This window comes from Scyliorhinus canicula, chromosome 16, assembly GCF_902713615.1.
Source record: "Scyliorhinus canicula chromosome 16, sScyCan1.1, whole genome shotgun sequence".
Lineage (NCBI taxonomy): Eukaryota > Metazoa > Chordata > Chondrichthyes > Carcharhiniformes > Scyliorhinidae > Scyliorhinus > Scyliorhinus canicula.
The window spans coordinates 74,305,906-74,450,084 of NC_052161.1; positions in this window are offsets into that span (position 1 = coordinate 74,305,906).

The following is a 144,179-nucleotide window of genomic DNA, read 5'->3' on the forward strand; positions in this document are numbered from 1 at the left end:
ACTCACCAGGAAATTAACGGCGCGTGGAGAGGAGGTGCCTGGCATAGGGTGTGTTTGGCCGCTGAGCGCAGTTTTCCTTTAGTAGCGACATGGCTTCTGCGTAGGCCGGCACATCCTGGATAAGTGGAAAGACGTTGGAGCTCAGCCCGTGTAAAGGATCTGGCTCTTCTGTGCTTCTGCGATTGGGTCTGACGCAGATCCGATGTGTGCTTCGAAACAGGCTAGCCAATGTTCAAAGTCTTTTTGGTGTTGTCTGCTTGCGGATGCAGCTGCAGGCGATCCGGCTTGATGCGGAGGTCCATCTTCTGAAAACTTAGTGTAATAAATTGATGCACGATGAATTACACAAAGACGAGCGTTGGATGCAATCGAGGCTTTATTACACTAAGATGTGTGGCCTCCTACAGCAGCTGGCGAAATGGCTGCTGTATGGGGAGCACACATATTTATACTCCGCCTACTGGGCAGAGCAAGCAGGCAGGGAACTACCCTCGTACCTGTAGTACAGGGGCCTTACCATAAAGCAACCTACATCAACATCCTCTATATACAATATATACATCAGTGGTGACTACCACACCTTGCAACGGTAAGTTGAAGTGGAAGAACTTACAGTGCTGTGGGGGAAGAGTAGGCGAGCACCATTAGTTGGATAGCTCTGTCAAAGAAAATTGCACAAGAACGATTGGCCGAATGGCCCCTCCTCCTATTCTATAGAAACATGGGGTGGGGTTTTACAATCCTGTCATGGTGGGGGCAGGGCAGCAAACTGCAGAGAGTGATTCAAAAGTCTGTTGGCTCCGACGGGACTGCGGATTCCGCCAATGGGAGCTGGAAAATTACACCCATGAGGTGGCTACTTTCCAATCTCCATGCCAATTAGTCTATAACTGGTCCAAAAATGACACAAGACGATTCCCAGTACTGGAGCTCTTTCAGAACCAAGAAAACATGCTGAGTACCGACAGCAGGCTGCACAGGAACAGGCCCTTTGGCCCTCCAAGCCTGCGTTGACCATGCTGCCTGTCTAATCTGAAACCTTCTACACTTCCGGGGTCTGTTTCCCTCTATTCCCATCCTATTCATGTATTGCCAAGATGCTCCTTACACGTCACCATCGTACCTGCTTCCAACCCCCTCCTCCGGCAGGGAGTTCCAGGCACCCACTACCCTCTGTGTAAAAAACTTCCCTTCCTCTAAACGTTGTCCCTCGCACCTTAAACCTATGTCCCCTAGTAATTGACTCTTCAACTGGGAAAAAGCTGCTGACTGTCCACTCTGTCCCATGCCTCTCATAATTTTGTTGACTTCTATCAGGTCGCACCCTCAACCTCCATCGTTCAAAGCAAGTTTATCCAAACTCTCCTCAAAGCTAATGCTTTCCATACCAGACAACATCCTGGTAAACCTCTTCTGTACCCTCTCTCTCTCTCTCTATGGGCTATGTCTATTTGCCATGCAAGGAGGTTGGACTAGATTTCTGATTGGTCCCCTTGGAGGACAAGACTCACCAGTTTATCCGGAATGCATAATTTGATTGTAAAGTGTTGAATAATTCAAATTCTCCACAATGTGAGATTTTCTCAGAGGGCTGATGTTGCAGTATGACTGTGGAAGGTACAAATCATGGGAGAAATATGATATACTGCAATACACAATGCAAAACTGTAGTTATACTTCTGATGGTCCTCTTATCTAGTGTTCTGCGATTGTAATTATTTGTGTCCTTGGCAGGTGAGATAAGAGATTTTATACTCCAGTTGGTGGGTTATTTACTCTTTGCAGTTATTGTACTCCTTCTCAAAGTGCAAATGCACAATGAAAGCATTACGGTCAAGGCTACAATTCAAAGCAGAAAAATTAGTTCAAATCGAACAATTGGCCCATGGATGTAGCGCAGTGACAGGCAAGTCTTGAGGTACAGCACACCCAGCAAACCCCTCCATTGCCTCCCGTCTGACTGGCCCTCAGTGCATTCATATCGATGAGAAGCCTGTCCTTCCCTCTGCCTGGTCTGTTTTTGTTAAAACAAATTTTCAATCAAGAGGCAAGTTAGCGTGGCCAATCCACCTACCCTGCACATCTTTGGGTTGGGGGAGGGGTGAGAACACACAGGTGAGGGGAGAATGTGCAAATCCACATGGGACAGTAACCCAGGGCCGGGATTAAACTCAGCTCCTCGGCATCGTGAGGCAGTAGTGCTAACCACTGCACCGCCCACACGCCTTTGCCCGGTCTGTTTAAATGAGTCGGATGCCCTGTACGAACCTTTGGTGCATCCACATGGGAAGAAGCCCTTCCGCTGTCAGGGGCGTGTCATATACTTCCTGCGCCCTGACCACTTGACAGTTCATCAGGACAAACCCTTCATTCCAAATGGTCGCTGAAAGCTGAGGAACTGGGCTTCATTAATATACTGGGCCGTGGAGTGGCAGACACAGGCTGATTGCCACTTTGCTCCCTTTTAATTACCCAGGCCGGAGTGCTGCATCACCTTGCTTGGATGTCCGTCCTGGCCTGGTGAGAAGAGAAAATGGTCAATATTTATCCACCAAAACCACATTTGGAAACAGATTACCTCATCAGTATTACACTGTTCCTTGTGGGTGCGTTTCGGGTTTAACTAGTCACCACCTTTTCTCCACCTCACAGTGATGACACTTCAACAGCACTTTCTTGTCTGTGACGTACTTGTGGACCATCTTGAGGTTGCGCAATTTGTTCTCTAAACGAAAGTTTTCTTTTGTTCTGTGGGATAATATAATCCTTTTGAAGTAGCAGAGGCACAACATAGTTGGATCAAAAAGCTGACAAGATCGAGCATTGCCCTATCTGCTGCCTCAGGTTTCCTCACAAATGTGATTTGCATTATCAATATAATCCAGATTTTATTACTCATGTTTTATTGGTTCTTGTTAACTAAATTAAGGGGGGAAAATGTAATTGCATTGAGAACTAATTGAACCAAGGCGCTTCTAATTTGCCTTGGTATTAAATGTTACAAGGCATTTGAATACTGCATCGCTGTTGATTTTCCAGGTGAGCTGAGTGTAAGTAATTTTCACAGCTGATGGTACATAGTAATAAAATTAAATGAATCAACACGAGTTCAGTGACTCGTTGAAAATAGATTTGAGCCTATATTAGAGCTGGGCTTTAACATGAGAACATAAGAAATAGGATCTGCAATACGCCATGTGGCTGTGCGAACCAGCCCTATCATCAGTAAGATCATGCCTGATCTTCCAGTTCACCTCCTACCTCCTTACGGACATACGAATTAGAAGCAGGATCAGGCCACTCGGCCCTTCAAGGCTGTTCCGCCATTGAATAAGACCGTGGCTAATCTGATTGTAACGTCAACCCCACATTCCTGCCTACCCCCATAACCTGTCACCCCTTTGTTCATCAAGATTCAATCCACCTTTGCCTTCAAAATATTCAGATTCTCCTTCCACTGCCTTTTGACGAAAGGAGTTCCAAAGATTCACGAGAAAAAACTCTCCTATTTCAGTCTTAAACGGGTGACCCCTTATTTATAAGCCTCGAGTACTAGAGGAAACATTCTCTCCACATCGATCCTGTCAAGACACTTCATAATCTTATATGTTTCAATCAAGGCACCTCTCATTCGTCTAAACTTCAACAGAAACAGGCCTACCCAACCTTTCCTCGTACCTTTCCAGGTATTGATCCAGTAGACCTTCTTGGTATTGCTCTTTCTCAGAATTACATATTTCCTTAAATGAGGAGACCGATACTGTACACAATACTCCATATGTGACCTCACCATTGCCCTGCACAACTTTTGAATCAATTCCAGTCCCAATAAATAACAAAATTCAATTAGTTTTCCAAATTACCGGATGTACCTGTACAATAACCTTTTGTGATTCACGCACTAGGACATCCAGATCTCTCTGCATCTCATGGCTCTGCAATTTCTCATCATTTGATTTGATTTGATTTGATTTATTGTCACATGTACCGAAGTACACTGAAAAGTATTTTTCTGCGGCCGAGGGAACGTACACAGTACGTACATAGTAGACAAAAAAAGAATAATCAACAGAGTACATTGACAAATGTACATCGACAAACAGTGATTAGTTACACTGCGGAACAAGGGGCCAAACAAAGCAAATCCATGAGCAAGAGCAGCATTGGGCGTCGTTAATACTGTTCTTACAGGCAACAGATCAGTCCGAGAAAGAATATGATTATTGTTTATTCTTCCTGCCAAAATGGAGAATTTCACATTTTCCCACATTATACTCCATAGAACGCATAGACTCCCTCCAGTGCAGAAGGAGGTCATTCGGCACAATGAGTCTGCACCGACCGCCTGAAAGAGCATTCTACCTAGGCCCACACTCCTGCCCTATCCCAGTCACCTCCCGCATTGATCATGGCCAATCCACCTAACCTGCACATCTTTGGACCTCCATTTGCCAGAGTTTTGCCCACTCACTTAACCTATCTATATCCTTTTACTGTCTCCTTATGTCCTCTTCACAACTCACTTTTCTACCTATCTTTGTGTCCAGTAAGAAGTCTTACAACACCAGGTTAAAGTCCAACATGTTTGTTTCAAACACTAGCTTTCGGAGCATTGCTCCTTCCTCAGGTGAAGGAAGGAGCAGTGCTCCGAAAACTAGTGTTTGAAACAAACATGTTGGACTTTAACCTGGTGTTGTAAGACTTCTTACTGTGCTCACCCCAGTCCAATGCCGGCATCTCCACATCATATCTTTGTGTCATCAGCAAATTTAGCAACCGCACCTTCAGTACCTTCATCCATGCCATTGATATAAATCGTAAAGAATTGAGGTCCCAGCACTGGTCCCTGAGGCACATCATTCATCTTGCCAACCAGAAAAATACCCATTTTTGCCGACACTATCCGCTTCCTGCCAACCAATCTTCAATCCATACCAATATGTTTCCCCCTACATTGTGAGCTATTATTTTGCACAATAACCTTTGATGAAACTTATCAAATACTTTCTGAAAATCTAAGTACAGTACATCCACTGGTTCCCCTTTATCCACAGCACTCGTTCAATGAATTCCAACAAATTAGTCAAACATGATTTCTGTTTCATAGAACCATATTGATTCTGCCTGATGACAATGAATTCATCTGTGTGCTCTGCTTTAAAGTCTTTAAAAAGAGCTTCTCATGTTTTCCCTGTGACAGGTGTATGTGGCTCACTAGAACACCGGCCCCAACATGTGTCCCAATTGGTTCATCCCAGTTTCCCCCGTGCGAGTGTCAGTGCCCCATGAACAGAACCCACTTCTTCCCGTACACCAGTCTTTGATCACACATTCAGCTCTCTCACCTTACTCTGCCCTACATGTGGCTCAGTAGTAATCCAGGAAGTAATTACCTTGAGGTTTTGCTTAATTTGGTGTCGTCGCTCCTCATCCTGACTCTGCAGAACCTTTCTCATTGTGACTATGTCCGTTGGTACCTACATGAACCACGACAGCAGGGCCCATCTTCCTCCTACTTGCAAGTTCCTCTCCAGCCCGGAGAAGGTATCCCGAATCCTGGTACTGGCAGGCAACTCAGACATCTGGACTCTGGCTATTTGCTGCTGAGGACATTGTTATCCCCCTCACTGTACTGTCCCCTACTACCACTATGTTCCGTTTTGCTCCCCCACCTGAATGGCTTCTTGTACCACGGTGCCATGGTCCGGTCAGCTCATCCACCCTGCAGTCCCGCACTCTCATCCAAACCAGCTGGGAGAACCTCAACCTGTCAGATAATTGCAGAGGTCGAGGCTCTGCAGACCTGCCCTCTGGGTCCCTTACCGTGCCATCACTCATAGTCATACCCTCCTGACCCTGACCACTGAACAAATCAGATGACCCTAACATTGGGGGTGTGACGGACTCCTGGTACAAAGTGTCCAGGCAACTCTCCCCCCCTCCCTGATGCATTGCAGTGTCTGCAGCTCAGCCTCCATCTCAATGACCTCTGAGCCGGAGCTCAGAGGTACCCTGGCAGTGCCACCTGGGTGCCATCTGGCATTGCAAGGTGCACAGGTGCACTGCCAGCTGGCATAAGCACTGCCAAAGTAGTCAAGCTGGCATTTTAGTGGCACGATCTTGCTGGTGTTGCCCAGCATGGGGTGTTTGTTGTTTCGGGCTGGGGGAGAGGTCAGGATGCTTTTGGGGCCATGGAGATTGGGATGCCATTTAAAAATGGCGTCCCACTCTCTCATTACAATAGGGTGTTCCGGCGAGCGGAGCTCCCCATTGTAAACAACAGAGAGTTCCCTATCAGCCCCTATTCAACACGAGTCGCATTGAATAGCCATGTGTTTCTCGGCACTGCGAGAGCCGGGAAACACACGGATAAACGCGCTCGTCCCCGTGGAACTTGTTCCCTTTTGGGAAGATCGCACCCATACACCCTTAATCTCACATTCTCTCACACACACACACTCACACATTCACACTCTCACAAACATGCACTCTCTAACCCATTTTTTCACACACACCCACTCTCATTCTCTCTCACATACTCTCTCGCACACACACACTCTCTCTCTCCCACACGCTCACTTTCTCACACACACACTCTCCCACATGCTACCTTTCTCACACACACTCACTTTCTCCACATGCTCACTCTTTCTCACACACACAAGCGCTCTCACTCTCACACACACTCTCTTCCACTCTTTCTTTCTCTCACACACACACTCTCTCACAAACACACTATACACACAAAATCTCTCTCGCCCACACACTCACTCTCTCTCTCCCTGACACACACACTCCCACACACTCACTCTCTCTCTCACATACACACGCACGCCCATGACACAGTTTATATGGTTCGCTGCCTGGCCAAACGGGGCATCCGTGACCTCACAGAGCAGTGCTTTGTAAGATGTCACACAAGTCCCGCTCGAGGCCTGGAATGATCCTGAGGTGTAGAAGTTCAGGGCTGACCATGACGGTCACCGCAAGTGGGCAGCCTCCTTCTCCACGAGGTGCCAAGTCCACGAGGACATGGTACAGGAGCCGCACCGTCCCCTTGTTGAGGTGGAGACTCCTGCAGCACATGCTGTCCGTCATCTGTTTGAAAGATCAGTGTCGACTGTACACCTTGGGCTGTCGCTGGCCTCCCCCTCTGGGTTCCTCCGTGGCCTAATGGGCAGCCGGATTCTCAGGATGTGTGTACATGGGCAGCCACCTCGAGCCTATTCGAGGCTGCTGCCGCCGTCTTCACTGGCGTCTGGCACTGTGAGGGCAGCATTCGCGTTGGTTCAGGCGATCACTCAACCCGTGTAATATCTGTGAGGAATTGGAGAGGGTGAGAGATGGACTGCGCACCAGCGGTGTCTTCCCCCCTGGGACACTCCATTCCCCCATTGCTCCCCCCCCTTCTCTCCCCCCACATGCCCTGCCATCCAACATGCCCTGCCCACGCACTCCCTGCCGCAGCGGGCAACCCTGGTCACCAGACCCCAAACACCCGCATGTGACGATACCTGGTCCCCTCCCCGGTGCACACACCCACCCTCTGGTCGTGGAAAGGTCCAAGTGCTGGGGCCCAGCCCCTGGGTGTTCGGACATTGCCCTCTGTGTTCATGGTGTTGCCTCCTGCAGTGTTCAGCACAGTGTCCTGGCATCACGGTCTAATTGGGATGCGAGGCAATAACTCCCACATGCTACATTGCTTGGCCACTCATGGGGATCTACTTGGGAGCTGTGAAGTGCTCACTTAACTACGATTGCCAATTCCCTATTAGCAATAGCCTTCAGCCTCACGGCCAAAGGCCTCCATGGTCAGTGGGGGTTATGGATGATCTGTGAGACTGACAGGCAGGGGCTGAGTTTCCCCCCTTATGGGTACACACAATCCAGGGGGTGGCATGGTAGAACCACGGACGCTGAGACATCCACCCCCTCCTCACCCTACTCACAGCCCAGGGGTGACCCTCCCCGCTGATGGCGGCCACCCCGCCCCCACAACCCAGGCTAGCCCCCACCTTTCCTGAGCACTTGGGAAACCCCAGTGCTCCCGGGCTCTTTGCCTAGAAGCGAAGATGGCTACGCACCTCCTCGGATCCCCACAGCAGCCATTCCTTCAGCTTGACATTTTTCATTTTTAGAAAGGTGTACTAAATGGCGCCCACGTGACCACTTGCTGGGAGGCGGTTAGATCACAGGAGGCCGTTAGGTAGGGGCACACACATTTACTCTCTCGCTCACACACAGCCACTCTTTCTCTTTCGCGCACCTGCTCACTCTCTCTCACCCACACATTTTACTCCAGCAAACATGGTGGAAAACGGCCTCCGATCCTCCTTTTGGCTGGGGGCTAGCATGTTGGCAGGTTGGTGGACCCGGCTCTAGCTGCTGACACGGCCCTGAGAATTGCTGGGTCCGTGGCCGTGCATGCGCATGGCGGCAGTCTGCAGCGGCTGCGCCGTGCGACACAGCGGAGGCCGCTCGCGAACCCGGCCCGCAAATAGTGTTCCCCCTTTGGCCAGTCTGCGCGCCCCGGACCACCCCCCCCACAGTGCCCCAGCCCCTAATAAAGTCCCTTCTGCCCACGGATCGGCCCTCCTGACTGTGGCGGTGCTGGACTGAGTCCGCAGCCACGATGCCGAGTTCCCAACGGATGAGAAACCACACGCAACCGATGCCGTCGGGAACTTGGCCGGTCGGGGGCAGAACAGCGAGCTCAGGCAATGTCCTGAGGCCATCGATATGTCGCTGAGTACGCCGCTTTGGAGGGGGTGGAGCATCGCAAAAGCGGCTCCACCCACGGTCGGTTGGGAATTTTATTCTCTGGCCGATCGCCGAATGCGATTTTGGTGTCGGTGACCGGAGAATCCAGCCCACTCTGTCTCACACACACACACACACACTCTCTCGTGCACACACACACACACACTCTCGCACAAACAATTCTCGCACACACACACTTTGGACACGATTTCACGGTCTCGATGCTGAAATTGCGTTTCGGCGATCGGCCGCGAGAATCCACACTGGCGCCGAAATCGGGGTGGTGCTGCTTTTACAATGCTTCACCCCTCCAAAACGGCATACTCTAAGAGTACGCCGCATGCATTATGGACGGCCTCAGGACGGTACCTGAGGCCCTCTCCCTGATGTTCCAGCCCTGACGGGCCGAGTTCCCGACGGCGTGGGTCTCTCATGCTATAGTTTGTCGGTAACTCGGCGTGGTGGCTACGGACTGAGTCCAGCGCCTCCACAGTTGGGGAGAGCTGATCTGTGGGCATGGGGGGGGGGGGCTTTGCCAGGGACTGAGGCCCCCGGTGGGGGGTAGTCGGGGTGGAGGGCCTGGCCAAAGGGGGGCCCTATTTGGCAGGTCAGGTCTGCCACCACGGCCGCGCCATGTTGCACGGCCCTGCAGACCGCCTCCATGTGCATGTGCGGCTACAGACCCCGGGCAATTCGACGGCCCCGTATTCTGCAGCTAGAGCCGGATGCTCTACGCTACCTGCACACATACACACTCTTGCACACACTCACTCTCTCACAGCACACTCTCACACATGCACTCTCTCAAACATTAACACACACGCACTCTCTCAAACATTAACACACTTGCACACACTCTCGCACACACACTCTCTCACACACACACTCACACACACACACTCTCTTGCATACACACAGTCTCACACACACACTCTCACACACATGCACTCTCTCAAACACTAACACACTCACTTGCAAACATACACACTCTTGCACACACTCACAACACACTCTCTCTTGCATACACACGCTCTCGCACACACTCTAATACACGCACACTCTCAAACATTAACACACTCACTTGCACATATCCTCGCGCACACTCACACACACTCTCTCACATGCACTCACACACACGTGGCGCGATTCTCCGCTCCCGCGCGGCATCGGGAAGGCCGTTGTGAACTCGGCCGAGTTTCACAACGGCGTCGGAGGCCGCTCCTCGCACCCTATTCACCCCCCCCCCCCCCCCCCCCAAGGGACTAGAAGCGCCGTTGTGAGAAACTCGGCCGCCGGGCATTGAAAGCGGCATGCTGAGAATGATGCGACGGCGGCGCCTAAGTGACGCCAGCCGCGCATGGGCAGGTTGGCCGGCTCCAACCCGCGCCATGCGCGGTGCGTCTTCCCCTCCGCTCCCGTAAGACATGGCAGCTTGATCTTGCAGGGCGGCGGAGGGGAAAGAGTGCGTCCCTTGGAGACGCCGGCCCGACGATCGGTGGGCACCGATCGCGGGCCAGTCCCCTCCCGAGCACGGCCGTGGTGCTCACTCCCCTCTCCGCTCTTCAAAAGCCACAAACGAACCTTTGGCGCCATGTTCATGACGGCAGCGACCAGGTGTGGTTGCTGCCGGCGTGAACAGGTCGGGAACGTCAGGGCCGCTTGGCCCATCGGGCCAGAGAATTGGCGGCCGCCGTAAAAACGGCGAGCGCCGATTCTCTGAGCGGGGGGGGGGGGGGGGGGGGGGGGGTGGAATCGTGGGGGGGTTCCAGGGCGGTGTGTCATAATTCGCCCGGCCCTCCCGCAATTCTCCCACCCGGCGTGGGGAGCAGAGAATCGTGCCACACTCTCTTGCATACACACACTCTCGCACACACACTCTCACACACGCGCACTCTCTCAAACACTAACACACTCACTTGCTCACACACACTCTCGCACACACACTCTCTCACACACACTCTCTCGCACACACACGGTCCCTGGCACACACACTCCTGCACAAATGCATTCTCTCTCACACACTCACCAATCAGCTTTTTCCCTCATCCCAACCTCAGACTCCACAGTGTCTCTCCACCAGGCCTTGCAGCCAGTGTCTTAGTGCCCCACCCATGCTCCCCCCCCAACATCTGGCCCCCCGTGCCCGGTCCCCCGCAGTCTCTCCTCTCTTCACCAGTGAGCATCTCAGCAAAAAATGCTGCAGCGGAACGGCTTGTGATTGGAGGAGAAACCCTTACAGAATCTCCAACTTCACTTGCCTGTCTGATCAATGTTTTGCACAGTGGATCTGGGGAGCACATAGAATGGCTTCAGGGCTCAGAATCTGGCCTGTGGTCTGTGTGTTGGACAAGCCTGCTCTCGTGCATATCAGCCGAGTCTAATCAATCTCCTCTGATATTATAATCCTCTCATCTGAGGTGCCAGTCTAGTGAATCTTCATTGCACTCCTGCTAAAACAATAATATTCTTTGTAACCTTCTCTTCTTCCCATTCACCAGAGGTACATTCCTAGGTTCCTACTGAGAACAGCTGATTTTAATTTGACGGGCAGGTAGGGATGAGGGCTGAATGGGGTATGGGGGGAGGGGTGAAATGCTCAACCCTTGAGATTCACCCACACCTCATTTATAGGCTCTGTCTCTGCAGCCCACCTTAAGCCAATGAGAATGATGCAGTGTGGCATATTTAAGGGCTCATTTTGAGTCTCAACACATGTCATCCCATTCAGAAGAGCCCAGCAAATTTAGCTTTGTGGTGGAGTTGGCCACTGATGGAGAGTGCAATTCTGTTATAAACATAGATTAAAATTGACAGGATAAAACCCAAATTGTTGAGAGTTGGATCTCTGACATTGTCACATTAGCACAGCAAAGGACATACAACACAGAAACAAGGCATTCAACTCAACCGGCCAAGCCAGTGTTAATGTTTCACTGGAGCCTCCTCCTTGTTTTATCTTAACTGATTCTACCATCATAAACCTCCATTCCCTTCTCTCTCATATACTTGTTCAGCTTCTGCTTAGATTGGCTTTTACACTCCCTGTGCTAGTGTAATGATATGTATATTGACTGGGATGTGAAGAGTTAACAAGTTAATGATAATGCTTCTCACCACTAGAGGGAACCACAGAACAGTCATATATACATCATGTGGCTTGGATTCTGAGAGTCACGAGTTAGGAGGAGCTGGAAGAGTGTCAGCAATTGTACTTGAGAAAGTCTGTTAGAGATAGCATAGTTTAATACAGAAACCTTCTACTTTAGGAATGAGCTAGTTTTGTAATTTGTTAGTTTTTTTTGTTAACAAAGCTTGTCCTCTTTATTCAACACTACGCTTCCAAGCCATCCAAAATAGAAAAATACAACATGCTACCACAAGTGGACAACTTTAAAATAGAGAACACAAACACCAGCGAGTTCCACATTCTCACCACTCTCTGGCTAAAGAATTTCTTCTGAATTCCCGATTGGATTTCTTGGTGACCGTCTTAAATTGATTTCCTCGAGCTGTGCTGTTCCCCACAAGAGGAAACATTTACTCTACATCCATTCTAACAAAGCCTTTCGTAATTTAAAGATCTTCATGAGATCACCCCTCGAGGGACAAGAATCTGCCTGTCAATCCTTTCCTGATACATATACCCACATATATCTGCTATCATCTGAGATGTATGCTGTGGCGACCTTTGACGGAAACAGGACAATAAGGGAAAATGTTTGATTTCATTAAAGCGTCTATGGAATCTGTAATTGTTTTTAAGAATGTTTGAAAAGGATTTTTAAGCATCCATTGTAAAGAGATCAAATGTATTCTTAGACATTAAGAACTACTTGTCTATGTGATCTGGCAACCCTTGACCTGGAAGCAGTGTCAACAGGCAGAGAGCTCTGACCAGAAGCTGTGTGACTGGCAGACACAAAAGGAGAGCTCTGGGCAGAAGATGAGCAGCACACAAGATGCAGACAGAAAGAGATAGCAGAGTCAGAGGAACATAGAACTTGTTTGTGAGGTGAAGCCAGCAAAACCTCCATGAAATGGCTGGTTTTCTGTTTGGCAATAAGAAGGAAAATACAATTCCAGAAGCTCTTGGAGAAGCGGTGTATGAGTGAGCTAAAAGAGACTGAATTCGACAGGTGGTATGAATATCTGAGGTGTATAAAAGAGGTGAGAGTTTGTATCAGAGGACCAAATGTGAACTGGGTAGTGTTGGTTGGCCAAGGAACACTGGAAAAGCTATGCCACCCAGATTGACGCGATCAGAGTGAGAGAGGATTCATAGATAGGCACCTTGTCAGTGTTAACCACATCCGGGGATGTCAGATGGAATATGCCTGCTGGTGAATACAACACAATAATAATAATAATCTTTAGTGTCACAAGTAGCTTACATTAACACTGCAATGAAGTTACTGTGAAAAGCCCCTAGTTGCCACATTCCGGCGCCTGTTCAGGTACATGGAGCGAGAATTCAGAATGTCCAAATACCTAACAGCACATCTTTGGGGACTTGTGGGAGGAAATCGGGGCACCCGGAGGAAACCCACGCAGACATGGGGAGAACGTGCAAACTCTGCACAGACAGTGACCCAAGCCAGCAATCGAACCTGGGACCCCGGAGCTGTGAAGCAACAGTGCTAACCACTGTGTTATCGTGCTGCCCGAAGACAGAATAAGTTGAGTTGGAGAGACGGTGAGATGATTGGTGCTGCCACATTTGAATAGGGAGTGACGTGGGTGATTACGGTTGCGTATGACAGAGCTTTGTTGTGTCTGCTCTGCAAAGTGAAATGTACCTTTGTATTTGTGTCTAATTTGCCTGTTAAAATATGTTTACTTGTTGTTTCTGATTTATGTTAAGTAAAGGCTACAAAAAAATGGGATCTTGTTGGACATGTCTTCATTCAGTAAATTAGATTTTTTGGGTTACGGTTCCCTGCATGGGGATGATAATAAATCCATGAATTTCTGCGGTGATTTTCTGATGTTGAATGGAAGCAAATATGAAATTTCTCATCCGATCGATTGGGACGCTGATGATATCCGCCAAGATACAACTCATCTGAAATGACGTGAGGATTAAAATGCTGGGATGCATATATAATTCAGAATTAAGTTGGCCATTTAGTATGAACTGTGAGGGAAGAATGAAAGGACACGTGCGAAAGACCAGGCCACCAGTGACTGGAGATTCGTCTGGTTTGTTCCTCTTGCAGCAGAGTGCATGACAAAACAACCAATTCAGAAAATGCAATTAATGCTCATTGACTATCTCCTCCAGATAGAGCTGGTTAAGAATCTGTTTGGGAGTGGGAACGAAGGTTATATTAGACCGAGATGATTAAATAATCCATGGACCACATTGATTTCTCTGCAGCTGGCAGTGTTGGGGAGTAACATTAAACTTTGGCCCAAAGCAGGTCTGGCGTTGGATGTATGACCGGTTTCAGCCTTGAACCTGGTCTGAATTTGATCAGTGAGCTGTGGGAATATCATGCAGTGCCTGCTGCAACAGAGCTGACCATGCATCAGGCACGAGGTGTTCATTTGTAACATGAAGATGAAATCAAAGTTCTGCAGCCGGTGTCAGGCGTCAACTTGCATCTTTGAACAGCCTCCCGCCAGCTTTGCGCACTGGGCCTTGGGTGCCTATTTACAAACCTGGCTGGAGGGGGGAGTCTCCATCCCGCCAGACACCCCTTTCCTGGTGCAGCGCTCCCCCTCTGGCAATGGGACCCTCCTTCCCGGCAGCTGGCCAATGAGGTTTCCCATTGTGGCCATCCCCACGCCGTCGGGAAATCCGTGGGCGTGAGTGCGCTGCCGGCAAAGCGGAGGATCCCGTCGACGGAGAATCCAGCCCGAGAGCTTTGGCGTCAATGGGCTGACCAAGGCATCTTTAATAAGGACATGGGGGGCTCACACCAAGTAAAATAAGAAACAAAGTTTATCTACACCAGAAAAGGGGTACGGCGGGACAGAGTATCCGTCCCCTCCTGTGTCAATTTTCAGCCAGGTTTTAAAATAGGTACCCAGCTGTGTGGCATCGTAGATCCCTACCAGGTTCCTGCGGACGTCAGTGCTTCCTGGCCGACCTTATGGGTTAATTGAGATACCCTGCCCTAACGGGGGAGATCATACTCCACAAGGAACACGGGGGAGACAAGCATTCCCACCTCGTAGGTTCCATGTGGGATATTATGTTCCTCCTCACCTCCCACAAAATCCGAAGACCCCCTCGACGAGCAATGAGGTGGAGAAGGAGGAGCAGGCGGAGGATGTCGGGGTCTTTTCGGCTCTGGCAAATCATCATGGAACTGATGCACCGGATCAGTCTGACTCTCGCTGGTGAACAACGTCTGCAGTAGACATCGTGGTGGATGATCGTCAGGAGGCGGCAGAACAGAGTTTGCTTCTGAGACCCCAGTGGTCTGCATCTCCATTTCGCAGTCAGAAGACACATTGTCAGGTATATCGGTGTCGAGAGAGTGACTGGAGGTGTCACAGCAGGCTGGTCCAGCAATGGAGCCGGAGGATCCAGGACAGGCTTCATCCGAGGCACTTTACCAGGGAGCAACCTCCGTGAGCGAATGTCATCCAGGTGCCATCTCAGGAGTTGGCCCTGGACCCGAACTTGGTAAGAGATTGGCCCTTTTTACAGACGGCAATCTCAGATAGCCAGCGTGCACTGTTGTTGAAGTTGCGAGTAAACACAGCATTGTCAGGTGCGAAGCGTTGAAGAGGTCAAGGTCCTTGCAAATATTGGTTGCAGTGCACCTTTCCACCGAAGTTCGGTAGAATCAAACTAAATGATGTATGAAGCCTATGACCCATTAACATCTCCGTGCGGTGTGGGCCTGTATGAGAACAAACATCTTGCCAGTCTTGTGTCCATCGAGCCAGATGTCTGTTTCTTGAGCTCCCGTTTAACCGTCTGCCAAACCATTCAAAAATGGATGGTATCGGGCAGTGCGGATGTGGCAAAGCCCGTTGCTTTTCAAAAAAGTAGCAAATTCTTTGCTTGGGAAAGAGGCCCCATTATTGGTCACAAGTACCTCCAGGATTCTGTGGGTAGAAAAGGAAATGCGCAATAATTCAGTGGTCGCCCGGGAAGTGCCATTTTGTGGACCTGCCGCCACTTTGAGCGGTTGTCCACGAGGATGAGAAATATTACACCTAAGAAGTGACTGGTGAAGTCCATATGCACGTGAGCACAAGGGCCCCTGGCCACTCCCAAGGCTGCTGGGGTGCTGCCGCAGGGAGCTTCTGGTGCTCTTGACAGACGGAGCACTCCTGGGACAACGACTCAATATCCGTTTCCAACCCTGGCCACCAGACGGAGCAGTTCCTCGCCAGGATCCTCATTTTGGACAATTTGAGATGTCCGCTGTGAAGTTCCTTCAACGTGATTGCTTGGCCTTTCACTGGGACAACAACTCTGGTGCCCCACGAGAGCATACAGCTCTGACAATTTGGAGATAAAAATGTTCAACTCCCCTGGTAGCTGTCACTGCTGCCCACCGTATAGCACCAGCTGATGCACTTTTGCCAGCACAAGGGTGGTTTGCATCCAGTCACGAACACACGAGACAGGCAAGGAGTCCATGAAATTCCGGACAGCATTTACTTCGTCCGCTGTAGTGGGTATGCAGATTCGATCTGCATGCGGAAGACGGCTCAACGCATCCGCATGTGCAATCTGGGTCCCTGGGCAGGGCTCAAAAGAGTATTTGTAAGCAGTCAATAACAAAGCCCAGCCCTGGATCCTCACAGATTCTATTGACTGAATCATCTCGTCTTCACGGAAGAGGACAAGCAATAGCTTGTGATCGGAGATGATAAAAAAATGGCGGACATAGGCGTATAGATGAAATCGCTTTACACTGAATACGGTCGCCACACCTTCATTTTCAATCTGGGTATATTTTCTCTCGGCCGCAGCCAATGTCCAGGAGGCGAAAATGATGGACGGTCATGGCCTTTGCTCATCAGATGAGGCAGAATTGTGCCAATGCCATACGTTGAAGAGTTTTGAAGAGTCAGAATTGGTCAACACTCTGAAGTGAACAACCGCAACTTCACCTTTTTAAACACCACATCCTGGGCCTGGCCCCAAGCCCAAGTAGCTTGTGGAGGAGGGCTAAGATGGTAGCCATACTTGGAATAAAGCGGCAATTGTAATTAACTCATCCAAGGAAAGAGCGAAGTTCTGTGGCATCTCGCAGAGTGGGGCCCATTTTGATCACCTGTACCTTCTCGGCGATCGGGTGTTGCCGTGACGCCCCACCCGATGTCCCAAATACACCGATTATTTTGCGTGAAACACGCACTATGGCTCAGGCGAACCCCTATTTGGAAAACTGCTTCCAACACCGCCTCAAGGTTCTGCAAATATTCTTGGTCCATGATTAACACATTGTCCAAGTAAACCGCAAAGCATGGCAGACCACAAAGGATGTTCTCCATGACACGCTGGAAGACTGCGCACGCTGAATATACTCCGAACGGGAGCCGGATGCACTCAGAGTCCCTTGTGTGTATTAATTGTGATGTACTTGCAGGAGGAATTATTGAGCTCCAGTTGTCGATAAGTATTGCACATGTCCGATTTCCTGAATGCATAGCCACCTGTACAAATCCTCGATACGCAGTAAAGGGGAACCGTCAATCTCGAAGCTGTGCTCTCTGTCTCTGGAGAGGTGGGCTGTCTTAACCGGCTTCTTATGGGGACCACCAGCACCGCCCAATCAGTGAAGCCCACAGGCGGAATGATGTCCAAACTTTCTAAACGCCTAAGTTTGATCTTAATCTTCGCCACTAGAGCACAGAAAACCAGCCGAGCATGAAAACATTGGGGCTGGGGTTCTGGGTCCACCTGGAGTTTGGCCAGTAATAGTATCCAAACCAGGTTGGAAAACCTTTGGGAATTTGTTCAGTACGTACACAGACTACCAGAACCCACTTGGAGGATATGCTGCCAATCCAACTGCAGCCTGTGTAGCTAATCACAGCCCAACAGGCTAGGGCCGCTTCCTTTCATAACAATGAGAGGAAGGCACACTGAATGGTGCCCGTAAAGTAATGGAGTGAGGATTGGCCCCACGATATTCAGCCATTCCCCTGTATAAGTGGCCAAACGAGCCACCATGTCTCCAGAGACAAAGTATACACTTGTTATTTGATAAGATTAAAAGTGCTCTGTGCCACCACAGAAATGGCTTCTCCCGTATCCAGCCCCATTTTCGAGCGTATGACCATTCACTTCTATCGGAATGCGAATAGGTGCCACACAGGGTGCTGGCAAACTGTTCAATTGCACCTCATCCTCATCCTCTGTCTCTACTGGGTCATCCAGATGTAAGGCCTGTCCCCTACCTTGACCAGAGCACCTGGACCTTTGGCCCTCCTGCTGCTTGTGGGTACACCTAGACCAGTGTCTACACGTTGCACTGGGCTGGAATCGCCTTCAGACGAGTCTGGTGACATTCCATGTCCTAGCGGCCGGCTCTTCACCCAGGGGCCAGAGTTGCAGCAGCGTTTGGTCCATGCCACAGGGGTACCATGTGAGGGACAACGCCCCAAGGTGTTCACCTCAATCTCTTATATCTCTTGGACGCCACATTCTGTACTTTCTTGGGACCGGGAGATCTGTAATGCCTATTGAAAAGTTAGAGAGACTTTGCACAGAGTTTTGTTAATACTATTAATACCACAGACCAAACAACCATAGAACACATCGGACAAAACAGTTCCATTCTCACAAAACCCCCGAGATATGAACTCGGTGACAGACTCACAAGAGGACCCCTCTGCCATATTAAACCGATATCGTTAAATGATTATCGACCGGGTCGGGTTGAAGTCTTGCGCCACAAGTGTCACGAGCTGATTGAAAGTTTGTGTATCTGGCCTCGCCGGGTACGTGAGACTGTGGATCACTCCGAACGTATGCGGTCGACAGAGCATCAATAGTATGACTGTCTGGCACTCGTTCTCCATGATATTGATGGCCCAGAAGAAATAATGCATTCATTCAGTGTATTGGTTCCAGTCTTTAACACCAGCGTCGAATGCATCTAACCGCCCAAACAGAGAAAGTTAACCAAAGAAATCCAAACCTGAGTCATGAAAATCACGCAGGCGGCTCAGTTGAGTAGGCCACAACATCGACCCCAAACCAGTTTACACCTCATCGCCAATTTAATAAGGACACAGGGATTCCGAACCAAGAAATATAAGACACAATGTTTTATTTGCACAAACAATATGAACACTACCTGATAGATCCTTATCAGGTTCCTGCTGTGTTGGTGCTTTATTGGCAGATCTTATTGTCATAATATACACCAGTATATCATGGCGCAGACACACACTGATGGACACACACAGGGACCAATCAACATGTACAAACACATCAGCCAATCACCAGTTAGAATACACACATTATAAAGGCAGAGGGCACCACGGTTCCCGCTCATTCTGTGTGCTGCCTCTGAGTGTAACAGGAACTTATTCAGCCCAGCAGAGACTCACAACACGTGCTGAGAGAATCAACTGGTTCGGACAAGGCTTAGGGGCAAAATTCTCCGACCCCATGCAGGGTCAGAGAATCGCCCAGGGCCGGCGAAAATCCCACCCCCGCCGTGGCAGAAATTCTCCGCCACCCGAGCCCCGCCGCTGAGAGGCCTCTCCCGCCACCGTGGTTTCAACCACCTCTGGTGGCGGCGGGATTGGCGGCGTGAGCGGGCCCCCGGGGTCCTGGGGGGGTGCGGGGCGATCGGACCCCGGGGGGGGTGCCCCCACGGTGGACAAGCCCGCGATCTTGGCCCACCGATCGGCGGGCGGGCCAGTGCCATGGGGGCACTCTTTTTCCTCCGCCACCGCCACGGCCTCCACCATGGCGGAGGCGGAAGAGAATCCCCCAGCGCGCATGTGCCGGTGGTGATGTCAGTGGCAGCTGACGCACCAGCACATGCGCGAACCGGCGAAGGCCTTTTGGCCAGCCCCAGCGCCGGGCGGCGGGCATCAAAGGCCGCTGCCGCCGGTTTTGGCGCCACTCAGCATGGCGTCAACCACTCCGGTGCGGGCCTAGCCCCCAAAGGTGCGGAGAATTCTGCATCTTTGGGGAGGCCCGACGCCGTAGTGGTTGGCGCCACTCCGCTACGCCTGAACCCCCCGCCCCGCCGGGTAAGGTAGAATCCCGGCCTAGGTCTCCAGTTCAAGTTAGCATTATTTAGACCCATAGTCATCGTGTGTTAGTTAGTTAGAAGTAGTTAATAAAATTGAGTTGAGCCTTCGTCAGTGTTGGAAGTGTCTGTTCATCTCTCCAACCTACACAAGCCAACACATCATGATACCAGGAGTTGAGGAATGCTTGCACTTCTGAGACCTACCCTTCAGTGATCTGCCTTCCACCAGTCTCCAGCCATCCTACAGAATGGACTCCGTTCGCCTGCCGCCGCCTCTCCGCATTGCAGGAAATCTGGGCTCCAACTGGAACCTTTTCAAACAGCGCTTCCAGCTGTACCTCGAAGCCAGGGACCTGGAAGCTGCCTCGGACGCACGTAAGATTGCTCTCTTCCTCTTCACAGCCGGTGGCCACGCTCTGCACATTTACAACTCGCTCACCTTCGATGAGGGGGAGGACAGATCGAAGTTCAAGACCATAATTCTGAAGTTCAACAGCCACTGCGCAGTCGAGGTCAACGAGAGCTTCGAGAGATACATGTTTCAGCAGCCAACTCAGGGGAAGGACGAGCCTTTCCAGTAATTGTATACCCCACTTCTGGCGGAGAACTCATACTCCACCAGGAGCACAGGGAAGACAAGCATTCCCAGCCTGTAGGTTTCACGTGGAATATTATAGCGTCCACCCAATTTACCTCTGCCAGTCGGCTGGAGCAAGGTGTTGGTATGTGGGTGGATTGGAGTCCTTGAGGGGCCGAATCATTATCTGGCCTGTAGATAAAGTACACTTCAAACTTTTCCCTTTCCATGTTTTGTTGTTTTTCAGTGATCTACCCATCAATCACGCCCTCCCGTGTCTTGTGTAGATGACAAACTCATTCCCAGGGTCTCATTCATATTCCTTTAATAATCTCCATGTAGTTTTTTCTATTTTTTTTAAACTCAATTGTTCATTGAGTTTCAATTGAATTCTCGATCCGTTCCACCCATAGCTCTTGACTTCAGCTCATCCCAATCCTTCACTCCTTGTTTTGTCAGTCCAATTGTGGCTCAACTCTGAATCAGACTCCCCTTGACTTTTATAGCCTCACTGAATTCAAATCACTTTTGTGCGTTAGCCTGATTCACGTATTCTCTCCCTAGCCATTCATAATTAAGATCCTTCAACTCCAAAGCAGCTCACAACAACACTGTGTTAACTATCTTTTAACACAGTGCCTGGAGACTCCTCTTTCCACTGTACATTTTAACACAGCTTGGAGTCACTGTTGAGCTAGACTTGGTATTCCGTTTCTTACATTATTAATTAGCAGAAACAGATTCTTGTAACACTTTGACCTTCACGTTCCAATGTAATCCCTGGAATTAATTTGACAGAGTTGGATTTAAATGTTAACATCGGGTGAGAAACTATTCTGCCACACGTGGAACCTGTATCGAATATGTATTTTGTGCAATCACTTTTCTATGGGACAAAGAGAAACCTGATCACTACTAACAGCTGGTATTTCTCTAAACTATCATGCACCTTATTTGCTCAGAGTAACACATGTCTTTTTGAATATGTGATAATCTTCATATGATCACTTTTTTGTATGAATGAAACAAAAATACAGTAGCGTTACACAAGAGCGTTAAGGGTATACCTAGAGCCATCAAACTTTACAGAATTGTTAGTTAAAAGAGGCTTTCTACTCCGGGTACAGTTAACAAACTGTGAAATTGTTAATATAGCAGTCACCACAGCCACATTAACAAGTTATCCACGGCAGCGAGGTGGCAGTGTGTGTTAGCACAGCTGCCTCCCAGCGCCCGGGTTCAATTCCTGCCTTGGGTGACTGTCTGTGTGGAGTTTGCACTTTCTCCCCGTGCATGCGTGGGTTTCCTCTGGGTGCTCCGGTTTCTTCCCACAGTCCAAAGAAGTGCATGTTACGTGGATTGGCCCAGCTAAATTCTCCCTTAGTGTCCAAAAGATTAGGTGGGGTGATGGGGAGGCTTGGGCTTAAATTGGGTGCTCTTTCCGAGAGCTGGGTCAGACTTGATGGGCCAAATGGCCTCCTTCTGCACTGGCGGGTTCTCTGATTCTATAAGGGACTATTGCTGCAGAATCCACAGAACTATAAGCCTGAGCTCAGGCCAGGAATATCTATATAATAGAATAATGTGAGTGAAGAATAGAGCAAGACCAAGACTGAAATTTTAAATTGGTTGTCTTATACTCCCAACAGTTCGCATCGTCAACTTCACATAAAAAAGAGTAGCTCTCTTACTCAGCATCACCAAGATCGAGTCCTTCACCAGCCCTTCCCCAGACAAGCACCTGCATCTCCAGTTATTGTTAATGATGGGAAGACTTTGGAAGTCATCAAACATTTCCCATATCTCAGTAGCTATATTTCCCTAAAGGTTATTGTTGAAGAAGAGGTCCAGTACAAAATCAGTTGCACAATGCAGCTTTCTAAAAATTGCACAATTTGGTCTTTGACAACAGAGATTTCCAGAAGGCTTCAGTCTACATTTCTGTCCCCACCCCTCTATATGGCAATGAGACATGGGTCACTTACAGGGCACGTCCAGGTGCTGCAGACTTCCCAGTAGCAGTGTCTCCACAGTGTGCTCAAAGTCAAGTGGGAAGACAGGTGACTGCGCTAGAGAGGGTGTAGAGGAGATTCACTAGGCTGTTGCCTGGGCTGGAGTGTTTCTGCTATGAAGAGGGGCTGGTTAAGCTGGGGTTGTTTTCTTTGGAGCAGAGTAGGCTGAGGGAGGACCTGATTGAGGTGCATAAAATTATGAGGGACATAGATAGTGTGGATAGGAAGGAACTTTTGCCCTTAGCAGAAGGGTCAATAACTTTTAAAAAATAAATTTAGAGTACCCAATTATTTTTTCCAATTAAGGGGCAATTTAGAGTGGCCAATCTACCTATCCTGCACATCTTTGGGTTGTGGGGGTGAAACCCCCGCAGACACGCGGAGAATGTGCAAACTCCACACGGACAGTGACCCAGGGCCCGGATTCGAACCCAGGTCCTCAGCTCCCTAGGCAGCAATGCTAACCACTGTGCCACCGTGCTGCCCAGAAGGATCAATAACTAGGGGGCATAGATTTAAGATCAGAGGCAGGAGATTTAGAGGGGATTTGAGGAAAAACCTCTTCGTCCAGAGGGTTGTGGGAATCTGGAACTCACTGTCTGAAATGATGGTATAGGTGGGAACCATCACAACACCTAGATGAACACTTGAAATGCCACAGCATACAAGGCTATGGACCAAGTGCTGGAAAATGGGATTAGAAGAGATAGGTGCTTGCTGGCTGGCACAGGCATGATGGACCTATTTCAAAGGACCTATTTCTGTGCTGTAAAACTCTATGACTAACACCAGCATCCTCACCGAAGCCAATTCCTCCAGCATCACATCCATGATGATGTGGAATCAGCTCTGCTGGTCAAGGCTCTGGATGCACATGCCAAATAATCAGCTCCCAAAGTGGACCACCTTTTCACAACTTTAGGGCGTCACCCAGTCTCAAGGAGGACAAAGGCCCTATTTTAATGATACTCTGATAGCCTCATTGAAATTGAGACAAATTGACATCAGGGCGTGGGGGAACCTACCACACACCATGCTTTGTGGTGGAGCCTCAACCAACAAACCACAAACTGACTGCATCAGCTCTGCTGCAGAGACAGATATGGTCGGAGAGGGATCAGAACCCTGGCTCGAAAACCCCAATTTCTCAGGATGACTCTTGTCCTCTCTGCCTAAAGTGTTGTGGCTCCAGGGTTGACTTGCACACACACCTGAGGACACACAATTCAGAAAACCTGACAGGCACTGTTGTGGGAAGACAAATGTTTAGGATTTAATAACAATAAACTATTACGAATCACAGTACTTATTCTAAAAGATTTTGAATCTATATAGTCTAGTACAGAATACTAAAGTAATTTTCACAAAGATTTAAAGGGCAGCATGGTAGCATAGTGGTTAGCACAATTGCTTCACAGCTCCAGGGTCCCAGGTTCAATTCCCAGCTTGGGTCACTGTCTGTGCGGAGTCTGCATGTTCTCCCCGTGTGTGCGTGGGTTTCCTCCGGGTGCTCTGGTTTCCTCCCACAGTCCAAAGATGCGCAGGTTAGGTGGAATGGCCATGCTAAATTGCCCTTAGTGTCCAAAATTGCCCTTAGCGTTGGGTGGGGTTACTGGGTTATGGGGATAGGGTGGAGGTGTTGACCTTGGGTAGGGTGCTCTTTCCAAGAGCCGGTGCAGACTCGATGGGCCGAATGGCCTCCTTCTGCACTGTAAATTCTATGAATGTCAGCTAAAAGCACCATTTACAGCAGTCGGTATAAGGGTCAGGCATGTTCCAGTTCCTGTGACCGTAACAACTTGTTCTAAAACACAATCAACAGCAGTCAGCATAGAAAGTTAACAAGCATGCTTTCCTAACTCGACCAAAGGACCAGACACACCTATCAGATCTGCCACCAAGTAGGATCATTAGGGAGGGATCCATAGAAAACTGAAGTACAGATAAGGGTAGGAAGCGCTCACTCTGCCTGGGTGTGCATAACTTGTTTAATGTACAATTTAAAACAGGAATGATATAATGTAAATAATATCCGTACATATGTAACCTACGTAACCAAATGCTGTATAAATGTGACCTGATTCTGTAAGGTGGGTGGCAGAGTCAGCTCTGGAGATCTATCTCTGAAGGTGGGTTCTCCCAACGTGTTGGTCAAGAAATGATCGTTCTGTGCATGAGAGTCCTCCAATTATTTTGTGGAAAAGAGAAAAAGCGATTTGAGAGGCTGATAAGATAAAAAAATTCAAAACAATGACATTTCCACATGTATGACTGCAGGATATTCCAAATATGGAGATATTGAACATATGACAGATGACAATTTGGCAGCCTGCTTTATATTGCACCTAATTTTCTTTCCCAGCTGTGCCAGAAAAGCAGCTCGCTGCGTGGCACATCATGGCCGTCGGAAGTCAGGAGACCCAGCTCCCGGGATCAACGCAATATTGCGCGATGTTGCGATCGCTTTTTGGCGAATCTGCACATTAGAGCGAGGCAGTAAGCCTTACTCAAATGTGCAGATTCCCGAGGTACCTGAGGCTTGGGGTTCAATCCCTTTGCCTCAGAAACCTTGGACGAGTGCCGTTTGGTACTGGTTCCCACAAACAGGGACCAGATGGAACAGCATTCATGGCGGCCTCCAGGGGTATCGCAGGTCCCAGCTGCATTCTCTTTGGGTAACGTAGTGCCTTGGCACTGCTGGTGCCACCTGGGTACCATGGCAATGCCAGCCTGACACATTGACAGTGCCACCTGGGGTCACCAGCTGGCATGGGCACTATCAGGGTGCCAGGTTGGTACTGCCAATGTGCCGAACTTGCACTTTTTGCATGTGCACAATCGGGCTGGGGTTGCCCAGTGTGGGTTGAAGGGGGTCGGGGGGGGGGGGTGCTATGGACCCTCCCATGTTGCATTTGGCAGGGGGGGGAGGAGTCAAGGATTCTTTTGGGGGCCTTGGGGATCGGGTCGCCATTTAAAAATGGTGTCTCTCGCTACAACAGGAGATCCGGAGAGCGGAGCTTCCCATTGTAAAAAATGGGTCTATGTGAGGCTTTGGACACACATTCCCCATTCAGGCCCATGTATTTCTCAACACTGCGAGTGCTGGGAAATACTCGGCTAATCGTGCTCGCTCGGTGACTTTGTTCCCTTTTGGGAAGATCACGCCCCAGATCTGGATTCTCCTGCTATACTCCTTTACATGGTCTGCGTCCTGCCGGTGGTGATCTTGCTTTGGACGGGGCGGAAGAATCTAACCCGCTGACTCCTATTTCTTTGGCAAGATCAATTACATCACCATTACGTTGCAAGTTCCAACTTCTTGCAGTTAGGAATGAAACAGCTGCCAGGAGCTGAGAGAATGAAATAACCACAGTGGTGGAATCCTGTACGAATAGAGATGCTTTGTTAAATATGTTTGCCTTGTGGAGCCCCATTACAGGCAACTATAAAGAGGGCAGCATTTGCCAGCACACATCAACGTTAAGGCATTCAATAATGCAAATCCGTGCTGCTCTGAAAGGTTGAATGGAGAACTCAATGATAATTACATACAGAATTTGACACTCTCGAGGTTGTGTGGCAGTTAAGCCAAGGCAGGTTGACACAGTCAAGTTCCTGGCAAGCTGCATGGGGCGGTGGTGATGGGGGAGGGGGCATGCCTTGCGGTATGCTGAATCTGTCATTCATTACAGTGACCCTGTCTCTGAAAGTCACAATGATAAAAGGATGTCCCCCATCAGTGGCTAAACACAGCATCGAGAAGGTAGAAAAAGGGCATCCATCATTATGAGGATTCATTGACCACCCTTGAATTGGCCTTGATACAGACAAGATGCCCAAAGCACTGGAGCAAATTAGCAGCGTGCGAACAAGAGTGAATAGACAGAAACAGGAGAAGGACAGGCTGCTGCTAATGATTCCTAACCAATTTTACGTTTATTTCTATGGGCACACATCATGCAAAACTATAGGGCTGGAATCTCCGTTCACCCAGCCACATTTGATTGCTGATGGCGGGATTCTCTCTTCAAGCCACTTGACAATGGGATTTTCCATTGAAGCCATCCCGCGTCACCAGGAAACCCATGGGCGGGGGTGCACTGCCAGTGGGAACAGAGAATCCTGACAGCCGGAGAATTCCGGCCATGGTCACTGATTTCTGATTACGCCCAGATTCTGATCTTAGGGAAGACTAAACCTGCTGATATGCAGTGACCCAAAATGTTTACAGTCAGAGTACAAGTGATACTGAAATCCTAAGCCTATTTCTTTTCGGTGATTACAGCATCCCCTATATACATCACGGTGAGAGTGTGTTCATGCCATGGTTGGACACACAACATGATGAGAAATACAGAAATATGGAGAAGTATCATCCCAACCTGAAAATATATTGTCATTCCTTCATCATTGTTCCTTGGTCAGAATCCTGGTACTTGTCACTTGACAGTACCATGGGAATGTCTTCACCTGCTGAGTTTCAGCAGTTGAAGGAGGACTAAAGCCTTCCCAAGGGCCAATGTGGATGGACAATAAGTGCCAGCCTCGCCAGTGATGCATTAATCCCAAGTTTAAGAACAAAATGAGGTGACATCCAATAATAGCCTGGATGAAGAGGAGCCACCAACTTCAGTTTGCGTAAGTGTTTGCACTGCTTGGATACCTGATTGTAATCGTTGTCTGTTACTTGCTTCTTGTTGATGGATATTTCTGTCTAAAGCTTCACTCCAGTGAGCTTCCTCCAAAGCTGCCTCATTATAATTCTTCACACTGATCGTAGTTCCACCAGGATTCAGACTTGCAGGGCTTTGTTACGAGGCATTGGAAAATTAATTTGAATAGAGATAAGCGTGAGTGGCAGAAAGATAAAGGATTCTCTGCATGGCTTGGATGATAGGAAGTGAAATAGGGCAGAGGACTGAAAGGATCTGAGGTAGAGATAGTCATAGTCATGGAGTCATTGAGGCATATTGGCAAAGAAATACAGAAACATAGAAAATAGGAGCGGCAGGAGGCTATTCGGGCCTGCTCCACCATTCATCATGATCATCCAACTCAATAGCCTGATCCTGCAATATCTAACTGCTTCTCAAAAACATTAGCAGTGTTTTGGCCTCAACTACTTTCTGTGGTAGCGAATTCCACAGGCTCACCATTCTCTGGGTGAGGAAATTTCTCCTCATTTCTGACCTAAATGGTTTGGCCCATATCCTCAGACTGTGTACTCCTGATTCTGGACACCCTCACCATCGGGAACATCTTTCTATTTGGCCCATCAATATCATATTGGCCCTCCTTTCTCCTGCTCCATTTCTGTAATCCTACAAGTTCATTTCCCTCCTGTGTCCATCCAGTTTGCTTTTGAAACCATTGATCATGTCTGCGTTCATCACCCTGACAAGCAGTGAGTTCCAGGTCATCCACGGCAGGGCAGCACGGTAGCATGGTGGTTAGCATAAATGCTTCACAGCTCCAGGGTCCCAGGTTCAATTCCCGGCTGGGTCACTGTCTGTGCGGAGTCTGCACGTCCTCCCCGTTTGTGTGTGGGTTTCCTCCGGGTGCTCCGGTTTCCTCCCATAGTCCAAAGATGTGCGGGTTAGGTGGATTGGCCATGCTAAATTGCCCTTAGTGTCAAAGTAAGGTTAATTGGGGGGGGGGTTACTGGTATAGGGTGGATATGTTAGGCTTGAGTAGGGTGATCATTGCTCGGCACAACATCGAGGGCCGAAGGGCCTGTTCTGTGCTGTACTGTTCTATGTTCTATTATCACCCACTGATTAAAAACTTCCTCCACACAACCCGAACTGTATTTTGGGCCCAAAATCTTAAACTGGTAACCTTGAGTGCCTGTATCATTGGCTAATAAGGACAACTTCTCTTTGTCAACCTTACCTAAATCTGGAATAACCTTCTGACTGTGCTTATCATGACATCCAATGTGAGAACAGAGCCTTCATCTGACTGAGGAAAGGAGTATTTGGAGGATCAAAGCTGAGCAAAGATCATTGTTTACTGGACACCAGTGATCCCCGTGCTCTTTTATACTCTAGAGATTTGGACAACCAAAACAGGGACCTAATCATCATAATAATAATCTCTATTAGTGTCACAAGTAGCCTTACATTAATACTGCAATGAAGTTACTGTGAAAATCCCCTGGTCGCCACACTCCGGCACCTGTTTGGGTACATTGAAGGAGAATTCAGAATGTTCAAATTACCGAACAGCATGTCTTTCGGGACTTGTGGGAGGAAACCGGAGCACCTGGAGGATACCCATGCAAACATGGGGAGAACTTCCAGACTCCGCACAGACTGTGACCCAAGCAAGGAATCAAACCTGGGTCATGGGCGCTGTGAAGCAACCAGGCGAACTACTGTGCTACCGTGCCGCCCTATCAAAGCAATGGCGAAGACTCACCAGCCATATCTGGTAGTAGGAAAGGGAGGCCCATAGCAGTATCCTGTTCTAAGAAAAGTTGCCCAGAATCGAGGTGCTCATCGCTCGAACCCAGCTCCGTTGGGTGGGCCATGTTGTTTCTCAGTCTGACACCAGGCTCACAAAGCAGCTGCTTTTCTCGAAACCCGGCAGCAGACTCCCAGGAGGAATTGTTTCAGGTCCTGAACGCATTTCTCATCACCGCTGACCCGCGGGAGACCCTCGCTCCGGACCAATCAACTTGGAGAAAGCTTGGATGGGAAGGCATCAAATAAATCAAGAAGCCTTTGTCAGGAACGTGCAGACGTGAGGTTGTGGCATTTGGAGAGAGCGCACAAACCTCAGAACAACTCTAAGCACCACAAGTGGCAGAGTCTTCAGATCGTGCAGTGGATTTTTTAATCTCTCAGAGCATATCCAGCCCTGTGGAAGCAGGTCACCCTCAAGGTACTGCTTAAGAAGAAGAAGATAACCTTGTACACTTCTTATCATATCTCCCCTCAATCACCTTTACTCTGAGGAGAATTTTAAATTATTTTAAGTAGCAATGCTACTAATACGGGTATATAAATGGAAATCAAGGTTCTTTTTGGAGGGATAGAATTCAAAAGCAGGGGTATTATATTAAAGTTGTCCAGAGCCTTGGTTAGACCACACTTGTGTGGCATGGTGGCGCAGTGGTTAGCATTGTTGCCTCACAGCGCAAGGAACCCTCAATTACGGCCTTGGGTGACTGTGTGGATTTTGCGCATTCTTCCCATGTCTGCGTGGATTTCCTCCGTTTGCTCCAGATTCCTCCCACAGTCCAAAGATAGAAACAACGAAAATAGGAGCAGAAGGAGGCCATTCATCCCTTTGAGCCAGCACCGCCATTCATTATGATCATGGCTGATCATCCAACTCAATAGCATAATCCCACTCCCCCCCCGCTATCCTTTGATCCTCTTAGCCCCCAGTGCTATATCTAACTTGCTTCTTCAAAACATACAATAATTTTGCCTCAACTACATCCTGTTGTAACAAATTCCACGCTGACCATCTCTGGGTGAAGAAATTTCTCCTCATCTCATAGAACATAGAACAGTACAGCACAGAACAGGCCCTTCGGCCCTCAATGTTGTGCCGAGCCATGATCACCCTACTCAAACCCACGTATCCACCCTATACCTGTAACCCAACAACCCCCCCTTAACCTTACTTTTTTATTAGGACACTACGGGCAATTTAGCATGGCCAATCCACCTAACCCGCACATCTTTGGACTGTGGGAGGAAACCGGAGCACCCGGAGGAAACCCACGCACACAGGGGGAGGACGTGCAGACTCCACACAGACAGTGACCCAGCCGGGAATCGAACCTGGGACCCTGGAGCTGTGAAGCATTTATGCTAACCACCATGCTACCCTGCTGCCCCAATGAAAATCGCTTATTGTCACGAGTAGGCTTCAATGAAGTTACTGTGAAAAGCCCCTAGTCGCCACATTCCGGCGCCTGTCCGGGGAGACTGGTACGGGAATCGAACCGTGCTGCTGGCCTGCTTGGTCTGCTTTAAAAGCCAGCGATTTAGCCTTGTGAGCTAAACCAGCCCCATCTGTTGTCAGATTGTGACCCCTGGTTCTGGACTCCCCTACCATTGGGAATATCCTTCTTGCATCTACCCTGTCTGGTCCTGTCAGAATTTTATAGGTTTCTATGAGATCTCCTCTCATTCTTCTGAGCTCCAGCGAATATAATCATAATCAACTCAATCTCCCCTCATACGTCAGTCCCTCCATCCCTGGAATCAGTCTGGTAAACCTTCGCTGCACTTCCTCTATAGTAAGAATATTCTTCCTCGGCAAAGGAGACCAAAACTGCAGCACGGTAGCATAGTGGTTAGCACAATTGCTTCACAGCTCCAGGGTCCCAGGTTCGATTCCTGGCTTGGGTCACTGTCTGTGCAGAGTCTGCACGTTCTCTCCATGTGTGCGTGGGTTTCCTCCGGGTGCTCCGGTTTCCTCCCACAGTCCAAAGATGTGCAGGTTAGGTAGATTGGCCATGCTAAATTGCTCCTTAAGGTCCAAAATTGGCCTGAGTGTTGGGTGGGGTTACTGGGTTATGGGGGTAGGCTGGAGGTGTGGGCGTGGGTAGGATGCTCTTTCTAAGAGCCGGTGCAGACCCAATGGGCCAAATAACCTCCTTCTGCACTGTAAATTCTATGAAAAATATTATATGAAAGCTGCCATTGAACAACAATACTCTATCTACAATGTGCCAAGTGTGGCTTCACCAAGGCCCTGTATAATTGCAGCAAGACATCCGTACTCGAATCCTCTCGAAATGAAGGCCAGCATATCACTTGTTTTCTTTACCGCCTACTGTACCTGCATGCTTACCTTCAGTGATTGGTGTACGAGGACACCCAAGTCTTGTTGCACATTCCTATCTCCTGATGTATGGCCATTTCGATAATAGTCTGACTTTTCGTTTTTGCTACCTAAGTGGATAACCTCGCATTTATCAAACTTTTAATGCATCTGCCATTCACTTACCCACTCACTCAACTTGTCCAAATCACACTGAAGGATCTCTTCTGCATCCTTCTCCCAGCTCACCCTCCCACCCAAGTTGGTGTCATCTGCAAATTTGGAGATATTACATTTTGTTCCCTCATTTAAATCATATGAATAATCGGGGTCCTAGCACCGATCCCTCCGGTACCCCACCAGTAACTATCTGCCAATTTGAAAAAGACCCGTTAATTCCTACTCTTTGTTTCCTGTCAGCCAACCAGTTTTCTATCCATTTCAATACACTACCTCTAATCCCATGTGTTTTAAATTTGCGCACAATTCACTTATGCGGAACTTTGTCAGAAGCCTTCTGAAAGTCCAAATAAACCACATCCACTGGCTCCCCCTTCTCAACTCTTCCAGTTTCATCCTCCAAGAATTCCAGTAGATTTGTCAAGCATGATTTCCTCTTCATAAATCATGCTAAATTGCCCCTTAGTGTCCAAAAATGTGCAGGTTAGGTGGAGTTACTGGGATAAGGCAGGGATGTGGACCTAGGTAGGGTGCTCTTTCAGAGGGTTGGTGCAGACTTGATGGGCCGAATGGTCTCCTTCTGCACTGTAGGGATTCTATGATTCTATGGAGTAGTCTGAGGAGGTTTAACTACAGGGATAAAAGGTGGTGTTTCTGGACTAGTAGTCCAGGGGCCCAGGCTAATGTGTGGGTTCAAATGGCAACTGGTGGAATTTAAATTTACTTCATACATTTAATCAAGCAAAACGATTGAGAGTTAGTCTCTGTAATGATGACCATTTAATGGTCATCATTATTGATTATTGTAAAGACCCATCTGCTTCAATAATGCCCTCTCCGGAAGGAAATCTGCCACCCTTACCTGGTCTGGCCTACATGTGACTCCAGAGGAATATAGTTGACTCTTAACTACCCCCAAAGGGAAATAATGCTGGATTGCTTGGGTCAACGGCATCCCATTAAAGAATAATTAAAAAAAAACAAAATTAGATAACCTATGAAAGTCGGCACGGGACTCATGCGATTAACCACCCTATTATAACACTACTACATGTTGTTTTTGTGCTAATTATCCTGTTCATTGCTGTGCGCAGCAAGTGCTAATTGTGCTGTGCATTGCTTGTACACATCAACAGGAGGTCCAATATCATTACCTTTTGGCAATACGTAAAGCAAAGCTGTACTAATTAGAGCTAGCTGATACCACTTCAAGGAAAGACCCCTTGTAATACTGAATGTGCTGAGATCATTAAGAATAGTGCTGAGCATGGATACCAAGGTTCTTGGATGTTGCACTGAAGGTCTCAGTGGAGAATGTGTGAAGGAGGAGAAATATTCTTTATCTACAGGGGAGCAGGACCCCCTCCAGATACACAATGGGAAGGCAATGGAAATATATAGCTGTAAAGGCCAATGTCAGCAATGTAACCACGAGGACCTGTCTGTGGTTAGCACTGTTGCTTCACAGCGCCAGAGTCCCAGGTTCGATTCCCAGCTTGGTTCACTGTGTGTGAGTCTGCACGTTCTTCCTGTGTCTGCGTGGGTTTCCTCTGGGTGCTCCGGTTTCCTTCCACAAATCCTGAAAGATGTGCTGTTAAGTGAATTGGACATTCTAAATTCTCCTTCTATGTGCCCGAACAGGTGCCGGATGTGATGACCAGGGGATTTTCATAGTCACTTCATTGCAGTGTTAATGTAAGCCTACTTATGCCAATAAAAATTATTAAAATAAACCTTTCATCCCACCAACTGCACCATTTGCCTTAGACACTTGTCAATTCACCCCATCACTGACCTACCAACAATCTCTAAGAATCAGGACTTCCACATAACATTCATGTGCTTCTACACACTCAAATGCATAACATTGCTTGAAACCTCACACCCACATCTTACAGATTACACGAGTGTCAACTAATAATAATCTTTTATTACTGCAATGAAGTTACTGTGAAAAGCCCCCAGTTGCCACATTCCGGTGCCTGTTCAGTTACACAGAGGGAGAATTTGGAATGTGTAATTCACCTAACAGCAGGGACCTGTGGGAGGAAACCGGAGCACCCGGAGGAAACCCACGCAGACACGGGGACTATGTGCAGACTCCACACAGACAGTAACCCAAGCCGGGAATCAAACCTGGAATCATGGAGCTGTGAAGCAACAGTGCTAACCACTGTGCTATGTGCTGCCCTGCCTATTCAACCATGGCAGGCATATGACCCAAACGCATTGTGCAGATCTGACTGATACTCTCCCCTCTCTCTTGCTGGAGAAGATGGCATAGAGTAAGAGGTGACAGGTGGCGTGGGGAGGATGGGTTGGCAGGGACAGATACAGCTGCATGTTCTAACCCCAGTAGAGGAGGCCGAGCCAATGGCACCCATTGCTGAGACCGTAGCAAGTTGAAATTGTTGATTTGTTTTTGTTCTTGCGATTACAGGCACTACTGGCACGGTTGGCATTCCATTGCCTATCCCTAATTGCCTACGAACTGAAGCTTGCTAAACTTTCTCAGATTGCAGTTAAGAGCAAATGAAATTTCTTGCTGTGGGCTTGGAGTCACATGCAGGCCAGACCAGGTAAGGAGGCAGATTTTCAACCTGATGGGTTTTTACAACAATTGATGCCAGTTGCCATGGTCACCATCACTGAGATTAGCTTTGAATCCCAGATTTTATTTATTGAGTGCAAATTCTGCCGGCTGCCACGGTGGGATTTGAACCCGTGTCTCCAGAGCATTAGCCTGGGCTTTTGGATGACTAGTCTAGTGACATTACAACTCTCTCTAGTTGCTGATGAGGTGAGGGTATCCTCCCATCTGGACTGGAATTCTCTGACCATTCACTGGAGGTGGGATTCTCTCGTCCAACACTCATTTGGCCCAGGGTTTCACACACAGCTTGTGGCCTGGTCCCTTCCAGATTAGGAGTGAATGTCCAATCCCAACAACACACTTGTAGATCCAATCAGAATGCGGTGTCAAATGGTCAGGATTGCAGCTTCCACCAGAAGACTGAGTGCTGCACTGGAATCTCAGTTCTCTCTCAGGTTTGTGGCCCCCTACCCCCCCCCCCCCCCCCACCCCTGTTCACCATTCTCACACACACACCAGTGTGCTTGCCGTAGTCTGTCAGCCAGCCAGCAGAGACTGCTGCTGCCATTGCCAAGGCAGTGCAGTCCAAAACCAGGCTTTCTCAGTGCAGCGTTGAGTTAGTCTCCAGAGTTAGGGCAGCACGGTAGCACAAGTGATTAGCACTGTGGCTTCACAGCTCCAGGGTCCCAGGTTCGATTCCCTGCTAGGTCACTGTCTGTGCGGAGTCTGCACGTTCTCCCCGTGCCTGCATGGGTTTCCTCCGGGTGCTCCGGTTTCCTCCCACAGTCCAAAGACGTGCAGGTTAGGTGGATTGGCCATGATAAATTGCCCTCAGTGACCAACAACAAAAAAAAGGTTAGGAGGGGTTACGTGGATCGGGTGGAAGTGAGGGCTTAAGTGGGTCAGTGCAGACTCGGTGGGCCCAATGGCCTCCTTCTGCACTGTATGTTCTATGTTCTAGAGTTGAGGGTATGTGTTGCATTCTGTACCGATCAGTCAAGAAGCTCAAGGGCAGCACGGTGGCCTAGTGGTTAGCACAACCGCCTCACGGCGCTGAGGTCCCAGGTTCGATCCCAGCTCTGGGTCACTGTCTGTGTGGAGTTTGCACATTCTCCCTGTGTCTGCGTGGGTTTCGCCCCCACAACCCAAAAATGTGCAGAGTAGGTGGATTGGCCACGCTAAATTGCCCCTTAATTGGAAAAAATAATTGGGTAATCTAAATTTATATAAAAAAAAAGTCAAGAAGCTCAGACCCGGGAGCAAGATGAGCAGGAGGAGGCAGAGGAGGAGACAGAGGAGGGGAGGCAGCTGCACTGTCAGCTCTTTTCTGCCTGGCTGTAAATGAGGAACCAATTCTTCTTTTTTTAATTTTAGAGTACCCAATTCTTTTTGTTCCCCCTGTAGCCACCTGGGGTGACCACTGCCCAACACAAAATGGAAGGTTGCAAGGAATGCAGGGAAAATGGACATGTTGCAAAAGCAAGCAGCTGGCAAAGTGCTTGTGTATTCTGGCTACTACAGAACCAGTTCTGAATGCTGCAGAAACCAGACAGCACTGTGAAAGGAAACAAGTTAGCATACTAATGAGGCGATACCAGGCGATCCCCAGGTACAATGGAAACAAGTTAACGCTAATCAATACATTTAATAGAAGGCCAGACCTCTCGGCGCCAAAGGAAGTCCAAAACAATAAGTCCCAAGAAACGCCCAGTGATCGAGGCACTGCCCCGTTATTGGGGAATTCAAATCAATCGATTGGGAAGAGACCCAATCGATTGCGAGAGTATAGAGGGTCCGCCCAGGTGGGCGCAAGACCCTGAGAGGAGTATAAGACAGAGACCGCGACCCCAGCTCTCTCTCTCTGCCAGTCTCTCCTTGACCAGCCAGCCCTCCCAGCAGAACACCGTTTCAGCAGAAGAACCTTGAGGAGGAGAGGCCTGGACAGCAGCCGCCAACAAGTAAGTCACAACGCACGCTACGAGAGTAGACACTCCTGACCCCCTTTAGTCCATAACTACTGGAAGCCTGCGGACCCAGGACAAAGCTAGAGGCCGTTGTTCCCTGATCCGGCAGTCCCCTTATCCAGATAAGTATTTGGCCTATTAGTGGTAGGATTAGCCTAGTCTTATTGTTTTATATGCATGATTAGTAGATTACTGTAATATAATAAACATGTCTTGTTTGAACTTACTAACTGGTGTATGGATTTATTGCTTTGAACTTGAACTTGAAACTTGTGACGGTATCTTAACGATACCTGGTGACTCCAGAGCTAAGGAACGAAACAGAGCCAAATTGAGTGTTAAGCACACTAACCCAGAACGAGCAACACCCCCAATTAAAGGGCAATTTAGCGTGGCCACCTACCCGGCACACCCTTTTTTTGGTTTGTGGGGGTGAGATCGATACAGACATGGGGAGAATGTGAAAACTCCACACGGACAGCGACCCGGGGCTAGGATCGAACCCGGGCCCTTGATGCTGTGAGGCAGCAGTGCTAACCACTGCACCACCATGCCGCCCCAATGAGGAACCAATTCAAGCGCGATGCCAGTAATTTTGTCCATTGACTCATTTTGTTGAGGTCTTTTGGGGATTCCTTTCTCTTCACATGTTGTGAATTCATGTGGTTCCTCGTGAGAACAAGGTCACATTAACAATGTGCAAACTTCACACAGACAGTGACCCAAGCCGGGAATCGAACCCGGGCCCTTGGCACTGTGAAACAACAGTGCTAACCACTGTGCCACCGTGCCACCTGCATAAGGGAGCTGTGCTAATAGGGTGACGTAAAAGGGGTGGAATTTGTGTTGGATGAATGCTAGATTCCATGATGTACTGATAATGTCTTCGGAAGTTTGGGTGGGCTACCAATTAGTCTAAACCAGCAGCCAGCAGCCTTCCCCAGTAAAGCTCTTGTAACTTTGTGCTCTGCAAGCCTGTACTTTAAAATACCACAAAGAAAACTGCCTCACCTTTCTCTTTGTCTGTATACGATTATGAACTGTTGGTTGCTCCAATAATTTTTGTCTCCCCAATCCTCTGTGCACCTTGTCTCCCCCCTCTTGAGTTTTACCCTGGCCCCCATCGTTCGACCAAATTAGATTAAACCGATAAACACATCATGAAATCATAGAATTCACGGTGCAGAAGTAGGCCACTCGATCCATCGAGTCTACACCGGCCCCTGAAAGAGCACCCTACCCAAACCCACACCTCTACCCTATCCCCGTAGACCCCACCTAACCCCACCTAACATTTGGACACCAATTTAGCGTGACCGATTCACCTAACCTGCATATCTTTGGACTGTGGGACGAAACCGGAGGAAACCCGCGAAGACACAGGGAGAATGTGCAAACTTCACACAGACAGTGACCCAAGCCAGGAATCGAACCCGGGCCCTTGGCACTGTGAAACAACAGTGCTAACCACTGTGCTACCGTGCCACCTGCATAAGGGAGCTGTGCTGATAGGGTGACGTAAAAGGGGTGGAATTTGTGTTGGATGAATGCTAGCAAAGACTAGGTGGGCTGCATGGACTACTCTGTACTCTAAACTCCAACTCATTTAAATCAGGAATTTCTCATGGGGCTGGTGGAGACTCTCTTGGAAGGTAAGAATTTGATGATGCCTTTCATACTGTAAATGCGCAATTGGATATGACAGAATTAGGCCCATGTTCTATTGACTATCCTTCAGGAACCAAACTGTATATCTTTACATATTTGATCATCAAGACATGACCTAAAACACGAGGAGCAAATCCACGAGAGAAAATGTTTGTTACCGTTAATTCAATGTCCCCTCAAAAAAAAGAGTTACTGATGCATTAAAATGACATTAATCGGAGCCTAATACGAGGGCAGAGAGTGAAGGCGTACAACACGTAATGGCTAAATAATTGTGTGTGCATTAAGATTGTCAGAAAAGAAAAATGTCTGAAATTAATTTGTTCTGCTTCCGAGCTTACGCAAGCGACATTGTGGATGTGTTTTCAATTTGTCCATTGAATTGTGGAAAATGAGTTTCCTGCAGTCAATGAGAAAGTGCAGCTTACAAATCCTCAGATGTGAATCTTAATTAAAGGTGATCACAATCTGCGTTTGGCGCCCTATTCCTGCCAAACGTTTCGTCTAATATATCTCAGCAAGAAAAGCTTTGCTAACACTGCATGGCATTTCTGTGCTCGTCAAACCATCTCTTCAAGTAGCCATTCCAGGCAGCCATGTGCTCATTATTAGAACTGTATTGAGCAGCTTCTGTCATGAAGCTGAAGATTTCGCTGCTTAACCAGTAATTCAACTGCACAGTGGCTGTCAGATCCTCAGCTGGGAGGGAAGAGATTCTTTCTCTGAAAAGCTGGAAGGGTGGAATGGAGTCTCACTTGTTCTCTCCCTTCCGCTTTCTCTGTCGCTCTCTCACTGTTGGCCATACACTCTCCACCTCCCCCTCACTTTCACTCGCTCGCGCCCTCTTGCTTGCACTCTCTCTCAGTTTTGCTCTTTCTCCCTCTCGCTCCCGCCTTCTCATCCCATCCTCGCTCCCTTCATCTTGCTCCCTCCCTCTTGACCCCTCCTTCTCTCTCTTTCCCTCTCCCGCCCTCCATCTCACTCCCTCCCTCTTGACACCTTCTTCTCTCTCTTTCCCTCTCACTCCCTCCATCTCACTCCCTCCCTCTTGACCCCTCCTTCTCTCTCTTTCCCTCTCACTCCCTCCATCTCACTCCCTTCCTCTTGATCGCCCTTCACCCTCTTTCCTTCTCGCTCTCTCCATCTCGCTCACTCACTCTCGCTCCCCCTTCTTGCTCTTTCCCTCCCGCTCACTCCCTCCACCTTGCACTTTCCAGCAAGGGCTGGTTTACCACAGGGCTAAATCGCTGAAAGAAGACCAAGGCAGGCCAGCAGCACGGTTCGATTCCCATATCAGCCTCCCCGAACAGGCACCGGAATGTGGCGACTAGGGGCGTTTCACAGTAACTTAATTTGAAGCCTACTTGCGACAATAAGCAATTTTCTAATGCACTTGGCATGGGGGCCTGTTCCAGATTGGCCACATTTGTTAAGTTGGGTCCTTGTCCCTTTTAAGAGGTGAGTCACATGAGTTCTCACTGCATCCTTTGAAGAAAATTAAGAGGTTTGTCTTCAAACTCACCATTCTTAGTCTTCAAATGCCTTTGAAGTTTTGAGGATTTTAGGCCGGGATTCTCCGAAATCCCGGCCAAGTGTTGACACCGGCGGCAAACCCGGCGCGAGCGACTCCAGCATCAATGGGCCTCCAGGCCCAGACATTCACCCCTTCCTCGGGGGCTAGTACAGTGCCAGAGTGCTGTCCGCTGCTCCCGCACTCCACGGCCGGCACGGGTGCACGCATGCATGTGGGTTGCCGTCTCCTCACTGGCCCTTTGGCAATATGGCGGAGCCCTACAGGGGCCCGGCGTGGAAGAACATAGGCCGCCTCCCAGAATTAGCCTGTCCGCCGATTGGTCGGCCCCAACCGTGGGCCTGGCCACCGTGGAGGCCCCCCCTCCTCTGGAGTCGGATCTCCCCCCCCCCCCCCTACCAGGATGGCTCCCGCAGCCAGAACTCCGAGGTCCCGCTGGGTAGGACCATACGTAACCCACGCCGGCAGTACTCTGGGGAACCTGGTGGGCACTCGGCCCTTCGAGGGGTGGAGAATCGCCGCTTTCAAAGGCTCCCGACCGGCACGGCGGCGACCTCGCAGGCACGATTGGCGCCGATTCTCTGGCAGAACCCCGGCTGTAATCTTTTATTTGCGAGTGCTTCCCTCGTATAACACACATGGGCTTTGCTTCTTGATTTGCACTGGCATAATTAACAATGCCAATCTTCAAGAAATCATCTTTATACTGCATTATTCCCAATTTCGATTTCTTTTTAATGACTTGTTCACCAGAGGCCCTGGAGCTCAGGATACACACCAGCATTGCTTTGCCCTTCCATGGACTCTCCTGTGAAGCTCTATCCAGCAGATTCAGTTATGTGATCCTGACCTGCTTGCGTCTCTGGCCCTCTCTTCCTTAATACAAAATGACCCATTTTCAGTTCGTCACACAGTCCTGTTGCTTGCTTGCTGGCAGTTATAAAATGCCGGCATCTCTCCTCCATGATTTCACGCTCAAATAACGGATCTACAGGGCGCGTGATGTCAATATGCGTGCCAGGCACCTGCTCTCTGCTGCCACTCCTGGCCGGAAGAGTCCTGTGTTTGTATTTAAATGCCAGGCGCAGCGGCATTCTGAAAAGCCGATGACTGCCATTAGGCGTTTCTCCCGCGATCAGGAATGCCATTACCAATTGCTCCGCAACCCTCCCAACGTTTATCTGTGTTGCAACTCTGAGTTTGCAACAAGGAGAAATATTGGCAGCCAACAATTGTACTCTCTGCTGCACCTCAACATCAGACCAATAAGAGAGGAACTGCACCTGGTTTCAGGACCCAGTAAGAAAGTACGAGGGGAAGGGCAGCAGATTCCTTTGCTCACAAACAACAAAAAAAGATGGCGGGTCTTATATCCCGCATGAGACCTACGGGGTGGGAGCAATCAGTCTCCCTGTGAGTATCGCCAAATATGAGCTCCATCACTAAGGGGCGGGGAGCCCGAGGACATTCGTGATTGGGATCAGTGTAAAGTCGGCCACGCGTGGAACCGACAGAGAAGATCCGGCTGGGATCTGAGGTATATTGAAAATATAACTGCAATAAACTAAGTTTTCTTTTGACCCATGTGGTTCAAACTTATTTGTGGCCATCAAAATGGATGCTGAGGATAAACCATAGATTATACTGTCTCCTCTACTACATCGTTGGTTATATAACCACCTCATCTTCACTGCTGGACTCAGGTTTGGGACATTTTGTTTGTGTGCAAAAATGCCTTTTGGTCGGAAGATTGGAAGTGTTCGACGCAAGCTTAGAGGATTCAACACAGTACACAGAGTGCATGCCTAGCTTTTTCTGGGCGAGCATTATCACAGACGCTGATTGATAGATTGCGAACTGCCTGTGGAGCCCCTACCTAAGGTGCGATAAAAATATTCTGCATATTCTGCAGCTCTGAACACTAAAACCTTTGAACAATTGGTGACCTTAGTGGTGCAACACTTAAACCCCAAACCATCTGTTCTAATGCAGAGGTACAGGGCGCGTTCCTAAGAGAATGACCTTTTGGCAAATATTTGGCATATTAGAGTGAGGCAGTAAGCCAAAAAGTGATTCCCACCTCAACGTCTCCCAAAATTTGTTGGAGCTCGCAAGACGTGGTGAGCCAGGAAGATACCAGGAGTGGGGTCTCCCGGCTTTCGCAGTGAGTTGTAGTTCAGGCAGTAAGCTTCACTCTCATGTGCAGATTCCCGAAGTTCCTGAGACTTTGGCACTCAACCCCACAAACAAGGACCAGATGGAACAGCACTCATGGGGGTCTCCTGGGAGATCAGAGCCCCCCCCCCCCACACCACCAGCTGAATGCCCTTTGAACAGGATGATGCCCTAGCACTGCTAGTACCACCTAGGTACCCTGACAGTGCCATCAAGGTACATTGCCATGTGATACCAGCCTGGCACTGTCAAGGTGGCCAGGTAGCACTGCAAGCTAGCATGGACACTGCCAAGTTGGCACTGCCAAAATGCCAAGTTGGCATTTTATGCACAATGTGAGTGTTGGGGGGGGGGGGGGGGGGGGTGTCAGGGGGACCCTCCCATAGTGCGTTAGGCTGAGGAGGGGTCGGGGATTGTTTTGGGGGCCTCAGGGATCTGGACACCATTTAAAAATGGAATTTCGATCTCTCGCTACAATGGGGTGTTCCTGCGAGCGGAGCTCCCCACAAAGTTGAGCCGTGCGTTCCCCATTCAGGTCCCTTATTCAACGCGAGTCATGTGTTTCTTGGCATTGTGAGCACCAGGAAACACACGGCTAAACACGTTCATTGGGGGATTTTGTTCCCTTTTGGGAAAATCGTGGCCGCTGTTTCAATACGGCAGAGAGGACCCCCGGAAAGTCCATTAGAATTTCTGACGAGGCTACGAAAACTTGCCGAATATTGTGAACACGGAACTTCCCTTTCCGAAATTCTATGCGACCGGTGTAAACAACATGGCTACCCAGAGGAAGTTGCCAGCTGAACCCTCACTGGACTTCCAGCAGGCCATCCACATTTTGCTGTCGCGTGAAAGCGCTGAGAGAGGAGTACAAAAGATATAGGGGATGGAGGTGATCAATCGAGGATTCTGCTTTCCAGTGAACACCCCATCCCAAGGCAGAGACCCCTCCCTGGACCGAGTATCGAAGGGGCCAATTCGTTGGCTAAGGGCTGAAAAGCCCCGATGGGATACCTCCCCGCGGTTGGTGGAGGCCCAGGCATTGTGGGGCATATGGATGCAGGAGCTGCAGAGAGCGCAAAGCACAGGAAAGCCAAAAAACTGCTGCCCAGGAGAGGCAGGTGCCAACCAAGCGCTTGTCCCATGCTTCGGGACAGCTTGCTGCAACTCACTTGAGGCATTTCTTTTTGGTTAAAACACTGCTCTTTTGTAAAAGAAAACTTTGCAACAACTCTTTTTTTACTTAAGTTCGTTTTGGAAATTTAAAACCACAGCTCTTGCTTCGCAGGGTTATTTTCTCTTGTTTTGTTTTCTATACATTGCTTTTGAAACTTTTGACTCTGCCGGCTAATTCAGGATTGTTCTGCGTTTGTCCCTCAGCCTCTCCAATGCACTGAGCCTCGGGAATGCTTCCAGTCTACAATGTAAGTGGAGGTACTTTTCTCCATCTTGCTCACTCTTCTTGTGGATTCTGACCCAGGGGACTTGGCGTGTTCTCTCTGTGGCCCACGCAGGTTGGAACTGTCCTCCTTTTCTGATTCTACATTCATCGGGGTCTGGAAATATCTCAACATTTCAAATGGATCTATTCGCCCAAAGAGAGACATTCCGCTGAATACTTGTTTTCAGATTTTGATTAAAACAGGATACTCACAGGTGTGGGGCCAGAGGAAATGTCCTGATAATTTTATCCTCATCGCCAGATGTAAAGATGCACTTTCACATTTGTGATCTTAAAATAGATTTATTAATAAGAAAACAACAGCGTCATGGCTGTATCTTGCTCCCTACATATGACTCATGCCCTCGGGGTGATTCCCCGCTCTGAGTCCAAGGCCAGGTGACACTTAATCTGCTGTGTGGCCCTTTAAGGGACAATCAACACAAGTCACCACAGTTAGTCATCGCTATTCCATGATCAAATGGGTGCACAATGTCACAAACTGAAATTCTTCAGTTGAGTATGTGTATGAAGGGCTGAAACATAACCTTTAGTTTAATTACCAATTAGAAAGCAACCATAAGAGGCTAAATTCCAGAAATAATGACAGGCTGTGGCATCAGGAAGAAAAGCTTCATGCAATAAATAGTGACGTGTCCTGCAGTGAATGAAACTAGTGTTCCTTTCAACCAAATTCGTTCAGAAAGTGGAAGCTGACATTTAATTAACCATTGAAACCTACAAACAATGATGTGGTTTGCAGCATGCGGTGAATAAATTTGATCTTAGTCATTCAGTGCAGAGACTGTCCGTCAGGTCTCCTCGCTATGTTGCCAAGTCCTCACCTCCTGCTGCAGGTTCTAAGGCAGCTGGCAGAGGCCAGGATTGGGTGAACTTGCTCGGAGCTTGTCCTAATGTCAAACCGGACGCAGCCCCCATTTTAAGCACGAATGGGGATTCTGCCAAAATTCGGGTGCAGAACATAGAAGGCCTGAGGTGATTCACCCACTTTGCAAATTTCACTGTTTGCATGTCTACATAAAAATTTCTCATTTGAGTGTCAACAGCTCTGACAGTGCAGTACTCCCTTAGCACTGATCCTCTAACAGTGCAGCACTCCCTCAGTACTGATCCTCTGACGGTGCAGCACTCCCTTAGCACTGATCCTCTGACAGTGCAGCACTCCCTCAGTACTGATCCTCTGATGGTGCAGCACTCCCTTAGCACTGATCCTCTGACAGTGCAGCACTCCCTCAGTACTGATCCTCTGACGGTGCAGCTCTCCCTTAGCACTGATCCTCTGATAGTGCAGCACTTCCTCAGTGCTGATCCTCTGACAGTGCAGCACTCCCTCAGTACTGATCCTCTGACGGTGCAGCACTCCCTCAGTACTGACCCTGACAGTGCAGCACTTCCTCAGTGCTGATCCTCTGACAGTGCAGCACTCCCTCAGTACTGATCCTCTGACGGTGCAGCACTCCCTCTGTACTGATCCTCTGACAGTGCAGCATTCCCTCAGTACTGATCCTCTGACAGTGCAGCACTCCCTCAGTGCTGATCCTCTGACAGTGCAGCACTCCCTCAGTGCTGATCCTCTGACAGTGCAGCACTCCCTCAGAACTGATCCTCTGACAGTGCAGCACTCCCTCAGTACTGACTCTCCGACAGTGCAGCATTCCCTCAGTACTGACCCTCTGACAGTGCAGCACTCCCTCAGTACTGACCCTCTGACAGTGCAGCATTCCCTCAGTACTGACCCTCTGACAGTGCAGCACTCCCTTAGCACTGATCCTCTGACAGTGCAGCACTCCCTCAGTGCTGATCCTCTGACAGTGCAGCACTCCCTCAGTACTGACTCTCCGACAGTGCAGCATTCCCTCAGTACTGACCCTCTGACAGTGCAGCACTCCCTCAGTACTGACTCTCTGACAGTGCAGCACTCCCTCAGTACTGACCCTCTGACAGTGCAGCACTCCCTCAGCACTGATCCTCTGACAGTGCAGCACTCCCTCAGTGCTGACCCTCTGACAGTGCAGCTCTCCCTCAGTACTGACCCTCTGACAGTGCAGCACTCCCTCAGTACTGATCCTCTGACAGTGCAGCACTCCCTCAGTACTGACCCTCCGACAGTGCAGCATTCCCTCAGTAATGCCCCTCTGACAGTGCTGCACTCCCTCAGAACTATCTCTCTGACAGTGCAGCACTCCCTCAGTGCTGACCCTCTGACAGTGCAGCATTCCCTCAGTACTGATCCTCTGACAGTGCAGCACTTCCTTAGTACTGATCCTCTGACAGTGCAGCACTCCCTCAGTGCTGATCCTCTGACAGTGCAGCACTCCTCAGTACTGATCCTCTGACAGTGCAACACTCCCTCTGTACTGCCCCTCTGACGATCACTCAATATTGGTCCTCTGACAGTGCAGCATTCCCTCAGTCTTGGCCTTTTGCCAGTGTGATGCACCCTCAGCCCTGCTAATCGGACAGTGCGGCATTCCCTCAATCCTAACCCTTGAACAGTGTGGTGCTACCTCAGTTCTGGCCATCCAATGGTGCAGCACTCCCTCAATCTTGACCCTTTGACAGTGTGGCGCTCCTTCAATCCTGATCCTCCGACAGTGCAGCACTCCCTCAGTAATGCCCCTCTGACAGTGCAGCACTCCCTCAGAACTGTCTCTCCGACAGTGCAGCACTCCCTCAGTAATGCCCCTCTGACAGTGCAGCACTCCCTCAGTAATGCCCCTCTGACAGTGCAGCACTCCCTCAGTACTGATCCTCTGACAGTGCAGCACTCCCTCAGTAATGCCCCTCTGACAGTGCAGCACTCCCTCAGTAATGCCCCTCTGACAGTGCAGCACTCCCTCAGTAATGCCCCTCTGACAGTGCAGCACTCCCTCAGTACTGATCCTCTGACAGTGCAGCACTCCCTCAATCCTGACCCTTCGACAGTGTGGCGCTCCCTGAGTCCTGACCCTTCGATAGTGCAGCACTCCCTCAGTAATGCCCCTCTGACAGTGCAGCACTCCCTCAGTACTGATCCTCTGACAGTGCAGCACTCCCTCAATCCTGACCCTTCGACAGTGTGGCGCTCCCTCAATCCTGACCCTTCGACAGTGTGGCGCTCCCTCAATCCTGACCCTTCGACAGTGTGGCGCTCCCTGAGTCCTGACCCTTCGACAGTGTGGCGCTCCCTGAGTCCTGACCCTTCGATAGTGCGGTACTCTCTCAATCCTGACCCTTCGACAGTGTGGCGCTCCCTGAGTCCTGACCCTTCGACAGTGTGGCGCTCCCTCAGTACTGACCCTTCGACAGTGTGGTGCTCCCTGAGTCCTGACCCTTCGATAGTGCGGTACTCTCTCAATCCTGACCCTTCGACAGTGTGGCGCTCCCTCAGTACTGACCCTTCGACAGTGTGGCGCTCCCTCAGTACTGACCCTTCGACAGTGTGGCGCTCCCTCAGTACTGACCCTTCGACAGTGTGGTGCTCCCTGAGTCCTGACCCTTCGACAGTGTGGCGCTCCCTGAGTCCTGACCCTTCGACAGTGTGGCGCTCCCTCAGTACTGACCCTTCGACAGTGTGGTGCTCCCTGAGTCCTGACCCTTCGACAGTGTGGCGCTCCCTGAGTCCTGACCCTTCGACAGTGTGGCGCTCCCTGAGTCCTGACCCTTCGACAGTGTGGCGCTCCCTCAGTCCTGACCCTTCGACAGTGTGGCGCTCCCTGAGTCCTGACCCTTCGACAGTGTGGCGCTCCCTGAATCCTGACCCTTCGATAGTGTGGCGCTCCCTGAGTCCTGACCCTTCGACAGTGTGGCGCTCCCTGAGTCCTGACCCTTCGACAGTGTGGCGCTCCCTCAGTCCTGACCCTTCGACAGTGTGGCGCTCCCTGAGTCCTGACCCTTCGACAGTGCAGCACTCCCTCAGTAATGCCCCTCTGACAGTGCAGCATTCCCTCAATCCTGACCCTTCGACAGTGTGGCGCTCCCTGAGTCCTGACCCTTCGATAGTGCGGTACTCTCTCAGTCCCTCAGCCAGGCTTCGATGCTGGTAGATGGAGCTTCATGGAGAACCCTAGCGTTGGTCCAACGGCCCTCCCCAAGATTCAACACAAGTACTGCTGATGGTAGCTCTCAAAGATCTCAACGATAAATAGTTTAGGTTTCGTGACAGTAAAAGAGGGTGGTCAGCACAAGGATCCTGTTGACTTTCAAATGTGCCTGTTGTGAAAAACACATTGGTACAGCTTGAAGGCAGTGCTGACACAGTTGACTCGGTGCCAGACTTCCTATTCGGTGATAGTCCCTTGGGAGAGGTGGCTGCCGAGGTGTGGGAAGTGCTGCACACACTCAGAGACACCCCTCTAGATGAGGGATACTCATCTGACCTAGGGAATGGTGGCGAAGGACCTTCGACTTGGAGATGTTTAAAGATTTGCCAAGCCTCTGATGGGAGGTGCTGAAGAGGTCAAGTGTCCTTTGCATGTCCTGTACAGGGTGAGCAGCCATCATCCACAAACTGATGGTCGTGATGTTCACGGTGGTCAATTTTGTTTTTGCCTGAAGTGACCGAGGTTGAAAAGCTTCCCACACAGTTGATGCTGGATGCTGACACCGGGGTAGTAGGTCATCTCAGATGAGGTGGATGATGGTGGTCATGAAAATGATGAACGAGCTGGAGGTGATCACACAACCTTGTTTAACCCTGGTCTGGAGGGAAATGAGTCAGTTTCAGACCTTCCACTCAGGACAATTGCCGTCTTATTGTCATACAGAAATCTCCAGATGGTGACAAACTTCAACGAGCAACCAAAACATTGGAGCATGATCCAATGAGCTTCACAATTTAACGAATCAAATGCAATGATTCAGTCAGTGAAGGAGAGGAACAACACTTGTATTTGCTCCCGGCAGTTATCCCTCATCTGTCCAGACACAAAGACCATCGGCAAAATTCTCCGTTCCTGAGACTAAGTTTTGACGTGGGGCTGGATTTGTGGACGTCCACGACAGCAAAACTGGTGCCGCACCTGGCCCGATTCAGTGACTGTGGAGGGGCTAGCACCGGCGCCACGTGGAACACAATCGATTCCAATGACAAATGGTGGTGGATTCTCCAGTTTCATGATTGACACTCAGGAGGCTGACAAGCTGCAGCTGCATATACACACTTCACTCTCCACACAGACCATTCCAGCCAACAAGATGGCAGCAAGGAGAGCGGGACCTCATTTTAAAGGACGGTGAGCTTGAGAGACCCTGCTGGATGCCATGGAGGAGAGGTGGGCAGCCCTGTATCCCGGCCCGGGAAGGAGGCTGCCAGCCGCCGTCATTCGCTGTACCTCGGAACAGGTTGCAGAGGTCATGGTCGGGTGCCCTGGCCACTGAAGCCACCAGCTACCCACCCTCTGGACTGCATAGAACATAGAACATAGAACAGTACAGCACAGAACAGGCCCTTCGGCCCTCGATGTTGTGCCGAGCAATGATCACCCTACTCAAACCCACGTATCTACCCTGTACCCATAACCCAACAACCCCCCCTTAACCTTACTTTTTAGGACACTACGGGCAATTTAGCATGGCCAATCCACCTAACCCGCACATCTTTGGACTGTGGGAGGAAACCGGAGCACCCGGAGGAAACCCACGCAGACACGGGGAGAACGTGCAGACTCCGCACAGACAGTGACCCAGCCGGGAATCGAACCTGGGACCCTGGAGCTGTGAAGGATTTATGCTAACCACCATGCTACCCTGCTGCCCCATGCTTTGGACTGTCTAACATTGCGTTTTGTGTTTCCATCCTCCCAAGAGAATGCCGCCCACAACCGTGGGGAGCGGGAGAAGACTGGAGGGGGGGGGGGGGGGGGGGGGGGGGGGCACCAGACCTGCTGCCCTTCAATGTGACAGAGCAGCGGGCCCGAGGAAAGGGCAATCGCCGATGTGGAGATAGGCCTCGGGCGAGGAAGTGAGACCCCGCTGAGGTGCAGTTCCCCGTGACATGGGTGTCACTAGCCCCCCCCCCCCAACACTTCCCTCACCCACACACCATCCTCATACCCACATCACCCTCACCCCCCTCTACACATCCCACCACCCGCACTCACCCTCAGCCCGCGGTCTAATTGTGCAGCCTGCCTTGTGTCTTGCAGGACCCGCTGGTCTGTCTGTGTGGAGTCTGCACGTCCTCCCCGTGTGTGCGTGGGTTTCCTCCGGGTGCTCCGGTTTCCTCCCACAGTCCAAAGATGTGCGGGTTAGGTGGATTGGCCATGCTAAATTGCCCGTAGTGTAAGGTTAATGGGGGGATTGTTGGGTTACGGGTTACGTGGGTTTAAGTAGGGTGATCATTGCTCGGCACAACATCGAGGGCCAAAGGGCCTGTTCTGTGCTGTACTGTTCTATGTTCTATGATGTGGAGGGTCCTTCTGGCGTCCTCCGCCCCCAGTCCCAGCCGGAGCCCCGGGTGACGAGGATGATAACGACATGGACGGGAACCATCAACACGAGATCTTGGCCACCCTGGAGCTCAAGTCCGAGGATGACAGCTCTGGTGCCCACCAGAGGGAGGGTCGACCCCAGGGACTGGCTGCCGTTCAGACGGGTTTCAGTTTTCTGGAATGGACAGTTCCATCGATCGTGAAGATGCAGCCGCATAGCCAGTGAACACACGAGGGTTTGTCGGCGAGCATTCAGTACCTGCAGGCGCGGTGAAGGAGTAGGAGGTGCTGCCGGCCATTGCATGGGGGGCATCTATGGTGGAGGCAGTTGAGGGTGAGGGTTGTAGTTATGGATCAGCATGTCCAAGACCTCGGGCATTATGTGCAGGTGCTGGCGAAAGCCTAAGACAGGGCTGCCTTCTCACAGGCAGCCATGTGCTAGAGCCACCTGAACATTGCAGCGACAGTCACAGCAGGCCATGGCTGAGGGCATCGGCAGCATTGCCCAGGTGCTGGTCGATGTAGCACAAATGCAGAGGGAGGTGGAGCAGCCCTAGAGGGTGATGGTGCAATCACTGGCTGATGTGGCGCAGTCCCAGACGGAGGTGGTCCGCTCCCTGCGCTCCATGGCCGTGAGCATGCAGAGCCTGGCCGAGACCAGAGTGGGCATCCAGGACTGGCAGGGGAGGCTCAGGGAATGGATCCACTCACACCCCCTATCCCATGGAGTAGCCTGGGGTCATTGGGCACCGCGAGGGAGGAGGAAGTGATAGGGCCCGTGCCAGTGACTTCTGCAGGGGCGGTGCCGGAACACCGCAGCACCTCAGACTCGTCCAGTCCTGTATCTGCATCTAGTGGGCAGCAGGTAGAACATGGCAGCACCATGCCACCAGGGACACCTGAGCAGCAGCTGGGCCCATCCAGACCTGGTTGCCCCAGAAGAAGCCCGCCAAAAAGGACCCAAGTCACAGGACAGGAATCACAGCAGACCACCTCCACTCCTGCTGCACCATCTCGGGATCCACCTAGACATAGAGTTAGAGCTCGTAAGGCTAGAAAAGTAGACACAAGTTACGTTGGTACAGGTGCAGGGCACAGTTTAGTGATAGCGGCGAGGGCACATATCTGTGTAGATGTTTTCACATTAAACACCTGTGCACAATGTTACAATCTGCCTTGGCGTTGTGTTGGAAGGGTGTGAGGGGCGTGCCTGTCCACCCCTAGTCGGTGAAACTGGAGACGATCAGAGCGTTCCGTGCACGTTGGCCCTGGCACACACATTGTGCGGTCTCCCGTGCCTACCCAGGCCCCATGTCTTGCCTATCCTTGCCCTGGTGTTCGCTCTCCTCCAGCATGTTGGCCCTCTGCTACGTGATGTTCTGGAGGACACTGCAGGCCACCACAATCCGGGTGACCCACCCAGGATAATACTGAAGGGTCCCTCCAGAGCGGTCCAGGCACCTGAAACGCATCTTCAGGATGCCAAAAAAACCGCTCGATCATGCCCCTGTTCGCGCCATGGGCGTCATTGTAGCAGGTCTTCACGTCGGTCTGTGCCGTTGGATAGGTGCCATCAGCCACAACCGCAGCAGTTGTTAACCCCTGTCGCCCAGGAACCCACCCTCCTGTCACTCAGGAAACTACCTCCCAGCCGGGGGTGGCATCTCGAAGAGGCCGGGTATAGTCGAGTGTGTCAGTTTGATGGAGTCGTGCATACTGCCCGGGTATCAGGTGCAGACATGTATGATGCACATCTGAAGGTCACACACCAGCTGCACGATCGAGTGGAACCCCTTTCTGTTAATGCAGGTGCCCGTAGAGCGACATGCACCCCATCAATAACCCCCTGGACCAGGGACATCTTGAAGATGGCGGCGCACATGCCTGCTCGGGAATCCTGGTGGGCTTGGTCCACATTGAAATGGATGAAATGGACGTATTGTGCCGACTGCGCATATAAGACCTCCGTGATGGCGCGGATGCAACTGTGAGTCTGTGAGATCCCGGACAGGTCCCCACTCGGCTCCTGGAAGGACACCCCAGGGGGTGGAGAAGTTCAGGGCGACCGCCACTGGGAGCGGGTGTCCTCCCCCATTCCCCCATAGTGCCAGGTGCGACATGATCCGGCAGATGAAATGAAAATGAAATGTAATGAAAATCGCTTATTGTCACAAATAGGCTTCAAATGAAGTTACTGTGAAAAGCCCCTAGTCACCACATTCCAGCGCCTGTTCGGGCAGGCTGTTACGGGAATTGAACCGTGCTGCTGGCTTGCCTTGGTCTGCTTTCAAAGCCAGCGATTTAGCCTTGTGCTAAACAGCCCCTCAAACCCAAGCAAACACGGGGAGAATGTGCAAACTCCACACGGACAGCGACCCAGAGCCGAGATCGAACCTGGGATCTATGTGCTGTGAGACTGCAGGGCTAACCCACTGCACCACCGTGCTGTCCCCCTGTTCAGCCAGAGTCTTCAACGTCATGCCCGGTCCAACAGGTCCTCAAATGACAGGCTCTGCTGATATACACAAGGCCTCATGCGGCGTGTCTTTTGCACCTCCTCCTTGGCCTGTTGGGCAGTCAGCTCTCCGTCCTCAGTGGCTATTTCCTGTTCCTCTGGGGCAGGCTACGCTGCTGCAGCTCCCTCCTCCTCAAGCAACTCCAGCTTGTACAGCAGTGCATCCTCCAGGTCTGCAACCAGTAGGAGAAAGGCTACCATTGCTGGTTGAATTCCAATATCCATTGTCTGCAGGGGTGAAAGGCTGAGATGTTATCATGGCTCTCCCGTGCCCAGCCAGGTTCAACAGGTTGCACAGTTCCCCCGGTCGGCACTGTGGACTCTGCCCCCCGCATAATCCCCATCACCCCCCCTCCTCTGGCCCTGGTGCCTGTCCCTGCTGGCAGGGGTAACACCAGCTAGCACTGTCCATGCCATGGTACACTCTGCAGCCCCTTCCCGCATCCCCATAGAGGTTACTGTGGGCGTTGCCCATGGTTGGGCCGCACGATGCCCAGCCGGTGGATGGTGGTCAGTTGTGGGGGGGGGGGGGGGGGGTGGTATGGCAGAGGGTGGCGTGATGGGGTGCAGGGTGAAGACTGGGGTGTGGGGGTGGGGTATGGGAGCACCAATAAGGCTGGTGTCACTCTGCAGAACCGGGGCCAAGGTGAGTGGTCAGTGAAGTGCGCAGCAAGACGGCTGCTGCCTTGCAGGCTGCGGCAATGATGGTGCATGCCTGGGTACCACCCCAGTCCCATGGGGGGAGGTCACCATGGTCCCATGACCCTCCCCCCCTGCCTCCCCCCCCACCCCGTCACCCCCCTCCCACCCCGGCCCTGGCACGCCTCCCCTCCCTAGCCAGCCCGGCCAGTGTCACGACGGCAGCTCACGCTCGTGCCTCTCCGTGTCCTACCTCCTCCCCCCCCCTTCTCAATTTTTAAAAGCACAACTGAACCTCACCGTTGGGAATTTGCTCCAGTGGAGGCGGAGAATTGTGGACATCCCAGAGAATACCAGGTCAGGCCCCCTAATGATATGCCAAATATTATGGGCCAGGGTTTAACAACTCCAAAGTATATTATGGAGTCCACCTGACCTATAACCTTTATGTTGAATTTGGCTAAGATGAGCCTGCCTTTCAGGTGTTATTCAATGGACTTCTTAGGCTCTTTTATCAAAAAAACAAGCTTTGTTCTAAAAATGTAGTTAACATTTGTATGAACACACACAGCAAGAATTGTTATCAGCTACAAACATATAGACCACAGACAGCTACAGTAATCTATCTATAACCCTTCATAAATTCCCCCTTAACTGTTTCAATTCAATAACAAAATCCAAGTAAAACCAGAAAACCCTTTTCAAAGTGTGGCCCAGCAGACGGCATTCTCACTGGTATAAGACTCTGTTCCCCTTTTCAAACAGCAGCTTTGAATTCCTTCCAGAAAGCAATTATCTCTTTTAAGTTATCAAGCAGTCTGGAAACAGCTTTTAAACTGAAGCTAGAGAGACACTTCTTTCAACCTGTGCTGTTCAAACCAGTTCAAACTCAAAGCAAAAGTAAAAACTCACACGTGTTCCATCCACGCAATGACATCACCGAAGCCATGTGATAAGACAAAAACATTTCTTAAAGGGGCACTCCCATGACACAAAGGCTTTTCCTGTACGTGTGGAGTGAAACAAATTGACGCCGCTGTCGAGGACGGTGAATTGCGATTTGCCGTGAAACCGGTGTCCGCCACAATTTCAGCGTCAAAACCGATAATCCGCCCAAATGCTTTTGCCGATTCCGACGTCAGCCAATGGAGATTCCTGCCCCATGTCTGCAGTACCCCGGGATGGTGGAGGCCACACTGGGTTTCCGGGAGCATGTCCATAATGACAGGATGAAGGTGGTTCAGGAGGATGAAGGCAGAATCACATTCTGGGCAAATTGTGGCTGACAGGACGCTCCGGCAGCTCTATCCCGAATCGTCTGGTCGTGATCGGATTTTCTCCCAGCCACTAGCAGGATAGACATAAGAAAAGCCTGGGTGAGCTGACAGTGAACCATCTGTTGCTGATGTTTCGTGTGGGTGCCCTTCATCAGTTCTGTGAGTGACACATTTTCAGGTGATATATACATGCCCCCTGTTCTGACCAAGGGTCAGCGACTGGGTGGTGAGAACGGTAATTCTATTTCTCTCTCCACAGATGCTGCTGGAGATCCTGAGTGCATTTAGCAACTTCTGTTTTTATTTTGGATCCCAACATTTGCAGTATTTTGCCCTTGTACTCTGTGCACAGCCCCCCTGTCTATTGGTCTGCCTCTTCAGTCGCTCCCCTTCCCTGTCCTCCCCCTGCTTTAACCTTTGTCTAAACTTATTAAGCAGCCAGTTCATCTTTTAGCCTTCAGTCTGAATGAAGCATACACATACAAATTATTAACTTGTCCTTTCACTTCATGGAGCCTGTCTGACCTGTTATGTTGGCTCCACTTTTTAGTCATCACATCACTTGTGAATAATTTAACACTCAAACTCCTTCAAGGATTGCAAGTTCCCTAAATGTTCAAAGACATATCCATCTTTCGCCTTTTTTTTAACAGGGGAATGTTTTCCATGAGCCTCTGTCCACACAAACCTTTGGTTATTGTGAGACCCCTCACAGAGGTCATGGGATGTGGATTATTAGGCTCCCATGACCTCACCGTAATATGAGTTTTCCCGTTAAAGGAATGGGGCTTTCCCTTAACAAGGGAGGCCTGGCGGATATAAAAACTCCAACCCGGATATGGGCCAGGGCGGGAGAACTCTTCAGGGAGTGGTGGTTGCATATTGTATTGTCTGATTACACCTTTTTGTTTTGCCTCCATCATTGCTTCCATGTGGTCGCTCTGTCTGGATCCAACACTGGCGACGAGGATAAAGTGGAGTTGCTGACGGTGCCAACTTCTCAGGACTTGCTGCACTTTTCAAAGGCCTCAGGAGGCTGTTTTACCAATAACAGAAATTCCACAAAAAGGACAACTGGAAACCTTTGATGCAGGTATAGATGACTGGGTCCAATATGTGGAACAAATGCAGTACTTTTTTCACACTAGTGCCATTATCGGGGATGAGCGCCAGACGGTCATCCTCCTCACGGCTTGCAGGGATGCCATGTACAGCATGGTCAAGAACCTGAAGTTCCCTGACCTGCCAGACAGACAGAACTTTGTGGATTTGGTCACATTGGTGGGCGAGAAGTTCAACCCCAAGCTGCCCATTATCGTTCAGCATTTCCGTTTCCATACTGCCGGCCAACCCCAGGGAGAGTCCGTGATGACATTTCTGGCCCGTCTGCGGAAGCTCGCAGAGTTCTGTGCATCACTGCCTGAAGAGTTGTGAGTCAGGCTGGTTAGGGGCACCCACGATATGGCTGAACAGATAAACTATTGGCTGAACTACAATTGGACCTGAAAAAGGCTGCTGAAATGGCTCTATCCCCCGAGAGTGTGGAACAGGGGGTACAGGAGCTACAGAGCATGGCACTCCTCAATCTGGGCTACCCAACCGCCTGCAGAGCATTGCCTCCTAGATCCGATGATTCCAACCGGCCCTGGGGGCACAACCACCGAGAGCCACACCGACATTGGCAAAGTCAGGATACACCGCAGGCCTTTTCCTCAAACCTGGAAGAACTGGGTCAGAGGGACCAGGACAGGGCTGAGAAGCACCAGGGAGAAGGACCACCTTCCTGCTGTCCCATCAGGCATGCCCGCCAACCCCGGGACTGGCATATTTTTGGGACAAAGCTGTTGACGACTGTCAGCAGCTGCATTGCATTGCTGCACTAAAGGTAGCAACAACATGCACCACGTTCTGCATAAACCGCCACCTGGTCTTAATGGAGTTGGACACTGGGACTGTCATGGCTCTGTCATCAGCCGACACACTTTCAAGTGTATCAGTTCCAAGATCCAAGTTTTGGGCTTGCAGGACATGGATGCTAGTTTAGCCACATATATCGTGGAGCCGTTGGCAATTGGCGGTACCTCAGTGGTTCCCATCGAGTACAGGCAGCTGATTGAGGGAGGAGGGGGTGGTCCTAGTTTGCTGGGACGTGACTCATTGAAGCTCCTCTGCCTTGACTGCCAGCGGGTTTGCATGAAATGTGCCTGGAAATGTGCCAGGAAGAGCCAAATGCCGTGCTGGCGAAATTCCTTGAAGTTTTCCAGAAGGGTCTGGGCACCACCCAGGGGGCCACGGCCAAATCAGCGTAGACCCCTTGGCCCAGCCACACTATTGCTATGCCCACCCTGTCCTAAGGTCAGCACGGTAGCACGGTGGTTAGCACTGTGATTTCACAATGCCAGGGTCCCAGGTTTGATTCCCCGCTGGATCGCTGTCTATGCGAAGTCTGCACGTTCTCCCCGTGCCGTGTGGGTTTCCTCCGGGTGCTCCGGTTTCCTCCCACAGTCCAAAGACATGCAGGTCAGGTGGATTGCACATGCTAAAGTTGCCCTTAGTGTCCAAAAGGGTTAGATGGGGTTATTGGGTTACGGGGGTAGGGTGGAAGTGAGGGCTTAAAGTGGGTCAGTCCAGACTCAATGGGCCGAATGGCCTCCTTCTGCACTGTATGTTCTATGTTCTATATGCCCTGCAGCCAAACATAGATGCTGAACTCGACCATTTGGAAAATTTGGGCATCATCCACCCCATATAGTTTGCGGATTGGGCAGCGCCAGCCGTGCCTGTACTGAAGCCCGATAGCATCATACGCCATTGCGGGAACTATAAAATGAAAGTCACTATGTTTCCCATTTGGACCATCACCCCATACCATGGATAGGTGACCTGTATGCACAGCTCAGTGAAAGCCACACCTTCACATAGCTTGACATAAGCCACACTTATCTTCAGCTGATCATCGACCCGGGATCGAGGAAATTTGTGGCGGTAAATCTGTAAAACGGATTGTAGGAGCATACCAGACTACCTTTTGGGGTATCATCCGCCTGCACAATATTCCAACATGTCATGGAAACCATACTGTAGGGGTTACCGCGCATTGTGATTTACCTTGGTGACTTCCTGGTCACCGAGACGTCGAAACATGAACAATACTCCAATGTTTTTCAGCCACCGGTGTTCGGCTGTGCAAAGAGCAGTGTGTGTTCCATGCCTGAAACGTCACATACCTGTAAAAGTTACTGTGGACCACAGCGGCCTTCATCCAGTCGAGAACAAGGCATGAGCAGTCTGACAGGGCCCCGTTCTGGAGGAGCCCACTGAAATCTGTTCATTTCTCAGCATTATTGACTATTACAGGAAATTTATCCCGAACCTCACGACTCTGCTGGCACCCTTAGCTTACACAGGTTGCTGAAGAAGGGTCAGGCATGGACATGGGATCCACAACAGCAGGCAGCCTTTGCCGAGGTAAAAAAGCAACTCTTGCCCTCAGGCTGCTCACCAACCTGGACCCCGTCAAGCCACTGGTACTCACCTGTGACACCTCGCCTCATGGCATCCGAGCAGTCTTAGCCCATCAGATGGACGATGGCACGGAAAGGCCTATTGCTTTCACTTCTCGGACTCCCACAGCAGCTGAGTGAAATTACACCCAGATTGAGAAAGAGGGTTTGGCCGTAATATTTGCGGTGAGGAAATTTCATCAAAACGTCGATGGCCATGATGTCACGGTTCTGACGGATGACAAGCCTTTGCTGGGACAGGCGGTCCCTCCCGTCATGTCCGCACAAATTCAGCGATGAGCCTTCCTGTTGGCAGCTTATGAATATGTATTGGAACACTGCCCCGAGACGAAAATCCCTCATTTGGACGCTGTAGGTCAACTTCCCCTGCTAGCCAGGGCACTGCCGCCTACTTGCACCAACGAAGTTGTCGTGGCTTTACGTTTTATGGATACATTAGCCATTACCGCGTCCCAAATCAGGTCCTGGACCCAGACGGATCCCCAGATAGCCTGGGTCCGGCACATCATATTGTAAGGGGGTTCAGCACCGCGTTTTGTCGATGACCTGAGAGCTTTCACGACAAAGGTGGTGGAACACAGCATGGAGGACAACATGGTCTTCCTGTGGGGGACACGGGTCGTGGTCCTGACAAAGGTGGTGGAACACAGCATGGAGGACAACATGGTCTTCCTGTGGGGGACACGGGTCGTGGTCCTGACAAAGGTGGTGGAACACAGCATGGAGGACAACATGGTCTTCCTGTGGGGGACACGGGTCGTGGTCCTGACAAAGGTGGTGGAACACAGCATGGAGGACAACATGGTCTTCCTGCGGGGGACACGGGTCGTGGTCCTGACAAAGGTGGTGGAACACAGCATGGAGGACAACATGGTCTTCCTGTGGGGGACACGGGTCGTGGTCCTGACAAAAGTCGCAGCCCCATTTTGAAGGATCTCCACAATGGAATCTCGAAGGTGACGATGCTATGTGCGGTAGCCGGCATCGACACCAACATTGAAAATACGCCCAACAGTTCAGCCAGTGCCAAGAGCAGCAGAAGCATCCATCGCCGGTGCCCCTCCACCCTTGGGAGTGACTGGGACGACCTTGGGTGTGCCTTCATGTCGATTTCATCGGGCCTTTCTTGGGTTCGATGTTCTTGATCCTGGTTGATGCCCACCCCAAGTGGCTGGACGTTCACCAGATGGTATCAACGACCTCCAGTGCCATGATTAAGAGACTCCGCCAGACATTCAGCATACACGGTATACCAAACGTCCTTTTCTCCGACAATGGGCACGGAATTTGGGGCATTTTATAAATCAACTGCATTAACCACGTCCACACGTGCCGTACCACCCGGCATCGAACAGCTTGGCTGAGCAAGCGGTCCAGACATTTAAATGGAGAATGTGGAAACAGACAACTGGCTCTCTCGAAACGTGCTCGGCCTGATTTCTTTTTTACTACAGACTGATGCTGCACCTTTTCAAACGCCTGAGCTTTGTGTTGTTGGATATTCGCAGGAAGGTCCACAGAGGGCAGGAGCATTCCGAATTGGACTCCGGTAGACGCAAGCCCTGATGGACCATCAATTCACACGAGTCGAGTTGTAGAAGAGAACAGTGGTTTTAATAAGCTAAGAAGTATGCCAGCCTGCTGCTGCTCCCGCACTGAGAACTGGCCATAGGTCTGCCAAATATATACTTCCCCCGAGGGGCAGAGCCACAGGCGGAGCCAACAGAAGCATCAACACAACAACAGTAAGCAACAGTGAATAAGAGCAACAGTGAACATATATACAGCGGTGGATAACAGTAGGATGAATAACAAATAACGGTAAATATATATATCGTAGCAATACATGGTTCACCATATGCCCTTACGTCGATTTTCGCCTGGTGATTCAGTATACGTCCGGAATTTCGGCGACGGAGCCACGTGGACCCTGGGCCACTTAAACAGACAGAGCGAGTGTCCTACATGATACGGGCACAGGGCCGGGAATAAAATAGGTGCGTGGATCAACGGTCAAAGTGCAGCGGCGCCGCTCCAGCACGCAGTCAGGAAGCAACGGTCTCCCGTGCGCTACACGCAACCGGGACCTGCACAGGCGACGCCCGAGAACCAGCCCAGGATGAAAAAGGACCTGAGACCCTGCTCATCAATTCATGGCAGACACTGTTCAGGATTTGTGGGGGGAAGATTTAGGGAGGAGCATTATATCCCTCGCGGAGAGGTCAGAGGGTGTGGACTATTAGGTTCCCCGTGACATTATCAGAATATGAGTTTCCCCGATAAGTGGCAGGGCTTCCACTTAACCAGGGAGGCCAGGCGAATATAAAAAACCCCACCCGGATGTGGGTCAGGCCAGTTGAATCCTTTGGGAATTGGAGTTAATATAGTGTGTTGTGTTATTAAACCATTTTGTTTTGTCTCCATCATCGCATCCTTGTGATCGCTCTGTCTGGATCCAACAGTAATGAATCATTTTGTTTATTGATCAAAAATCTGCACTTGGGCAGAATGTTTACTGATTCAAACTGGGCTATTCTGGAATGTATTTTCAATGTCTTGTTTTCCGTTTTGTTTTATAGTTATTTATCTACACCCTTCAGCCATTTCAGTAAATTACTGATACTTTCTGACACATATTTTAGATTGAAATCTTTCTGACTAGAATACAGAACCCAGTATTCTTTAATATCACATTAGCATATTAACAGAGAAAGTCACAGAAAGTGGCCATTCCTTGACATAAATATTTAATAAAACATTCCCACCATCATAGATGCTAATCTTCTGCCAATCCGAGTCATTTCATGTCATATCACTTTGGTCGTATGAATAGAAAAGCAGAATATTTTTTCAAAGGTGACATACTTGCTGGTGTTGATTGTTATATTACTTGGAGTAATATATTATTACTCATTTGTTTTTGCCGAGATGTACTTAACTTTGATGATGATGAATACTCAAAGTCGTCCAGTGGTAACAAATAATTTATTGAATAACTAATCAATTAACTTGTGATTTTGATTCTTCAATACTTTTACTTGTAGTTAAATTAAACATGATTGAATTAGATTAACTATGAATAATATACTTTACACTCTGAGCTAACTGTACACTTCTGTTCACTAGCCACAACAGACCCGAAGATAGTGGGAAAACAGATTTAGCTTGTATTTATACTCTCTGTTAGTGTTGGCCACTAGTGATCTTCTGATTGTACTGACTACACATTAACCCTTCATGTATATACATATACAGAGATCACTACATATCTGCTTTTTGTGTTACATATTTTGCATATGCTGTAAAGAAAATTGTACATAAAGAAACAATGCAGTTTGTAATGCATTATACAGAGCCAATGAATCAATCAGTTTAAAGTTCACAAATTTAAACAATTGGGTTTACGTCTTATTCTGCTTGATCTTCTCTGTAGACTTGGAGTAGTTGAGGTTTTAATGTCCTTCTGATCAATGTCAGTGGGCTTTTTGATATTCAAGTGCTGCTGGGTAAGTTAAATTAAAACAGGTTGAGGAATTTGTAATAGGTCTCGCCGATTTCGTCGAAATAGTACACCCTCTGCAGACTTGGCAACATATGAGCGTGGCACTGCTTGTCTGATTACTGTGGCAGTCTTAGACCATCCTCCTTCTTGATGTCGAAGTCGAACAATATCATCTTTTGTTAGCGTTTTCAGTGGAATCGCATGTAGATCATAATGGTGTCATTGTTTGTTGCGTTGTAGTTTGATCTTACTCGGTACACACAATTGATCCTGATTGCTGATTTGAAGTGTGGGTAACATTGTTCTCACATCACGATTGAAAAGCATTTGAGCCGGAGACAGGCCTGAGCTTAATGGTGAGGCTCTGTAGGAAAGCAAAGCCAAGTAAATGTCGGCTTGCGAATCATTTGCCTTGCTTATGAGTTGTTTTACAATGTGCACCCCCTTGCCATTTGACTGAGGGAACTGTGGACTCGAGGTGATATTGTTAAAATTGTATTGTTTGGAGAATTCCGCCCACTCCCAGCTCGCAAAGCAAGGACCATTATCGGACATAACCATTTGTGGAATCCCATGTCTTGAAACGGTCTCCCTACATGCCTTAATTACTGACGAGGAAGTGAGATCCAGAAGTTTCATCACTTCAGAAAATTTGGAGTAGTAGTCTATGATGAGAACATAGTCTCTACCTGTAGCATGGAACAAATCGATTCCTCCTTTTGTCCACGGTGACGTAGTTAACTCATGCTGCTGGAGTGTCTCCTTACATTGTGCCGGTCATGTTTCTGACATGTGGCACACATTATTACCATATCGGTTATCTCTTTATTTATCCCAGGCCAATATGCAGCCTACCGTGTTCTTCTCTTGCACTTCTCGATCCCGAGATGTCCCTCGTGAACCTTGCTGAGCATCTCTGATCTGAGAATTAGCGGAATGACGATCTGGTCATTTCTGAATAGCAGTCTGAATTCCACTACAGTCAGTTCTGTCTGTATGTTTTGAAACTGTGGACAGTGTCCATTTGGCCAACCATGCTAGAGATGATGTAGTACTTGGGACTTTTTGTGTCTAGATGTATTTGCTGCAACGTCTCATCAGATGCCAGAAGGTTCTCCTTGTAGTTGAGCTTCAATATCATCAATGGATTCAGGAGGTGAGCTTTCAGTATTGATGGAGTTAGATAGTGTATCAGCTCTGATGAGGTCCTTTCCTGGAGTGTATACTAGTGTGAAGTTATACCTCCTCAACTTCATCATCATTCTTTGCAGGCGAGGACACATCATTTACGTTTTTTCCAATTATATTGACTACTGGTCTGATATCCATTTCTACGATGAACGTAGGAAGCCCGTACACATAGTCATGAAATTTTGTGATGCCTGTGATTATACCAAGATACCCTTTTTCAATTTGTGCAATCCTGCACTCCGTGGCGGTCATCGTTCTGGATGCATTTGCTACTGTAACCCAGTCTGCTTGGTTGTCGTGTTGAAGAAGCACCGCACTGATTCCATCTTGACTGGCGAAGGCGGAGATCTTTGTAGGTCTGATTGGATCAAAAAAGTCAGAATTGGAGTTGTCATCAGTTGATGCTTGAGATCCACCCATTCATCTTGATGGTGTGGAGTCCACTCAAACTTTGTTGTCTTCCTGATTAGGTTTCATAGAGCTGACGTCCTTGTTGACAAGTTGGATACAAACTTTCCTAAGAAATTAATGAATCCTAGAAATCGAAGCACAGCTTTTTTATTTTTCGGCTGCTGCACGTTCTGGATTGCAGTAATGTTTTCGTTATCTGGCCTGACACCTTGAGCTGATATTGCATCACCCAAGAAATTTAAAGATGAACGTGCAAACATACACTTTGAAAGTGTTCTCCAAGGAACCTCTTCGTCTGAAAAATCATTCTTAGATTTGTGATTCTCCATTTTATCAATGCTGCCAACATTGATATGTTGTTGTTTCTGTGTTTGAGGCTGATATATATCTGTTGACTTGCATTGGAAAGCAAACTGATTAAGCTTGGAGCACTTTAAATATCCTTTTCTTGTGCAGGGAATTTCCCCTTTAAGTGGGCATTACCACATCGGTAGCACATCATGACGTTGTCTCTCTGACGCATGATGCACGTTTGCGCATGCGCAGATTACTTCTCTTGAGCCCCGCATTTTTGTACGAACTGCGCATGTCCCGAGCTGGAGTGCGCGCGCGCAGGTTAGCTGCCGTCCAGAATGTGCCTCTTAGCTGCCTGCGACATCATTTTAACACTCTCAACCTCGTAGTGGACGTTCGCACCCTTTTCCCGGTTCTAAAACTCCAACTATTGATTTTTGCTTTGCTCATGCGAAAAACATTTTTCGATCATGATTTTGAGCGTTTGATCGTTTTGTCTCAATAATGCTTCTCTCAAGCTTTCACACATACTATATTTGCTTTTGGCCTCTCCTTCAGAGAATATAAATGAATTATATAACTCTATAGCTTGCCGATCTGCCATTGACAGTAGCAGGGCTATTCTTCTGGCTTCAGAGACAGTATTTAAATCACGCGCTTCCGAATAAATTTGGAACTGCTGTTCAAAGAGTTTCTAGTCTGAATTTAAATTACCGATAGTTCTCAGCTGCCATACAGCTTGAACATGGTCCACTGAATCGATTGGATGTTGAGGATCTGATTGCTGCACAGTCTTCCACAGTTGAATAGTTGGTACTGTATTTTTCTCTTTTCTTGCCTAATCTTCCTAGTAATCTATCTCAAAGCTAGTTTCCTGGTACCATGTTATATTACTTGGAGTAATATATGTTACTCAATTGTTTATGCCAGGATGTACTTAACTTTGATGATGATGAATGCTCAAAGTCCTCAAGTGATAACAAATAATTTATTTCTTTATTTATTTATTTTTAACAAACAATTTTATTGAGGTATTTTCAGCACATAGAAAAAGTGACATTGCACTGTACAAAAAAAAAGAAGTCAAGGCACAAATTAAACATAGTGCAAACCACGGCTCTGTACATGCATGGACCTGCAATTTATTGAGTAACTCATCAATTAACTTGTGAGTTTGATTCTTCAATACTTTACTAGTAGTTAAATTAAACAAGATAGAATTAGAATAACTATGAATAATATACTTTACACTCTGAGCTAACTGTACACTTCTGTTCTCTAACCACAACACACCCAAAGAGAGCGGGAAAACAGATTGAGCTTGTATTTATACTCCCTGTTAATGTTGGCGTCCAGTGATCTTCTGACTGTACTGACTACACATTAATGAAGGGGGAGGGTGAAAAGTCAGAGGTCGTGGTTCACATTGCTACCAATGACATAGGTAGAAAGAGGGGTGAGGTTCTGCAACAGAAATTTAGGGAGTTAGATAGCAGATTGAAAACCAGGACCTCAAAGGTTGTAATCTCTGGGTTCCTCCCAGTGCCATCTGGCAGTGAGTATAGGAATAGAAGGACAAAGTTGACCAGGGGTTTTCAAACTCAGGAGTGTCATGGGCGAGTATCGGAGGGTCACGGAGCGACGGTCGCGATGTTCCGAATTGTGGGAAGTAGTGGTCAATGGTCACGACCGGAGTGGGCAGTCCCTGATTGCCTGCGGCATTCGAGGAGTTGTTGAGGTGCGAGGTCACTATGTGGGAGGGGGCTGACAGGCGACCAAGGGTGGTGGCTCCAGCTTGGAGCTCCATTCTGGTGCTCGTCCTCTGTGTGCTGCTTGACTAGTCCTCTGCCATCGACAGGCAGTATGTGACCAGTGGCTCCGTGGTTAAGCTGCTCAGTGTCCGCTTGCACTGCCGTGATGTGAAGTACTGATCAGGAAGTAGTCAACTACTGGACAGTGAGAGGGAAGCCAGGCCAGGTTTTTCAGCGAGGAATATCGATCTAATGTGGCCAGTTAATTAAGCTGACACATGTCAACGCTGGACGAAACCATAACTTTATGTCGCCACTCCCTGGATACCAGGAAGTAACTATGATTATCAGAAAGGAGAAGGAGATGACTTGGATGTTTGGATAGTTCCAATGCAGTGGAACCAGTAAGAAATATTCAATTCCGGCTTCCTGGAATGTGGCAACTAGGGGCTTTTCACAGTCACTTCATTGAAGCTTACTTGTGACAATAAGTGATTATTATTATTATTATTGTGACATTGTGGAACTTCCGATTGCGGCAATGCGGTGTGCGGTGGCGTACAAGGCGGCTCTCTTTCAGCGACACGGTTTTGGCCTTTGTCACCCGATTATCAGGAGTAAATTTTCAACAAAAGACAAGACAAATTTGCACTTGTTGTTCTCTCCTCCGGAGCAGTGGATGGAAGCACAAGACACGAAGATCTGGGAAGTGGAAGAGGCAGTCTAGGATCATTGTGACCGGATTGCCTCTTTTGAGGCTGGGGTTAAGTTGATGGCGGAGACCCAAAAGGTTTTAAGAACCAAGGTTGAAGACCAGAAAACAGGTCCAGGTGCCAAAATCTGTGAATTGTTGGGCTACCGGAGAGGATCGATGGCACAAATGCCACATAAATCAATTCTGTACATAATGATATACATGGCCTCTGACCACGAGGTGGCAGCGTAAACCCACCATGTGACCTTGTGGCTGGGGAGTTGGGAGTAGCTCGTGCGATAGATGTATTTTGCAGTAGCTCTACAATAGTTAAATCGCGTTAGTAGTTTATTATTTTACTTATCCTAGTTATCGTTATCACTCAGTTGTTTCACAATGAATTATTTAAATTAGATGTTCTGTAGTTCATCATTCACTTCGGCCTGTCTACAGGCATGACAGACACTTGGCAAATTAGTGGGGAATGGGGTTTTTGCTAACCCTCCCGAGGTGGACTGGGCCCACAGGTCACTACGAGAGAAACCAAAATCTGGCGATCCACCACGGGCAGTCATAGTTTGCCATCATAGATTTCTCGATAAAGAGCGGATCTTGAAATGTGTGAAGGCCATGAAGGAACGCTATTGGGATGGGCACAGTGCTCGAATTTACCAGGACATTGGGATGGAACTGGCGAAGCGACGAGCTGGGTTCAACAAGGCCAGGACTTCACTTTACGAAAAAGAGGTGCAATTCGGAGTGGTGTGCCTAGCTCGACTGTGGGTCATGTTTCAAAACAAGGACCATTACTTTAATTCACCGGAGGAGGCTTTGTGAGGAGGAACAGACTAGGAGAGATTTGATTGTGGTTATGGGATGTGTTTTGGAGATTTTCGAATTTTGCATGTTCGTAGCACAGTGGGCTAAACAGCTGGCTTGTAATGCAGAACAAGGCAGCAGCACGGGTTCAATTCCCGTATCGGCCTCCCTGAACAGGTGCCGGAATGTGGCGACTAGGGGCTTTTCACAGTAACTTCATTGAAGCCTACTTATGACAATAAGCGATTATTATTATATAGTTCCTGTTACTGTTTGTGTTTTAGCTATTTGGGGTTCTGTGTTCTTCTTCTTGCACTTGATGGTATGGAGTAGTATGATTGGTGAATTAGGGGTGTGGATTATTTATTTATTTATTTATTTTGCTGAATGTGTACTTTTGTTTTGGATGAGGGACTGGGGTAAATGGGTACCTGACTTTTTCTGGCTGGGATTTCCCTTTGGTTTAGTTTCACTTTCAGACTTGCTGGACAGGACCACCTGGCTCGCAGTTCTGCTAGTTGAAGGAAACAAAGTAGGGGCTGCGGCTAGGTGCTAGGGGTGGGAGTGATTTCTGTTTTGTTTGTTGGGTGAGGTAATGGGTTTAGGTTGGTTGGGTTTTCTGTGCTGGAGATGGGAGGGGAAGCAAATGGGTTCCTATTTGAGCTGGGAGGAATGGTTAGTCGATGTTTGGAAGGGTGAGGGAAGTGGGGAGGGGTACTGGGTGGACAACCGAGGTGGTGGTTGGAAGGGGAGGGTTAGATAAAATGCTGGTGACGAAGGTCTCTCTATATGAGCCGAATTAGGGGTGGAGGCGGCGTCCATCTTCGGTGGGCCTAGATTCGAGGTACATTGGTGCCCAGAGAGGATATGGCTGACTCTACTGGAGGGAGGGTCCGGAGCCCCCCCACTAGGTTGGTGACATGGAACGCTAGGGGATTTAATGGTCCAGTTAGAAGGTCTTGGTGTTTACTCATTTGAGGACTTTGAACACAGAGATTGTCTTCTTGCAGGAGACACATTTGCAAATTAGGGATGAGACAAGACTGAGGAAAAGGTGGGTGGGGCAGGTGTTCCACTCAAATTTTGATTCAAGGTCGAGAGGAGTTGCGATCTTGATCAATTAGAGGATGGCATTTATGGTGACTAGAATTTTGAAAGACCCTGAGGCAGGGGGGTGGGGGTGGGGTGCGATATGTTATGGTGAGTGGGCTCCTGGCGGGTGCATCAGTGGTATTAGTGAACATTTATGCACCAAATTGGGACAACACAGATTTTATCAAAAGGATGGTGGCAGCCATCCCTGATCTGGACTCACACCAGTTAATTCTGGGGGGAGATTTCAATTGTGCATTAGACCCGAGGATGGACAGTTCAAGTCCCAGGTCTCTGTTTACTTCTGGGATGGCAAGAGGGTTAGCTGTGTACAGGGAACAGATGGGGTGGTGGATCCATGAGGTTTAGTCACCCAAGGGAGAGGGGGTTTTCCTTCTCCTCTCAGGTGCATCAGAGTTGATGTTTTCATAGTGGGAAAGGCTTTACTCCCAGGGGTGGTGGGAGCTGGGTACTTGCCGATAGTAATATGGGACCATGTTCCACACTATGTGCATATGCGATTAGAGGTGGGCCAAGCCCAGCACCCACCATGGAGGTTGGACACATCACTCCTGGCATATAAAGGGTTTTGTGAAAGGTTAACTTCGTCCATAGGGAATTACACAGGTTGCAGCCAGAATGGGAATGTCTCGCCTTCCACATTCTGGGAAGCGTTGAAGGCGGGGATCAGAGGACAAATAATATTATACAGAGCCCACAAGGCTGAGGCTGGCAGGGCTGAAAGGTAGAGGTTGGTAGATTTAATCTTGGAGTTGGATCGACAGTGCTGCACGGCCCCTACGGCAGAGTTGTTGGCAGAGAGAAAGTGGCTACAAATGATGATGGAACTTGAATCAATGGGGAATGCGGTAAGCCAGCTTCGCCGTTTGCGAGGGACATTTTATGAATACGGGGATAAAGCCAGTCGATAATTGGGTCACCAATTGAGACGGCAGGCAGCAACATGGGAAAGCTGAGGGGGAGAGCTGGTTACTGCCCCGGATAAGGTTAATTGAGCTTTTGAGGTTTTTTATTGAGGGCTACACAAGTCTGAACCGCCAACGGATGGCTCGGGGATGGAGTGACTTTTGGGCAGACTGGACTTCCCAGTGATAGAAAGGGTGAACGGGGAGGGGCTGGAGGCACTGTTGGTTTGGAGGAAGTTATAGACTGTATTGGTTCCATGCAATCGGGGATGGCTTTACAAACAGTTTGTGGCCTTGCTGGCACCTCACTTACTGGGAATGTTCAACAACTCTGTGCTGAGAGGGGTGCTGCCTGCCATGCTGACGCAGGCTTCAATTTCTCTAAATCCCCCCCAAAAAATGAAGATCCCTTGAGTGTGGATCTGGAGGGCCTACTTCACTATTAAACACTGATGCGAAAATATTAGCTAAGGTTCTGGCGAAATGTTTGGGGTTGTGCTCAGTGCCCAGACAGGATTTGTCAGTAGCCGACAGTTGTCGTCCAATATCAGGGGGTCTTTGAATGTGGTCCTGTCGCCCTCTGTGGCGCAGGTACCGGCGGTAATCATCTCCATGGATGCAGAGTCGACCTTTGACCATGTGGAGTGGAGCTACCTCTTTGAAGTTTTGGGGTGATTTGGGTTTAGTCCTGCTTTTATTTCCTGGGTGAAGCTGCTATATAATGCTCCCCACGGCTAGTGTCCAGACCATTGCCGTGAGCTCAGGATATTTCTGACTTCACAGGGGCATGAGACAGGGATGCCTGCTGTCTCCCCTATTGTTCGCGCTAGCGATTGAACCTTTGGCCATTGCGCTTCGATCATCAGGGAAAAGGAACGGTATTGAGATTGAGGGGGGGGGGGGGGGGGTGAGGAACATAGAGAGTCCCTTTACCCGGGCGATTTGTTATTGTACGTTTTTCATCCTCTCATAGGTGTCGGAGAAATTATGAAACACTTGAAAAAATTTGGATCCTTTTCAGGGTATAGATTGAATATCAGCAAGAGCGAGATGTTCCTGGTAAATTCCCTGGGGAAGAGGACAGATCTGGGGAGGCTGCTTTTTAAGCTGGCCAATGGAAGTTTAGGTATTTAGGGATTCAGGTGCTGAACGATTGGACATTGTTGTGTAAATTGAACTTGACCAGTCTAGTGGAAGAGTTGAAGGCAGACTGGAGGAAGTGGGATGCCCTCTCACTGACCTTGGCAGGTAGAGTCCACATGGCCAAAACGAACATTTTACTGAGGTTTCTATTCGTTTTCCAAAGTCGTTTGATCTTCCTCCCCAAATCCTTTATCACAAGGGTTGATAGATTCATCTCTGCCTTTGTCTGACTCCCAGGGTTAGAACAGCTTTCCTGCAGAGAGGGCGACAATCACGTGGGTTGGCGCTAAGAAACCTGATGCTCTATTATTGCTGATTAGGCCATAGCGGGAGTAGTGTGTGCAGTTCTGGTCACCACACTATGGTTAACTGGAAAGGGTGCAGAAGCAATTCACCAGGATGTTGCCTGAGCTGGCGTTTCAGCTAACAAGAGATCCAGGATAGACTACGGTTGTTTTCCTTGGAGCAGAGAAGGCTGAGGGAGTACCTGATTGATGTGTGTAAAATTATAAGGGACACAGATAGAGTAGAGAGGAAGGAAAACTAGCCCTCAGCAGAAAGGTCAAAAGCCAGGGTGCATAGATGTAAGGTAATGCATTTTGGAACGTGTAATGCAGGTAGGGAATATACAGTGAATGGTAGAACCCTCAAGAGTATTGGCAGTCTGAGAGATCTAGGTATACAAGTCCACAGGTCACTGAAAGGGGCAACACAGGTGGAGAAGATAGTCAAGAAGGCATATGGCATGCTTGCCTTCATTGGCCGGGGCATTGAGTATAAGAATTGGCAAGTCATGTTGCAGCTGTATAGAATCTTAGTTAGGCCACACTTGGAGTATAGTGTAGTGTTCAATTCTGGTCGCCACACTGCCAGAAGGATGTGGAGGCTTTAGAGAGGGTGCAGAAGAGATTTACCAGGATGTTGTCTGGTATGGAGGGCATAAGCTATGAGGAAAGCTTAAATAAACTTGGTTTGTTCCCACTGGAACGACAGAGGTTGAGGGGTGATCTGATAGATGTCTACAAAATTATGAGGGGCATAGACAGAGTGGATCATCAGAGACTTTTTCCCAGGGTGGAGGGGTCAATTACTAGCGGACATAGGTGTAAGGTGCGAGGGGCAAGGTTTAGAGGAAATGTACGAGGCAAGTCTTTTACACAGAGGGTAGTGGGTGCCTGGAACTCGCTGCCGGAAGAGGGGGTGGAAGCAAGGATGATAGTGACGTTTAAGGGGCACCTTGACAAATACATGAATAGGATGGGAATAGAGGGATACAGACCCCAGAAGTCTAGAAGATTTTAGTTTAGACAGGCAGCATGGTCGGCACAGGCTTGGAGGGCCGAAGGGCCTATTCCTGTGCTGTACTTTTCTTTGTTCTTTGTTCTCTTTGTTTTTTGTAAGAGGCAGGGGATTTGAGGAAATACCTTTTCACCCAGAGGGTGGTTGGAATCTGGAACTCATTGCCTGAAATGGTGGTAGAGGCAGGAACCCTCACAACATTTAAGAAGTATTTAGATGAGCACTTGAAATGTCATAGCATGGGTGGTACAGTGGCGCAGTGGTTAGCACTGCTATCTCACGGGTATTTAGTGTGTCAAATCCACCTTTCCTTCACATCGTTTTGGGTTGTGGGGGTTAGACCCACGCAGATACTGGGAGAATGTGCAAACTCCACACGGACAGTGACCCGGGGCCGGGATCAAACCCGGGTCCTGTGAGGCAGCAGTGCTAACCACTGCGCAAACCTGCTGGGGAATCTGAAATACAGGGACACAGTCACAGGATAAGAGGCTGATCATTTAGGATTGAGGTGGGGAGACAGTAGTTCACTCAGGATTGTGGATGCTCCATCATTGCATACATTCAAGACTGGGATAGACAGATGTTTGGTCTCTCAGGGATTTGGGAAGTTGGCAGGAAAGGGAAATTGAAGTCCATCATCACATTGAATATTAGAACAGGCTTGATGGGCCGAATGGTCTCCTCCTCCTAGTTTTTGTGTCCTCGCATGACAAGAAATAGCTGAGTGGATTGAACACAACAAAACCCAGGGGGTCTGGGAATATCTCGCTTCGGGTTGACCACACATTTAGATGTCAAAGAAGATGTAATTCACTTCTATTAATTATCTTTTTAGATTCAGAGAGAACTGAAAGCTGGCAGTATTAATGGCTTTTCTGTACTGAGAATATATTTTGGTCATTATATGTAGCTCATTAAGATTGATTGATGAGAAATTACATGCCCAAGTTCATGATTCATGTCCCCAGGGTGCAAAGTTGTATGCCGTCAATATGACGGATGAAAATTCAAGAGTCAGTGATATTTAATCTGGCTGCTATCTATCTGTCCATTAGGTGCTATGTGTCCCATTGAGAAAGTAGGAAAGAAAGAAATATATAAATATACATATGTATAATATCCACGCCGCCCTAGCTACTTTACAAAATTGTTCTTTTTTAAAAAAATGGACAATGGCTGGACTTGTAAAATGGCCACCGCTGACCCATATGATGGTGGTTCTAGAAGTTTCTGAGCAATTTCAAAGTGAACAAAGCATAACATATCAAACCCCTGGAATGTGACACTCCTTCCATTGCACAAACATTCCAGCCAAGAGAGCATGAAGGATTAGCAGACAAGACATCTGCACCTCCCAGCTATGGACAAAGCTATGGACTTAATCACCACAGCAGGTACTTGGATAAGAAATCTGATAGAACAGTGGTTAGGAGTGTTGCTTCACAGCTCCAGGGTCGATTCCCGGCTTGGTCACTGTCTGTGCGGAGTCTGCACGTTATCCCCATGTCTGAGTGGGTTTCCTCTTGGTGCTCTTGTTTCCTCCCACAAGCCCCGAAAGAGGTGCTTGTTCGGTGAATTGGACATTCTGAATTCCCCCTCAGTGTACCCGAACAGGCACCGGAGTGTCAACTAGGGGATTTTCATTGCATTGTTTTTTTTATAAATTTAGAGTACCCAATTTTTTTTCCAATTAAGGGGCAATTTAGCGTGGTCAATCCACCTAACCTGCACATCTTTGGGTTGTGGGGATGAAACCCACGCAGACACGGGGAGAATGTGCAAACTCCACACGGACAGTGACCCAGGGCCGGGATTCGAACACGTGTCCTTAGCGCTGCAGTCCCAGTGCTAACCACTGCACCACATGCCACCCTACGTCATTGCAGTGTTAATGTAAGCCTGCTTGTGACAGCAATAAAAGATTATTGGATTATTAGATGGCTGACAGACAGGAAACAGAGTAGCGAAAAATAGTTGTTTTTCAGATTGGAGGAAGGTTTGTAGTGGGGTTCCACAGTGCTGGGAACCTTGCTCTTCCTGATGTATATCATTTCAAAATTTATGGATGATGCAAAGATTGGAAACGTTGAGGATAGTCTTGAACTTCAAAAGGACATAGACATGTTCATGGATTGGACAGGCAAGTGTCAGATGAAGTTCAGTTCGGAGAAGTCTGAGGTGATTCATGTTGGCAGGAAGACTGTGGAGAGACAGTATAAATAAAGGAAGAAATTCTTGGTCACGTACAGAAACAGGATATATGTGCACATAAGTCATTGAAGGGCATGTAGGAAGAGCAGTCAGTAAATCATACACTATCTTAGGTTTTATTATAGAGGTATTGAGGACAAAAGTGAGGAAGTAAATTTGAACATGTACAAGATACTATTTCGGGCTCATCTGGAGTAGTGTATCCAGCTCTGCATGCCATACATGAGGAAGGATGTGAAGACATTGGAGAGAGTACAGAAGAGATTCGCAAGAATGATTTCAGGGATAAAGAACTGTGGCTATGAGGATAGATTGGAGAGGTTGGGACTCTTTTCCTCGGAGAAAAGAAGGCTGAAAAGAGACATGATAGAGGTATTCAATATCTTCAGGGGTATGGACAGGGTAAATAGTGACAAACTATTCCCACTCATGAGTACATAGAGAACTAAAGGGCACAGATTCAAAAAAGTAGGCAAAAGGAGTAGCGATGTGAGAAAATCTTTTCCACCCAGAGGGTGATTGGAGTCTGGAATGAACTGCCTGAGAGGGTGGTGGAGGCAGGTTCGATTGAGATATTCAAAAGGGAACTGGATTGCTATCTGAAAATACATAATGTACAAGGTTATAGAAGGCAAGGGTTAGGTGCTCTTTCGGTGAGCTGCTGCAAACTTGATGGGCCGAATGGATTCCTGCAGTCCAGAAATTGTGATATTGTATTGTGATGGTTTGCGACTCCTCAGCTCCACAGTCACCTGTTCAAAACATAACAGGGTTTAATAAGGAGCCTCCTCGTTAACTGAGTAACTCGACCGGAAACCACCCTTTCATATGAACAAAACTTGAGCTGTTAAGCTTGCTTTGATTGTACAGATTTTGAATTTTATCTTCTGTTGTGGCTTAACTTCCGAAGAGAAAACAGGACTCCAGACTTGCAGCTTGCCTTTGACCTCCATTTCTCCCAAAGTCTGGGGCGGGATTCTACCCTACCCGGCGGGGCGGGGGGTCCCGGCGCCAAGGAGTGGCGTGAACCACTCAGGCATCAGGCCGCCCCAAAGGTGCGGAATCCTCCGCACCTTCAGGGGCTAGGCCCGCCCCGGAGTGGTTTGCGCCCCGCCGGCCGGCGGGTAAGGGGCTTGACGCCACGCCAATCAGCAGCGAAGGGCCTCCGCCGGCCGGTGCGAGTTGGCGCATGTGCGGGAGCGCCAGTGTGTGCTGGCGTCATTGCGCGCATGCACGGGAGGGTTCATCTCCACATCGTCCATCGCGGAGGACCACAGCGGCCGATGCGGAGGAATAGAGTGCCCCCACGGCACAGGCCCACCTGCGGATCGGTGGGCCCTGATCGTGGGCCAGGCCATCGTGGGGGCACCTCCTGGGTCCAGATCCCCCCGCACCCCCCCGAGAACCTCGGAGGCCGCCCATGGAGCTGGGTCTCGCCGGTAGGGACCAACCTTGATTTACTCTGGCAGGGGCCCTCGTTAAACGGGCGGGACTTCGGTCCATCGCCGCCCGGATAATTCGGGTGTCCCTGGGACCCATTGAGTCGCGCTGCTCCCCGCCATTCTCCGAGGCGGGCGGCGCGATTCACACCGTGGCAATTTTTGGGGGGGCTGGAGAATCCGGAGGACAGCGGGGCCGGGATTCACGCCGACTCCCGGCGATTCTCCGACCTGGCCGGGGGTCGGAGAATCCCGCCACCCAATCTCCAGAAAGAATCCTGTAGTCGCCCTACAGAGTGAATTAATTCCCAGGATACAAGGAAATTTAATGCTGCATCCTCAAAGGATCCAACCTGCAACCGAGTTCCCAGGGCCAGGAGCAGGAATTTTGCCTGACATGCCACCTGAAAGAACCTTAATTAGACATTGACTTACTGGACTCTGGACTCACATGGAACCACCATTTTTATTTTTACTGTGGTCTTGCCCTGAACCCCTTTATTTCTCTTAGCGCTCGTTCATTGTATGAATGCAAAAAAGGTCTGGGCAGCTCTGTGGTGCAGTGGTTAGCACTGCTGCCTCATGGCGCCGAGGTCCCAGGTTCGATCCCGGCTCTGGGTCACTGTCGTTGTGGAGTTTGTACATTCTCCCCGTGTCTGCGTGGGTTTCGCCCCCACAACCCAGAGATGTGCAGGCTCGGTGGATTGGCCACGTTAAATTTCCCCTTAATTGAAAAAAATGAATTGTGTACTCTAAATTTATTTTTAAAAAGTAGAGGATCGGATCACTCCAAACTGAAGGCTTGAGGAAAATACACCACTTATAAAGGGGGAAATAAAAAATAAAAACACATCTTTTTGTTTATGAATGGGTGTGAGAGGAGGATTCAGGGCTGTTTAAATTAATCCTCCTCTCGATCGCACTATGTGTCACACTTAATTATCAGCGTGAGCACTGACTGAGGAAAAGTGATGGTGACATCCCAAATTAAACCAATCAGAATGTCTTTGCAAACTTCCACCACGCGCAAGTATTATCAATACTTTGTGTCTTTTTTTGTTTCTGCGTTTTACACACTGAGAGGTTCCAGGTGTGAAACAGTTCATTCAGTCCAATCGCTCCACTTTAATGTCAATCCTCTTCCTGAACAGGTCATTCTAATCACGTTGACCTATTTTGCTTCCAGATTTCAGTGTAGATGAAGCAAGATGTAGTTCATCAAGATTTAAACCAAATGTTATTCTTTCATACGAGTGAAACAATGGACTGATAAAAAGATTGATAAACAACAAGGTGTAATATTACTGTAATAGACTCTTTATTTGCTATCTTGTCAAACATCCCCTCTCTGAAGACCAATGGGTTTAACCTTCAGCCTTGTCCTTCCATTTGGACTATCAATCTTCTGGTAAAACAGCTTGTCTGGGCATCCATGTTGCTTAATGAAAGCTCTGACATACAGTGGCATGAAATTGATCCCTATGACATAGAAAATATTATCCCCATGAGCGGAGCTCAATCAATGGGCTTTTGTTGATTATTTTTCTTAATAGTTCTGCTGCAGGATGTCTTATGCGTTAATCAATTCAAGAAAAATTAACTTTGGAGCATTAAGTAGCAGCTTCTGTCAGTAATCTTGACACCTGCAAGTGTGGCCATGATAAATAGAGTCAGATAGTCACTGTTTGGTGTGGTGAACACTCTGCACATGCTGTTCTCAGAATCGATCGGACACTACACTTTGCTGGCAAGATGTAAAAGAAAGAACTTGCATTTATGTAGCATCTTTCACAACCTCACAACATGTGACAGCTGGTTAAGTAATTTTGAAGTGCAGTCCCTGATGTAACGGAGGAGACTGGGAAGACTATGCACGGCAAGATCCCACAAACTGAAATGAGGATGCATGCGAGGCAGCACGGTAGCATGGTGGTTAGCATAAATGCTTCCCAGCTCCAGGGTCCCAGGTTCGGTTCCCGGCTGGGTCACTGTCTGTGCGGAGTCTGCACGTCCTCCCCGTGTGTGCGTGGGTTTCCTCCGGGTGCTCCGGTTTCCTCCCACAGTCCAAAGATGTGCGGGTTAGGTGGATTGGCCATGATAAATTTCCCGTAGTGTCCTAAAAAGTAAGGTTAAGGGGGGGGGGGGTTGTTGGGTTACGGGTATAGGGTGGATACGTGGGTTTGAGTAGGGTGATCATGGCTCGGCCCAACATCGAGGGCCGAAGGGCCTGTTCCGTGCTGTACTGTTCTATGTTCTATGTATTGCTGTTCTTGGTCAAAGGATAAATATTGGCCTGCACAACAGGAGAAGTCCCCTTCTAAGGTACCCCTGGAGCCTTTGCTTTACTTTATGCTTAGTGTTCCAGTTTGTTCATTGAAAATTGGGTCCCCGTGTCTGCGTGGGTTTCGCCCCCACAACCCAAAAATGTGCACAGTAGGTGGATTGGCCACGCTAAATTGCCCCTTAATTGGAAAAAATAATTGGGTAATCTAAATTTAAAAAAAAAAGAAAATTGGGGAGGCAATGGCATAGTGGTATTTTCACTGGACTAATAATCCAGAGACCTCAGGTAATACTCTGGGGACTCGGGTTCAAATCCAACCATGGCAGATCTGTCATTCAAAGTTTCATGATGTCCAAAAGCCATTGTTGATTGTCGTTAAAAAAACATCTGATTGGGAAGTCAATCTGCTGTCCATACCTGGTTCACACCATATGGCACCAGACCCTTGACTCTTATCTGCCACTCAGTTCAAGGGCAATTAGTGATGCCCACATCCCACGAAGGAATTTTTAAAAATCCAGTGGAAATGGTGGCACGGTGATATTGTCGCTGGCTAATTCTTTTTCCCCCCAATTAAGGGGCAATCCACCTATCCTGCACATCTTTTTGGGTTGTGTGGGTGATACCCACGCAGACACGGAGAGAATGTGCAAATTCCGCATGGACAGTGACCTGGGGCCGGGATCGAACCTGGGTCCTTAGTGCCGTGTGGCAGCAGTGCTAACCACTGCGCAACTGTGCTGCCCAGATTTTAATAAGTTGAGGACTCCGCACACATCCCTGCGGGACTCCACTAATCACATCCCATCAATTATACAAAGACTCAGTTATGCATGCTCTCTATCATGCCAATATGTTATCCCTAACATCATGAAGACCTGCTGGAGAGGTGAGGGACATGTGACCTCGGCCTGAGCTTGCAGAACAAGTAATAGTGCCTTTCTGAACTAGATAGCTCAGTCTGCTCTTTGACATCTGACTAGCAGCCACACAGAAAGGACCTCTGCCCAGATTGAATACCTGGCCCCATTCTACTGCTTCTGTCGGACGTTCTGTGCCATCGCCTGCAAGACTGATACATCTTTGCATGTCTATTTCTTGCTAGAATTTACAAGGTTAAAGGGTGATTTTATCAAAGTATTCAAGATATTAACAGGGAAAGACAGGGTAGATAAAGAAAGCTATTCCCACTTATTGGTGATTCTAAAACTAGGGGGCAAAGTCTAAAGATTAGGGTTAGACCGTTCAGGAAAGATTTTAGGAAGAGCGTCTTCACTCAAAGGGTGATAGAGATTTGGTACTCTCTCCCACACACAGCATTGAAGCTAGATCAGTTGTTAATTTAAAATCTGAGATAGATTTTTGTTCAGCAAAGATATTAAGGGATATGGGCCAAGAGCAGGTATATGGGGCACGATCCTCCGAAATGGAGAGAAACAGCCGACGCCGGAGTGAAACCCGGAGTGTTTCACTCCGGCATCAGAGGCCGCTCCTCGCCCCCTATTCTCCCCCCCCCCCAGGGGGCTAGGAGCGGCGGCGCGTGAATCCCGAGCGCCCGGTCTTGACGCTTGCGTCAAAGCGGCGTGCCGGGAATGACGAGGCCGGCGGCGCCAAAGTGACGTCAGCCGTGCATGCGCAGGTTGGCTGGCTCCAACCCGCGCATGCGCGGTCGCCGTCTTCCCCTCCACTGCCCCACAAGACATGGCAGCTTGATCATGCGGGGCAGCTGAGGGAAAAGAGTGCGTTGTTTACAGACGCCGGCCCAACGATCGGTGGACACCGATCGCGGGCCAGACATCTGATGAGCACGCCCGTGGTGCTCGCTCCTCCCTCCGCCCCCCACAGGCCACACACTTACCGGTCGCGCAATGTTCACGGCGGCAGTGGCCAGGTGTGGTTGACGCCGGCGTGAACCAGTTGGATTCGTCAGGCCGCTCGGCCCATCCGGGCCGGAGAATCGCTGGTCGCCGTGAGAAACGGCGAGCGGCGATTCTCCAAGCGGCGTGTCGCAAAACGTGACACATAATTTTGTGGGGGTGCGAGAATCGCGGGAGGTGCCAGGGCGGTGTGTCATGATTCGCCCGGCCCTCCCGCGATTCTCCCACCCGGCATGGGGAGAGGAGAATCACGCCCATGGAGTTAGGTCACAGGTCAGCCATAATCTCATTGAATGGTGGGACAGGCTCGAGGGGCTAAAAGGCCTACTCCTCTTCCTATTCATCTTGTGAAGTCAACACCACTGGAAAAGTGAATTCTGCAATGTCGCTTTTCAGCCCAGACCTCAGTAAAGGAACAAGTCACTGGACTTTGATTCTGGGCTCTGGAACTCACGTGAACTGATATTTATTTTAAGAAGTCTTACAACACCAGGTTAAAGTCCAACAGGTTTGTTTCAAACACGAGCTTTCGGAGCACGGCTCCTTCTTCAGGTGAAGGAGCCGTGCTCCGAAAGCTCGTGTTTGAAACAAACCTGTTGGACTTTAACCTGGTGTTGTAAGACTTCTTACTGTGCTCACCCCAGTCCAACGCCGGCATCTCCACATCATGGATATTTATTTTCTCTGTGGTCTCTGTACTGTAAGACCTTCTTCTCAACCCCTCTCTTTAGTACCTGTGTGTGGAGGTGATGTTGTGAAGCCTCCTTCCCACGTTTTGAGTGTGCGCAAATAAACTAACCCTTTAAGTTCATCCTATCTCGAATTTGCTGTGGGGTTATTAATAGAAACTTGGATTGCACAAAAACTGAGAGGTTAGGGAAATACTCCACTGCTTATGAATATTATTGGGATGCATAAGGGGGAATGATAAGGAATTTTTTCCAATCGAGGAAATAAATAGATTGACCTGCAAAACTTCAAAGTGTAGGAGAGGAGATGACTAAATTGTCACAGTGGCATGGCACAAATGGAGGCAAATTGTAAGAATTCAGAGGAAATCACACTTCTGGATTCCCAGAGGGCTGGTTATGTTAATAGTCTGCCATTGATGGTTACTGGGTGGAAACTCATGGGTGCATGTACCCACATGCCCAATATGTGTGCCCAATGGGCGGTGCTCTCTTCCAAGAGTGTAATTTTGTAAAATGAACTTGATCACCAACTATGGAAGTAGTTGTATTAGAGAGAAGGATGTGGGGCATTGTCTGAATTCACTATTCAGTAGCATTCTCAAATTAGTACTACATAATTACCAATGGCCAATAGTGCTAACTGCACCTTGAGTTAATGAAAGGATGTTCCTCTATAACAATTCAACTGAATACATGCAAAGTGTCTGATCAACTGCCTGTCACATTGGTTTGACTGACTCATTATCGTATTCATAAAATGCAGTAAATCACTATTAATTCTGCATGTCCTAATATAACTGAATTTGCAAGGAACCATGTAGAATACTGACCAAGCAGCAAGCAAGATAACTAACAATTTTTTGCTTTATTATTTCATGTGTTTTGGGCGTTGCGAGGCCATTTCAGAGGGAAGTTGAGAGTCAGTTGCTGTGGATCTAGAGTCACGTGAAGGCAGTAATCAGTAGTCTCACAGCCATTTAACATTATGTAGAGCATTAATGGGCTGGAGACATGGCTTCCGCTCCTTAATCAGGAAGAAGTCCTGCATCTGGGTGTAACTTCACCACTGGACTGCCATGATTCAAGGCGAATGCTCACAGCCACCTTCTCAAGAGAAACTAGGGCTAAGCAATAACTGCTGGCCTTGCAAAATTACTTTGACATCCTCCGATTGAATAAAATATTAATCCAGATTTCCGTTATCTCTCTGATGGCCTTATTGCATTGAGGCATTGTTTACAATGTTGCATGAACTTGAATATTCAAATCCCCAGTTGTAATAAGCTCCAGGAGACCCACAGGGACACCCCAATTGATCTCCCCATGGGGTTCGTGAAATACAAGCTCCCCTTGTTAGTGGAAAGAGGCTCATTAGCTGGAGCTCATAAAAACTACCACATAAAAGCCGGCCTGGACTGGGGAGATTGGTAGTTCGGACTGGGACCTTGGGACTGTAAGCCGTGTTTCGGCCTTTACTTCTGTTGTTGGATTGAACTTCTCGGGCCTGCTAAGCTTTTATACTGGAGACGAGAAAAATAACGGCTGTGATCCTGGAGGTCCTGACCCCACCAGAATTCTCCAGCATGACAACGACGTCAGTGAGGCTTAAAAATGCCCCTCTTTGGAAGGTTAGAGGCCTTTGATGCAGGCCTTGAAGACTGGGCCCAGTATGCCAAATGTATGTGGTATTTCTTCCAGGCAAATGGAGATGACGGGTGAAAGGTAATACTCTTGACTGCTTGCGGGGCTCTAACATTCAGCGCAATTAAGAGCCTCACCTGCCCTGGAATCTAGAACCTTTTGTGAACTCATGGAACTTGTTGCGAATCATTACAACCCTAAGCCACCAGTAATTATACAGTGACACCGCTCTAACGACCTCCTTCTGCACTGTCGGGATTCTATGATTAACGCGTCCGGGCGAACCCCCGGGGAATCGGTTATGGAATTTCTGACGCGTCTCCTTAAGTTAACGAACACTGTGACTTCGGCCATCCCTCCCTGAGATGTTGAGAGATCATTTGGTGTGTGGCATAAACGGCGACCCAACGGAAGCTGTTAGTGGAACTAGCCTTGGATCTAAAAAGGGCCATAGCGAGAATGCAGAAAAAGGAGTTCAGGAGCTCCAGGGTTCCACTGACTATGACATACATAGCATTAGCCGGCCCCCATTCTGACAAGTGATATCCCCCAAGGATAGGGCCTACATGACACAGTCACCACCAAAACAACACTGTGGTCAGACCCGCTGACCAACGGCCACCACAACCCAACAGAACATCTCCCCTGTGGACAATGACCCACAACAGGGCTGCAATTGGGGTCGGGTCTACCAGAAGCGACAGCGAATGCGTTGCCCCAGCCAAGTGACACAAATGACAGAGTCAGGGCTTTGCATATTTCCTCGCCTGAGGAAGATGACCTAAAGCAGTTAAACTGCAACAGGGCCACCAATGCAGCCCCAATAAGAATAACACTCCAAGTTAATGGTCAACCCTTGGGCATGGATATCAATATGGGGGCTGCTATTTCAAGTATTGGACAACATAAGTTCCGTAAGCTCATCCAGCACCTGGGCTTGAAGAATATCAAGGCCTGGCTGGAAACATACATCAGGGAACCATTGTCCATCACTGGGACCACGGTGACCCTAGTAATTCAGAGACAACCATCGATCCGCTGCCTATGGTAGTGGTGCAGAGACCCGGGCCTAGCCTCCTTGGCCGTGACTGGTTACAAAGACTTCGTTTGGACTTGTTGGGTACTGGTGGTTTGTACAAAGTCCTCGGAAGGTACTTCGATGTTTTCCAAGACGGCCTGGGAAAGATAAAGGGGAGAAAACTAAAATTTAGGTTGACCCTGAGGTCCAAGCTAAATATTTTAAGGGCTCATCCGGTCCCATGCGCCCTGCTGATGAAAGTGGATGGCCAACTGTACCTGGTGAAGAACTTGGGCATCATATGCCCGGTCCAATTCCCAAAGTGGGCAGCACCAGTGTTCCTGGTGCTGAAGCCAGACAAGTCCATTCGCCTCTGTGACGACTAGAAGATGACAGTCAACAGGGACCCCCGCTGGGACAGATATCCCTTGCCACGCATGGAGGACCTGTCCGTGAAGTTAGCTGGGGATCACATCTTCATGAAGCTGGATATGAGCCACATATACCTCCAGTTGGAGTTAGAAACAGCATCCAGCAAATACATCACTGACAACACCCAAGGGGGGTTGTATGAGTACACTCGGCTTCCAGTTGGGCTGTCATCGACATGTGCAATTTTCCAGCCAGGGATGGAAAACATCGTACAGGGGTAACGCAGGGTGGCTGTCTACCTGGACTATGTACTTTTCACAGTAGCCATGAGAAGGAACAGCTCGGCAACCTAGAAGAGGCCTTTCAACGGTTTTCCAACGTGGGCGTCTGCCTAGAAAGGAAAAGTGTGTCTTCCAGACAAAACAAGTTGCATACCTGGGATAATATATTGATAAGGATGGGTTGCAGGCAGTGGAGGAAATGGTCCGGGCTATCAAGGAAGTCCCGAGAGCTGAAAGCACGATGGAGCTGAGGTTGATTCTTGGGCTTGTCAAGTATTAAGGAAAGTTCATCCTGAACATGGATACCTTGCTGGCGCCCATGCACGTGCTTTTAAAAAAGAACCAGAGATGGGTGTGGAAAAGGCCACAACTGGAAACATTCGCCAGCGTGAAGCGAGAACTGGTATCTTCAAAACTATTACAGCCGTTGAAGCTGCTCATTCTCACGTGTGACGCCTATCCATATGGCGTTGGGCAGTGCTGTCCCAACGGGGAGATGATGGAATGTATGCGGCGATAGTTTACGCACTAAATCATTGCTTCCACAGAAACTGCTGCAGAAAGGAGGCTTGGGCACCACCATCCACTTCCAATAGCCCTTTCCATGTCTGCTCTGTTGTCTTCTCCTCCTCCTCCTGGCTCCACTAAATTAAGTTTCAGTGAAACCTACACATCTTACTCTGCAGGGTTTACTGAACACAGGTTCCTGGCGGCCACCCTCACCTGAGCCCCCTCCCCTTCAAAAGTGGGTTGATAAACTCGCCTTGTGGGGGGGGGGGGGGTGGTTCCTTGGTGCATCATAGGCCCCTGTTTGTACTTACTGTCCCTCGTCTGAGTTGCAGCTCATTGTGAGTTAAGGAAATTTTGCGCCTGATGCAGAGTTTCACCCAGTGGGACAGCACCTGGGTGGCAAGGGGGGGTGCCGAGTGCAGCTTTTCTTAGAACCTCCCCCGTACAGAGCTAAAAACATTATGTTAGTTCGCGACAGCATCCTGATGCAAAGAATTGAAACCCACCCCTTGATTGTGAGAGCTTAAATAACTGGTGAAACACTATTTTAATTCATTATGATGCTGTCTCGGTGGATTAGGTAAACAACATGTTGCAATAGACGTATATGACTCCAAAGACAGGCAGAACAGGTTATGCAGAAAGAAGCACAGATATTAAAGTGGACAGCATCAGATTGTGTACAAGTGCACAATGTTAGTTCCCATATATCACCAAGGTACAAATCAAAATCCACTTCTGTTCTGCTTTGCATTTATTACCATGAAACACGTTAAGGTTGAATGTTTGATGCACAGTGATATATAATTCAATGTACCTATAATTAGTCATGTGGAGAGTATGCAAGTACTTATCTAGTATTTATCTAGGGTGGCATTTGGATTTTGGAAATGTTGAAAAGCTGCAACAGCAATTAAGCTATGAAATAGAGTGAAACTTGTGAAACGGAGAACCGAATATTTTAGGATTGTATCCAGTGCATTCTTTGCAATTCATAATTCAAATCTTAGCTTGGAAAAATCTTGCAGGGGAAAGGGAGTGAGAACCCATTTCCTGCACCCAATGCAACAAGACTGCAGGGGCCGATCCTGGCTACTGTGGGCTTTGAAGGACAGTTTGTGTTTGACGGGGGGGGGGGGGGGGTTTAAACTGCTGAGTAAGGTGGAAATGTGGCACATACCTGGGGACAAAGATATACCCAGGTCGTGCCAATACGTATCAGCGAGAAGTAGCTTTTCACGACTACATGGGGCTGGATTTGCCATTTGCGAGACTCAAATGTGTTCTCGCCGGGACTGAATAGCAATTCGTTATTCATTCCCTGATTCAGGACATGCAAATGGGCCAGCACTCTGTCGCAATGAATTAGAAGCAATTCCCAGCCCAGCGGGCGGTGTAACGACTGGAGCCAGAATTAGCGTTAAAGAGCCTGACAAGCTGGAGATGCTTAGGAGCGCTCCACTCAACACATACTCATTGCAGCCAGGAAGATGACTCAGAGAAGACTGTCCCCCCCTCGATTTTGGTAATGTGAAGCGGATCCACTGCTCGATGGCAATGAGGAGAAGAGGGACACCCTCTTCCCCAGGGTGGGCAGCAGACTCAAGTCAGGCCCTCCTGAACAGCACCCGGGAGGAGGTGGCATAGGCAGTCAGTGCTGCCAGCCTTACCAGGAGGAGACAGCTCATGACCCTGAGGGAAGGAGGCCTCTGCACTGAGAGGGGCAGTATGCCAGGGAGGGTTGCAGAGGCCATAGTGCAGGTGTCCTTTGGTTGGGGTGAGCTCTGCTAATTCCTTGCTCCCTGTGGGGCAGTGCTTCTGAGCAGTGCCAACACCTGATGTGCCACCGATTGAGCATGGCCACGCCCATCCCCTTGATGATAACACTGAGGTACGAGGGTTCCAGAGGGGCGGCCTAGGTGGGCTCCCACATCATTAGAGGCTCTCTGAACATTTACAGGACACAGTGAGCAGTCAGCAGTGTGAACAGTCAGGAGCCTGTAAGTAGCACTAAAGGGGTGTGTTTAAAACCGTATACTGCAGCACTGGCAGGCCACCCCGATCCCAAGGGGGACTCCCCACGTCCACGTACTTGGTGCCAAGTCATTCTGTGCTATTCCGCTAGGCCCAGCCAGCCACTCCCCAGAAAGCCCAACAATTTTGAAGTATTTTTGAGAGTTTTTTTTTATCCTCTTGCTTCCCCTTAACGACCATGGCACCCAGGCCCCACTTGTAAATACTTGCACCAATTTGCACCCACGTGACCTCCGCTTGAGGGGGTGGAGCATGGCAGAGTGGTAAAGCATGCAGTCTCCAATATGCTAATATGATTTAAATCCATGCAGATGATGGTTTAGCATGGATCCGCTGCCATGAGGCTCAAACTTCACTAACGCCACTAGCGGACATCAGAAATGGCGTTGGGCACAAATCGCGGTTTTTCCACTGGGTGTTATTCTCTGCCCGATCATAATTCACGCTGTCAGTGGCGGGAAGCGCTGATTTCACCCCACGGTGTCCCAAATGAACCTGAGGGCCTTTGAAGCGCTGTGGTCATGTTGAAGGGCAGCAGCCAACGTGCAGATAGCAAGATCCCACAAAGCAATGTCATACAATCATATACAATCATAGTAAGAAGTCTTACAACACCAGGTTAAAGTCCAACAGGTTTGTTTCAAACACGAGCTTTTGGAGCACTGCTCCTTCCTCAGGTGAATGGAGAGGTATGTTCCAGAAACATTTATATAGACAAAGTTAGAGATGCTGGACAATGCTTGGAATGCGAGTATTTGCAGGTAAACAAATCATTACAGATCCAGAGAGAGGGATAATCACAGGTTAAAGAGGTGTGAATTGTCTCAAGCCAGAACAGTCAGTAGGGGGGGTGGATGTAATGCGACATGAATCTAAGACCCCGGTTGAGGCCGCACTCATGCGTGCGGAACTTAGCTATAAGTTTTTACTCAGCAATTTTGCGTTGTCGCGTGTCCAGAAGACCGCCTTGGAGAACGCTTGGAGAAGCCATCCCCTATGGACAAGCCCTCCGTATACACAGGATCTGCTCAGACGAGGAGGAGTGTAATAGACACCTACAGATGGTGAAAGATGCCCTCGTGCGAACGGGATATGGCGCTCGACTCATCGATCGACAGTTCCAACCCGCCACAGTAAAAAACCGCACCGGCCTTCTCAGAAGACAAACACGGGACACCACTGACAGAGTACCCTTCATCGTCCAGTATTTTCCTGGGGCGGAGAAACTACGACATCTTCTTCGCAGCCTTCAACACATCATCAATGAAGATGAACATCTTGCCAAGGTCATCCCAACGCCCCCACTACTGGCCTTCGAACAACTGCGCAACCTCAAACAAACCATTGTTTGCAGCAAATTACCCAGCCTTCAGAACAACAACCACGACACCACACAACCCTACCAGGGCAATCTCTGCAAGACATGCCAGATCATCGACTTGGATACCACCATTACACGTGGTAACACCACCCACCAGGTACGCGGCACATACTCGTGCGACTCAACCAATGTAGCCTACCTCTTACGCTGCAGGAAAGGATGTCCTGAAGCGTGGTACATTGGCGAGACCATGCAGACACTGCGACAACGAATGAACGGGCATCGTGCGACAATCACCAGGCAGGAATGTTCCCTTCCAGTTGGGGAACACTTCAGCAGTCAAGGGCATTCAGTCTCTGATCTCCGGGTAAGCGTTCTCCAAGGCGGTCTTCAGGACACGCGACAACGCAGAATTGCCGAGCAAAAACTTATAGTTAAGTTCTGCACGCATGAGTGCGGCCTGAACCGGGATCTTGGATTCATGTTGCATTACATCCACCCCCCCACCATCTGGCCTGGACTTGCAAAATCCTACCAACTGTTCTGGCTTGAGACAATTCACACCTCTTTAACCTGTGATTATCCCTCTCCCTGGATCTGTGATGATTTGATAACCTGCAAATGCTCGCATTCCAAGCATTGTCTAGCATCTCTGACTTTGTCTATATAAATGTTTCTGGAACATACCTCTCCATTCACCTGAGGAAGGAGCAGTGCTCCGAAAGCTCATGTTTGAAACAAACCTGTTGGACTTTAACCTGGTGTTGTAAGACTTCTTACTGTGCTCACCCCAGTCCAACGGTGGCATCACCACATCATATAAAATCATGGAATGACGACAGTGCAGAAGCAGGCCATTCAGTCCATTGTGTCTGTACTAGCTCTCTGTAAGAGCAAATCAGCTACTTCCACTCCCCTACCCTTCCCACATTGCCCTGCAACATTCAATTTTTCTTAAGGTGCTTATCCAATTCCCTTCTCATGTAGGGTTGGAGGCGTAGATGGAGCAAAATTTGTAAGGAGCATCCAGGAGAGTTTTTTAGAGCAGTGTATAAATAGTCAAACTGGGGAAGGGGCCATACTGGACCTGGTATTGGAGAATGATCCCGGCCAGGTGGTTGATGTTTCAGTCGGCGATTACTTTGGGAATAGCGATCACAATTCCATAAGTTTTAGAATACTCATGGGCAAAGACGAGAGTGGTCCTAAAGGAAGAGTGCTAAATTGGGGAAATAACAAAATTCAGCAGGAGCTCGGGAATGTGGTTTGGGAGCAGCTGTTTAAAGGTAAATCCACATTTGAAATGTGGGAGTATTTTAAAGAAAGGTTGATTAGAGTGCAGGACAGACATGTTCCTGTGAAAATGAGAGATAGAAATGGCAAGATTAGGGAACCATGGATGATGGGTGGAATTGTGAGACTAGCTAAGATGAAAAAGCATACATAAGATCTAGGCGACTTAAAACTGATGACGGTTTGGAGGAATATCGGGAAAGTAGGACAAATCTCAAACGCGCAATAAAGAGGGCTAAAGGGGTCATGAAATATCTGTGGCTCACAGGGTTAATGAAAATCCCAAAGCATTTTCTTCGTATATAAGGAGCAAGAGGGTAACTAGAGAAAGGATTGGCCCACTCAAAGACAAAAGAGGGAATTTATGCGTGGAGTCAGAGGAAATGAGTGAGCTTCTTAATGAGTACTTTGCATCGATATTCACGAAGGAGAGGGACATGATGGATGTTGAGGCTAGGGATGGATGTTTAAATACTCTAGGTCATGTTGGCATAAGGAAGGGGGAGGTTTTGGGTATTCTAAAAGGCATTAAGGTGGACAAGTCCCCAGGACCGGATGGGATCTATCCCAGGTTACTGAGGGAAGCGAGGGACAAAATAGCTGGGGCCTTAACAGATATCTTTGCAGCATCCATGAGCATGGGTGAGGTCCCGGAGGACTGGAGAATTGCTAATGTTGTCCCTTTGTTTAAGAAGGGTAGCAGGGATAATCCAGGGAATTATAGACCTGTGAGCTTGACGTCAGTGGTCGGCAAACTGTTGGAGAAGATACTGAGGGAAAGGATCTATTCACATTTTGAAGAAAATAGACTTATCAGTGATAGGCAGCATGATTTTGTGCAGGGAAGGTCATGTCTTACAAACCTAATAGAATTCTTTGAGGAAGTGACAAAGTTAATTGATGAGGGAAGGACTGTAGATGTCATATACATGGACTTCAGTAAAGCATTTGATAAAATTTCCCATGGCAGGTTGATGGAAAAAGTGAAGTTGTATGGGGTTCAGGGTGTACTAGCTAGATGGATAAAGAACTGGCTGGGCAACAGGAGACAGTGAGTAGTGGTGGAAGGGAGTGTCTCAAAATGGAGAAAGGTGACTAGTGGTACTCCACAGGGATCCGTGCTCGGACCACTGTTGTTTGTGATATACATAAATGATCTGGACGAAGGTATAAGTGGTCTGATGAGCAAGTTTGCAGATGATACTAAGATTGGTGGAGTTGCAGATAGCGAGGCGGACTGTCAGAGAATTCAGCAAAATATAGATAGATTGGAGAGTTGGGCAGAGAAATGGCAGATGGAGTTCAATCCAGGCAAATGCGAGGTGATGCATTTTGGAAGATCTAACACAAGAGCAGACTATATGGTCAATGGAAGAGTCCTGGGGAAAATTGATGTCCAGAGAGATCTGGGAGTTCAGGTCCATTGTACCCTGAAGGTGGCAACGCACGTTGATAGAGTGGTCAAGAAGACATACAGCATACTTGCCTTCATCGGACCGGGTATTGAGTACAAGAGTCAGCAGGTCATGTTACAGTTGTATCGGACTTTGGTTAGGCCACATTTGGAATACTACATGCAGTTCTGGTCGCCACATTACCAGAAGGATGTGGATGCTTTAGAGAGAGGGTGCAGAGGAGGTTCACCAGGATGTTACCTGGTATGGAGGGTGCTAGCTATGAAGAAAGGTTGAGTAGATTAGGATTGTTTTCGTTGGAAAGACGGAGGTTCAGGGGAGACCAAATTGAGGTCTACAAAATTATGAGAGGTATGGACAGGGTGGATAGCAACAAGCTTTTTCGAAGAGTGGGGGTGTCAGTTACAAGGGGTCACGATTTCAAGGTGAGAGGTGAAAAGTTTAAGGGAGATGTGCGTGGAAAGTTTTTTACGCAGAGGGTGGTGGGTACGTGGAACGCTTTGCCAGCTGAGGTGGTAGAGGCGGGTACGATAGCATCATTTAAGATGCATCTGGACAGATATATGAGAGAAGTAGACTTTGGTAAATAGGCAACAGGTTTAGATAAAGGATCTCAATCAGCGCAGGCCTGGAGGGCCGAAGGGCCTGTTCCTGTGCTGTAATTTTCTTTGTTCTTTGTTCTTCTGAAAGCCACAGTTAAATCTTCTTCCACCATCCTCTCAGGCAACCCGTTCCAGATCCTAATCACTGAGAACTCCTACAGTGCAGAAGGAGGCCTTTCAGCCCAGACTGCACTGACCCTCTGAAAGAGCACCCTACTTAGACCCACATAACCTACACATCTGTGCACACTAAGGGACACTTTTTTGACTGAGGGAAGAAATTGGAGCAAGCGGAGGCACGGGGAGAAATTCAAACTCACCTGAGGCCAGAACTGAACCTGGGTCCCTGGAGCTGACCACTGTGCCACCGTGTCGCCCCGTGTGTGCCGTGCCGCCCACTTTCTGCATAAAAAATGTTTTCCTTCATGTCATTGCTAGTTCCTTTGCCAATGAACGTTCTTGACCCTTCTGCCAATGCAAACAGTTTCTCTCTTTCTATAAGAACATAAGAATTGGACGTTAGATTAGGTCACTTAGACCCTTGAGCCTGCTCTGCCATTTGGAAGACTCCTTCCAGTTTATTTTCTTTATCCCTATTTATATATATGTGTCTCTGTCTCACTCTGCCTGTCTCTCTCTTTCTTTCTCTTTCTCTCTCGCTATCAAAACGAAAGCTATACTTCAGAAAGACCCTAACTGGAAGTCATCCCAGTGCATCAAAAATCCTTATCCTTATATTTTTTATTAATAGCTTCTTTCCCTTTCCACCACACTTACCCTTCTGTGTTGATTGTCTATATGTGTATAGAGAGTGGGATCAGTGAGGAAGCAGGGAGTTAGGAAAGGGTTATTAAACAGTCAGTAAATGCAACCAATGTCCTTGCAGGGAGGTTTTCTTGGCTGTTGGGCCAGCGATCCTGAGAGAAGGTTCAGTAGGGATTGATGCAGAGCCAAATTTAAAAGAGGCATCAAGTAAGTCAAGAACGTATAGAATGTATAGACCAGTTAAGTCACAAGGGAGTTTGGCAAGATTGGATGGTATGTATTTAAATGCAAGGAGTCTGATGAACAAGGCAGATGAATTGGGGACACAAATTAAAACATGGCAGTATGATATCATTGCTGTCACTGAGACATGGTTGAGAGAGGGCAGGATTGGCAGCTCAATATTCCAGGCTGTAGGGTCTTTAGGCGAGACACGGAAGGAGGTAAAAGTGGGGCAGCATGGTAGCATAGTGGTTAGCACAGTTGCTTCACAGCTCCAGGGTCCCATGTTCAATTCCCGGCTTGGGTCACTGTCTGTGTGGAATCTGCACGTTCTCCCCGTGTCTGCATGGGTTTCCTCCGGGTGCTCCGGTTTCCTCCCACAGTCCAAAGATGCGCCGGTTAGGTGGATTGGCCATGATAAATTGCCCTTAGTGTCCAAAAAGGTTAAGTGGGGTTACGGGAAAGGGTAGAGTCGTGGGATTGAGTACGGTGCTCTTTGTAAGGGCCAATGCAGACTCGATGGGCTGAATGGCCTCCTTCTTCACTGTAAATTCTACGATTCTAGGCGGGGGTGTCGCAATTTTGATCAGCGAATGAATTACAGCAGGAAGGAAGGATGACATAGAACATAGAACATAGAACGATACAGCGCAGTACAGGCCCTTCGGCCCACGATGTTGCACCGACATGGGAAGTCAAAACTAAAGGCCATCTAACCTACACTATGCCATTATCATCCATATGCTTATCCAATAGACTTTTAAATGCCCTCAATGTTGGCGAGTTCACTACTGTTGCAGGTAGGGCATTCCACGGCCTCACCACTCTTTGCGTAAAAAACCTACCTCTGACGTCTGTCCTATATCTATTACCCATCAATTTAAGGCTATGTCCCCTCGTGCTAGCCACCTCCATCCGCAGGAGAAGGCTCTCACTGTCCACCCTATCTAACCCTCTGATCATTTTGTATGCCTCTATTAAGTCACCTCTTAACCTTCTTCTCTCTAACGAAAACAACCTCGAGTCCATCAGCCTTTCCTCATAAGATTTTCCCTCCATACCAGGCAACATCCTGGTAAATCTCCAAAGCTTCCATGTCCTTCCTATAATGAGGCGACCAGAACTGTACGCAATACTCCCAAATGCGGCCGTACCAGAGTTTTGTACAGCTGCAACATGACCTCATGGCTCCGGAACTCAATCCCTCTACCAATAAAGGCCAACACACCATAGGCCTTCTTCACAACCCTATCAACCTGGGTGGCAACTTTCAGGGATCTATGTACATGGACACCGAGATCCCTCTGCTCATCCACACTGCTAAGAATTGTACCATTAGCCAAATATTCCCCATTCCTGTTATTCTTTCCAAAGTGAATCACCTCACACTTCTCTACATTAAACTCCATTTGCCACCTCTCAGCCCAGCTCTGCAGCTTATCTATGTCCCTCTGTAACCCTGCAACATCCTTCCACACTGTCTACAACTCTACCGACTTTAGTGTCGTCTGCAAATTTACTCACCCAACCTTCTGTGCCCTCCTCTAGGTCATTTATAAAAATGACAAACAGCAACGGCCCCAGAACAGATCCTTGTGGTATGCCACTCGTAACTGAACTTCATTCTGAACATTTGCCATCAACCACCACCCTCTGTCTTCTTTCAACTAGCCAATTTCTGATCCACATCTCTAAATCACCCTCAATCCCCAGCCTCCGTATTTTCTGCAATAGACGACCGTGGGGAACCTTATCAAACGCTTTACTGAAATCCATATACACCACATCAACTGCTCTACCCTCGTCTACCTGTTCAGTCACCTTCTCAAAGAACTCGATAAGGTTTGTGAGGCATGACATCTTGAAGGCTCTTCAACTGAAGCCTTATGGGTAATCTTAAAAACCAAAAAGGAGCAATCACTTTACTGAGAGTGTTTGAGAGGCCCCCAACAGTCTGAGAGGTATAGAAGAGCAGATATTTTAAAAATAAATTTAGAGTACCCAATTCATTTTTTCAAATTCACGGGCAATTTAGCGTGGCCAATGCACCTACCCGGCACATATTTGGGTTGTGGGGGTGAAACCCACGCAGACACGGAGAGAATGTGCAAGCTCCACACGGACAGTGAACCAGAGCCGAGCTCGAACCTGGGACCTTGGCATCATGAGGCAGCCGTGCTAACCAGTGTGCCACCGTGCTGCCCCTAGAAGAGCAGATATGTGGGCAAATTTCAGAGAAGTGTAAAAGTTATAGGGTAGTGATAATAGGGGATTTCAACTTCCCCCAAATTAACTGGGGTGGCCATAGTGTGAAAGATTTAGAAGGAGTGGAATTCTTCAAATGCATCCAGGAGAATGTTTTAAGCCAGCACGTAGCAGGACCAACAAGAGAGGGGATGGTCCTGGACTTAATTTTCGGTAACGAAGCTGGGAAAGTTGATGAAGTATCAGTGGGGGAGCGTTTTGCAGACAGTGATCATAACTCCGTTAGATTCAAGATTGTTATGAAAAAGGACACAATGGGTCTGAGATCAAAGTTCAAAACTGGAGGAAGGCTAATTTTAATAAGATCCAATATGATTTGGTCAGAGTGGACAGGGAACAGACACTTTTGGTAAATCTGTGACAGAACAGTGGGATGCATTCAAGAAGGAAACAGTAAGAGCACAGGGGCAACATGTTCCAATCAAGAAAAAGGGAGGGACCAACAAATCCTGTGGACCCTGGATATCAAGGAATATATAGCTTTGGATAAGGAGAAAAAGGGAGGCTTATGGCAGATATTCAGGGCTCAAAACAGCAGAAGCTTTCGAGGTGTATAGAATGTGCAAGCGGGAACTTAAAAGGGAAATTAGGAGAGCAAAAAGGGGACGTGAAATGATACCTGCAGGTAAAAGAAAGGAAAATCCTAAATTGTTTTACAAGTATATTAAGGATAAAAGGATAACTAGGGAAAGAGTTAAGGGCCACAGTGGTAATTTGTGTGTGGGGCCGGTGGATGTAGATAGTGTTCTAAATGAATACGTTATGCCAGTGTTCAATCGTGAGAGGGACAATATGGGTATTGAAATCAGTGAGAAGGACTGTAATAAAATTAAAGAGATTAACATCGACTGAGAGGAGGTTTTGAGTGTACTGGTAGGCTGAAAAGTAGACAAATCCCCAGGGTCAGATGAAATGTATCCCAGGCTTTTGAGTGAAGCAAGGGGGAAATAGCTGCCAATAATTTTTCAATTCTTCTCTGGCCACAGAAGAGATGCCAAAGGACTGGAGGATAGCCAATATGGTACCATTATTCAGGAATGGAGGAAGGGATCAACCAGGAAACTACAGACCAGTCAGTCTAACCTCAGTGGTGGAGAAACTATTGGAAGCAATTCTGAGAGTCAGAATTATTCTGCATTTGGAGAGGCAGGCATTATTCAAGCCCGGCTGGGTCACTGTCTGTGTGGAGTCTGCACGTCCTCCCCGTGTGTGCGTGGGTTTCCTCCGAGTGCTCCGGTTTCCTCCCACAGTCCAAAGATGTGTGGGTTAGGTGGATTGGCCATGCTAAATTGCCCGTAGTGTCCTATAAAGTAAGGTTAAGGGGGGGGTTGTTGGGTTACGGGTATAGGGTGGATACGTGGGTTTGAGTAGGGTGATCATTGCTCGGCACAACATCGAGGGCCGAAGGGCCTGTTCTGTGCTGTACTGTTCTATGTTCTATGTAAGAGTCAGCATGGTTTTGTGAAGAGGAGATCACGTCTGTCCAACTTGATTGAAATTTTCGAAGAGGTGACCATGGTGTCGATGTGAGTGATGGTCAAGGGGTATTTTTCTGACTGGAAGCAGGTGTCCAATAGGATCCTGCAGGGATCAGTGTTTGGGGCCTTGCTGTTTGTGGTTTATATAAATGTTTAGATATGAATGTAGGAGAGTTGATCATAGATTTGTGGATGATACAAAAATTGGTGAGGTGGTGAATAGTGAGGAGGAGAGCCTTAGATTAGGTTAGACAAGCTGGTCAGTTGGGCTGATCAGTGGTAAATGGAATTCAATCCAGATAAGTGTAAGATGAGCACTTGGGAAGGACAAACAAGGCAAGGGAACACAAGATGAACGACAGCACCTGGGAAGCACCAAGGATCAGAGGGACCTTGGTGTGCATGCACACCAGTTAAGGTAGCAGAGGAGGTAGATACAGTGGTTAGAAAGACATGTGGTATAGTTGCCATTACTAGCCGAGGCATAACGTTTAAGAGCAGGGTGGTTATGCTGGAGCTGTATAAAACATTGGTTTTACCACAGCTAGAGGATTATGTGCAGTTCTGGAATCCACATTATAGGAGGAATGTGATAGCACTGGAAAGGGTGCAGAAGAGATTTTCCAGGATGTTGCCTGGCTGGAAAATTTCAGTTATACAGATAAATTAGATAGACTTGGATTGTTTTCCTTGGGGCAGAGGAGACTGAGAGGGGGACATGATTAAAGACAGGAAGAAACATTTCCCTTTGGTGGAGAGGTCAATGACCAGGGGGCATAGATTTAAGATAAGGACAGGAGGTTTAGAGGAGATGTGAGGAAAAACATATTTTTCCTAGAGGGTGGTGGGAGTGTGGAACTTGCTGCCTGAAAGGGTGGTGGAGGCAGAGACCCTCATAACATTTAAGAAGTATTTAGATACTTGTGATTCCAAGGCATATAAAGCTATGGGTCAAGTGCTGTAAAATGAGATTAGAATAGTTAGGGTGGTTGTTTTTGACTGGTGCAGACGCGATTGGCCGAAGGGAATTTTCTGTGCTGTATGACTCTGTGACTCTGAACAGAGAACCCCCATCACAGAGAACCCCCATTACAGAGACCCCCACCATCAGTCACTCCTGCCTGGAAGCTCAAGAGATGTCCTGACAGAAACAGTGAAAAAAACACTGCTTTACTCTGGTTTAGCACAGGAATAAATCGCTGGATTTGAAAGCAGACCATGTCAGGCCAGCAGCGTGGGTTCAATTCCCGTACCAGCCTCCCCGAACAGGCGCCAGAATGTGGCGACCAGCGGCCTTTCACAGTAACTTGATTTGAAGCCTACTTGCCACAATAAGTGATTTTCATTTCATTTCATTACAGCCGTTGCCTCAGGCAGAGACAGCAGGAGTTGTAATTTCACAGAAAGTGAAAACCAAGGTTTTTAACCCCTTGGATCCTTTGATTTGCTAGGCTTCTATTCACTTCAAAGAGGAAAATATTTTACGAGTCAGATGCCTGGATTGTTTAATTTCATTTTCCTTCACACTTGAATGAGACTCAAGCACCCTGCTGTGAAACTAACCACAATGTTTATAAACATCTATCTATCTATCACCGACAGCTCATGACCACATCAAAAGCAGTTAAGTACTTTCTGCTGAGAAAAAGAGGAAGTGAAAGCACTTAACTCCTACATGTTTATAAACAACCCCAGATTCTTCAATCTATCAGGATCATTAAGGCCCCTCAATCACTGGAATCATTCTGGTAAATCTTTTCCCCATTCTCTATAATGCCTTCAGCTCCTCCCTAAAATGCAATGTACAGAACTGGACATGGTACTCCAGCTAAGGCTGAACCAGAGTTTTAGAAAGGTTGTTAACTACTAACTTTTCACACGCTCTCTCGTTTGCTGTTCTTATTCCTTTTCTTTTGCATTTTATTTTCTGTAGTTTCTTCTTCCAGCCGGTTTCTCACTTGTCTTATCAACCTGATTTCCGACAGACAAACATGTATTCTGTTTCACTTTACCCTCTATCTAATGGATACGGGGTAAATCATTCAGGACAAAGACGAGGAGAAATGTCATCACCCAGAGAGTCGTAAACCTGTGGAATTCATTACTACGAAAAGAAATTGAGGCCAAAAATTTGTGGCCGCGATTTAACGGGAAAAAAACGCTATCCGGTTTTGGACGTATTTAGCGGGATGTCTCACAGCGGCTGCAGCGCTGATAAACATCCTGCTATTGGATGGCATCATTGCTGACTTTTCTGGCCTCGGGGAGTTTCTTGCCATCAAGGCTACACTTAGAGTAATTTCCTGCTGGCTGCCTCAACTCGCCAGCAGGAAAGACTCCTCGCAGATTGAGCTGCCATTTTGGGAGGCCGCCCTGGGATCTCCCCCCTCCCCCCTTGAAAATGAAATGAAATAAAAATCGCTTTATTGTCACGAGTAGGCTTTAATGATGTTACTGTGAAAAGCCCCTAGTCGCCACATTCCGGCGCCTGTCCGGGGAGGCTGGTACGGGAATCGAACCGTGCTGCTGGCCTGCTTGGTCTGCTTTAAAAGCCAGCGATTTAGCCCAGTGAGCTAAACAAGCCCCCTTTCAGTGCCCCCTGTTTTCGATCCCACCCCTCCCCCCCCCCCACCAAACCTCGAGGTGGCCCCTGGGAACACACCCTCATTCCCCTTCCACATGGTGAGCCCTGATCCCTGGCAACCAACCTGGCATCCGGGCACCCTGAATCTGCCACACTGAAACATGGCACTGCCAAGGTGTCATGGTGACACTACCAGGGCACCAGGCTGGCAGTACCAAGGTGACTAGGTTCCAGAGGGAGTGCCGGCGTGCCATCCTGCCCTGTCCCCGACAAACCGGGGGTCTCTAATGGCCTGTGAGATTCCCCAGATGCCATTACAATTGGTCCACATTTGAGTGGACCAGTACTAAATGTTGCCCTGACGAGGTCTCACTGGGGAGGCTGTTAATTCCCCCGGGTGCTGGAAGAATCCGGTTGCCACATATTTAAATTAGCCAAATGACACATTTAAATATGCGGATCTGGATCGCGTCCAGTGAGGGTGAAATCCAGACCACAACGTCACACGAGGTTCAGAGGAATCCCGTGAGATGCTTCAAGCGTCGCAAATCTTGTGAGATTTAACAGCCTTGTCGGGTCACCAAGACAGGCCTGACGAGGCCAGTAAATCCTGTCCTGTATGTTTTCAAGAAGAATTTCCATGTAGCCCTTGGAGTAAAAGAGATCAAACGATATGATGGGGGGCGGGGTTGTGAGGGGAAGGCAGGAACAGGTTACTGATTTGGATGATCAGTCAAGAATCGGAATAAATGGCAGAGCAGGCTTGAAGGGTCGAGTGGCCTACTCTGCTCCTATTTTCTATGTTTCTATGTTAATTCATCATCGCAGGAACTATGGCCTTGTTTATCCTACCTTTGCCCCTTTTGGAAGTTTAACTTAACCGTATTACAACCAGCTCCTCTTTAAAGGCAGCCATTGTTTCTCTTGACAATCTTTGATTCCAATTGTCCTGTGACAGTTACGTTTTCACCCTAATTGAATTGGCCCTTCAACATTGAAATATTTTTACTCCATTTTGTTCCTAGTCCTCACTAGGATTGTTATGTCCTTGCATTTTCCCAATGACAATTGACCCATTTACCCACCCTCTTTCCCCAAAACGAAATAATTCCTCATTGGGGCCGAAACATACCGATCAAGAAAATTTTCCTGAAAACACTTCAGAAACTCTTACCGCTCTCTGGCCTTTACACTATTACATTCCCAGTTGATATAAGGATACTTAAAGATCCCCATGATGCGACCATCAATTCACGCGAGACAAGAGTAGAAGTAAACCGTGGCTTTAATCAACTTAGAACAGTGCCTGCCTGCGACTGATCCAATACTGAGAACCGCCTACATGTCGACTGCTCTTTATACCTCCCTTCAAGGGGAGGAGTCATGGGCAGAGCCCATACATGCCCCAACATGTTCCCCTATGGATAATGCCATACAATGGCCCATAGGAGAAGCCCACAAGGGCAACAGCATATCACAGATACAAATACAAGGGCAACAGCACAGATACAAATATAGTGGTGGATGATTGGCATAATACATTCACTACACCCCATCATCACTACTCTTTGTTCTTGAACTCTCTTCAATTTCCCTGCAAATGTGTGCCTCTATAGCTTTCCCATTAATTAGTAGATTATAAAATGTACTTTGTGGTGTAATGGTACCTCTATTGTTTCTTAACTCTCACATAAATAGTGTTTGGCCATCCCTGGTCCTTCTTGGACATCCGCTCTGTCCAGCACTGTGATACTCTCCTTCATCAGTATTACCACTCTTGTCGTGCTCAATTGCTCAATTGTTCTGTGTTTGATTATGTGAGCCTGTTTAACATTGATGCTAACTGTGCTTGCTTAGTTAAGCCTGAGTGTGGACTCAGGAAAGTAAACAAAGTTGGAAACTAGCTGCTAGAAGCATGATCGAACAAACATTATAAAACACTGTTAATAAATTCCTGATAGGTTGGTATGTCACTCCTGCATAGCTTTGAGATACAAAATACACAGCACATCCCTCCACCTTTCCATCCTTCCTGTCTTTCCTGAATATCTATCGAGGAATATTTAGCTCCAATGCTTTGTCATTTTTTGGGCCAGTTTTCTGTTCTTCACCACAGCCTCATGGTCCCATGTGGCGAATTGCAACAGCAGCTCAGCAACCTTATTTGTCAATCTTCTAGTGTTTACATAGACCAGATAATCTGTTTTTTTCAGTGATGTTGGTTGAGGAATAAATAGATTCAAATTTTCCCATGGGAGAGGCCAACTGGGGCTCACTTACCATCTCATCTGATAGTGCAGCACCCCCTCAGCACTGGCCTGATACAGGAGTTGAGACAGTATGCAAAAGTTCCAGATTTGATCTCTGGACCTTGGGCATAATTCCCCGGCCATTCGCTGGTGGTGGGTACTCTGGTCTGGGTTTCCCGGTGGCGTGGGATGGCTTCAATGGGAAATCCCATTGGCAAGTGGGAGCGAGTGACCAGCGAGCAGCACGCCAAAGTTCTCCGTCCTCGCTAGCTGTAGTAGCGGGGCAGAATTGCAATGGAGAATAGCAGCCCTTGTTACTCAGAGACCATCTTCTATCCCCCAAACCATCAGGACTGCATAAAAAATTTCTTTAAAAATTGCCTTTATGTTAAATGACACTATAAACATCACCGGTTACTGTCCGGGAAGAGGCGCACATAGGTTATTAAATGTTCAGTGTCGAACACACTCTGTCACACTTACTTCCACTAGAATAACTTAAACATCATAATCATGAGGAAAACTCTCTCACAATTGCAATCCACCAGCAAAGAAGTCATAAACAACTCCCAATGAAGCTATTGGCAAGGTGATGGGGAGCCAATAGCACTTTGTGAGTACGCTTTCTCATCTTTTTCTGTCAGTAGCCTAAGGGCATTATACTAAAAATAAAGTTTTGAAAATAGTAAGCACATAAAAATACATTATTCATAACATAATCATTAAACATGCTCATACAGCTGCGTTTCTGCGTTTGAAATCTCTCCAAAATCTTCCTCTGCAGCTTGTTCCTTATTCAAGGATCTAGATGTCGCTCGATCCCACACTTACCATCACCCTCTTAGTAAACAGGCTCAATTGGGCAGAAAGGAGTGGAAATTTGATTCTGTCTTGTCTCTGGGACAGAAATAGAGGACATGCTGTTGGCTTTCACTGGGATTGGAGAGTCCCTGACTCACCCAAAATTGGGCCCCGAGCAAGATCGGCATTTTCCCAGCGAGCTGTGGCCTCCATTTAGAGTCTGAGGTAGTTTGTTGGTTTCTGAAGGATAAACAGATTGTCTCCCCAGTAACAGCCCTGAAAAATAAATCTTGGGATTGTGGGAGTGTATGTCGCAGAGTGCAGGGTGAAAAGAAGGTGTTTGAGAGGGGTAAAGGCAATTGGGAAGAGGAAAGGGGAAGGAGCGGGTGACAGAAGAAGAGGAGGACGGTGTGAGTAGGGGGAGTTTTTTCAGGAGGGGGATGGCAATTTAAGGGGAAAGGTTGAAAGGGGGGAAGGATTTATTGAGAGGCAAAAGCAGGCTCAGAAAAGGAAAGTACAAGTGAGGGGGGAAAGGAGAGATTGAGCAAGAGGGGAAGAGTGTGAGGCAATCAGGAGGGGGTGGGGCAGTCAGGAATGGATGAGGGATCAGGAGGAGGGGTCTGGGTGATCAGGAGGGTGTGGCTTGGTCAGGACGGGATGAGGCGATCAGGAGGGGAGAGGTGATGGCAGGGGCAGGATGGCTGGAGTGGTCAGGAGGGGGGGGGTGGAGCGATTAGGTGGAGGCTGGGATGGTTGGGGGATGGGATGATCAGGAGGGGGTAGGGATATCTGAAGGGGGCTGGGATGGTCGGGAGGGGATGGGGATATCTGAAGGGGGCTGGGTTGGGGAGAATAGGAAGGGATGGGGCAGTCAGGAGAGAGCTGGGATGATCAGGGAGGTTGGGGTGATCCGTAGGTGGGAGGTGAATGGTGTGATCAGAGGGGGTTGGGGTGGTCAGGCGGAGGAATGCAGTGATTAGGAGAAGGCTGGGATGGTCAGGGGGATGGGGTAATCAGGAGGTTGTGGGATGATCTGAAGAGGGCTGGGATGGTCAGGGGAAATGGGGAAATCAGGAGGGGGATGTTGTAGACAGGAGGGGGATGGGGTAGTCATGAGGGGGTGGGGCACTTAGGAGGGGGGTAGGGCGATCAGGTGGGCTGGGGCGGTCAGGAGGGAGGTGGGGTGATCGGCGGGATTGTGATGGTATAGAGGGGGGTGGAGTAAGGAGAGGGGTTTAGGGGTGGACTAGAGGGGGAGTGGAGCTATTAGGAGGGGGCTGGGATGATCAGGGGGATGGGGCAGTCAGGGGGGGATGGGGCTCTCAGGAGGGGGATGCAGCAATCAGGAGTTGGTAGGTCAATCTGGAGGGGATGCGGTGACCGTGGGTGATGATCAGGGGCGAGCACTGATTGTGAGGAGGCCACGTCCACACCTGCAGTGGCCTTTGAAGGTGCAGTGGAGTCAGCATTCACGCTTCCATTCCTTCCCAACAAACATCCAGGAAAATATTTTCATAAAAAGCTAGTTGTCTGGTGGTGACCGTGATTCATCCCTTTCAGAACTGCTGAGTTCAGCTGCTCATGTACCTGATTATCTAGAATGGAACATGCTCAACACCGGCTGCATTTAGGGCAGACCTTGCATCAGAGGCTTCAAACAGTCTTGAGGCTCCCATAACATCTGTCCAACACTGGTTGCAGGCATCATCAGTGGACGCCTGTAGTGGAGCAATTAGCAATATGAAATTTGCAGGCTCACACTGGGCGGTGAGGCCCCTGCTTAACATCTGGAAAATGTGTACAGCCTTGCCAATGTTCCAATCCCATATGTTTCCAGGACGGACGAGTGTCAGCCAATGCGAGCTGGTCGGTCTACAACTCCCAGAGTTCCTGTAGTCAAATCAAAATCCGCACATTTTCAGCAGAGAAAGTGCCTCACACACCAGGAATATTTATTCCTAGTCTTGGCAGCAGTCCCGATTTTAACCCAACTCACCTCGTGGGAAGGGAGCGGGTTTCCTGCGCTTTCTCCTGCGCACCCATGCGCAGGCCGCATGCGCATTTTATATGGTCGCGGCCATCATTCTCAGCTCGCAGCCGGCATTGTTAAAAGCTGCTGCGGCTGTTGTGCGAATTTGCGCGATCGGGAACGCCGCGATGGACGGCTCCACGAACTTCCCGACACCCGCCCACGACTCACCCGCGGGTCGCAACCCCCACTTTGAAAATGCTGGCCTTAAATAATTTAAATCAGGCCTTCTGGTTGCAGCGATGCGGCGACCGGTCGCATACAAGTTGGCTCCCGTTCAGTGACATACTTTTGGCCCTTCTCACCCGATATACGGTTGGTAGATTTAATCCCAGAGGTGGATTGGCAGAACTCCACGGCCCCTGTGGTAGAGTTGTTGGCAGAAATAAAGAAGTTCCAAATGATGTTTGAGCTTGAATCGAAGGGGAATGTGGTGAGCCAGCTTCGGCGTTTGTGAGGGACACTTTACAAGTACGGAGATAAAGCCAGTTGATTATTGGCTCACCAATTGAGAGGGCAGGCATCCACACGGAAAATAGCTCAGGGTAAAGATGAGGGGGGAGAGCTGGTTACTACCCTGGATAAGATTAATGGAGCTTTTGAGGTTTATTATCGAGGGCTATATGATGTGACCATCAATTCACTCGAGACACGATAGGAAGTAAACTGTGGTTTTAATAGGCTTACAATTGAGCCTGCCTGCGACCAGAAGAACTGAGGGCAGGCTCACAAGGCTGCAGCGCTTTATACTTCTGGTAGTGGGAGGGGCCATGGGCGGAGCCGAGGGTGGAGCCCTGTACAAGCTCCTCATCTCCCCCTGTGGGCAGAGCCATGCAACGGCTCACAGAGAGAGCCCACAAGGACACAATATTATACAGTGTGAATTACATGATGTACATTCACCACACTATACAAGTCTGAACCGCCAGCGGATGGCTCAGAGAGGAAGCGATTTTTGGACGGATTGGACTTCTCACTTGTAGAAAGGATGAAAAGGGAGGGGCTGGAGACATTGTTGCAGTTGGAGACTATTAGTTCCATGCAATCAGGGAAAACAGCGGGGTCGGATGGTTTTCCGGCCAAATTTTAAATTTTGCGGCCTTGTTGGTGCCACACCTACTGGGAATAATCACCGACTCTCTGCTGACAGGGGTGCTGCCTGCCATGCTAACACAGGCCTCAATTTCTCTAAATCCAAAAAAGGACAAAGATATCCTTGATTGTGGGTCTGAGAGGCCTACTTCACCATTAAACACAGATGCGAAAATACTAGCTAAGGTTCTGGCGAAACATTTGGAGGGGGGCCTGCAGGAAGTGATCTCTGAGGACCAGACAGGATTTGTCAGTAGCCGACAGTTGTCGTCCAATATCAGGGGGCTTTTGAATGTGGTCCTGTCACCCTCTGAGGTAATCATCTCTATTGATGCGGAGAAGACCTTTGACCAGGTGGAGTGAAGTGACCTCTTCAAGGTCGAGGGCAATTTTGGTTTTGTCCTGCTTTTATTTCCTGGGTTAAGCTGCTGTATAATGCCCCCCCATGGCTAATGTCCAGACCAATGCTGTGAGCTCAGGATATTTCCGATTACATGGGGGCATGAGACAAGAATGCCCATTGTCTCCACTATTGTTCATGCTAACGATTGAATCATTGCGCTTAGATCATCAGGGAAATGGAACGGTATTGAGAGGGGGGTAAGGAACATAGAGAGTCCCTTTACACGGACGATTTGTTGTATGTTTCTCAATCTCTCACATGTATGGGAGAAATTATGGAACTGTTGAAAGAACTTGGATCTTTTTCAGAATATAAGTAGATACTGCAAAGGTCCTGATAATATTCCGGCAATAGTACTGAAGACTCGTGCTCCCGGACTGGCCGCACCCCTAGCCAAGCTGTTCCAGTACAGCTGCAACACTGGCATCTACCCGGCAATGTGGGAAATTACCCAGGTATGTTCTGCACACAAGAAAGAGGACAAATACAACTCAGCCAATTCCCACCCGATCAGTCTACTCTCCATTATCAGCAAAGTGATGGAAGGAGCCATCAACGGTGCTATCAAGTGGCACTTACTCAGCAATACTCACAGACGCTCAGTTTGGGTTCTGCCAGGGTCACTCAGCTCCTGACCTCATTACAGCCTTGGTTCAAACATGGACAAAAGAGCTGAATGCCAGAGGTGAGGTGAGAGTGACTGCGCCTGACCGAGAAAGACATCAAGTAGCCCGAGCTAAACTGGAGTCGATGAGAATCAGGGGGGAAACTCTCCACTGGTTGGAGTCATACCTGGCACAAAGGAAGATGGTTGTGGTGGTTGGAGGTCAATCATCTCAGCTCCAAGACATCACTGAAGGAGTTCCTCAGGGTAGTGTCCTCGGCCCAAACTCTTCATCTGCTTCATCAATGACCTGCCTTCCATCATAAGGTCGAAGTGGGATGTTTGCAGATGATTGCACAATGTTCAGCAACATTCACAACTCCACTGCTAATGAAGCACCCCATGTCCAAATGCAGCAAGACCTGGACAATATCCAGGCTTGGGCTGACAAGTGGCAAATTACATTCGTGCCACACAAATGTCAGATGATGACCATCTCTTACAAGAGGATCTAATCATCGCTCCTTGACTTTGAATAGCATTGCTATTGCTGAATCCCCCACAATCAACATCCTGGGGGTTACCATTGATCAGAAACTGAACTGGACTAGCCACACTAATACTGTGGCTATGAGGGCAGGTCAAAGGCTAGCAATCCTGCAACGAGTAACTCACCTCCTGACCCCTCCAAAGCCTGTCAACCATCAACAAGGCACAAGTCAGGAGTGTAATGGAATGCTCTCCACTTGCCTGGCTGGGTGCAGCTCCAACAACACTCAAGAAGCGCGACACCCAGCCAGGACAAAGCAGCCAACTTGATTGCTCCCCCTTCCACAAACATTCAAACCCTCCACCCCCGATGAACAGTGGCAGCCGTGTTAACCATCTAACAAGATGCACTGCAGTAACTCACCAAGGCTCCTTCGACATCACCTTCCAAATCCATGACCATTACCGTGTAGAAGGACAAAAGCAGCAGATACCTGGGAACCCCATTACCTGGAGTTTGCCCTCCAAATCTTTCACCACCCTGACTTTGAAATATATCGTGGTTCCATCGCTGTCGCTGGGACAAAATCCTGGTACTCTCTCCCTAATAGCACAGTGGGTATACCTACACCTGAAGGACTGCAGCGGTTCAAGAAGGTAACTCACCAACACCTTCTGAAGGGCAACTAGGGATGGGCAATAAATGCTGGCCTAAACAGCAATGCCTGCATTCTGTAAATAATTGTTTAAAAAGAGCTAGATGTTCACGGGAAATTCCCTGGGGAAGAGGACAGATCTGGGAGGCTGCCTTTTAAACTGGCCAATACGCAGTTTAGGTAACTAAGAATTCACGTGGTGTATGATTGGACTCTGTTACATCAGCTGAACTTGACCAGTCTGGTGGAAGAGGTGAAGGGGGACCTGAGGAGGTGGGATGCCCTCCCACTAACCTTGGCTGGTGGAGTACACACGGTCAAAACGAACATTTTACCGAGGTTTCTGTTTGTCTTCCAGAGTCTTCCATCTACCTCGCTAATTTTTTTTTGTGAGGGTTGATCGACTAATGAGGGGGGATCTTATTGAAACTAACAGCATACTGCAAGGCATGGATCGAGTGGATGTGGAGAGAATTTTTCCACCTGTAGGAAAAACTAGAACCAGAGGACACAATCTCAGACTAAAGGGATGATCCTTTAAAGCTGAGATGTGGAATTTCTTCAGCCAGAGGGTGGTGAATCTGTGGAACACTTTGCCGCCAAAGGTTGTGGAAGCCAAATCTCTGAGTGACTTTGAGACAGAGAACCTGATTAATAAGGGGATCAGGGATTGTGCAGAGAAGGCAGGAGAATGGGAATGAGAAAAATATCAGCCGATTGAATGGCAGGACAGACTCGATGGGCCGAGTGGCCTAATTTTGCTCCTATACCTTATGGTCTAAGTGAGAGATTGAAGATGCGGCTCTAGGATTGGGTTCATCAGCCACGCAAGGACCCACAGAACCTGTGACCAGTAACACGGAGTATCTTAGATGGACAATCATCCCCGTTAGCGAGTGATCACCACATTCTATCCAAAAATTCTATGAAATTATAGTTCCTTTAATGGAATTAACGGCCTCAAGATAAACCAAGATAAACAAAAGTTTTTAGAAAATAAAAATAAATCTTTCTTTCACTTTATTTGCATTTTGTACATATTTATAAATGCTAAACACCATGCAGCACGGTAGCATTGTGGATAGCACAATTGCTTCACAGCTCCAGGGTCCCAGGTTCGATTCCGGCTTGGATCACTGTCTGTGCGGAGTCTGCACATCCTCCCCACCGTGTGCGTGGGTTTCCTCCGGGTGCTCCGGTTTCCTCCCACAGTCCAAAGATGTGCAGGTAGGTGGATTGGCCATGATAAATTGCCCTTAGTGTCCAAAACTGCCCTTCGTTTGGGGGGGGGGGGGGGGGTTACTGGGTTATGGGGATAGGGTGGAGGTGTTGACCTTGGGTAGGGTGCTCTTTCCAAGAGCCGGTGCAGACTCGATGGGCCGAATGGCCTCCTTCTGCACTGTAAATTCTATGACAATATAAAACATGAACCTGCCAAATAATGTCCCCCAATGTCTCCTGCCTCTGCTCGATAATCCTAGACCTAGAAATAAAAATGCAAATAAAAATAATCAGGCGCGGCATGGTGGCGCAGTGGTTAGTACTGCCGCTTCACGGTGCTGGGGACGGGTCACTGTCCATGTGGAGTTTGCACATTCTCCCCGTGTCTGCGTAGGTCTCACCCCCACAACCCAAAGATGTGCAGGTGGATTGGCCATTCTAAATTGCTCCTTAATTGGAACATAAATTTAATTGGATCTTTAAATTTATTTTTAAAAAAGGTGTAAAATCTTACCTAACATCGGGGCTAGACGACCAAGTTGGCACTGTCCCTTTAATTTGCATTCAGCTGGTACTGCGCAGTGCTTCACTCAATCTGTTAAAAAAAAATGGGCCGGGTGTTTAAATGCCATGCGCTTCCAGCGTGCAGGCCGGTGTGTCTGCAATTCCGGGTTGTTGCATGCAAATGTGCGGCAGACCAGCAGCTTAAGTTGGGGACCCGAAAGGAAGTTACGGGCCATTATCCCTTGAGGCCTGTATAGTGATCTCTGTATATGAATATATTACTCATTAAATTAGTTCATTTTTAAAATTAGACTATTGTTCATTTCATCAACTCGGCTGGTTCAAAGAGTAATATATATATTACATAAGGTAATATAACATGGTACCAGAATGTTTAAAGGTTTTAAGAAAGGCTAGAGAAGATTTAGAATAAAAGATTTTTTAAAAATTGGAATCAACTGTTCAACTACAGAAGTCATCACAACATCGGAAACTTCAACAAGAACAACTTTTTAATGGACCAAGTTCAAGCATCAAGACATCTAAAGACCACTGGTAATTTAAATTTGAATTGGAAATTGTTCAAACAACAGTTTCAACTCTATTTAGAGCTAGTGACTTAGGTACTGCATCAGGGCTAGAAGAATTGCTTTACTTCTGTCTCTGGCAGGACAGCAAACAATTACAATCTTTAATTCCTTTAATTTTAATGCTGGTGAAGATAAAACAAAATTTGGCAAAGTTATAGCGAACATAGAACAGTACAGCACAGAACAGGCCCTTCGGCCCTCGATGTTGTGCCGAGCAATGATCACCCTACTTAAACCCACGTAACCCGTATACCCGTAACCCAACAATCCCCCCATTTACCTTACACTACGGGCAATTTAGCATGGCCAATCCACCTAACCCGCACATCTTTGGACTTTGGAGCGAAGTTCGATGAACATTGCAAGATGCAGACCAATAACATTTTAGAAAGATTAAAATTTCACAGAAGAGTTCAAAAAGGGGCTGGTTTAGCACAGGGCTAAATCGCTGGCTTTTAAAGCAGACCGAGGCAGGCCAGAAGCGCGGTTCAATTTCTGTCCCAGCCTCCCCGAACAGGCGCCGGAATGTGGAGACTAGGGGCTTTTCACGGTAACTTCATTTGAAGCCTACTTGGGCCAATAAGCGATTTTCATTTCATTTCATTTCAGTTGGTGAACCGGTGAATAATTACATTACAGATCTCAAACTCTTAGCTAAAACGTGTAACTATGCAGATTTACATGATTCACTTGTGAGAACTCAAATTGTTTATTGCATACTTGATGATACTGTCAGACAAGCATAAATTCGGCAAAATGATTTAAAGTTATAAATCGCGATTGATAAGTGCATCACTGTGGAACAGACCAAAAGTCAGTATTTAGCATTTTATTCCCCCAAAAAAGCGCAAATCTCTCCCACGAGGCAGAGAAAACCAAAATGCTGCTGCAGACAAAGCAGAAGACAGTGAGGAACGGAAGCTATCCTTCGCAAGCATTTTCAAGGTCTCCACATTCACACTACGCACAGAAATGCGAGACGTCGAAGAAGTCTGCGCATGCCTGTACATCACTAATATGGCATGACGACAATGTGATTATGTATCACAGGTGTGGCAATGCCCACTTAAGCGAAACTGTCCTGCTTTTGGTCAACGCTATTTGAGATGTCAGAAGTTAAACCATTATGCTTCTCGGTGTCAATCATCCGCAAGTTACATTCCTGCACAGAAAAAATACTACAAAGTGAGAGTTGTAGACAAAAAAAGAAGAAATCAACACACAAGAAGATTTCACGGAAGATGATGATATTTTCTCATTAGAAAATACTTGCTTCGTTGGTGTGGTTGAATCGTCCATCAAGAATGATCTTCATCATGCAAGCAAGCAAGGATCATCTTAAAGCAACAAAGCCAGTTCATCAAGACTATGAATAGTATCTTCAGGCAACGAAAGATCAAAGAGTCAATGTCATTAGCAATGAATGGTTGACTACTGTGTACGTTAACACAATTCCAATTACTTTCAAACTGGATACAGGTGCCTCGGCGAATCTTCTGAATTCCAAGGACTTGTCTAATATAAAAAGTCATTATGATACGAATGCTCATGAAGAGATTATAATGGCAATCCCATTTTCTCACATGGTTCGTGTTACCTGAGTGTCACAAACAGGGACATTCAAAAACAAGGAAGATTCGAGATAGTGAATGATACTCGTTCATCTTTACTTGGAGCTCAAGCATGCAAAGATTTGCAGCTTATTCAAAGAATTTTTATGAATACCTGTGAGTTGAGTACGCTCAATGATGACATTCAACTACTCTTACAGGAATACCCTGATGTATTTCAAGGTATGGGTACGTTACCTTTTCAGTACAAAGTACAACTGAAGAAGGATGCCAAATCGGTAATCCATCCACCTCGATGTGTACCTGCTCCTCTTAAAGACAGACTAAAGGCCGAACTTTCAACATTACAAGTTCAAGGTATCATATCAAAGATTATTGAACTGACTGACTGGGTTAGCTCCCTAGTCTGCGTAAAAAACCTACAGGTGAGATAAGAATCTGTGTGGATCCAAAGGATCTCAATCACAATATAAAAAGAGAGCATTATTAAATACTAAAGAAAGAAGAAATTAATGCCAGAATGTTTACAAAACTTGATGCGTCTCAAGGCTTTTGGCAGATGCAACTGGAAGACTCCAGTAAACTTCTCTGCACTTATAATACACCTTTCCTGGACATTCCAGGATGTCCTTTGGAATTATATCAGCTTAGGAAATTTTTCATCGTACAATGGAACAAATGACCGAGAACATAGAAAGTGTTCGGGTTTATGTTGACGATATCATCGTCTGATCAACAACGCCTGAAGAGCATATGAAACATCTTCGGGAAGTATTCAAAAAGATTCATGAACATGGCTTGATGCTAAACAAAGCCAAATGCATGTTTGCCGCCTTCTCTTTGAAACTCTTAGGTGACAACATCACAGCTGATGGAATCAAGCCGGATGAAGATAAGGTGTTAAGCTATCAAGGCAATGCAAATTCCTAAAGATAAGAAGGCAGTCTTACGCTTTCTCGGATTTGTCAACTTTCTTGGACAGGTCATTTCAAATCTAGCTAACAGAACAACTGCACTATGCCAACTGAACAGAAAGAATACAGATTTCATCTGGACTGAAAAACATAATGAAGAATGGACAAATTTAAAACAGCAATTGATTCATGCTCCGTGCTTATCATTTTTTGCACAGTAAGTGCTCCGAAAGCTAGTGTTTGAAGCAAACATGTTGGACTTTAACCTGACATTGTAAGACTTCTTACTGTGCTCACCCCAGTCCAACGCCGGCATCTCCACATCATGGCTATAATTTTTTGATCCGACAAGACCTACTAAAATCTCAAAGGATGCTAGTAAAAATGGCATGTGGGGTCCTATTGCCTATGCAACTGTGGTGATCTACCATCGTATATATATGAGTGTGCTTGCATTAGGGGATGTACGACAGTACCTGTATTACAAGTTTTCCCGTAAGCCCCTGCCGGCTAGCTCCGCCCACAGGGAGAAGTATAAATATTCATAAGTTTCCCTGAGATGCCATTCTACAGCTGCAGCCGAAGAAATAGCATCTCACTGTAATAAAGCCTCTCTTGTACTGATTCGAGTCTTTGTGTGCAATTGTTAGCACCACAATTTATTACAGTGAGATTTTCCAACATCATGGACATCAGAATTAAGCCCGATCGCCTGCAGCTGGAACTACAGTCGCCGCACAGCAGGAAAGACTTTAACCACTGGCTGGATGTTTTCGGGGCCTACATCACCTCAGCGGACCCTACACCATTGGAGGCTCAGAAGGTACAACTCCTGTACTCAAAGTTGAGCTCCAGCGTGTTCCCGCTGAACTACGCCCGGGCCATGGAACTTCTCAAAGAGAATTACGCCCAGTCGACGAACACTCTGTTTGCGAGACATGTACTCGCCACTCGCGTTCAGCAACTGGGTGAGTCGGGCCCTTATCCCTCTAGTACGGGACTGCGACTGCCAGGCCATCTCGGCCATGGAACATTCGAATCTCCTCATGCGGGATGCCTTTGTGATGGGTATTGCATCGGACCCCATCCGGCAACGACTGCTGGAAGGGGCCGCTCTCGACCTTGCGGCAACAAAGACTTTAGCGCTCTCAATGACGGCCGCTTCCCGTAATGTGCAATCCTACCCCGCCCGCCGCGAGGCCCACCCATCCTACCCCTCGTGGACCCTGCAACTGACCCCCCGACTGGGGCCTCTCCCGCGCAGTATGCCTGCGCTGCTCGCCGCACCGCGCACCCTGGGGGTCCCCACTGCGACTTCTGCGGTCAGCAGAAGCACCCCCGCCAGCGCTGCCCGGCCCACACCGCGACCTGCAAATCCTGTGGCAAGAAAGGCCACTTTGCAGCGGTGTGTCAGGCCCGCGCAGTTGCCGCTATCGCGCCCGAACTCTCTCCCTCGCCTCAGCCGATCGCGCAATGGGCCCTGCCGTCCACTGCTCCCGGGGCCACGTGCGATCAGTGGGCCCTGCCATCTTCCTTCCCCGACTCCACGTGCGATCAGTGGGCGCCGCCATCTTTCGCCGCCCCCGCCATGTGTGCATCATGGGCGGCGCCATCTTCATCCTCCGACTCCATGTGCGTTCCATGGTCGCCGCCATCTTGCCCCGCCCCCACAACTTGCGCTCCATGGTTGCCGCCATCTTCTTCCACGCAGGTACTCCAGACGCCGCCATTTTGTCTTCCCCTCGGAACTGGGCCACGGGACCCGGGTCGCTGCTGCTACTCATCGGACTCGTCGGACTCTTCGGTCGATCGCCCGCTACTCACCTCCATGACGCTCGAACAAACCCGTCCTCTCAGCCTGGCCACCGCTCTACGATGGTGCTTATCAAATGCCACGCGACCTCCTGCCTCATCGACTCCGGAAGCACAAACAGTTTCATCCATCCGGACACGGTAAGGCGCTGCTCCCTCACGGTCCATCCCGCCAACCAGCGGATCTCCATGGCCTCCGGATCCCACTCTGTCCCGATCCGGGGCTTCTGTCTGGTCAACCTCACCGTACAGGGCGTTGAATTCACCCGTTTCCGCCTGTACGTTCTCCCCAACCTCTGTGCGACACTTTTACTGGGCCTGGACTTCCAATGTAACCTCCAGAGCCTCACCCTCAAATTCGGCAGACCCCTACCTCCCCTCATCGTTTGCAGCCTCACGACCCTCAAGGTTGACCCTCCCTCCCTCTTTGCCAATCTGACTGCAGATTGCAAGCCCGTCGCCACCAGGAGCAGACGGTACAGCACCCAGGACAAGACCTTCATCAGGTCCAAAGTCCAGCGGCTGCTTCAGGAGGGTATTATCGAGGCCAGCAACAGTCCCTGGAGAGCCCAAGTGGTGGTGGTTAAAACTGGGGAGAAACACAGGATGGTCATGGACTACAGCCAGACCATCAACCGGTACACACAGCTCGACGCGTACCCCCTCCCTCGCATATCTGATATGGTCAATCAGATTGCACAGTACCGGGTCTTCTCAACAATTGACCTGAAATCCGCCTAACACCAGCTTCCCATCCGTAAATCGGACCGTCCTTACACTGCCTTCGAGGTGGACGGTCGACTGTATCAATTTCTTAGGGTTCCCTTCGGCGTCACTAACGGTATTTCAGTGAGAAATGGACCGAATGGTTGACCAGTACGGACTGTGGGCCATGTTTCCGTACTCAGACAATTACACCATCTGCGGCCATGACCAGCAGGACCATGACGCGAACCTTGCAGAATTTCTCCACACCGCATCTCTCCTCAACCTCACTTATAACAAGGAGAAGTGCGTGTTCAGCACAGACCGATTAGCCATCTTCAGCTATTTAGTCCAAAACGGACTACTGGGGCCCGATCCCGACCGCATGCGCCCCCTCATGGAGCTTCCCCTCCCCCACTGCCCCAAGGCTCTCAGACGATGCTTGGGGTTCTTTTCTTACTACGCCCAGTGGGTCCCACAATACGCGGACAAGGCCCGCTCCACTGATCCAGTCCACACAATTTCCCCTCACGGCCGAGGCACAACAGGCTTTCACTCGTATTCACTCAGACATAGCCAAGGCCGGGATGCACGCAGTAGACGAGACACTGCCCTTCCAAGTAGAGAGCAACGCTTCAGATGTCGCCCTTGCCGCCACTCTAAACCAGGCTGGCAGACCCGTGGCATTCTTTTCCCGCACCCTCCATGCCTCCGAAATCCGACATTCCTCTGTTGAAAAGGAGGCCCAGGCAATCGTTGAAGTGGTGCGGCACTGGAGGCATTACCTGGCCGGCAGGAGATTCACTCTCCTTACTGACCAACGGTCGGTAGCCTTCATGTTTAACAACACGCAGCGGGGCAAGATCAAAAACGATAAAATCTTGCGGTGGAGGATCGAGCTCTCCACCTATAATTACGAGATCTTGTATCGTCCCGGCAAGCTCAATGAGTCCCCAGACGCCCTCTCCCGAGGTACATGTGCCAGCACACAAGTGAACCAGCTCCGTGCCTTGCATGAGAGCCTTTGCCATCCGGGGGTCACTCGGTTGTACCATCTGGTCAAAGCCCGTAATCGGCCCTACTCCATCGAGGAAGTACGGACAGTCACCAGAGACTGCCAGGTCTGTGCTGAGTGCAAGCCGCACTTCTACCGGCCAGACTGCACGCGCCTGGTGAAAGCGTCCCGCCCCTTTGAACGCCTCAGCGTGGATTTCAAAGGGCCCCTCCCCTCCACCGACCACAACACCTACATCCTTAGTGTGGTCGATGAATTCTCTAGGTTCCCCTTCGCCATCCCATGCCCGAATATGACGTCTGCCACCGTCATCAAGGCCCTTGATTCCATACTTGCTCTGTTCGGTTTCCCCGACTATATCCACAGTGACATTCATTCATTCATGAGTGATGAGCTGCATCAGTTCCTGCTCAGCAGGGGTATCGCCTCCAGCAGGACGACCAGCTACAACCCGCAGGGAAACGGGCAGGTAGAGAGGGAGAACGGGACGGTATGGAGGGCCTTCCAGCTGGCCCTACGGTCCAGGAACCTCCCAGCCGCTCGCTGGCAGCAGGTCCTCCCTGACGCTCTCCATTCCATTCAGTCACTGCTGTGCACCGCAACTAACAACACACCCCATGAACGTGTTTTTGCGTTCCCTAGGAAGTCTACATCCGGGGTGTCGCTCCTGACTTGGCTCGCAGCTCCAGGGCCGGTCCTACTTCGTAGGCATGTCAGGCTCCACAAGGCAGACCCTCTGGTGGATAAGGTACGCCTGCTCCACGGGAACCCCCAATATGCCTACGTGGAGTTCCCCGATGGCCGCCAGGATACAGTCTCGCTCAGGGACCTGGCTCCCTCGGGTGCCGATCCTATGCCCACACTCCTCCCTACCCGCGCGCCACCCTCCTTTTCCCCGGCGCCCCCGACTTCAGCCCCACCAGGTACATCCCTTCATTCCCTTGCCCACACTAGAGGACATGGAAGATTTCGGCTCGCTCCTGGAGTCATCCAGCCACTGGCCAGCACCAACACCGCCAGCACCAACACTGCCAGCACCTACGCCGTCGACGCCGACACCGCCTTTGCAGACGTCGCCACCACTGCTGCGTCGCTGACAACAGAACGTCCGACCGCCGGTCCGACTCAACCTGTGACGGGCACCGGGTTGCCCGATGGACACTTGGTTCTTTTTTTTCCCCCCCCCCTCTGTAAATAGATCACGTTTATGTATTATAGTTTCACGTCACCCCCGCCATACTCATTTTTTACAGGGGTGAATGTGGTGATCTACCACTGTATATATATGTGTGTACTTGCATTAGGGGATGTACGACAGTACCTGTATTTCAGGGTTTCCCGTAAGCCCCTGTCGGCTAGCTCCGCCCACTGGGAGCAGTATAAATATTCATAAGTTTCCCTGAGATGCCATTCTACAGCTGCAGCCAAAGGAATAGCATCTCACTGTAATAAAGCCTCCCTTGTACCGATGTGAGTCTTTGTGTGCGCCACAGCGACAAGATCCATGACTGAGACTGAGTGTAAGTACGCACAAATTGAAAAGGAGTGTCTTGGGCTAGTTACGGGGATTTCCAAATTCCACGACTATGGTTTTGGTCACCCCAAGTTCACAGTAGAAACTGACATTCGCCCACTTGTACACATCATTGAACAAAACTTGAATGATATGACTCCCAGACTTCAATGTCAGATGATGAAATTAAGAAGATATGATTTCAAACTAAAATTCACACCAGGTAATGAGTTAGTAATTGCTGACACTTTATCTGGATCAGTCAACACTGAAATTCTTCAAGAAGAATCGCTAAATGATGTTGAATCTCAACTGCAATTATTCAGAGAGTTACTTCCTGTCTCTGATGGAAAATTTCAACAAATTTGCATTGAAACACTGAAAGATGCTACTTTGATGAAAGTCATGCATCATCTTCAACAAGGATGGCCTAAAGGTAATTGTCTGCAATACCAAAGCATTCAGTCAGTACTGACTATTGTAGATGGTATACTGCTGAGACAAGATCGCATTGAGATTCCGCAAAGCATGAGGTCTGAAATGCTTTCTAGACTTCATGAGGGTCATTTAGGCATTGAAAAATGCAAACACTATGCCAATCAATCTATTGGCCAGGTATCAACAATGATATCTCGGACATGATATCATCGTGTTCAACGTGTCGGTCACATCAAAATCATCAATGCAAAGAACTAATGCAACCACATGATCTAGTAATGTCACCATGGCTTAAGGTTGGTGCTGATCTCTTTCACTTATTTGGTAAGGACTATCTCGTAGTCATTGACTATTTTTCCAATTTTCCTGAACTAGTGAAATTGAACGACATCACATCCAGTACTGTCATAAAGGCATATAAGGAAATATTTGCCAGGCATGGTATTCCTCGTATCATCATGTCTGACAATGGTACATGTTTCTCAAGTCATGAACGGCGAGAATTCTCATTGAAGGACAATTTTGAACATGTAACTCCAAGCCCTCATTTTCCACAGTCCAATGGAAAAGCTGAGAAAGGCGTTCACATCATGAAACAGATACTTAGTAAATGAAAAGATTCACAATCTGATTTTTATCTAGCTTTACTCAATTACATGACATCACCTTTATCAACAGGATTATCTCTATCTCAAATGTTATACAACTGAATTTGGAGGACGACTCTACCTCAGTTACGTTTTCCTGATCCTGAACAACATTGCACTGTGAAGAAAATTCAACAACAGAAAATGAAGCAAAAGAGATATTTTGATCTACATTCTGTAGCCATCTGGGATGGCCACTTACAATATGAAACATGGATGGTCGCAAAGCATAACGGGCAAAATGGCCAATGTAAGGTTCAGGCAGGCTCAGAGCCTGAATGTATATTTGTGAGCGAAGAATCCAGACGGTATCAAAACCCACAACCGATTAGCATTTGGATGGCTCATCACCGTCAGACAAAGGACTGATACTCGAGCGACCGATACAACCCCAGACATTTCGGCGCCACTCCCTGTACTCAGGAAGCGTAAACAACAGGGTCAATAACCGCTTAGGACATGCCCCCAGCCATCAAGGCACCAGCCCCTTTATTGGTTCAAATCAAACACAGTGATCAAGAATTACCCTATTAGTGGGGTGTCATGTGAGAGTACCTTTAAGAAATGGATGTTTAAGCAATGTACCTTTAAGACATGCAGTGATGTCAGAGTGTGGGTGGAGCTGTGCTTCAGCTCGGCCATTTTGAAGTTTTTAGTTTCAGTTTTTAGAGAGCAGCTGCGAGTGTCTGTGTGTTTTGCTGAGAGCTGCTATTTTAAAAGGTTAAGTTGAGTTCATGGAATAAACATTGTTTTGTTTTAAAAACCACGTGTTCATTATTGTAATACAGTAGTCCCCCTTTATAACGCGGGTGTTGGGGTCCAAGACAGCCACCCGCGTTGCATCCGAGCCGCGGATATCCACGATGGGGGTTTTAAATTTATTTAAAAATCTATGCTAGCGCTTCCCATTGAGAGTCTACTGGGGGCGGGGGGAGAGGTCAGACCCCCGTAGACTCACAATGGGAAGCGCTAGCATAGATTTTAAAATAAATTTAAAACCCCCATCGTGGATCTAATTAAAACAGTGTCAATTTCAGCGGCCGGAGAGGGAAGCTGCTCTCTCACTGAAACAATCAGCCGGCCGCTGAAATTGACACTGCCCGCTGCTCTCTCCCTCCAATCCAACTTTTAAGTTTTAATGTTTCTGATTGGAGGGAGAGAGCAGCGGGCAGTGTCAATTTCAGCGGCCGGCTGATTGTTTCAGTGAGAGAGCAGCTTCCCTCTCCGGATCAAAGTGAGCCGGCCGCTGAAATTGACACAATTGACAGTTGGGGTCCATAAGCCCCCCCGCGGTATATCGTGAACCGCGGTATTGCGGAGCGCGGTGTAACGGGGGACTACTGTACTACACCTGGGGAACAAGCCGTGTGCTTCAAAAGCAACAATCCATTAAAGGGGGGGTGTTGGTTGGACTCCATTATACATTTTAGGGTTCTGAAAACACCTCTCCCATAACAGGGGCCCAAACTGAAGGACCACCCAAAAGAGCGCAAAAACCCCCAAGGATAAAGAGAGAGACCACGATGTGTTCGTCCCCTCTTGGACCTGGCGCTCCGGCAACGTCTACTTCCAATTGCAGCACCACCAGAAGCAAGTTCAATTTCAACGCTCGCTACCAGATGGATGAGCCCAGCTGACCAGCAGTTACTTCTACAGACCCGATAGATCCAGATTCGAACAAAGGCCACTGTTCCTCTGACCTAAGCCGGGTGCCTGAAGTTAAGTACAGGTTGTCATAGTTGATAGGTGTAGTTTAACTAGTAGTGTTTATGTTGCATGATTAATTGTGTGTATAAATAAAGTACCCTTGATCTTGAACTAACTAACTGGTGTTTGGCTCTTTGATCACTATCCAGTTGAACCTTGTGGTGGTATCATTTGATACCTGGCGACTCTGAGCAATATAATATTGATATCCAAAGAAAGAAGGGCAACATTATTGATTGCATTATTTATAGCAGGTTAAAAAAAGGCAACAATTCAAAAGAATTGTCTACTGTCTCTGAGAATGATATTGTTAGATTAAGACTTCCTGAAGGAGGTTGGTCTGACATTGCTGACATCACTAGGCAATTCTTTGCAAGATCTAATCTGATAAGAACTTCAGATGGAAAAAATTCTGAGAAGAAATCGAAGAGATGTACTTCAAGACACAGATAATGCGAAGATTTTTCCTAATCTTGATTTGAACCAGACAATTTCAAAACAAGTTTTGACAATTTCAAAACATGCAAATGCATTCAAATTTGATGATCAATGAAGACATTAAAACTTCTTCATCACCTTTGACGTTAAGATCGACAAGGAGAAGAAGAAGACGCAATTGTCTGAATTGGCGAACTTTATTTTCATGATTTTAGTGATTACTGTACATTGTATACACTGCATTTCATATGTAACTAAATTTTCTTTTAATATTTTGCAAGAAAATGTAAAAAAAGGAAATGTAGTGATCTCTGTATATCAATATACATGATCAATGTATGTAAAAGTAGAACATTCAATTCAACACTTGGGCCGAGATTCTCCCCCAACCGTTGGGCGGGCTATACCAGCGCCAAAGAGTGGTGTGAACTCGAAGTTGCGGAATCCTCCGCACATCCGGGGGCTAGGCCGGTGCTGGAGTGGTTGGTGGCGTGCCAAATGGTGCCGTAGGGCCTCCAGCAGCCGGCGCAACTTGCCGCATGCACGCCAGCGCCAGTGTGCTCTGGCTCATGCACAGAACCACTGGCGTGATCCCTGCACATGCGCAGGGTGTTTCTTCTCCGCGCCGGCCATGGCAGAGCTTGGCAGAGGCCGGCGCGGAGGGAAAGAGTGCCCCCACAGCATAGGCCCGCCCGCAGATCGGTGGGCCCCGATCGCGGGCTAAGGCCACCATGCCCTCCCCTCCAACCCCCCGGGGCCGGATCCACCTGGCCCCCCCAAGGACTCCGCAGGCTGCCCTCAGAGCCAGGTCCCACCAAGCATCAAGAATTCCAGCAGGTCCCCCTGCCACGCCAGGGCACAGGGTGGAGAGGTTGATCTCCACCCTAACAGGATCCGCCTTCGAGCGATCAACGAGGCGAAGGCTACAACATCTGCCTCTGCACCTGTACAAATACTATTTATATTACTCATTAAATTAGTTAATCTTTAAAAGAATTCTATTATTCATTTCATCAACTCGGCTGGTTCAAAGAGTAATATATATATTATGTAAAGTAAGAAACAGCCTGAAGTCAATCGTCTGCGATGACAGGTCTAAACCCACCATTACCTGGGCCAGAAAAAAATTCTCCCCATCCCTTGGGAATACAAACTGGTGCAGGAAAGAAGTGAAAATTGGAAAACGTACACAAGTTTTCCACAAACTGCCCACCTCCATCAAATACAGGAGAACAATGTATCATCTCCACAATCTAAATGTTGAGCATTAGGATACCGCAATGATCGGTCTGAGAATTGCTTTGCACAAACTTACGAAACCACCGTGACAAGGGAAACATAAATGGAATATTAAAGTTTTCTTGCTGCTTCCCCGATGAACACCATCTAAAAGTTAATGAAAAAGAAGCCCCAGACTGAGGCTCGATGTACCTCAACAATTATCGCTCCCAAACTCGATGAAAATGCCCCTTTTCTACCACTTTCTGTTCTCTTTCATGAACCAATTCTTCATTCAATTCACATCTACTCACTCCATTCCCGAAACTATTATCTTCGCTGGAAGTGCTTTTTTTTTCTTGATTAAGTTAAAGTTGGAGTTCAGGCAGGAGTCAAGCAGCTCAAGCCTTTTCAATCCTATTTTTAATTTTTTTATTTGACGAGAGTGAAAAACGACTGCCCAAGATTAATTATTATTTCATTCCGCCAGCAGTGGTAAATGTGAAAACTATTGGAATTGGTCACATTCAACAAAGCATATATTTCTTACTTGCCAACACATTATTTATATGATGATCATCAGTTTTTCTGGCAAATGCCTGCCTAATTAAATGAATGTTGTACCGAGATCTTTACCCAGTACCTCACAGATTAAATAATTGCTGCTTGAGATTTCACTTTATTTCAATGCGGTGAATTATTTCAGCATTGCAATTCAATTCAGTTCAGTAATTCCTATGATATATGGAGTTATACGCAATGCAGAATAATTATCTCACAAGGCTAACAGCCTTTACTTGGTTATTTATCGCTAACTGGCCTAGGTATCCACCCACAGAGCAACATTTGTAGGTGCCAGTCGAACTGCTGAAATGGTGGGCAGGAATCTCATGCACATTCCCAGCTCACCATGTCAGATGTGTTGAAAGAAATGACATCCTTTACCCACACCCAGAGCAGGAATTAGGTCCTGATCCACTACCAATTACGACGAAACGAGAGTAGAATGTAATCGAGGCTTTATTACACTGAGATGTGTAGCCTCCTACAGTAGCTAACGAAATGGCTGCTGCACGGGGAGCATGCATATTTATACTCCGCCTCCTGGGCGGAGCTAGCAGGCAGGGATCTACCCCTGTACCTGTAGTACAGGGGCCTTACCGTAAAACCCATATATATATACAGTATATACAACAGTGGTGACTACCACAGGCCCTTTGCCCTGTTGGAAGGCCACCCCCATCTCCCTTGGTTTTCGCTATGGCAGCCACACTTTAATCGCAAACCTGCCCTCGGAATCCCCTGCACCAAACCGAGTAAGTAACTCCCAGAAATGTGGAGCCAGAAGAAGCAGGAATCATTTCCCAAATCACTTAAAGAACCCAGCACCACTACCGGCCTCCTCAAGCTACACAGGCAAGCTCCACATCGCAACCATTCTCTGTCCTTGGGTTAATTGCAATCCTGGATCTGACCCCAACAGTGGCTGGAATAGTGGACAGAAACCACAATATTTAAATTTTGTAAGACTGAGGAAAGGATATCTCACTCCAGCAGTGACTTTAAGCAAAATAGGGATATGGTAGATTAAAACAAACTTTATTACTAACGCAGTATTAAAATATCTTTAACATCACACAAGAAAAATAGCTTAATATTACCCCTTAAACAATGCTAATCAACAGAGTGACACAATACCCTTAACTGCTAGCTTTAGTTCCATTCAAACAACTGAACCAACTCACATCTCAATCCACTTTAAAGGACAGTTAGCAGACCCAGGAATACTTGCTGAAGAGATGTTCTTTGAGTCTGTTTTAAGAGATAGACCAGATCCAGTCAGACCAAAACAGAATCTCTAGCTGACGTCTTCAGAAACTGTCTTCAGTTGATTGTCTTTAACTGAACAATCTCTGCTTCTCTGCTAAAATGCCTGGTATTCTAGCTTCTCCCATTAGACACATCGGGCGAAATTCTCCGGCCCCACGCAGTGTCGGAGAATTACCCGGGGCCGCCGAAAATCCCGCCCTCGCCATGGCAGAAATTCTCCGCCACCCGAGAATTGGCGGGGGCGGGAATCGCGCCACGTCGAGCGGCGAACCCCCTGCGGCGATTCTCCGGCCCGCGATGGGCCAAAGTCCCGCCACTGGGAGGCCTCTCCCGCCGCCGAGGTTTGAACCACCTCTGGTGGCGACGGGATTGGCGGCACGGGTGGCTCCCCGGTGTCCTGGGGGGGGGGCGCGGGGAGATCAGACCCCGGGGGGTGCCCCCACGGTGGCCAGGCCTGCGATCGAGGGCCACCGATCGGCGGGCGGGCCAGTGCCGTGGGGGCACTCTTTCTCTTCTGCCACCGTCACGGCCTACACCATGGCGGAGGTGGAAGAGAAACCCCCTAATGCGCATGCGCCGGTGGTGATGTCAGCGGCGCATGTGCGAACTGCGAAGGCCTTTCGGCCAGCCCCAGCGTAGGGCGGCGGGCGTCAAACGCCGCTGGTGCCGGTTTTGGCGCCAGTCGGTTGTGCGCCACTCCGCTAGCCGGGACCCTCCGCCCTGCCGGGTAGGGGAGAATCCCGCTCAATGTCTCTAATTAACTGCCCCACAGGGATCCCTCTTAAACCAAACAAGTCTATTAGCCCAAGCCTTGATGATGCTTTAATTGCACCTCTGGCTCCCAGAACGCCGAGCTGTCTTGCAAACCAGGATTTATTCAAGACGCCACTGCAGCGGTCATAAACACACTTAACCAGGCTTTTAACCCTTACTGCAGCAAGTACATACAACGTAGTTGAAATTCCTACATTCATCACAGGTCCGATCAGCCGTTGGTTTCAGACACGGACCCAGAGGATCCATAGTCCAGGCCCTGATCCCCACCATGACCCCTGAACGAGGCACTGACTCTGAACAAAGCCCCTAGATCCCACCCGGGCCCAGATCACTGAGCCAGTCCCTGACTCTGATCCTTTAGAAGACCTGACCTCATGACTGACAATGGTCACAGGTTCTATAGGCTTCTTCGGGAACATTGAAATGAGGCCGTAGACTCAATAGGTGGAGAATGTTGGTTCCCAGCATTAATTAATCCTCTTTCTGGTTCCTCTTGGCCCTATCATCTCTTGTAGTATTGAGTAGAATTGGCGCCCACTTGACATTGGATTTAAAATGCACTAGTCGGATTCCAAAGCAGAGATTGAGTATCAAATGACAGGATCATTTTGACGTATGAATCAAACATTAATCCAGTGAAGATTATGTTCCCTCATATTTTCGGAGTTAAGGTTGCTTTGGTGTCTTCCGATAAGTCACTGGTGCAACTTGCAGTGGGTGCCCTTCTCCTGAGATGGTTCATGTGTTCCTTTACCGTCCCCTCCCTGGTCTTGACCTTGTTTTTTGGCCAGTCTTTTCCACCACCACCCCAGGATCCAAGGGGATGCGTCTCCTACATCACGAACACAGACGGTATCTCCCGTCCAGGAGGCACCTTTGGGTCATCAGGTGTTGTCATTTCTTTTCTGAGCCTCTTGATTTAACTTCACCTTCCCAGCTAGCTTGGGAAACAATAGACTGGGTCTGGTCCTGAGGTTCAGGCCCATCAGCAATTCTGCTGACACAATCTACTTCGTAATATCCGGCGTGCTCCTGTAATTAGAACATAGAACGATACAGCGCAGTACAGGCCCTTCGGCCCTCGATGTTGCACCGACATGGAAAAAAATCTAAAGGCCATCTAACCTACACTATGCCCTTATCATCCATATGCTTATCCAATAAATTTTTAACTGCCCTCAATGTTGGCGAGTTCACTACTGTTGCAGGTAGGGCATTCCACGGCCTCACCACTCTTTGCGTAAAAAACCCACCTCTGACCTCTGTCCTACATCTATTACCCCTCAATTTAAGGCTATGTCCCCTCGTGCTAGCCACCTCCATCCGCGGGAGAAGGCTCTCGCTGTCCACCCTATCTAACCCTCTGATCATTTTGTATGCCTCTATTAAGTCACCTCTTAACCTTCTTCTCTCTAACGAAAACAACCTCAAGTCCATCAGCCTTTCCTCATAAGATTTTCCCTCCATACCAGGCAACATCCTGGTAAATCTCCTCTGCACCCGTTCCAAAGCTTCCACGTCCTTCCTATAATGAGGCGACCAGAACTGTACGCAATACTCCAAATGCGGCCGTACTAGAGTTTTGTACAACTGCAACATGACCTCATGGCTCCGGAACTCAATCCCTCTACCAATAAAGGCCAACACACCATAGGCCTTCTTCACAACCCTATCAACCTGGGTGGCAACTTTCAGGGATCTATGTACATGGACACCGAGATCCCTCTGCTCATCCACACTACCAAGAATTTTACCATTAGCCAAATATTCCGCATTTCTGTTATTCTTTCCAAAGTGAATCACCTCACACTTCTCCACATTAAACTCCATTTGCCACCTCTCAGCCCAGCTCTGCAGCTTATCTATGTCCCTCTGTAACCTGCAACATCCTTCCGCACTGTCCACAACTCCACCGACTTTAGTGTCGTCTGCAAATTTACTCACCCATCCTTCTGCGCCCTCCTCTAGGTCATTTATAAAAATGACAAACAGCAACGGCCCCAGAACAGATCCTTGTGGTACGCCACTCGTAACTGAACTCCATTCTGAACATTTCCCATCAACTACCACTCTCTGTCTTCTTTCAACTAGCCAATTTCTGATCCACATCTCTAAATCACCCTCAATCCCCAGCCTCCGTATTTTCTGCAATAGACGACCGTGGGGAACCTTATCAAACGCTTTACTGAAATCCATATACACCACATCAACTGCTCTACCCTCGTCTACCTGTTCAGTCACCTTCTCAAAGAACTCGATAAGGTTTGTGAGGCATGACCTACCCTTCACAAAACCATGCTGACTGTCCCTAATCATATTATTCCTATCTAGATGATTATAAATCGTATCTTTTATAATCCTCTCCAAGACTTTACCCACCACAGACGTTAGGCTCACCGGCCTATAGTTACCGGGTTATCTCTACTCCCCTTCTTGAACAAAGGGACCACATTTGCTATCCTCCAGTCCTCTGGCACTATTCCTGTAGCCAATGATGACCTAAAAATCAAAGCCAAAGGCTCAGCAATCTCTTCCCTGGCTTCCCAGAGAATCCTAGGATAAATCCCATCCGGCCCCGGGGACTTATCTATTTTCACCTTGTCCAGAATTGCCAACACTTCTTCCCTACGCACCTCAATGCCATCTATTCTAATAGCCTGGGTCTCAGCATTCTCCTCCACAATATTATCTTTTTCTTGAGTGAATACTGACGAAAAGTATTCATTTAGTATCTCGCTTATCTCCTCAGCCTCCACACACAACTTCCCACCACTGTCCTTGACTGGCCCTACTCTTACCCTAGTCATTCTTTTATTCCTGACATACCTATAGAAAGCTTTTGGGTTTTCCTTGATCCTACCTGCCAAAGACTTCTCATGTCCCCTCCTTGCTCGTCTCAGCTCTCTCTTTAGATCCTTCCTCGCTTCCTTGTAAATATCAAGCGCCCCAACTGAAACTTCACGCCTCATCTTCACATAGGCCTCCTTCTTCCTCTTAACAAGAGATTCCACTTCTTTGGTAAACCACGGTTCCCTCGCTCGACCCCTTCCTCCCTGCCTGACTGGTACGTACTTATCAAGAACATGCAATAGCTGTTCCTTGAACAAGCTCCACATATCCAGTGTGCCCAACCCTTGCAGCCTACTTCTCCAACTAACACATCCTAAGTCATGTCTAATGGCATCATAATTGCCCTTCCCCCAGCTATAACTCTTGCCCTGCGGGGTATACTTATCCCTTTCCATCACTAACGTAAAGGTCACCGAATTGTGGTCACTGTTTCCAAAGTGCTCACCTACCTCCAGATCTAACACCTGGCCTGGTTCATTACCCAAAACCAAATCCAATGTGGCCTCGCCTCTTGTTGGCCTGTCAACATATTGTGTCAGGAAACCCTCCTGCACACATTGTACAAAGAATGACCCATCTAATGTACTCGAACTATATCTTTTCCAGTCAATATTTGGAAAGTTAAAGTCTCCCATAACAACTACCCTGTTACTTTCGCTCTTTTCCAGAATCATCTTCGCCATCCTTTCCTCTACATCCCTAGAACTATTAGGTGGCCTATAGAAAACTCCCAACAGGGTGACCTCTCCTTTCCTGTTTCTAACCTCAGCCCATACTACCTCAGAAGAAGAGTCCCCATCTAGCATCCTTTCCGCCACCGTAATACTGTCCTTGACTAGCAGCGCCACACCTCCCCCTCTTTTGCCCCCTTCTCTGAACTTACTAAAACACCTAAACCCCGGAACCTGCAACAACCATTCCTGTCCCTGCTCTATCCATGTCTCTGAAATGGCCACAACATCGAAGTCCCAGGTACCAACCCATGCTGCCAGTTCCCCTACCTTATTTCGTATACTCCTGGCATTGAAGTAGACACACTTCAAACCACCTACCTGAACACTGGCACCCTCCTGCGAAGTCAAATCTGTGCTCCTGACCTCTATACTCTCAATCTCCCGTACCCTAAAAATACAATCCAGGTTCCCATGCCCCTGCTGAATTAGTTGAATTGAAGAGGAACTGAGCTATTTGGTGTCAAACGAACCAGCTGACGGTACGTTTCTTCATGCTGCTTTTAAATATTCAATCAGGCCATTAGAAAATGGGTGCTATGGCGCTGTGCAGATGTGTTTCATCCCGTTGGACTTCATGAACACCTGGAAGGGGTTCCCGTTGTCGGACACAAGGACCTCCGGTATCCCATGTGGACAAAATGACTGCCGGAGTTTCTCCATGGTGGTGCTGGGAGCATGGGGAACATCCAATATATGTCCATCCCTTTAGAATGGGTGCCAGACATGATTAAAAACATTGACCCCATGAACTGCCCGGTGAAGTCCACGTGTACCATATCCCTGGCTATTCCCACGGGTGTAGCAAGGCCGATGGTAGGAACTTCTCATTTTCCTGACAGGACGTTCACTGTTTTACCACAATGTCAAAGCCGAGGTCAAGCCTCGGCCACCAGACATAGGGCCTGGCATGTACCTTCCTTACGGAGGCTCCTGGGTGACCACGTGTAGATCTTTCACGATTGGGCGGTAGCCTGGGTGAGGGACAGCCACTTGGGCTCCCCACAGGAGGAAGCCATCTTCCACACTGAATTTGAGGAGTTTTATATAGGAAGGACTTTAGGTTTTCTGTGAGGTGTTCTTGAATTCTGCCGCTTAGGATCACCTGGCCTAATTTTGCCAATGTGGATACGGGTAAGCCATGAAACTTTGCATAACAGAGTTTTGCACAGTGTTGTGCAGGTGACGGGGGTTACACAGTGTTGTGGGGGTCATGGGGTTACACAGTGTTGTGAAAATCACGGGGTTACACAGTGTTGTGCAGGCCACGAGGTTTACACAATGTTGTGCAGGTCACAGGGGTTACACAGTGTTGTGCAGGTTACGGGGATACACAGTGTTGTGCAGGTCACGGGGATACACAGTGTTGTGCAGGTCACGGGGATACACAGTGTTGTGCAGGTCACGGGGTTACACAGTGTTGTGCAGGTCACAGGAGTTACACAGTTTTGTGCAGGTAGCGGGGGTTACACAGTGTTGTGCAGGTTGTGGGGGTTACACAGTGTTGTGCAGGTTGTGGGGGTTACACAGTGTTGTGCAGGTTGTGGGGGTTACACAGTGTTGTGCAGGTTGTGGGGGTTACGCAGTGTTGTGCAGGTTGTGGGGGTCACACAGTGTTGTGCAGGTTGTGGGGGTTACACAGTGTTGTGCAGGTTGTGGGGGTCACACAGTGTTGTGCAGGTTGTGGGGGTCACACAGTGTTGTGCTGGACACGGTGATTACACAGTGTTGTGCAGGTCATGGGGTTACACAGTGTTGTGCAGGTCATGGGCTTACACAGTGTTGTGCAGGTCATGGGCTTACACAGTGTTGTGCAGGTCGCGGGGTTACCCAGTGTTGTGCAGGTCATGGGGTTACACAGTGTTGTGCAGGTCATGTGAATTATACAGTGTTGTGCAGGTCACAGGAGTTACACAGTTTTGTGCAGGTAGGGGGGTTACACAGTGTTGTGCAGGTTGTGGGGGCTACACAGTGTTGTGCAGGTTGTGGGGGCTACACAGTGTTGTGCAGGTTGTGGGGGTTACACAGTGTTGTGCAGGTTGTGGGGGTCACACAGTGTTGTGCAGGTTGTGGGGGTCACACAGTGTTGTGCTGGACACGGTGATTACACAGTGTTGTGCAGGTCATGGGCTTACACAGTGTTGTGCAGGTCATGGGCTTACACAGTGTTGTGCAGGTCGCGGGGTTACCCAGTGTTGTGCAGGTCATGGGGTTACACAGTGTTGTGCAGGTCATGTGAATTATACAGTGTTGTGCAGGTCGCGGGGTTACACAGTGTTGTGCAGGTCACGGGGGTTACACAGTGTTGTGCAGACCACGGGGGTTACACAGTGTTTTGCTGGTCACGGTGATTACACAATGTTGTGCAGGTCAGAGGGGCTACACAGTGTTGTGCAGGTCATGGGGTTACACAGTGTTGTGCAGGCCACGGGGGTTACACAGTGTTGTGCAGGCCACGGGGGTACACAGTGTAGTGCAGGTCACGTGGATTAGGCAGTGTTTTGAATTTGATGCAGTGTAGTGTCTATCAGCACTGTTTTACGTGTGCCAAGCATCAAACTGCCAGCAGAGTGGCCGGAAAATAGTGCAATTTATTTTAATCATCAGTGAACATAGTCAGTGAATGTAAAGCATAGCTTCTGGCCCAAACCCAGTTTCACAGCTTGCCAGCAGCAGAGGTTTAACAGCAGTGCAAATGATTAGTGTTAACATCTCACTTGGCCTTGGATCTGATATTTATTGGACTATCACAGGCCAGTCTGTCATGTTGCTCCCTTGCTCTGACCTTGTCCGATACCCCCGTAACATAAGAACATAAGAACTAGGAACAGGAGTAGGCCATCTGGCCCCATTCAATGAGATCATGGTTGATCTTTTGTGGACTCAGCTCCACTTTCTGGCCCGAACACCATAACCCTTAATCCCTTTTTTCTTTAAAAAACTATCTATCTTTACCTTAAAAACATTTAATGAAGAAGCCTCAACTGCTTCTCTGGGCAAGGAATTCCATAGATTCACAACCCTTTGGGTGAAGAAGTTCCTCCTAAACTCAGTCCTAAATCTACTTCCCCTTATTTTGAGGCTATGCCCCTAGTAACGTGGTAGCCCTTGTCATCACCAACACCTTCATTGTCCATATTGGTGGAAGAGATGCCTTAGTTCTTCATGTCTACCTCAGAAAACACAGTCCTCCTTTCTTGTGGCCAAGTTATACAGTGCTCAGCAGACTGTGATGATGTGTGACACTCTCCGTGGGAACTTTTGGATTTCTCCGTCAGAGGGGTCCAAATATGTAAACCTCATCTTTTGATGGCCTATTGCCTCCTCAATGCTGTCCCTTATGGAGGCATGGACGGCCTTGCAGCACTCCTCAGGGTTACTCAATGGATGGTGAACTGGCATTGTCAACCTGGTTTTCTTGGAGTATCCTTTATCTCTATCTAGCCAGCCCTGCAATCGCAGAGGTCCTCAAATCCTGTGTCACCTGCGAGTTGGTTCAGAATGTGGGCATTGTGAGTGCATGGTAGGGAGGTGATGTCAAGAGTTGGGTGCTGAAGGTTTAAATGAGGGTATTGGGAAGCAGAGAGTACAGTGATAGCTGGCGGGCATGGTGGTTGGTTGGATCAGGCAGGGAGGAGGTTTGAAGGCCATGGGCGGGCGAGTGGTGTACGATATCATGGAGTGGGGGGGGGTCACAAAAGTCTGGAGAAAGCTGGTCTTGAGAACTGGGTCAGGTACGGAAGAGGATGTTTGTAGGCTCAAGGGGTAGAGCAGCAACGTCTGCATAGATAGAAATAGGACCCAGGCCGGGGATGGGGGGTGGGAGGCGATCAAGGGTCAAATGAGGAAGAGATATAAGACGATGGCTATTGTGTAGGATGATGGGGTTGACAAACATGCAGGATTTGTCTTGTCTGACCACATTCCAGCTGAACATTCAAAATCAGAAACCTTTCTATTGGCGACTGTGATTGGCTGATGCCGAGAAACTCTCAAGGCCACATGTGGGCAGTCAATAGCCTCCCGCACTTGCGGTAATCCTGGGATTGCTGCAAAACCCAACAGTCCAGCTGTCTGGCTCTTGCGGACCAAGTGGAATGTGACTACCTCATGTGTTGTTCTGAAGAGATAATCTGCCACCTCTTCGATGCACTTGTATGTCGCTGACTGGGAGTTACTGCACAAGTCCCCAGTGGGACGCTGGAAGGAGCCACTGACAAAGAGGTTTAGGGCAGTGGGCACCTCTAATACCACCAGCATGGCATTGCCCCCCAGCTCCTCACGGAACTGCTGGAGACTGTGATTAACCACATCCCAGGATATCCTGAGGCACCTCTGGTATTGCCTCACAGTCATCCATAAGGAGCTGCAGCATCTATGATATATCCAATATCAGGGCAATGCTCACCGTCCCACTGGCCCCTGGTTACCAGTGACCTGTGTTTCTTGAGGCTCTGCTGCATCTGGCTCTATGGCCACTTCTCCTGGATCGCGGCTATCCTGCGCTGGTTCCTCCTCAGCTGGAACTTAGCCAGGGTCGCGTGGAGTTTGAGGTGATCTATGAACAAATGGCAGCGATCCATCCAGTCTGCGTATTCTTTAAAACTACATTTCTGATCCTTGAAGCTAAGCCATGTACCAGGCATATGTCTACCCCAGCCACCCCCACCCCCTCCACTCTCCACCCCATCATGGTGAACTTCATTGCAGTGTTAATGTAAGCCTACTTGGGACACTAATAAAGGTTATTATTAAACTCCCTTCCCTCATCCATGAAGCACAATGGAGAGACGCTTACCTTGCTATCATGGATGGACCACCCACCCACTCCTCAGCCATGAGCATGTACTCAAGGCGGTAAGGTAGCACAAGTGGCTAGCACTGTGGCTTCACAGCGCCAGAGTCCCAGGTTCGATTCCCTGCTGGGTCACTGTCTGTGTGGAGTCTGCACGTCCTCCCCGTGTCTGCATGGGATTCCAACGGATGCTCCGGTTTCCTCCCACAGTCCAAAGACGTGCAGGTTAAGTGGATTGGCCATGATAAATTGCCCTTAGTGACCAAAAGAAAAAAGTTAGGAGGGGTTATTGGTTTACGAGGATAGCGTGGAAGTGAGGGCTTAAGTGGGTCGGTGCAGACTCGATGGGCCGAATGGCCTCCTTCTGCACTGTATGTTCTATGTTCTATGAGACTGGAGGCTCTGAGCCAGGACGTTACTACTGCCCCCTCACCAATGCCCCTAGGAGACACAAGCTCCATCCAATCCTTTCGTCCCTGCCTTGGGCAAGACCAGATAACTGACGGTGCATATCAGCTCTCGATCTTGGTAGGATCTCGCTTGAATGTGAGCTACGAGTCATGGAGCAATGTTACTTTCCTGGGCCAGTGAGAGAAGAAAGCAGCTCAGCCTGCTTCTCAAGCCAGTTGGCTGATGATTAATAGAGCCCCTCCCTTTACCTGGGCCAAAAATGAAACATTTTCTTCACCCTCTCAAAAAGATGCCGCCGATATCGACGGCCTGCAACATTTTATAAGTGCGTAACAACCTTGAAATATTCACAGTGATCCACGTCAGATTCTTCGTGCCTCAGGCACCTTCAACCGGCCCCTATCGCCCTCGGAGCTCCCCCACCATCCTACCCAAAGAGCTCCTTATTATTCCTCTCCCTCCTAAGAGCCTTGAATTCCTCCGGTTACCCTGAACCCTGGGTGGGATTCTCCCTTCTGGGGACTAAGTCCCCACACCCGCCGGAAAACGAGAGAGAATCACTCCGGACTTTTTCCTCAAAGGTCTGGGGTAATTCTCCGTTTTCCAGAGGTCTAGCAGAGTCCCGGCGTGCATCCCACAACTCTGGTTGCTGGCGGGTCCGTGCATGTGCGCGAGGCCCACCTCGGCGCAGACGCCACCGACATGGCGGACCCACGGCCCGGGCCGAGGAAGGTAGGTCCCTCCCAGATCACGATGGCCCGCCGATCGGTGGCTCCCGATCGCGGGACTGCCCACCGTTGAGGCCCCCCTGGAGTTAGATACCCCCCCCTGCCCCACACCAGGATCCCCACCGCAGCCGTGGTTCCCAGTTCCTGTCAGGTGATACCGCATGTAAACCACGCCGGCGGGAGTTCGGCCAGTTGACCGTGGAGAATCGCTGCGGGGGCCTGTTCCAACGTCCCCTGGCCGGCACCATGCCGACCGCGGGTCCGCGGAAGCTCCGTCGTGCCAGATTTCCGGCATGAACAGCTATTCCCGCCCCCGCACAGGGCCCGGTTCCGGTGCGGAGGGTCAAAGAATCCCACCCCTTATTTTTATCCATGTGGACATTCCAACTGTATCCTTTGAGGCCAAAACCATGAGCATGCCCGCAATCTCTCCTGAGACTGATCCCTCCCACTCCTCAGATCAACTTGTTCCTGGACTTTTACGTATCCCCACCATAGGTGACCTTTGAACTTCTGCTCTACTTGGTCCAACTCCCCACCGTGGCTATCCCTGTACCCTCCAGAACCCAAATTTAAACCTTTTGGTCTCTCTTAACATCACTGACCCTACCCATAGAGGGAGATGAGGAGCTTGTACTGGGCTCCACCCTTGGCTCCTCCCCCTAACCGGAAATATAAAGGTTGATGCTGAGAGCCTGCCTGCCAGTTCATCTGGAGTTCATCTTGTCACAGGCAGACTCTGTTGTAAGACGATTAAAACCACTGTTCACTTCTAACCACGTGTCGCATGAATTGATGGTCTCATCACCTCGGCTAAAACTATGTTCAACAAGGGGAAATATTTGCTCTGTGTCTACACTGTCATTTTGCTTTAGCATCGTTTATACCTCAATTACATCTCCTCTCATTCTACTAAACTCCGGTGAGTATCGACCTAAACAGCTCAATCTCTCTTCATAAATCTCTCTACCGCACTCACCATCCAGAAGGCCCATTCATCACCCTACAACGGGACTGATGCATTTGAAACAAGTTTACCCTCCCAAACTGTCCCGTTGTGTCTGGTTTCCTGCCCTGGGCACCTCCTGCCCATCTCTGTTGACTGCCTTCCGTCTCTGCTCTGCTCGGACCGCCGGCACTCACTCTCAATCAGGAGGCTGACGTTTATCAGTAGGTCCGAAGAAGGCTAAAGCAACAACTACCTACTTCAAAGTCCAGGACGACAACCTCGCCAGCTGCTGGACACTTTTCTGCATTCATAAATCTGATAGCACATACCTCTTGCTCATGGAGAACCTATTGATATTGAGCTAGCATTTTTTTTTTTGAATAATTTTTATTGAAAAATTTTGTATTTATACAACAAACAGTAATGAAAATAGCAACGGTCTCTAACAATAATAGTCATAACACCCCAGAACCGTAACAGCTCGTACACCGAACCCTCCCCACCCCCCCAACCCCAATGACCAACAGAATAAGTTAACAACAAATTAAATTAACAACATATTAAATTGAATAACCGTAGAACAAATAGATAACAACCCCCCCCCCCCCCCCCCCCCCCCCGGGTTGCTGCTGCTATTGACCCATTTCCCTATCTCTGAGCCAGAAAGTCCAAGAAAGGCTGCCACCGTTTATAGAACCCTTGTACTGATCCTCTCCGGGTGAATTTGACCCTTTCCAGTTTGATAAACCCCGCCATGTCACTGATCCAGGTCTCCACACTTGGGGGCCTCGCATCCTTCCACTGCAGCAAGATCTGCCGCCGGGCTACTAGGGACGCAAAGGCCAAAACACCGGCCTCTTTCGCCTCCTGCACTCCCGGCTCCACTGTAACCCCAAAGATCGCGAGTCCCCAGCCCGGTTTGACCCTGGATCCCACCACCCTCGACACCGTCCTCGCCACCCCCTTCCAAAATTCCTTCAGTGCCGGGCATGCCCAGAACATATGGGCGTGGTTCACAGGACTCCCCAAACACCTGACGCACCTATCTTCGCCCCCAAAGAACCTACTCATCCTCGTCCCGGACATGTGAGCCCGATGCAGCACCTTAAATTGAATGAGACTAAGCCTCGCACATGAAGAGGAAGAGTTAACCCTCTCCAAGGCATCCGCCCATGTCCCGTCCTCGATCTGCTCCCCTAATTCCCCTTCCCACTTAGCCTTCAGCTCCTCCACTGACACCTCCTCCCCCTCCTGCATTACCTTATAAATGTCAGACACCTTCCCAGCCCCGACTCACACCCCCGAAAGCACCCTGTCCCTTGCCCCCCGCGAGGGCAGCAAAGGAAATCCCTCCACCTGTCGCTTAGCAAACACCTTGACCTGCAGGTATCTGAACGTGTTCCCTGGGGGGAGCCCGAATTTCTCTTCCAATTCCCCCAGTCTCGCAAACCTCCCACCCATAAACAGGTCCCCAACTTCCTAATGCCCACCCTGTACCACCCCCTAAATCCCCCATCAATGTTCCCTGGGACGAACCGATGATTCCCCCTTAATGGAGCCTCCACCGAGCCCTTCACTTCCCCCCTGTGCCGCCTCCACTGCCCCCATATTTTTAGGGTCACCGCCACCACCGGGCTAGTAGTATACCTTGTAGGAGGGAGCGGCAACGGCGCCGTTACCAGGGCCCCCAGGCTTGTGCCTCCACAGGACGCCATCTCCATCCTTTTCCATGCCGCCCCCCCCCCCCCCACCCCCCCCCCCCCCATCACCCATTTACGCACCATTGACACATTGGCCGCCCAATAATAACTCGAAAGGTTGGGCAATGCCAGCACCCCCCCCCCCCCATCGCTACCTCGCTCCAGAAAGACCCTCCTCACTCTCGGAGTCCCACGCGCCCACACAAAGCTCAAAATGCTACTAGTCACCCTCCTGAAAAAGGCCCTGGGGATGACGATGGGCAGGCACTGAAACAGGAGCAAGAACCTCGGGAGCACCGTCATTTTGACGGACTGCACCCTCCCCGCTAACGACAGTGGCAGCATATCCCATCTTTTAAATTCCGCCTCCATCTGCTCCACAAGCCTGGTGAAATTGAGCTTGTGAAGAGTCCCCCAGCTCCTGGCCACCTGCACCCCCAGGTACCTGAAACTCTTCTCAGCCCTCTTAAACGGGAGCCTTCCAATTCCCTCCTCTTGGTCCCCCGGGTGCACCACAAACACCTCACTCTTGCCCAGATTCAGCTTATAGCCTGAAAAGGCCCCAAACTCAGCCAACAGCTCCATCACCCTCGGCATCCCTCCCACTGGGTCCGCCACATACAGTAACAGGTCATCTGCATACAACGACACCCGATGTTCCTCCCCACCCCGCATCAAACCCCTCCACCTTCCTGACTCCCTCAACGCCATCGCCAAAGGTTCGATTGCCAGTGCAAACAACAAGGGGGACAGGGGGCACCCCTGCCTGGTCCCTCGGTAGAGCCGGAAGTAATCCGACCTCCTCCCATTAGTAACTACACTCGCCATCGGGGCCTCATACAGTAGCCTCACCCACTTAATAAACCCTTCTCCAAATCCAAACCTCTCCAGCACCTCCCATAGGTACCCCCACTCCACTCTATCGAATGCCTTCTCCGCATCCAGCTCCACCACTATCTCCGCCTCCATTTCAATCAGCGGCATCATAATGACATTTAGCAACCTCCGTACATTCGTGTTCAGCTGCCTTCCCTTAAAAAAACCTGTCTGGTCCTCGTGTATGACCCCTGGCACACAGTCCTCTATCCTGGTGGCCAGGATCTTTGCCAGCAACTTGGCGTCTACATTAAGGAGATATACGGGCCTGTACGAATCACACTGCTGGGGGTCCTTATCCCTCTTTAGGATTAAGGAAATAAGCGCTCGTGACATCGTCAGGGGCAAAGCCCCCCCTCCCATGCCTCATTTAACGTCCGTACCAACAAGGGGCCCACCAGGTCCACATACTTTTTATAGAACTCCACCGGGAACCTGTCCGGCCCCGGCGCCTTCCCAGACTGCATCTGCCCAATCCCCTTAACCAGCTCCTCCAGCTCAATCGGCGCCCCCAACCCTTCCACCTGCTCCTCCTGCACCTTCGGGAAAGAAAGCCCGTCGAGAAACCTCTCCATTCCCCTCCTCTCCACCGGTGGCTCTGACCGGTACAGTTCCCCATAAAAGTCCTTGAAGACCTCATTCACCTCTGCCCCCTTCTGCACCACATTCCCACTCTTGTCTCTCACTCCAGCAATTTCCCTAGCCGCATCCCGCTTGCGGAGCTGATGCGCCAGAATCCTACTCGCCTTTTCACCATGTTCATACACCACCCCCTGTGCCTTCCTCCACTGTGCCTCCGCCTTTCTAGTGGTCAGCAAATCAAATTTAGCCTGCAGGCTGCGCCTCTCCCCCAACAGTCCCTCCTCTGGTGCCTCTGCGTACCTCCTGTCTACCTCCAGGAGCTCCCCCACTAGTCTATCCCTCTCCCTCCTCTCCGTCCTATCCCTGTGGGCCCGGATGGATATCAGCTCCCCCCGAATCACTGCCTTCAGGGCTTCCCAGACCATCCCCACCTGGACCTCGGCCGTATCGTTAACCTCGAGGTACCCCTCAATAATTCCCCGGACCCTCCTGCACACCTCCTCCTCCGCCAACAACCCCACATCCAGACGCCACAACGGGTGCTGGTCCCGTACCTCCCCCATCTCCAAATCCATCCAATGCGGAGCGTGGTCGGAGATTGCAATGGCCGAATACTTGGCCTTCTCCACCCTCGGAATCTATCCCCTGCTCACCACGAAAAAGTCTATTTTGGAATAAACTCTATGGACGTGGGAGAAAAAAGAATACTCCCGCGCCCTCGGCCTCCCAAACCTCCAGGGTTCCACCCCTCCCATCTGGTCCATAAACCCCCTCAGCACCTTGGCCGCCACCGGCCTCCTACCCGTCCTTGAACTGGACCGATCCAGTGAAGGATCCAGCACCGTATTGAAGTTCCCTACCCATAATCAGACCTCCCGCCTCCAGGTCCGGGATACGTCCCAGCATACGCCTCATAAAGCCCGCATCATCCCAATTTGGGGCATACACATTAACTAATACCATCTTCTCTCCCTGTAGCCTACCCCTCACCATAACAAACCTACCCCCTTATCCGCCACCACCTCAGATGCCTCAAACAACACCCTCTTCCCCACCAGAATCGCCAACCCCCGGTTCTTCGCATCTAACCCGGAGTGGAAAACCTGCCCTACCCACCCTTTCCTCAGACGGACCTGGTCCGCCACCTTCAGGTGGGTCTCCTGGAGCATCGCCACATCCGCATTCAGCCCCTTCAAATGAGCAAATACCCTAGCCCGCTTAACCGGCCCGTTCAGTCCTCTCACATTCCATGTGACCAACCGGATCAGAGGGCATCCCACCCCCCTACCCCGCCGACTAGACATAGCCCGTTGACTGCCCGCCCCAGGCCAGCACACCCTGCCCGACCCAGTCCCCACGGCGACAGCACCTCTCCTCTACCCCCCCGGCCCACACCGGCTCCTTCCTGACCCTACCAGCAGCAACCCGGTATCCCCCCTCCCCCCCCTCCCCCCCAGGCTAGCCGCGACACGCCCTCCATTGTACTTCCGTGGGTCAGCTGCCTTCTGCTGACCCCGGCAACTCCCGCCAAAACTCGACCCCTCCCGACGTGGGATCATCCCCCCTCCTGCCACTCCCCTTGGCATCGCTCCAGCGCGGGAAAAAAAAACAGTAGAGGCCCCGCCCCACTGCCGGCTCCACCCCTCCAGCCCCGCAACGCGGGAAACCAGAGGAAAGCCTGCGCTTTCGCACTGCCCCACCCCACCCTGCTGACGCAGCTCGCAAATACCAGCCCCATCCCACCCCCAACCCCATATAGAATACAACAAACCCCCAACTTCCCCTCAAAATACAAACCTCAGACCATACCCCACCTCCCCCCCCCAGAAAACAGAGCAAAACCCACATAAAGAAACGATGTCAAAATTTCAAAAGTACAGAAAACACAACAACAGCAAAAACCAGCAATATAACAATACAACCGACCCCACAACCCCCAACCCCTAGTTCGAGTCCAGCTTCTCCTTCTGCACAAAGGCCCACGCCTCCTCCGGGGACTCAAACTAGTAGTGCCTATCCAGATAGGTTACCCACAGGCGCGCAGGCTGCAACATCCCAAACTTTACGTGCTTCTTATGAAGCACCTCCTTCGTCTGGTTAACCCGGCCCGCCGCTTAGCCACCTCCGCACTCCAGTCCTGGTAGATCCGCACTACCAAATTCTCCCACTTGTTGCTCCTCACCTTCTTGGCCCAGCGCAGCACACACTCCCGATCACTGAACCGGTGGAACCTCACCAGCACCGCGCGCGGGGGTTCATTCTCCTTGGGCCTCCTGGCCAGTACTCTGTGGGCTCCCTCCAGCTCCTGGGGCAGACTGAAAGACTCTGCCCCCACCAACGTGTTCAGCATCCTGGCCACGTAGGTCGGCAGATCCGACCCCTCCAGACCCTCCGCAAGGCCCAAGATCCATAAATTCTTCCGCATCATGTGGAGATCCAGCTCCTCAAAGCGGTCTTGCCACTTCTTAAGGAGTGCCTCGTGCACCTCCACCTTACTCACGAGGACCACGGCCTCCTCCTCTCGTTCAGCGGCCTGCTGCTGCAACTCCTGGATTGCAGTACCCTTGGTCGTCTGGGTCTCCATCAGCTTGCTGGTTGTTTCCTTCAGTGAGCTCAGCAACTCAGCCTTCAGCTCCGCAAAACAACGCAGGAGAGCAGCTTGCTGCTCCTGCGCCCACTTCCACGAGTCCTCGGGTGCTCCGCCGGCCGCCATTTTGGATTCCTTCCCCGTTTTTTTCTGGGGAGCTGCTGCCGTTTTTCTCCTTGCTCCACTTCAATTTTGAGACATAAATTGCGGAGAATGTTTCTCCCAACACCTTCCCCCACCGGGAAACGTCAAAAAAGCGCCGTTTGGGGCTCTAAAAGTCCCGGTTGCGGTGATGACGTGTTAAGCCGCACATTTGGGAGCTCCCGATTTTTGAGCTGGCATTTTAATGAACGCGCATGAGATGTAAATACATGTAAAATGGCTTCCTGTTCATTGGGAACCGTGACCCGCATTTAAAGTTCTGAGGTTATCATTTCAAAGGTTTTTCTCGCCCTCGGGAAACTGAGCAATTAACTTTCCTCTTCCGCCTCTCTTCCTGCACCAGCTGGGTCCGGAAGGTTCTGCCTGAGGTGAGGAAAACCGTCTGTGCTGGGTGCTTTGGGAACCATTGGTCCGAATGTAACATCCATTCCCCAAATGTGCTTTGATTGTATAGTTATACATTTCCATCAAATTGTTCAATCTCTCAGTGGGCACTCAGCGTAACAGTGCTGTTTTCCACTACTGTATCCTTCCTCCCAGTCTGCCATCAGTTCAGAATTCATTGACTGTAATATATCAAAAAGCACTCATGCAGCGGGAGCAGGTGATGTGTATAAATTAAAGATAAACGTGAATGATCAATCGATATTAAATTCTTTATTATCAATATGGGCGTCGGGGGAAAAGTTTGTCTGTAAAGGATCATGTCTGTGAGCGGAGGGGGGTCAACCAGATGATCTCCTGTGGTGATAAATATAAAAGCAAATTACTGCAGATCTGGAATCTGAAACAAAAACAGAAAATACTGGACAATCTCAGCAGGTCTGACAGCATCTGTGGGGAGAGAAGGGAGCTAACGTTTCGAGTCTGGATGATTCTTTGTTAAAGCTATCAAATCTGTCAAAAGGTTAGTCAAATTTCCTGTGGTGCTGCTCGCCTAAGGTATGGACTTCCGAGAAATTCCGTCCGATCACCTATTTTATATCTATTAGGGATATATGTCTGCTGGTGGGAAGCTGTGTTAATTTAACGGATTCCTGCAGGCTGCACTGTCAGGGGAAAATCTCAGAATTTCACAATGTGCCTTGTGCTCACCCCCAGATAAGAAAGTTATTCAGGCTGCAAAAACAAAGTTTGAATGCAAGAATCATTCCAAACAACAGCCCCAGAGTTTTTACTCATTGAGGAGAGCATGAAAATTTCAACCGCAATGAGGTATTACTGCAGTACGGATGTGGCAGTAAGATCCCAAGACCTCTGGGGAATACTGTCAGTTGCCAGAAGAAATAAGACAACTTCAGATGTGTGACAATGAATCCAGGGTAATTCCAAAATGGCGTCAGGTGAAGCAGTATCAGGAGAGGACAGAGTTGATAACAGCTTTCCTGCTTTTTATTACCCAGTGCTCAAGGATATTGTCAAGGGATGCTACATTTCGTAAAATATGTTTTTGAGGTGTTTTCATTTTCAGGTGATATTTGAAAGCCTCCAACTGTGTACATCACTTCTAGTTTCCGTCTCCTTCCAATGTGTTATCAGTCAACTCAGCAGGAATGAGAGTCAGTGTATTTCCAAATAAAGTACCTGTCAGAGGGTACGTTTTCTGAGGCGGTGCTTCAGAAAAATTAATGGATAGACACTCATGCTAATGCGGCATGTGGCCATCTCCCTGACTAGCTCTCCTATCACTTAAGGCTCCACGGAGATGGGTTGATTTGTAGAATTTACCCTCTTTGCTATCCTGGGGAGGAGCCAAGGGTCGAAAATTGTTTTTTAACTTTTCATTCTTTCACAAGATGTGGCTGTGGTGAATGTGATTCACACCGGATTATAATCTGTATATACATGTGTCTGTATTGTAAGTGCAGTTGCACTACCTGTCCTCCAGGGGGAGTAGCTCTGGGAATGCTCGAGTTGTACGGGGCTTCTCCCTTGGCTCTGCCCAGGACTCCTCCCCCGGAAGCTGCTGTATAAAGGTCAGTGCCACATGGTCAGCCGGCCAGTTCACCGAAAGTTCAATGGCTAATAGGCTGGCTCTGTTGTGAGTATATTAAAACCGCTATTCTAATCCTCCAGGCACGTGTCCGTAGAATTGTTGGTTCCAACAGTGGCCATTGCTGTCTAGGCCGACATTTATTGCCCATCCCTAATTGGTCTTGAGAAGGTGGTGGTGAGCTGCCTTCTTGAACCGCTGCAGTCCATGTGGTGTAGGTGCACCCACTGTGTTGTGAGGGAGGGATTTTGACCCATTTTACAGTGAAGGAACAGCGACATATTACCCAGTCAGGAGGGTGAGTGACTTGGAGGGGAACGTGCAGGCGGTGGTGTTCACATCTGTCTGCTGACCTTGTCCTTCTAGGTGGTAGATGTTGCAGGTTTGGAGAGAACTGGAAATTCAAAATTGGAGAGGTAACACACTTTTTTGTATTAGCTAACCTCTTTAATTTCGCAATTCACGACATAGCAGAGATCTTCATTTCGGACAATGCAACTGCTTTTAAAGGTTTCAGACATTTATGGCTCTTAACAGTAAGTTAAGTACGACACTGTACCATCCTTCACCCATTGAACTGGCAGAGAGAGCAGAACAGGCTTTTAAGGCTGGTTTGAAGAAGCAACTACCCACATCGTTAAACACCAACTTGGCTAGGTTCCTGCTGTCATATAAGATCACCCCACATGCAACTCCTGGAGCCTCTCCAGCAGAGCTGCTGATGGGTCGTTGGTTGAGGACTAGGTTGAGCCTAGTATTCCAAAATTTAGCAGGGAGGGTGGAGAAAAGCTATAGGAACCAGAAGAGGAATGATGATTCATTTTGAAATTACAAGAGCATTGGGGACAGAGGATCCAGTGAAGAATTTTGCTTGTGGACCAAAATGGGTTCCAGTAGACATTGTGGCCAGAACAGGTTGTGTCCTACGGGGTTACAGAACAGGACAAGATGGTGAGAGCCATCCGAAGAGCCACTGCTATGACCTGATCGAATTGTGCCAGCAGGAATCCTTGTGGATTATCATAGAATCATAGAATCATACAATATACAGTGCAGAAGGAGGTCATTCAGTCCATCAGGTCTGTACCGGCCCATGGAAAGAGCACCCTAAGCCTCCACCCTAACCCAATCTAAGCTTTTTTGGACACTAAGGGCAATTTATCATGGTCAAACCACCAACCCTGCACATCGTTGGACTGTGGGAAGAAACTGGAGAACCCGGAGGAAACTCACGCAGACACGGGGAGAACGTGCAAACTCCACACAGTCAGTGACCCAAGCCGGGAATCAAACCTGGAACCCTGGAGCTGTGAAGCAACTGTGCTAATCGCTGTGCTACCGTGCTGCCCCATCCGAGAGTTAGTCTGTCGATCAGCTGGTGACAGGCCAGAGTGTTATCCCCCAGGAAACAATGGAAGCAAAGGAAGGTGAAATGTGTGTAGAAGGATAATTTCTTGTGAAATAAGGCCAACAGTAAATACCGCAATAGAAGAACTTCAATCACTGGAGCTATGTTGCTCTACGCAAAGCAGTCATTTCAAAGTCAGGGCCACGACCTGCATGTTGGTCGCGGGCAGGTGTCAGAAGGGTCACGGGGCCATGGTCGCAGCGTTCCTGATCGCAGGAAGAACGCCCAATAGCCACAACCGGCTTTCAGAATTTCGGTCATCCCTTGCATTCGTGCCCCCTCAGCAGTACGCAGGCCCTGAGCCCAGCGGGGCAGAACGCCTCCTCCTGACTTCAGCGCACTGACCCAGAAGCAGATTCTTTTAAAAAATCGATGAAGTCTTCTCTCCAGAAGCAGCAGCAGAGAGCAGATCACACGTCCCGTACACTGACATCAGTGCTCTGGGCTCGAGAGAGATTCCTCCATTTTGCAACTGCCAGCAATGCTTGTGCGAACTGCAGGGCCTCTGGTGAACAACCCATGAAGAAGAAGTTGAAAACAGGAACAAAGCAGTTTAAAGATGATTTCTTGAGATATGGGTTTATTAATTGTGCCACTGCAGATCAGGATTCAAAGTTTGTGTGTGTTCTACGCAAGAAGTACTAACAAATTAAAGATTAAAACCCTCAAAACTTCAAAGTCATTTGAAGACTAAGTGACGAGTTCGAGGACATACCTCTTGATTTTTTTCAATGGATGCAGTGAGATCGTAAATCATCAGCTGAAGTCATTATCAGAAATGTGACATTGAATAACGAAACAAGTCAGATCGTGAGGACCAAGCAGGCTCACTTGTCACATTAAAGGTCGGTGAAAATGGTGGGTCGTGAAGTTCGGCCAATGGGGGTCGTGAAGGTTGGCCGGTGTAGGTCACGAAGAATGGCTGGTTGCTAAAAATTCGACCTGGGCAAAAAAGTTTGGAAAACACTGACGTAAAGAAGTCTGAGTTATTGATGGACTTGTGTAAAAAGTGTTCATGATCATTACTGTTTTGGCAATTGTGTAATTTAATTATTCCCATGTATTAAAAGGGACTTGGAGGAGGGGGGGGATTACTAGCTTGCCCCTTTAAGAGATGTTCTCTGAGGGAGGGGGGTCATATGGCCCACTTGTCCAATCAGATTAAGAATTCACTGCAACATGTTGGGCCTTGTCCCTGCAGTTGGCCCCTTGAGCTGAGTATGGAAAGACCATTTTAATGCACTCTGTAAATAGTTGATAGTAGTTGGAATAAATTGATGTTTCTTATAAGTTAACTGGTGGAGCCAATTCTTACACTTTTAAACTAGCAAGTTTGGTGTGGGCCGTTATGGGGCTAAAATTCCACTTTGTAGTGCCGAAAGGGGGATAACAAACTGACTGCCTCTTAATCGCCTCACTTTCCATTGTCCGGGCTCCGTAGCCTTCACCTTTGGCACCACATTGATGTCCTTTGCGTTGACTTCACAAGAATGGAAAATTGTATGGGCTGTATAAACGGGTAGCTCATTCACAATTATCCATTTCACATCCTGCTAAGATTCAATTTTATTCTCCGTAGTTGTTGACAATACGTGTAGAAAAGTGTTGTATAATATATTAGACAACAGCCAAATTGGGGATCTATGTGGATAATTGGGAATCCAGATGTGGTTAAAATTGATTATCTGGTTAATAAATAAATAACGAGTACTGGATGTCATGCCAAGGCGCTTGATCTCAATGTTCATTTTCATGCGGGTGAACATTATGCACAGTTTTTGTTGATAGAATGGATAAGAGTAAAAATAGAGTGTGAGTGTGTTTGTTGATCATTGTATGTGCTTCACCCCCTTGGTTACTGATGATGGCAGATGTTTAAGTAAGTAAACAAAATGTGGTCTATTTGCCTGGGTAGTGTGAGTGTATTAAGATGTTTCCGCTGAAGGTTGCGCATATGGATAAATCAACATCACCGTAGCATCAGTGGAACATTACAATACATAAGGAGGCCCTTCAGCCCATTGTGACTGTGACAGCTCTCTGCAAGAGCATCTCAGACAGTCCACTTTCCTGTTCTTTCGCTGTAACCCTACAATTTATTTTCTCTTCGGGTATTATCTTATTTCCTATTGAAAACCAGGGTAGTAACTAACCTCCATCTCAGGTCAGATCTTAACCACTTGCTGTATAATAACAATGGCTGGAATTCCCGATAGCAGCGCACCCGCACCTGTGGATTTCCCAGTGTCATGGTGTGGCTTCAATGGGAAAGCCCATTGACAAGCAGCGGGACTGAAGAATCTCGCCGCCAGCAAATGGCACACAGCCGGAAAACACATGGCTGGGGAACGGAGAACCCAGCCCAGTTTGTCCTCATGGTGTCACTGGTTCTTTTGCCAATCACCTTAAATCAGTGTGCTCTTCCTCCAATGTAAGCAATTTCTCTCTATCCCTCTGTCCACACTCATCCTGACCTGCGACACCTCGGTCAAATCTCC